General features: G+C 42.6%; 4 protein-coding genes across 6 annotated transcripts; 3 read left to right on the forward strand and 1 right to left on the reverse strand.

The window, feature by feature from the left end:
* Nucleotides 1–9,189: 9,189 nt before the first annotated feature.
* Nucleotides 9,190–10,619, forward strand: LOC311183755 (ribosome production factor 1-like; the record flags this gene model as incomplete). Its single annotated transcript, XM_084253353.1, has 2 exons — nucleotides 9,190–9,347; nucleotides 9,779–10,619. 2 exons carry the CDS (start codon nucleotides 9,190–9,192, stop codon nucleotides 10,617–10,619), a joined length of 999 nt encoding a protein of 332 aa, XP_084109479.1.
* A 13,042-nt stretch (nucleotides 10,620–23,661) lies between these two features.
* On the forward strand, nucleotides 23,662–58,881 carry TRIM67 (tripartite motif containing 67; the record flags this gene model as incomplete). Of its 2 annotated transcripts, none has more annotated exons than XM_084253638.1 (10): nucleotides 23,662–24,708; nucleotides 43,256–43,351; nucleotides 45,244–45,366; nucleotides 46,736–46,846; nucleotides 47,944–48,103; nucleotides 50,403–50,548; nucleotides 51,784–51,922; nucleotides 53,065–53,368; nucleotides 56,440–56,602; nucleotides 58,816–58,881. In XM_084253638.1, the coding sequence occupies 10 exons, from the start codon at nucleotides 23,662–23,664 to the stop codon at nucleotides 58,879–58,881; spliced, it is 2,355 nt and encodes a 784-aa protein (XP_084109764.1). The 2 variants fall into 2 exon arrangements, with proteins under 2 accessions (XP_084109764.1, XP_084109765.1); XM_084253639.1 differs by having other exon boundaries at nucleotides 47,944–48,097.
* Nucleotides 58,882–70,679: 11,798 nt separating this feature from the next.
* On the reverse strand, nucleotides 70,680–86,304 carry FSAF1 (40S small subunit processome assembly factor 1; the record flags this gene model as incomplete). Its single annotated transcript, XM_084253108.1, has 7 exons — nucleotides 86,211–86,304; nucleotides 83,987–84,336; nucleotides 73,481–73,537; nucleotides 72,621–72,716; nucleotides 72,395–72,481; nucleotides 71,815–71,867; nucleotides 70,680–70,818 (listed from the first exon to the last, which is right to left on the reverse strand). Exons 1-7 carry the CDS (start codon nucleotides 86,296–86,298, stop codon nucleotides 70,680–70,682), a joined length of 870 nt encoding a protein of 289 aa, XP_084109234.1. The 5' UTR covers nucleotides 86,299–86,304.
* Nucleotides 86,305–86,462: 158 nt separating this feature from the next.
* GNPAT (glyceronephosphate O-acyltransferase) lies at nucleotides 86,463–119,485 on the forward strand (the record flags this gene model as incomplete). 2 transcript variants are annotated; one of them, XM_084253107.1, is made up of 16 exons in its annotated part: nucleotides 86,463–86,659; nucleotides 95,908–96,090; nucleotides 102,767–102,943; nucleotides 104,756–104,885; nucleotides 107,239–107,366; nucleotides 107,678–107,753; nucleotides 108,028–108,179; nucleotides 108,298–108,428; nucleotides 109,980–110,203; nucleotides 113,627–113,869; nucleotides 115,209–115,288; nucleotides 116,078–116,218; nucleotides 117,286–117,385; nucleotides 117,470–117,563; nucleotides 118,106–118,167; nucleotides 119,442–119,485. In XM_084253107.1, the coding sequence occupies exons 1-16, from the start codon at nucleotides 86,582–86,584 to the stop codon at nucleotides 119,483–119,485; spliced, it is 2,043 nt and encodes a 680-aa protein (XP_084109233.1). In that variant the 5' UTR covers nucleotides 86,463–86,581. The 2 variants fall into 2 exon arrangements, with proteins under 2 accessions (XP_084109233.1, XP_084109232.1); XM_084253106.1 differs by lacking the exon at nucleotides 95,908–96,090 and having other exon boundaries at nucleotides 86,488–86,659.
* Between the last annotated feature and the right edge of the window lie 2,411 nt (nucleotides 119,486–121,896).

Below are 121,896 nucleotides of genomic sequence, written 5' to 3' on the forward strand. Positions count from 1 at the left end.
AGCAAGGGGCCCCCTGCCATGGACGGGTGCAGAAGTACCCATCATCTCCTATATGGGAAGCTGGCCAAAAGGAAAATCTGAAGCAATCGGGGGTGAGAGGCACAGTGACACCGCAGCCCAGGGCTGCAGACAGGCCACCAGACAGGGCTGAGATGAAGGTGCCATGTTGGGAAGAACAGGAGACAGCACAGATTCAAAAACAAATGAGCTCACTAATCACACCCCAGCCTCTTTTCTCTGTGCTATGTAGGCAAATAAACCTCCTGCATACCCAGAAGTCATTTTGGAAGGAAATTGGTGGAGGGTGAGGAAATCTGAAAGATGGATTCTTCAAAGCGAACTGACTTAAAGTACAGGATTGGACTGAGTTTCACAGCTTGGAACACATTTAAACAGTTTTTCCAGGACCCAGCAGGTGACTTTGGGATGATTAGATCAGTTTTAGGGGAAAAGGAAATTTTTTCCAAGTCTGAATGTAGTGTTGGTAAACTGGCAACTCTGTCACAAACATATTGTTTGGTGTGATTATTTACTTAAAATCTACCTCTCAGTTTAGATTCTAAATTCCACAGAAAAGGGAAATGCTTTGTGGCAGTTGTTTTTATTGCACTATCTGCAGCATTCAGCATGTGGTAGGCACTCAAACAGTATTTATTACAAAAATTAATGAATACCTACAGATTTAGTGCTGTACTTTATTAATGATTCACCAATCCTGCTAGGCAGGTCTGTCACTTAAAATTCACTGAATATATTCTACACATTTCAAGTGTCCTCCAAGATAAAATGTTTCATTGGGTTAGTTTTCCACTATAAAGCTGGTCAAGGGTCTCCCCGGTGGCGCAGCGGTTGAGCACTGGGCTGCAAAGCTGCCCGCAGCCTCTGCTGCACAGGTTCAATCCCCTGCCACAGGCGAGGGTCCCACATGGCAGGCAGACCTCTCTTGCCATGCCCACTGCTCCCCTCAGCAGTGTACCTTGTCAGTCTGCCTGTTCTGCCCCCCACTCTGGCTCTGGTGTATTCTCTCACCCTCCCATGCTTCTGACTGTATCCAGGGCTTGTGTAAATAAATAAATAAATCTTTAAAAAAAAAAAAAAAAAAAGCTGGTCAAGGCCAATACTTTATTGTGTCATACATAATACTGAAATGACTGATTCTCCCCAAGAGTGGAAGGCTTTGCCACTAACTGGCTGTGTAATCTAAATAAGTAATTCAACCTCTTTGGCAGAAGACGGGGGATATGGTCTCAAGTTTTTCTCTTTTCCTCCCTAGGAAGAAAGGATTATCACTCCTGGTATCAATGATAGATGAAGAATAACTAATAAATATGAAATTTGCATGCTATGAATACATGCCTTCAAAAAAGGAAAAAAGCTTATTGCTCAACTACTCTATGGTATTTAAATACTCCTTTCCAAGGTTGTGCTGGGAAATCCCGGGCCTGCTTTTGACTGTGTTCAATAACTTACATGTCCTATAGGAGGGGTAGCGTGTAAGTATGAAAAGAGAGGCTTCCTAAAAAGTAGCTGCAAAGGAAGTCAGCATGAAGAGCTGGTTTCCTTCTTAGACTAAGTATGGACCAGAACCAAGAAACATCTTCCAGCAACTCACTTTTGCTTTAAAGAACAAAGCACTAATCACTTTACAGGCCTGGGAACAAAGGAATGGAAGCTATGATCTTGGTTAGGATCCTTTTATTAGGCCGTGCTGTGACATGACAGTATTCCCAACAGGGTTCCAACCCGAGTTTCATCTGGTCTAAACCTCTTGCTTCTGTCCCCATAAGTGTGCATTGTATGTTGTGTTATGCAACTGGAGACATTTATTCGTGAGAGTGAGACCTCTTTAAAAAAAAAATGGCAATAGCTGTTCACCTGCAAGATTACATTCCAAAAAGAAATTATTTCAGTAGTTGTGCTTTGTGCAGGTAATAATATATGCCAGAGTTTATTTCAGACTCTATAATCTATTTCACTGGTCTATAGGTCTGTCTTTATGTCTATATTACACTGTTCTGACTACTGTAGATTTGTAGTAAATTTTGAAATCAGGAAATGTAAGTACTCCAGTCTTGTTCTTGTTTTTCAATATTATTTCAAGGTTATTTATAAATCCTTAAGATTCCCTATCAACTTAAGTATGAATTTCTTTATTTTGGCAAAAATTACCATTAGGATTTTGATTGGTATGGCCTTGAATCTTAGATTGGTTTGGATAGTTATTGACATCTTTAATATTAAATCTTCTAGTCCATAAATATGGGATGTCTTTCTATTTATTGGTGTCTTATTTCTTTCAGTAACATTTTATAGTTTTCAGTGTACAATTCTTTCATCTCCATGATTCAATTAATTCCTAATTATTTTATTATTTTTGATGTAATTGTAACTTGAGTTGTTTTCTTAGTTTCCCTTTTGGATTGTTCATTGCTGATGTGTAGAAATGAAATTGACTTTTGTGGATTGATTATGTATCCTGACACTCTTCTGTATTCTTTTAGAAATTTAACAGTTGTATGTTTATGTACAATATCTAAGGTCTTCTACATATGAAATCATGTCTTCTGTGAACAGAAATAATTTTACTTCTTCCTTTACAAATTGGGTACCTCTTATTTCTTTTTCTTGCCTAATTATTCTGGCTAGGACTTTCAGTAATTTGTTGAATAAAAGTGGTAAAAATGGGCATCCTTGTCCTGTTCTTGGTGTTAGAGAATAAGTTTTTAGTCTTTCACTTTTGAGTATGATGTTAATTGTGAACTTTTCATGTACGACCTCTATTGTATTGAGATAGTTTCTTCTATTTATGGTTAATTGTGCATTTTTATCACAAAAGACTATTGAATTTTTGTCATATACTTTTTCTGATCATCAATTTAGATGACCATGTGTTTCCCACTCCCCCACACCCCCATTTATTCTATTAATGTGATATATTACATTGAATGATTATTGGATGTTGAACCATCCTTGTATTCCAAGAATAAATCCCATTTGGTTGTGGTGTATAGTCCTTTTAATGTGTTGTTTAATCCTGTTTGCTAGTATTTTGTTGTAAAATTACTCCATTTTTACAGATGAGGAAATTAAACCCTAAGAGATAAAGACGATTTTCTCATGGTCACTCACTTGGTTTGAGGTTAGAGGTGGGATTCAAAACTAAGCCTGACTGATTCCAGAATCCATGCTATTTTCATTGTGCCAGGTTGCATCTTATTTCTCCATAATGGGGAACAGAGGGGAAAATGTGGGCTACCAAATATTAGCTCTGTAATTTTAACAACAGGAGAAGCAATAGAAGAATTTAAGCAGCAATATAGTGTGCGTGTGTGTTTATGTAGGTGTGCACATGTGTGTTTTAAATAGCTATACCTGCTATATGAATAATGGATTAAGAAGGCAAGAGTGAAATGAAGAAGGACACTTAGGAGGGAGTATCAGAATAATCCAGGAAAAAGATAATGGTAGCCTATACTAGAAAGCTGAGGATGGAACTGGCAGTGAATGGGCTGAGTAGATAACAACTTTACAAGTAGAACCAATAAGAGTCTCAAAAGACATGGAAATAGTTTTCCATTTCTGGGCCTCTGTTTGCACATCTGCAAAACAGGGATAATGATGTCTCCTTTCCAAGGTTATTTTTTAATGTTTAGATAAAATAAGGAAGACAATGCCTTCTGAACATCCTGAGTTTTAATTAATGGCAACATGAATGGCCCTTAGCCATGGAGTAGCACCTCCCATCTCAATGGTCACTTACTCCCTTACCTTAGAGTCTTCAAGTGCAGCTTTTTGGCCAACTATTCATTCCTTTTATTGCTATAAATATTTCAGATGCAATAAAACCTTCAACAAGTTGTCCTATGATTTTATGCTCTGACTAATAAGGAGGCTTTCATTTCCTCTATGACTCATCAATTCCTTTTTGTAATTCCCTTCTAAATACATCCAGTATTGACATTTCTAATGTCCTTGTATTTTGTGTCTCCTTCAGCAAACTCAAATCGTATATTGAATTCTCTGTCTTCCTTTTCTTCGTCCTTGGCAAGCTTAGTGACCAGAGTATTGTTAGTGAAGACACCCAGCACTATGAGGAGTGTTCTGTAATGGAGTTTCCCCCATTATCAGAATTGCTCTACTCTGGTCATTTCTGGAACCAATGTGCAGACAGGATAACCCCAGTAATCCTGTGTTCCTAATGGTGGTGCGATTTTTCCAAAACACCCTAACAGGAAAGAGGAAGAAGATAATGGCAATTTCATAAATTCGACTCTTGTCTTTCTGAGCTCCACATTCTTCCACTTAACCAGGAATTTGTCTATTTCTTGAAAAATGAGAAGCAAAAAGCACGAGTCTTGAGAATCACAGTGTGGTCCATGCATCCTGACCATGAGAGTACACAGAAGGAGTTGCTACATGTTGCCTATAGAGACAAGTTGTAATCTTCTTTACAAGGACTGCAGTCAGAAAGGCTATAAACTGCACTTTATATGCAAGAATGTCGTAAAGAACTGAGCAGCAAGAGCCAAAGTTTTCCCAGTGTTTTCCACCCAAAAGACCCAAAACCCTCACTAACGCTATAAATACCAGAATGGTTTCATCTTTGAAATCCAGCCAGTTCTAGGCCTTGCTTAAATAGCCTGGAGACACTACATACAATTCATGGTAAAAGAGCCCTTTATGAGTTTGCTGTTGCTGGAAGCCAGAGACAAGGGTGACTGGAATGTACTAGAATATCCGGGAAACAACAGAGCCCAATTCTGGGGCTAATCTGCTTCATGGGTCCCTTGGGACTGAGTTCAAATCTCTACCATGTATGGGACTGCAGGCTGTCTGGTTAACTGTGGTTAACCACAGCCAGGAATTGCTGGCGAAAAGGAGCAGGCACCCTTTTATGGAGACACTTCTTTTATAAGTCATCATTGGACATGTCACCTTAATGGGAAGTTGGAGTTTATTAAAAGATCAGGAGATGGGCCTCCCTGGTGGTGCAGGGGTTAAAGATACAGCACTATCAAGCTATCCCCAGCCACTGCAACATGAGTTTGATCCCCAGCCAGGGAGCTAACCCACATGGCACAGCAGACCTCTCCTGTCTCCCCCACTGCTCCCCTCAGCAGTGTATTTCAGTAGATCTGCATGTTCTGCTCTCCACTCTGTCTCTGGTGAATCCTCTCAACCCCTGCACCTCTGGCTTATATCCCAGTTCTTGTATGCACAAATAAATAAATCATTTAAAAAAAAAACAGGAGAAGCAATAGAAGAATTTAATCAACAATTTATAGTGTGTGTTTATGTAGGTGTGCACATGTGTGTTTTAAGTAGCTGTACCTGCTCTATGGATAATGGATTAAAGAGGCAAGAGTGAAATAAAGAAGGTCAGTTAGGAGGGGGTATCAGAATAATCCAGGAAAAAGATAATGGTAGCCTATACTAGAGAGCTGAGGATGGAACTGGCAGTGAATGGGCTGAGTAGATAACAACTTTACAAGTAGAACCAATAAGAGTCTCAAAGGACATGGAAATTTCTAGCCCTGGAAATGAGGGATTTAAACCAACAATGGAACTGGATCAAGGTGTAGAATCCTTGTGGTTCTGAGTAATGTCTTATTGGGAGAAGCACACCAGTATGAGCAAGCACAAAGGCTGGGAATGGGATTCAAGTGAAGAGGAAAGAGAGCAAGCAAGCGTGAGATAGGAAATTAGAAATAGAAACTCAAGTCCAGATGGGGTCAACCCTGCAGGAACAGGTATGTGGTTTCCCCATCTCCAAAGATAGGTATCACACCCTCAGCCAACAAAATGCCAGATGTCTCCATAATTGTACCCAAACTCCAATTTACTGAGTCTATAGCACTTTCCAGGTATTATGCAGGCAGCATCTTCATGTCCTATTTGCCAACCAAGGGCATAAGATTACCACCATCCCCCCAGATTCTACAGATGTGGACAATGAGGGTCAGAAAAGTTGAATCGTTTTGCATAAGGGCTTTAGGTTGGTAAGTGGTGAGGTCAGGACCTCAAAACAGCCTCAATCCAGAACCCTTACCCCTTCCATCAAAGCACCTCACTTTGTTGGGCTTAGCTCAGGACTGGGCAGGGCTTACTGTGACACTTGTAAGAAGCTTGTTGGCCATCCCACTCCTCAACCTACTCCCAAGTCTGGCCACAGTCCCTATTATATCATATTCCTTCCTTGGTAATATGCAGCAGGGGAGCCTATCAATAGTGCTCCGTCCTCCAATGTCTAAATCCCAGATTTTCTTGCAGTTTTATAGCCTAGAAAAGATGAGGGATTGAAGAGCAGATCCTTCCCTCAGGACCATTCCTTAGGGAGCATGGTTGCGTTCTATCTAGGTCCTTTCTGTACTTCCTCACTTCTGCAGGAGCTTTGTCTCATACCCCAGGCCAGTAATTTTCAAATTTTTTTTTTTTACCTGATCACATTTTTTCAATGATGACATTGATATAGCTCCCAGGGGTAAACAGAGGCAGGCACTCTGACTTCCCCTGGCTCCCGACACCTATAACCCATTCCAGACACTCCAGTTTGGAAGCTCTACCATGTGGGAACCTAAGTAGGGGCTACTTGTAGTTTATCACTATCACCCCTTCACTTGTTTCCTTTCCTCTCTGCCTTGTTGGGGACAGAATCCCAGAATGACTCAGCTTCGCATTCTGATATTTTCTCTTTCTCAACTCTATGCATTGGAAATTTTTGTCTGCCTTCCATCCCCCTCTACCCTCATTCCCATCAATTTCTTTGAATCAGAGACCCTTTGATGTTTTATTTATGTAAAATGTCTAGCATGTGTCTGACACATCATAGGCATTCAAAATATGTTAGCTTGGTCCCCTTCTGTCCTGTCCTAACATATGTAGCAGGAAAGTAACTCAATCACATGGCAACAATACATTCTCAATTTTCTGGGACAGTCTCCAGAAATAAATAATTTTATACTTTTCAAAAGGAAAACATTTAAAATGTATAATTACATAGAATTTAATTTTAAAAGAAAGAATTATTCAAGCATCATGGCTGGCACAGTTCTGTGATGGTCCCCCAGAATTATTGCCCCCAAACTATGCATATATGGGTGAACCCCAGGACTGTGTATATAGTAGAATTTACTCTTGTAATCATGTTATATTATATGTCACAGTCAACTTTAAAAAAGGGAGATGGGCCTTCCTGGGGGCACAGTGGGTTGAACGTCGTGCTGTGAAGCTGTCCACAACCTCTGCTGTGGGAGTTCGATTCCCGGTCAGCCAGGGAGATTCCCACATGGCACAGCAGATCTCTCCTGCTGCGCCTGCTGCTCCCTTCAGCATTGTCTTTGGTCCGTCTACTTGTTCTGCTTCCCGCTCTGTCTCTGGTAAATTCTCTCACCCTCCCATGCCTCTGAACTGTATCCCAGTTCTTGTATAAATAAATAAATCTTTTTAAAAAATAAATAAAAATTAAAAAGGAAGATTATCTAGGTGAGTCTAACATCTTCATGTGAGCCCTTTAAAGGCAGAGTTATCTCTGGCTGGTTGCTGAGGAGGAAATCTGAGGTTCAACATGCTATTGCTGGCTTGAAGATGGAAGAAGCGTGTGGCAAGAAGTATAGGTGTCCTTTAGGAATTGAGAGCTCATCCAGCTGACAAAGGAATGGGGGCCTCAGTTGCAAGGAATTTAAATTCTGTCAATGACAAGAATGAGCTCAGAAGCAAATTTTTCTCCACAATAGCCAGACAAGAACCCAGATTGGCTCACGCCTTGGTTTCAGCCTTGTGATACTCCACACTGTGAACTCAGCCACAGCAAACTGGTTATGTGACTTACAGAACTGTGAACTCTGTGGAAATAAGAAGACAAAATGTAGTTACAAATGTCAAGGGACTCTATGATGGAGCCAGAGGGGCCATAAAAGAAGTGTAACTTACACACACCTCTACCCAGATGTGGTCTCAGAGATCCTAACTACAAATAAATATCCTGGAAGGCTGGCAGGCACTGCAGTTTCAGTAACAGTCTTGAGAGACTAAGCAATGGGTCAACCATACAAAGACAGTCACTTCTTTGAGTCACCATCAATTATAACTGCTCAAAACAATTTTGGAGACTGCCTGTGGAGCCTTTAAATACTGTACACCTCCAGGGCCATTTGAGGTGCATAGTTCAGTTTTACACTGACCCTGTATTCCCCCAAATTGCAATTCCTAGCACACCAAGTAAACCACTGTTTTTCTTCAGTTTTGCTTCAATTTGACAGATCATGGGTCTTTTAAGCTGCTAAGTTTGTGGTGATTTTTTATAGCAATAGAAAACTGATTCAAGTTTAACTTACATAGAATAAATTCACTACTTTTAAGTGATCAGCTCAATGAGTTCTGACAAACTGATTCAGTCATGCAAGCACAATCACAATCAACATCAAGAACATTTCTATCACTCCACATTTCCCTGTGCCCGTCTGCATTCAAATCTTTTCCTCAATCCTCAGTCCCTGAACTGTCTTCTGTTCCTGTTTTGCCTTTTCCAGGTGTCATATAAACAGAGTGAGAGTAGATAGTCTTTTGTGTCTGATTTATTTCACTACACATAATGCTTTTGAGATTCATCTGTGTTGTAGCATGTATCTGTGGTTCGTTGTTTCATTGCTGAGTAATATTTTATTGTATACATATGTCGTAATTTATCTGTTAATCTATGTGTGTTTGGATTGTTTTCAGACATTGGCAATTATGAATAAAGCTGTTCTGAACATTTGCATGAAAGCTTTTCTATAGACATATGTATTTTTATTTCTCTTGGTTAATATCTAAGTGTGGATTATATGGTATATTCGGCAATTTATTAGAAACTGCCCATGGAAACTGTCCCTTTTGCATTCGCATCAGGAATGTATGAGGATTATAGTTACTCCAGATCCTCATCAATGCTTCACATTGTTAAGAGTTTTTAATTTTAACTGTTGACTGAAATGATCACTTGCTGTGATGCAAATGCATTGTAAAAGAGAAGTTCATTAAAGAGGTTATTCAGATCAAACACACCTATACCCAGAAGACTAGTTTCAGATTTCTTTGAGACATTGGTCTCCTTCCTTGGGATTTTGGCCTCCCTATAGAGGTAAATAACATACACAAAAAGAATACATAACTAGAGGCAGCCACTTCCGTTTCCCTACTGAGGAAGCAAACATGGCGAAGGCCGCTGATAAAAGTGTAGGCAGCGGGAAGAAAGGCCTGAAACGAAAAGCCATTAATGAAGAGCCCCAGGAGGCTGCAGTCGCTGAGGATGGGACGACCGAAAGTGGGGTCCAACCCCCGAAAGCGACTGCTTCCCCCCCCGACCGAAAGTGGGGTCCAACCCCCGAAAGCGACTGCTTCCCCCCCCCACCGAAAGTGGGGTCCAACCCCTGAAAGCGACTGCTTCCCCCCCCACCGAAAGTGGGGTCCAACCCCTGAAAGCGACTGCTTCCCCCCCACCGAAAGTGGGGTCCAACCCCCGAAAGCGACTGCTTCCCCCCCCCGACCGAAAGTGGGGTCCAACCTCCGAAAGCGACTGCTTCCCCCCCCTGACCGAAAGTGGGGTCCAACCCCTGAAAGCGACTGCTTCCCCCCCACACCGAAAGTGGGGTCCAACCCCCGAAAGCGACTGCTTCCCCCCCCACCGAAAGTGGGGTCCGACCCCCGAAAGCGTCTGCTTCCCCCCCCACCGAAAGTGGGGTCCAACCCCCGAAAGCGACTGCTTCCCCCCCCCCCCCCCCCAGGCTTCAGCCGGCTTCAGCATTTCGGAAATTAAGAACAAACAGCGGGGGCGCTTGATGTTCACGCGGTGGAAACAGCAGCAGCGGAAGGGAAAATTGGCAGCTAAGAAAAAGCTTAAAAAGGAAAGAGAGGCTCTTGGTGATAAGGCTCCACCAAAACCTACACCCAAGACCATTGACAACCAGCGAGTGCCTGATGAAACCATAGTAGACCCTAATGATGAAAAGGTTGCATATGATGAAGCTACAGATGAATTTTCATCTTACTTCAATAGACAGACTTCTCCCAAGATTCTCATTACAACATCTGATAGACCTGATGGGAGAACTGTGCGACTCTGTGAACAGCTCTCTACAGTTATACCAAATGCACATGTTTATTATAGAAGAGGACTTGCTCTGAAAAAAATTATTCCACAATGTATTTCCAGAGATTTTACAGATTTAATGCTTATTAATGAAGATCGTAAAGTACCAAATGGGTTAATTTTGAGTCACTTGCCAAATGGCCCAACTGCACATTTTAAAATGAGCAGTGTTCGTCTACGTAAGGAAATTAAGAGAAGAGGCAAAGACCCCACAGAACATATACCTGAAATAATTCTAAATAATTTTACAACGCGGCTGGGTCATTCTGTTGGACGTATGTTTGCATCGCTCTTTCCCCATAATCCTCAGTTTGTTGGAAGGCAGGTTGCCACATTCCACAATCAACGAGATTATATCTTCTTCCGGTTTCACAGATACATATTCAAGAGTGAAAAGAAAGTGGGAATTCAGGAACTTGGACCACGTTTTACCTTAAAATTAAGATCTCTTCAGAAAGGAACCTTTGATTCTAAATATGGAGAATATGAATGAGTCCATAAGCCCCGAGAAATGGATACAAGTAGAAGAAAATTCCATTTATAAAATACTGAGGGAGCAGTATTGGATTTTGCTGAACACCTATCTTGAATTGGTGACAGAAGACCATTTTCAAAAGAGCATTTCCTAATTTTTTAAACCTTCTTTCATGTCTGGACAAACTATCAAGAGCCTGCCACAAATTCCGTTTTTGTTTATGATACAGCAAATACAAATAAAAGTCATTTTGGTGCAAGTTTAAAAAAAAAAAAAGAATACATAACTATTTTTTCTTAACAAAGGAAAGAAGAAGTCTAGTTAATTTCTAACATTTTCAGTTAACTAAAGGAGGTTGGTTCCGAGCAATCTTAATTAATAAAGGAGAAATAATGTTCATAACTTCAAAGCAATCCCTTAATCTTTCAGAGCTTATTTAGCCAAAGCTATCTGTGTTTGGGATGCTGTAAGGACCTAATTTCTTATCCTAAAAGAATGAAGGCAGGGTAAGGCCATTATCTTTTACTCCTTCCTGCAACTCACAAATATGACAGCCACTCAGTCTGTGAACTTCTCCAGATGTCCCTTTGTTTCTCACCCCAGGGTTCTGCACAGTAAATAAGAATTATTGTTCAACGGACTCCAACTTCTTGAAGAGGCTTTGGCAGAGTGAAGGTAGACATTTTCCAACAAAGTAAAATGTAGAATTTCTTTTCCACCTAATTTTTCATGTGACTATGCAGCAGGATATAATGAGGTTTTAATTTGTATTTCCCTGATGACTAATGTTGCTGAACATTTTTTCATGTGCTTATTTGCCATCTGCATTTCTTTTCTGGTGAAGGGTCTATGCAAGACTATCACCCATTTAACTGGAAATTTCTGGATATGAGTCCTCTATTAGCTGCGCATTTTATAAATACTTTCTTCCAGTATGTAGCTTGTCTTTTTACTTCTTTAACAGTACCTTTTTTTATTAAATAATAAATTTTATTTTTATTTTAACAGTACCTTTTGAAGAGCAGAAAATTTCAGTTTTGATAAAGCCCAATTTATCAACATTTTTATGATTTGTGCTTTCTTTTTTCGATCATATCTAAAAAAATCTTTGCCTGGCTGAAGGTCACAAAGCTTTTTTTCTAAGAGTTTTATCACAGTAGCTCTTATATTTAGGTTTAGAATTTTTAATTGATTTATTATATAAGATGTGTGGTAATGGCAAAAATTTGTCTTTCGCATATGAATACCCCCACTGTTCTAGAATCACTTAGTAAAAGACTGTCCTTTCTCCACTGAATTGCTGTTGCATCTTTGTAAAAAATTGATGACATGTGTGAGTTTATTCTATTTCAATTGTCTATATATTTATTTTTAAGCCATACTTGTGTTAGTATAGTTTCACAGTAAGTCTTTAAATTATGCGTGTCTCTTCAAACTTTATTCTTTTTTCAAAATCTTTTTGGTTATTTTGATCCTATGCATTCCATAAAAGTTTTAGAATCAGCTAGCTAACCTTTATGAAAAAAACTTCAGGGATTTTTGTTGAGATTGTGTTGAACAATAGACTAATTTGGGGAGAATGATATTGCAACAATATTGAGTCTTCCAGTCTATGAATGCAGTGTATCTCTCCATTTATTTAGGTCTTCTTCAATTTCTGTCAGCACTGTTTTATGGTTTTTAATGTATAGGTCTTGCATATATTTTGTTAATATTTTTCTAAATATTTGCTAATGCTTACAGATGATATTTTAGTTTTTAAAACAATTTCATTGTTAACATGCAATTTGAGCATTGCTAAGTCCACTTACTAGTTAAAATAGCTTTTCAGTAGATTCCCTGGAATTTTCTATGTGAAAGACCATGCCATATGCAAAGAAAGTTTTACTTTTTCCTTTGTAATTTGAAGACCTTTGCTTTCTTTTTCCTGCATTATTGCATCATACAAGTAAAATATTGAATAAAAATGATGAAAGTTTTCCTTGCTTTGTTCTTGAGTTTAAGGGGAAAATTTTCAGTTTTTTCCCCACTAAGTATGCTATTAGTTGTAGGTTTTCCACAGATGTGTTTTTTTTTTTTTTTCAGGCTAAGGAAGTTCCTGCTACTGTTAGTTTGCCCAAGTATTCTTAATCACATATGATGATTATTGGTATTATGTCCAATTTGACCTGAGTGAAGAATTGAAATGATTTGTGTTATAACAGATGGTCATAGACAGAACAACACTGAGAATGTTAGTATCCTGTGAGTTCTTTAAAATCCTGTAAAAGGATGTGGGCTTTCAAAATATATGGACTACAAATTAGAAGCAAGATATCTAGATTTCAGTTGGCAAGAGTGTACCAGATGATATCCATTATCATTTTAAATTGTGTCTCCCTTACTTGGCCTGCAAGTTCCATGAAGATAAGAATCATATCTGTCTTCTTCACTAAGGGATCATGACATATGGCAGGTACGTAACATTTATAAATGAGTGATGACATGAAATCAGAAAAGTGTGAGTCAAATTTCTATTCCACCACTCAATGGCTAAGCATCCTTGAGTAGTTACTTAATGTTTTCCATCCTTTACATCTGAAGGGTAGATAGATGTTCAGAACAGGTCTTTCCAAGTTGTGTAACTTTGGGCATGTGGATTATTTAAGCTCAGGTTAATTGAGGCCCTGCAGCCTTGGAAGACACTTTTACCACTCCCTAAACCTTAACACTCCCTTAACCTTTCATTCTTCCCTGAAGAATGAAAATTGAGAGATATTATCCAGAATTGGATTTTTACCAGAAAAAAAAATCTTTTTTTTTATCAGAGCAGTCTATCTATATGGCAGGTAAAAACATGTAGTTACAGAACATCTGGTCTTTGTCACATGGGTCAGCCTCTTCTCATCATGTGAACCCCAGTTCCCTATCTTAACTTAAGATACATACCATCATTTCCCTCACTGGTATCAGAATTCACATCTATGCAGGTTCTCCGTATCTCCATACGTAGGTAATTAAATTTGTTCTTTTTCCCCTACTAATCTACCTGATGTTAATGTGATTGCTTGATCAGCCAAGAATAACCCAGAGAGGTGCGGGGATATTTTTTCTCTACCTTGACACATTCTTATCTATAAAATGGAATGGTCATAATCCCACTCTACAGGGTTGCTGTGGTGATTAAATTGGGGGGGGGATATATAAATCGGGTGTAAATCTCATGCTAAAAAACATAGAGCAAAAGAAATGTAACTTTCTTTTGTCTCTATTAGTGAATTTAATTTCTATTTCAGCCACCATTTTACTGGGTGATAGAAATTTATTATCTGTCAGTTAAGTGTTCTCTCAGTCATTTCCAGGCTAACACTGTCTTCTCTTTCTTCTGTCCTCCCTGAAGTTAACTTGAGTTCTGGAGGGTGTGCCCTTGTAAGAGTGTGTCTATGTGGAGTCTAAGCATCTAGTTTCATCTGTCATCTTCATACACAGTGGCACCTGCTGAGATATCTGGTTTCCATTCTAACTTCTGGTCATCAGGTTCTGGTAGACTCTAACTAAAAGTCCACTTTGAATTTGCCAATTTTCTGGGCTACATCTGAGCCACAATAAGCCACACAAATAACCATTCTTGTGCTCTAAAGTATTTGTGGGGATTATAGGCCCCCCTTGGCCTGCTGTCTGCACACAAGGTGGAGACCTTTTAGTATTACTACATTTTCACCTGTCTGGATTTCCTTGAGTCTTGTGGGTTTTGGGGTCTATTCTCAGAAATTAAAGCTCTGAATCTTTCTAATTTTAGGTCTCCTGATCTACATGAAGTATCTGTGAATCCCTAGCTCTCCCGTGTAGGACCTATGTGAGGACAAGGATGTACAAATCCCCAAAGTGACATCCCAACAGCCCAGCTCAGCAACTCTCTTCTAACTCTACGGAATGTTTTGTCTTTTTAATGGAGGCAAGGAAAACTGATTCTAATGGATTTTATGCTCTTCTAAAACTATTATTAATGACATAAATTATATGTATTGAGAGTTATTTTGACCTCAGATTTTTTTATACTAAATATATAAAAATTAGTTACTTTCTCTTAATGTATTGTCTTTGCCATGAGTTCAAAAATCTTGTTTAGGAGTCATAAGCCAAGACGTGAGCTCTCTTTTTCCTTTCAGGTTCTAAGATAATCATTCCCTTGCAATACATGTGGAGTTTCAATTGGAGGAACTTGAGATAAAGAAAAATGATTGAAATTTTAAAATTATTGAAAAAAGTAGAACTAATTATGATAAATACATCTAAATAATATCCAGTAACATGTATATAAATGATATACACTATTTGATCATGATTTTTTCATTTAGTAATGTTTCACTGAAAGCCTTAAAATCAGTGTTCTTTTTTTCTAAGATTTATTTATCCATTCCATGCATACAAGAACTGGGGTATAGGCCAGAGGTGTGGGCGGTGAGAAGATTCACCAGAGACAGAGTGGGGAGCAGAACAAGCAGATTGACTGAAATACACTGCTGAAGGGAGCAGCAGACAAGACAGGAGAGGTCTGCTCTGCCATGTGGATAGCTCCCTGGCCAGGGAGCTATCACAGTGCTGTGTCTTAACTTCACAGTGCTGTGTCTTAACTCCTTGCGCCACCAGGGAGGGCCCTAAAATCAATGTTCTTAACCCTTTATCTCTGCACAGTGTAAATACTTAAAGTCTCTCTTTTGTTTCTATTTAAAAAAAAAACCCTTATTCTCTATTTTTTAGAGAATTTTAGAAAATTTTAGAAAATTTTACTGCTATGTTTTATTTCCTCTAGATATTAAGTTCCTCTAGAGCAAAGATTATATTTTTCTTAGATACAGAACCCATTTTCTGATAGATTGGTTTAGATAGTTCTTCATCTTCTCACTTACTTTCTCTACTAACCTCAAATACAGATCAGTACTCCAGCTGAAATAGTCTACTTGTAGTTCATTTATTTACTCAGATCTACTAAGAATCAATCTTATATCATATGTTGGGGGGCTGAATAGTAAAATAGCAAAGCCTAATGTTTGTTGGGTATGTGGCACCCACATTTCTAAGTGTTTTAAGTGCTACCCATAAGATGTTTCCATTCTTTGAGAAATATACTGCTATTATGTTCATTTTATAGCATTTTGCTAAGGCTTTTCCAGCTGGAGCCAGGATTCCAACCCATGTAGACCAGTTCCAAAACGTACATGTCTCCATAATGCTTCAGAAACCAGAAGATTTGTCATATTTCTACCCCAACCTGAGGGATCCTTAGGTAAAAATAAATCAAATATGATTATTGCTAGAAATTATAGTCCACCTCAGTGTGTAGCAATTTCCCTGTCATAAAGTAATGCTTTGGGCTACTGAATTGGATGGTGACATAATTTTGCATGGTCTTCCATACTTTGCCATAAAGAAGATACTCTGCCTGGTGACCTAAGTATTTTTTCCCCTTGTTGGTATATCCTTGCAGGATACATGGATAAATAAAGTTTTCAGAATTTGAAAGCACTTCCATACAATACTCCAAAACTTTTTCTCTGATCTTATAGCCACCAAGTAACCAACATGTATAACACTTTATAGTTTATAGATCTTAGAATTTGCTCTTTGTTTTAATATGGGAGGCTGTTGAACTTACAGGCACTACCAAGTACATTCTAACACCCCATCGATTTCCTGTCTAAAAGAATATTGAGTGGACAGAACAAAGACATCATGGAGCCCTGACTTCTGCTGTCTTTGGTGAGAGGAAGTAGGGAGTCCAACAAAGGTAAGTTAATGGCCCATTAGAGTTAGTGGTTAGGGTGAGAGCAAAGATGGAGGTGAAGTTTAATAGATTGAAAAGGTCAAACTCTGACTAGGAAATAGCACCCAAGAATGAAAAGAACAAAACGAACAAATAATCAATATCAGAATCCTATAGAAAGAGATTGAGAGCCAAAAATTTTCAACATCCAAACAGAAGTAGCTAAAATGTGCAGCTGCAGGCTTCCCTGGTGGTGCAAGGGGTTAAGACGCAAACTGTGAAGCTGTCTGCAGTTCTGTAGCACAAGTTCAATCCCCGGCAGGCCAGGGAGCTACCCACATGGCACAGCAGACTTCTCCTGACTCTCCCACTGCTCCCCTCAGCAGTGTATTTCAGTACATCTGCCTATTCTGTTCCCCACTCTGTCTCCGGTGAATCCTCTCACCCCCTGCACCTCTGGCCTGTAGAATTTGCTCTTTGTTTTAATATGGGAGGCTGTTGAACTTACAGGCACTACTAAGTACATTCTAACACCCCATTGATTTCCTGTCTAAGAGAATATTGAGTGGATAGAACAAAGACATCATGGAGCCCCAGTTCTTGTATGCATAAATAAATAAATCTTTTTTAAAAATCCAACTGAACAAGGGCAGATGAGTCGACACTGTCTTCCCTTTCAAAACCCCTATATTTTATGAAAGAAAAACAAGAGTAACCTATATAAGAAGGGTAGAGGTGTGTTTTATAGAACCCATGGTATGAATATAGCTGAGCCTCAGAACATACAATGTTGTGGGATGCTCAGAAAGTCTTCTGTCTTCTGTCTCTGCATTTCTACTTCATTCATCATTTGTCTTCCTTTGCTTATTTTCTAGGACCAAAATAGTTCTTTAATTTTGGTGTTATAGTCCCATTCAAATTCTTTCTCTGGATTCCAAATCTGCATTCTGGCATTCCAGGAAGAAAAGATTCTGATTGGCCCAGTCTGGTCAGGTGCCCACTCTTGGACAAAACAATTGTGCTCAGGGTTGGGGCAAAGCATGGTCACCATCTCCCAGACCAGTCCATGTTGCTGTAAGGAACATATGAAATAATATTATGTATGGAAGGGGGTGCCATGAAAATGTCAAGTACTATTATCATATCAAGTACTATTCTCATGTTTGAAATCTGTAACCAAGGGAGGTATTTGAAACCCAAAGTGCTTTTATATACCCAAAGATATTCTGGGTATATAAAGAGTTTTGGAAACTGAAATCAATTTGCTTCATCTGAGACTTGATTCTAAACCATTTTACTTACAAACAATGTTGTGAGAGGAGGGTAGGCTTTACAAGACTACTAGGGAGAGATCTCAGAGTCAGCAGGGAAAGGGTAGTGGTCATTATTTGGTACTTTTCAAAAAATTAATACAGAAATTGTTAAATAAAAATCAAGGATGTTTGAAGAAGAAACAGTTAATTTTTTTAGATTCCTCTATAATCTGCCTTCCAGAAAAGAAGACAATTGTATACTCCAGAGAAGATGTTTTGTCTTCTTCCTGATAATTGTTTCCCATTAGCTTTGCCACAAAAAGATATTGGTGAGCTGTGCATGGAGATGGAGGTAGCTGCTTTCTTCTAGTTACATTAAACTACTTTAGACCATATGGTTCCTGGGCTGTAGATTGTTATTAAATTCCTTGAATTCTTCTATACTGTAACAAACAAACAAAGATAACTAAGGAAACAATCATAAGCTTTCATTTAAAAATATGTTCCAGATATCCTTATGCTTGAGATTACAGCATCTATTTTTAGCAATAAAATATTAAATTCCATTCTGCTTCATACTTGAAATTCAAATGGCAGAGAAGATTGATTGTCTTATTTGTAACTTGCTGTGTTACCTAGTGTAAATTATTTAACTTATCTGTGCTTTCTTGGAAGGAGTGACAGTCATTCTGCCTTTTGAATGTTTCTGGGAAACTTAAGCATAAAAACCATCCTTAGTACAAAGTAGTTCACAGCAGATGCTTTTTCTGTGCCTCAATGACAGTACATTGTGGAGTTATCATTAATATACTGTTTGGCAGGTCCAAATGTTTCTCTTTCAAAAGATAAAGGGCCATAGACAACGCAATAACTGGCATGACATTAGAGGGACTTGCATTCATGACCAGAAATTAAAAATAAGCCATCATTCTAACATCCAGAAGTAGTTTAGAACAAAGATAAAGATAACTAATGGAGGGTGAACTACATAGGAGTAATGAGGTTAAACATTAATCAGATCAAGGGTAAGTAAACGGTATTAAGAGAAGATGCACACACAATCACCCCAACGAACAAAACCACAATTACCTATTTAAGTTTAAGATTTAAAAGAAGAAAATTTAAAAGTAAATAAATAAAAGGAGAAAATTCCCATGTGTGTCTGTTGACATCTTCAACAACAACAACAAAAATTCCAACTAAGCTATTCTTTTCAGGGAATGTTACGGGAATGGATATTCTCGAACAGCCAATTGTTTGGTCCACAAAGATGGATAAATGAGATAGAGTCAGGCAATGGTGGAAGAAATACAACATGGGGAACAAGACAGATACCATCCCAATCTTTAAGGATCTTCTTACTAAGAGGAGAGAAATAGAAGCAGAATTTATGGGAATAAAACAGGGCACTTCCAGGATCATGTTATAGGTGCATCTAAACCTCAAAAGTAGGGGTAGCCCTGGAAGGACAGACAATTTCATGTTCAACAGCCATTGATGGGGACCAAGAACCCTGCAAGTCTACATTCTTGAGCTCCCGTCTATTATCCACCAGTAATTGCAAGTTAGAAGGCAAGTCCCCAGTGGCAATTGTGGCTTAATGGAAAAGGCTTGAATTTGAAGTCATGCCAGTTCTAGTTCCACCATCACAAGTTGCATAACCTTGAGTTTCTTCACCTGAGTTTCCTTTTCTTCAAGTGGAAATCATAAAACATTTTCACAATTCTAAGTGATTGTGAGATCATTTTAATAAGAAAATTTCAAGGTAAGAGTGGGGAGAGAAGTATGTGTCAATTGTAGCATATTTCCTGATTTCATCAACATTAAAATGTAAAAACACACACATCATAAAATTGAGGAAATGTGGTCATGTGTAATTTCCAGAGTTGTTTGTGAGAATTAATTGAGATTATATATAAGAATACTTTTCACACTATGCTATGGACTGAATGTTGGTTTCCCTGCAAATTCATATGCTGAAATTGTAATCCCCAATATGATTATATAGGATGGAGGGGAATCTCTGGGAGGTAATTAGACCATGAAGGTGGTATCTTCTAAAATGGGGTTAGTGCCCTTAAAATAAAACACAGGAGGGCCTCCCTGGTAGCACAAAGGGTTAAGACGCAACCTGTGAAACTATCTGCAGCCACTGCAGCACGAATTTGATCCCTGGCCAGGAAGCTACCCCAATGGCACAGCAGACCTTTCCTGACTCTCCCTTCAGCAGTGTACTTCAGTCAATCTGCCTGTTCTGTTCCCCACTCTGTCTCTGGTGAATCCTCTCACCGCCCTCCCCCTGCACCTCTGGCCTGTACCCCAGTTCTTGTATAAATAAATAAATTAATTAAAAAAAATAAAACACAGGAGAGCTAGTTCTCCCCCCTCCCCTTCTCCATGGAAGGATAAAAAGAGAAAGCAGCAGTTTACAGATGAGGAAGCTGTCCTCATCAGACACTGGAACTGCTGCCATCCTTGACCTTATCCCAGCCTCTAGAACTGCAAGAAATAAGTTCTGTTGTTTAATTCACCCAGTCTATGATATTTTTGCTATAGCAGCCTGAATAGACTTGGACACACTATGCTACTTGCCTTCCCTTTGCATGGCCCTTTACTGATATATTAGTGACTTGAAAAAATGGACCTGTCATTCAATCTTGGAGTAAAATTTTCCATGACAGTAATTTTTAATAAGTGGATATATCATTCTTAACAACATAAACAAAGATTTTCAGAATCAAAGGGAAATTTAAAGTTCAATGTATTGTATCCTTAAATTTTACAATAGTAAAAAATGAGGATCAGATAAATATGTGACCTTTCTATTTCTAGATAATTTGGTTCATGGCACAAAAAGAGGATTTTTTAAAGATGATGTTGACAATTGTCAGTAAGTATAGTTCTATACAGTGAAGTATTGGGATTGGTTGTGTAACCTCAATTCATACAAAACAACTATAGAATGCCAATTCCCCAAAATGAGCAATGCATTTCAACATTGCAGCACAAGGCTAAAGTGATTTAGGTCATGGCATTGAGGTGGTTGGGATGGAGTGCATGTGAGAAATGAATATGTGTTGAATCCCAACATATTAGAGCAGCTTCTTCCCCAAGAGGAAAATCAAGTTTATCATCCTTAATGACAAAGTTGCTGGAGTTGTAGTTTCTTCTGGAGAGGGAAAGATTTACAACATCCTCTAAGAAGCTCCCCTCACCCCCAAGCAATTTACCTTGGTCTGAAAATGACAAAACAGAGTGGATCTCAGGCATGACTGCTAGTCAGGGACAGGCCTGTTTATAGTAAAACCATAAGAAGTTATTACTTCCCTTACAGTCACCAGGAGGCTGGGCTGGGCTGGGTAAGTGATGACAGTGCTAGAATCACAAGAAATTCATTCAATCACATACCTCCCTATACCCATTCCCCAGTATCTCTGACACGATATTATAGCAACTTTATGGAAGATTTATCAGAACGTTGTGGGCAGGATCCAGCTCATTAGGGCTGTATCTATAGAAGGCAGATTAGGACAGGGCTGGCACCATCTCCCACCTGGGGATACAGATACCTGGTATATTATTTAGTAAATTAATTAAATAATTACTCTAAGCTCCCTGTAGCTTAGGGGAAGTAGAATCAGGTCTCTTAACTCTGCTGTGCTCTATCTGGCACTAGGTTAACCTGCTCTTCAACCTTAAGAAAAACTGGAAGTAGGGCAAAGCTGACCTGAAGAGTCGCAGTATTTTAAAGCTGAATGTAAGACAAGAGATCAGTGCTTATACCATCACTGTATTTAGTTCTCATTCATGCATATTATTCTACTTAATTGACTGATGTAGGATTGAAAAAGAAAACATAAGCCAGTTGCTCAGAGCGGGGCGACTGATCAGCGAACGAGCCGAGGTTACTACCGAATCCGAAAGTTCTGGGCGGTTCTGACTACTGTGAGAAGAACAACACCCGGGCCTTCGTCCCAGGTCTGCCTGAGGCGGGTCCGGTTCCCTTAGGCATCTAACCGCTGCGAGGGCTGCAGCTTTTTCCTGCCTCGACCCGCCTGCCGGCGCAGCTCCATCACACCGTGACTGACAGACACTGAGGCTCCACGCCTTGCGCTGCGGCGCCTGCCTGGTCTTTGTTTGGAGTACTGGGGAACTGAGAACAGAAGGAGGCGTGACTTCAATATTCAAAGCGTTTTAAAAACAAACGATTTCCTAATTTGTATCTGTCTCCTGCCAGCGTGAAACTTCTATAAGCAGAACTGACTGAGCTGTGAGCCTTTCTTTCTGCCTATCGCCACCCACCATACCCCTGGGCCTCGCCTCCCCCACCCTTCCCTAGCCGCGGAGAGAGAACAGTCTAGCAGCAGACGAAACAGCCAGGACCGCGGGTGGGAGGCTGTTCCCGCAGCTAGTGGCTGGCGTTGCAGAATGTAGAGATTTTCCCATTCATAAACTAGCATCCCTACTCACCTACTTCCCGCTCTCCCCACACCGCCCCAAGCTCAGTGTGTGTGTTGGGGGGTTGGAGGGAAAGGGAAACGATTGTTGGGTCCAGGTTGCTCTGTTCCAGGGGGCCATGGGCCTAAAGTGGGGCGCTCTCCCTCTTCGTTAGGAAGTCCCATTTTTAAAATCCCATCTCGGGTCTTCACTCAGTCTTTACAGACGATTGACAGCGACCGAGGATGAACACTCTGGTTTGAAATGAAAGGACAAAATGGCTTTTGATTCAATCCATCAATAAAACCTTACCCTTCCACTTCAGGCTGTCCGACATTTTGTGACTTGCATTTTTTGGTTCTATCATTCATTTAGGAAGCGACTGTCAAGCCACGCTACCTCTCCATTTGTAAACAACTGGCCTTTTTAGGTCCCTGTCTTTTACCCTTTTATGGCGCTGGGTGGGGGCACGGGAGTGCGCCGGGGAGATGATGGCAGGGGCGGGGCGGGACAGGGGATTGTGCTAATTCAAGATGCAATCTCCATCCACATAATAGATTGTTATTAACAATGATCCTCGTTGCAAAACCCTTAAAACTGCCCCTTGACTCCCCTAGCAGCAAAAGGAGAGCCCTTATTCGCTGAGCTGTCGCTTCCTCTTCCCCTCCTTCATCGCCTCTCCCCCTCAGCCCTCTCCACTACTCTCTGCTCTGGAAATTACAACTCCTCAGAGCGCCGGGCCGGGAGGCGGCGGTGGTAGCAGCAGGAGGGAGGCGGGAGGGGATTCCCGAGCCAGCCGGGCGCCTGCCCTCCGCCCGCCGGCTGCAGAGTCGCGCGGCCAAGGTCAGAGGCGCCGCAGGAGAAGCAGCTGCCAAGCTAAGAAGGTGGTCAATCCTGGCACGGGGAGAAAGCCTCAAGGCGTAGTCGGCAGGTAACGTCCGCCGCCGGGGATGGAGGCGATCTGAGGTCTCTGGGGTGGCCGGGTCGCGCCACGGAGTCGCGGACGCAGAGACCTGGCAGGTGACTGCCCCACTGGCCGCGCTAGGAGCTGGGGCGCCACCTTCGTCTCTGGCGCTGTCCGCCGCCTCGTGGTGCTGAACCGAGCTCCGCGGACAAGCGGCCTGCTCGTCTGCCTGCTCACCTACCCGCCGCCCTGCTTGGGGGCGGGGCAGGGCTAACAGGGGCCTCTGGGCAGCTGCCCACTGTAGCCCAGGGATTGAAAGCCGAGACTTAGCAGACAGCATCCCCCGCCGCTGGTCCTGATGTGAAGAGGAGACGCGTGCTGCAGCCAGCGGCGGCGCTAGTGCTGATTCATCACCTAGAGAGCCTTGCAGGCCACCGGGAGGGCAACAGACCGACTCCGGACTCTGGACGCAGGTTGAAGTCGCTGGTGCAGGAGCCTTGCGGACAGAAGGTGAGGACCCCCTCCCTTCTCTTACCTCAAATTGTCTTAGGGCGGCGGCTCCAGGACAGAGAGGGGCGTGCCCCGGGGTTGTGAAGTAGTCATGCCCGTGTGATGCCCCCGCCTTCCGTCTCACCGGAGCTACCCACTCTTATTCTCCGCCAGTCTCCGGACCTTGAGCCATTCCACTCTCTGCTCTGAATACCTTGGGCTGCCCGTGCCGCGATGGAGGAGGAACTGAAGTGCCCCGTGTGCGGCTCCCTGTTTCGGGAACCCATCATCTTGCCCTGTTCCCACAACGTCTGTCTGCCTTGCGCTCGCACCATCGCGGTGCAGACTCCGGACGGTGAGCAGCACCTGCCCCAGCCGCTCCTGCACTCCCGGGGCTCAGGGCTGCCCGCAGGCACCGCCGCCGCACCCTCCCTGGACCACGACGCTGCAGCTGGCCCAGCCTGCAGCGGCGGGGGCGGGACCGCAGCTGGCGGCCTGGGCAGCAGTGCGGGAGGTGGCGGGGACCACGCGGACAAGCTAAGCTTATACAGCGAGACAGACAGCGGCTATGGCTCTTACACCCCCAGCCTCAAGTCCCCCAATGGGGTTCGCGTGCTGCCCATGGTGCCGGCACCGCCGGGCTCCTCGGCCGCCGCGGCTCGGGGTGCCGCTTGCTCCTCGCTGTCGTCCTCGTCAAGCTCCATCACTTGCCCACAGTGCCACCGCAGCGCCTCCCTGGACCACCGCGGCCTGCGAGGATTCCAGCGCAATCGCCTGCTAGAGGCAATCGTGCAGCGGTACCAGCAGGGCCGCGGTGCCGTGCACGGGGCGACACCGGCCGTGGCGGTGGCCATCTGCCAGTTGTGCGACCGCACGCCTCCCGAACCAGCTGCTACGCTCTGCGAGCAGTGCGATGTGCTCTATTGCGCTTCCTGCCAGCTCAAGTGCCATCCATCCCGGGGACCCTTCGCTAAGCATCGCCTAGTGCAACCGCCGCCGCCTCCCGCTGCAGCCGAGGCCGCTTCTGCGTCCCCAGGCGCGGCCCAGGGCGCCCCCAGCGGAGGCGGTGGCTGCAAGAGCCCCGGGAGCACCGGAGCTGGGGCCGGAGCGGCGGGGGGCGGCGCCGCCCGCAAGTTCCCTACATGCCCCGAACACGAGATGGAGAACTACAGCATGTACTGCGCGAGCTGCCGGACCCCGGTGTGTTATCTGTGCCTGGAGGAAGGCCGGCACGGCAAGCACGAGGTGAAGCCTCTGGGGGCCATGTGGAAACAGCACAAGGTGAGCGCCCTCTGGGCTGGACGCGGGAGCATGGGTACAAAAAAGGGTGCGAGAAAGAATCTTGGCCTCTTTCGTCCACAGTAGGCAAAGGGTCAGTCAGGGAGTCAAGCAGAAACCCCTTTTTCCCTCCTTCCCAAACTCAGTTGTTTGACACACACTTAAATGAGCTCCTGGTACTCTAATTTGAGCGTTTTGAATGGGAAGGGTTTGAAATTCCCCCCTTCCCTGAGATTTTATCATTCTACACTAAGAGCACCGAGAACCAGCAAAAGGGCTCTTTCACTCCTAACCTTGACTAATAAATTTCTTGATGGCCCCTTCTGATTTATGGCATGCAGGGACACCCCTCACCCCCAACACACACACACACAAAGGTGCTTCTTAAGTGTGGGCATTACCATTTACCTGTAAGGAAATGGCAGATGCCTCCTGGTCCTTGGTTGATCTGCTCTGAAGGCAGAAAATGTTCTAACTCAACCCTCAGTGAAAGGATACACTATTTCCTCCACAGCTGAATTCCCAACAGCTTCCAGAGCAGAAATTTTCCTGCTCTCGCAACTAGTCTTCAGCACTATCTACCCCCATTGAATTGCCTGTCATGTGAGAGGGAATATATAATTGTTCATGAGTTTTCTTACGAATTCAAGTGTGTAGCCTTTTAAGAAAGGAGCATCATTTTCTCCAGAGGCCTCTTACTGGGACCATACGGCTCATGGCAGTGGGTGTGTGGTGGAGTCACAGAATGAGCTTTTAGTAGGACAATTAAGCACACTTTCATCTGCAGACTGCTGTAAGCCTCATTGGTTTGCAGCAGCCCGTGGGAATGGAACAGCCTCTAAAGGCAACCTTCATAAACTCGTGGCTGTCAATGTGTCTTCCTATGTGACATGGAGAGAAAGAGAGAAAGTTTCAAAGTCAGTTCAAATCCCAAAGCAAAAGTGGAGTCAGTTCTTCTAACAAACATTCACCTCAACTTTCCATCCAAAGGACACACTGAGCAATCAGACACACTGGGGTTTGAGGTCCATGAACCAAACCGGGCAGATTTAGGGTCCTTTGTTCAATGATCCCAACATATTATTCAATGTCTTCTTTCCCATAAACTCTCATCCTGCAAAGAGTCAGGAGGCCCTCAGATTGCCCAACAGGAAATATTGTATTCTGATTGATAAAAGAAAATAAAACATTTTACCATGGCTATCTTGTATCTTTCAACTAGAAATGGGCAACAAGGAGAACATAGATGAGAGAAGAAGGGTACTACTGGCATTCAGTGGGTAGAAAACTCTCCAAACCAATTATCCAGCCACAAATGTCAGTATGCTGATGTTGAGAAGCCCTGCTGTGAATTTACTCAAATCTGGACCCAAATCTCAGGGCTTTTAATTCATGTGCTGTAAGTGTTTAAACACATTTTAAAACTCACTGAATAATAATATCTATCTCAGATCATTATTGTAAGGAATAAGTATAATACTGTTGAACTTGGAGCACATTACCTGACTCACCAAAACCAATATGTGTTACTGTGCTGGTCCGTGGCAATGTTATTTCTTATTTTTATAGTCCTAATACTTACAACTACTACTAGGTATGCAGAAAGCTACAGGACAGAGGCAGAGAGTGTCTATTTGGCTTCATTGAGTTGGTTACCTGAAGAAAACAGAGCCAGTGATTTTTGGTATTACTTATGCTGAGTCCTAAAGTAACTTTAAACTAAATGAGAATGTCTGGCTTGAGTTTGTTGCCATTCATATCACATTTTGTTGCATATTGCTTCACAGTAATTGTAGCTGCTTTGCTTATTTCATCTTTCCAGTGAAGAGATGTCATTCTACATATAAAATCTCTTAAAAAGAGGCTATGATCATTTGCCAAGGCGGGGAGAACAGGTTTACATTCAGATTTCACAAGCTGCTAAATTTTCACAACCCAGAAGATTAGAACGAATTCTGGGTGTTACCTCCCAAATCTTTAAACTTGGTGAAGAGTGGAAAGCAAAATGAGTTGAGATGAGAGTTTGCCATCTTAAAAGAGATTAAATCTCTTACAAGGAAAAGTTATAAGGATCCTTATAAGAATAATGAGCTATGGTTTCAATAACCAAGGTCATGCAGGGAAAAATCATTAGTCGTCCTTGATATGGTGTCAACAGCAGTTTTATAAAATTTCTGTCCTGCAAAATTATGAGGAATATGGAAAGTACATGTGATATTTGTTTAGTAAAGTGGGACAACTGTCTGGGTAGTGGGGTAACATAATTATGAGGAATCTAGCATCTCAATTTTTACCTGTTGCCTCTGCTTCAAAGAACGAAGATCATTCTTCTAAATTCAGAAGGAATGCATGAGATACTTTTGTGAAAACCCATTTTCAAGATGAATAGTTCTGCTGTTCTCTTTTAGCAGGTGCTGTTTTTCCACAGAAAGGGAAATTATTGAGTGTTTGTTATGAGCATCTCTACTAGGGACGGCAATGAAAATAATAGATAAGGGAGGGAGCCCCGGTGGAGCATTTTGTCTTGTTGTTTGGGCAGGCAGGTAGTGTTGTGAGCTATGAGGGTGGCTACTTTGGAAAGGTATACTATAACATTCAATTTCACTGTCCTACTGTGGCAACTTTAGTTTCTTAGTAAAACTGATTAAAACTAAGTTTCTGTAGTGTGTGTGTGTATGTGTGTGTGTGTGTGTTGCTCTAAAATCCCAGCAGCCGTGACAAAGGCTTGTTGCTCTAGTAGAACTAGAATTGGGGAAGGAACACTGCCTGAACATTCCTGTGAGTGGAGAAACTTTCATCAAAGCTTTGCTTGAATTCCTCTCTGGCGTGACTGGAACCTGTTATCTCATTAATGATTCTAGGCAAAGTGACAAAGAGGTGGCACTGAAATCTATTTTGAAACAAGATTGATTATCACCTTTTAAAAACAGTGTAAAAAGTTTAAGAGGTAGCTAAACACGTTTTTAGATGATTCTTCTGGAAGAGAACCTCATGTCAAAGAACTTCTGATGTGAAGAAACTCTGTGTAGTGGAAGATAGAACAGGAAAGAAAGCTTTCCATGAACACTTTTGTTGTTTTGCCTATTGATTCTGGAATTCTAATTTTCCTTAAGCAAGGAGGATGGGCCTCTGTGGGTTATATCTCTTCCCTAGTGTGACATGTCATGAATGTCAACAATGCTTGTAACTTTTGTTGGGTACAGATAGTCCATCTTGAATTAAAATGGGTAGAAGACAGGAGAGGTCTGTTGCGCCATGTGGGTAGCTCTCTGGCAGGCCAGGGATTGAAATAAATAAGTAAATAAATAAGTAAATTTAAAAAATGGGTAGAAGCTGATTCTGAACTGATGTATGGAATGCTGGATAAGCCCTACATCAGAAGTCGTTTGAGAACCATGGAAAACAGAAGAATATTAAAACAAAAGCTCATGGAAACCCTGAGATAATGGATCCCAATGAGTCAGCACTTCCAAGAGCAAAGAAGATGGTGATGCCTGAATCCCCAAGGAAGAGGGGACTTCAGGTCACTCCTTGTCTTGAGGATCTGCCAAAAGGCACTTGTCTTCTTGGCAAACTGGTCTTATCTGTCTTCTACAAACATAAGGGCAGGCTTTTAGCTTTTAAAGTCTCAGAGGAAAAGAGTTCCTCCATTAGAAGAAATGACACATGAAGGACAAAGGCAGAAGATGCGACTAGAGCTCTACTTTGATCATAAGTATACTTATTTGAATACTTATGGTACTTTAAACATAAGTAGTAAGTGCTCATTACTAAAAACTAAAATTATAGATATAAAAATATAGAAATTAATGTGGGGGTCTCCCTGCTGGTGCAAGGGGTTAAGCACAGCACTGTGAAGCTGTCCGCAGCCTCTGTAGCACAAGTTCAATCCCCGGCCTGCCAGGGAGTTACCCACATGGCACCTCAGACCTCTCCTGTCTCACCTACTGCTCCCCTCAGCAGTGTATCTCAGTAGATCTGCCTGTTCTGTTCCCCACTCTGTCTCTGGTGAATCTCTCATCCCCTGCACCTCTGGCCTATACCCCAGTTCTTGCATGCATAAATAAATAAATCTTAAAAAAAGAATTTAATGTGATCCCCAAATTCTAATTTGTAAAGAAAAGCATTTCTAATATTTTATGGTTTTCCTTCTAGAATTCTATTATACATTTATTTTGTAACTATTTTTTCTTGAAAAACACAATAGAAACATCTTTCTTGTCAATTAGTGTATATCCTTTTTGATGACTGTATGCCATTCCATCATTAGGATTTATTATTTTATTTGATTGACACCCTAATATGGGATTTCAGCTTGTTTTCAGTCTTTTGCCTCTGTAAACACTTTTCTAGTTAAATGTATGCCTGTATTGTTAATTGTTTCCTAAAGTTAAAATTTTAAATATGGAGTTTATATATATTCTACATCAAATGATTTCTGGCTTGAAGACATCTGATTAATGTCTTCAAATTGACTGCTTGAAGTTTTTGCTTACTTTTTTTTCCCATCAGCAAAATTGTATAAATAGTAAAAATTCATGTAGACAGGGACTATCGGGAGAAACGATAAAGTGTATTGTCATTACATTATTATTATTTATTACATTATTCCTGAATTATTTTTTTAAATCACAAGGATGTAGATTTTTATATATTAAACTGCTAATAGGGATCTTTCTTCCCTTAAAGATTGGTTTAATATGTACATTTATTGCCCCATAGCCTCTCTGGGGTTTTAAGGCCCATAAAAAAACCAAGCTTTCAGGACTCACTGAAGATGCTTTTGGGTAGGGGGCCTGGGGGAGAGATAAAGTACTTGCCAAAAATCTTCTGGGAAGTCTGAAGTCTATACCTCAGATAGACTGATAGTTGCATAGTAGCTGCTGGTTCTATGCCAAGCATTGGTGAACAGAAATCTGTTGAGCTATATAGAGCATGTGGCATAGAAATATGTGCAATTTGAATGAAAGCCTGGATTTTTCAGAAGTTGAATCTTTCGCTGACTTTGAAGTTCTGGAAAATGAAGTGCGTAGGCTGACTTCAGTTCCATCTGCCCCAGACTGGCTAAGAACCAATGGCAAATCTGCTCAGATCCCTGGGATCATGAGCCAACTTCAATAGCTAGAGCCTGCCACATCTTCTCACACCACCTACTGTGCTAACATCACCACTGTCTTTAAAGCCATCTGGGATGTAGCCTTGCTTCATGCTTAGATTTAATTTCAAGCAGGTCAGTAATTCAGGAACAGCTATTAGAAGGTGCCTTCATGTTATGATCTTTGAAAGACATGCTTTCCATATCACCTTATACACCTGAAAAATCAAAAGTGGGTTTGAGAAAAGAAGGTAAGAATCCATAAATGTGGAGACTTCTTTCTGGAGACTATTTATAGAGATATGGGGTTTTAAAATTGAGAAAGTCCTTAAAAAACTGAGTGGACACCGCTTCTGGCACTAATGATGAATGAATTCCATATTGTCCACTGTGGTGTTCACACTATGGCTAAGGTACTATTATATTTTTAGCCTACAGGAAGAAGTCCTTTATGTGGGGAGACATGCATGGTGAGGGGACCTTATCTGTCCCAACAAGCCCAACATATGGAGTGTTCTAGAAAGGAAAGTGTCAATCTCTGAGACAGATTTAGGGAAAGGGCTTACAAACTGTGGCCCATCATCTATTTTTATAAATAAAGCTTTACTGAAACACTGTCATGGTCATTACTTACATATTGCCTGGGACAGCTTCTGGAAGAACTGAGTGATCTTAACAGGGAATTGTAGCCAGCAAAGTTGAAAATATTTGATATTTGATATCTTTTCCCTGCTGACCTCTAGACTAGAACCTTGTGACTCAGAGGTGTTTGCTCAGCAGTAGCCATAGCAGCCAGGAATTTACTGGTGATGCCTACACCCCAGCTCTTGTATGCATAAATAAATAAATCTTTAAAAAAATGTTTTGAGAAACCCTGATAGGAATGCTTTTGGTCTCCAGGGTCCCTTGAGGACTTCACTCTGTCAAGTTGGCTGAGTAGTGTGAGCCTCAGGCCTGAAGCTGATTCTCAGTAACTGGATTCTCAGGGGGTCTGAGAAGCTTGAACTATGGACACCTGATAGGTCTTTAGGTTCAGCAAATTCTGGATGCTGGGTGACAATATGGTGCTCCCAGGCCACCTGGACCAGAAGCGGCAGGTCTCTGAGGGGTGGAGCTGTGTGTGTCTGAGCCAGGTTGTTGGGGTTCTGGAAAGGGTTCTGGCAACTTTTTTGCTGCATTTCTGGTATTAAACAGAAATATGTTTACTGTTCATTTCTCTGGATTTCCATTAGTTTGTGTCTAAGTTGTTCTTCAAAGCAGCAAAGAATGCTTTATCCCCTCTTTAGTCAGTTTTGAGGACCTTCCCAGGGAGGGGTGAAAACTGAGAAATCTGTCTGAGCAGGGAGGATATAGACAGACATTGGGAGGGGAGCTCATGAATTCACCTCTCCCTGCTTGCAGTTTCCTCTTGCAAAGCTAAAACTGTGCGGGGGTTTTTTATTTTTACTTCCTAGGATAGACTGTTTCCTAACAGAGATCATAAATTCCTGCCTCCTCATTTTGCAGATGAGGAACTGGAGTTGTACAACAAGTTGTGAAATGGTTCTGTAAAAAGATCCTTTTAATGTCCTCATTGTACATTTTGAGTCACCAAAAAATGGAGCAGAATGCTATGTTTGTGTCTGAGCAAAAACAGGCCTACAGCATCACCTATGGAGTGATTATGAATGAAGTAAGTTAGGGTTGGTTGACACCTACTCTAAAGAGGGAGGCCAGAGGGCCTCCCCAGTGGGGCAGTGGGTTGAGCGCAGTGCTGTGAAGCTGTCCGCAGCCTCTGCAGAGTGGGTTCAATTCTAGGCAGGCCAGGAAGACACCCACAGGGTGCGGCAGACCTCTCCTGTCTCACCCGCTGCTCCCCTCAGCAGTTTTATCAGTCTGTCTGCCTGTTCTGTTCCCCACTCTGTCTCTGGTGAATCCTCTCACCCTCCCGTGCCTCTGGCCTATACCCCCATTCTTGTATAAATAAATAAATCTTAAAAAAAATAAAATAAAGAGGGAGGGCAGAGTAAGAGGGGGACACAACCTCTCATTCAAGTATAATGGGGCAAATGAAAGTGGAGATAAATGTTAAGGAGCAAACAATGTATTCTGTTTAGAATAAATTTGATTTAAAAAGTTGGAATACTGAGGGGTAAAAGGGGAATCTATTACATTAAATAACCCTGCCTCTTTGTTTAATGGGTGGCCACAGAGGGGAAAGTTAGCTTGGGGAGAAGAGTAGAAAAGGATCCACAAAGGACAAGAACAGGTCAGGTGGGCTGATGCGCTGAGGAGTGTGGCAGGGGTCTCAACAACAGATACAACAGACAGGAAGTGGCACCTGCCAGCTCTCACTCCAGAAGGAGGGGTTGGGCCTTGGTCATATGGCATCTACAGTACATGTCCAGGCAGTGCATATATAAAGTTTGTATTAGGTAATGTAGGCAAATTTTTGTACTTATTATATCTCCTGACTCTGGCTTATAGTTTGATTATGGACAATATCTTTAAAGCCAGGAAATCAATAAAATATGAAGAATCAGAAATGAAAGCCCTCTTAAAATGGAGAACTGTGGCCCAATAAGTTATAATAAATCAAAGTCACTCAGTAAATTTCATGTTACCTCACAGCAGGCAGGTATCTGCCTTATCTGGTAAGCTATGTCTTCTAACAAAAGGCCATTTCTAGCACTTACTACAACAGTTTAAAAGTGAATGATGCCACTTGACCACCAGATCCTTTTTCTGAGCTTGTGCCTTTAATGAGTACATATTCTTCAATTCACCTAATATTCAACCAACAAGTAAATCGTGAATGCTTGTGTCATACCAGGCATTCCAAGGACTGAGGTCACACTTGAATATGCTCTCTTCTTTCAAAGAGTGTAAATCTAGTACAATAGAAAGAAAATCAACAAATACACAGATAAATCAATTGGATAATTTCTGGTAATGCTAAGTACTAGGATGGAAGTAAGATAATGTGATATAAAATACATGGGCAGGTTGAAAAAGGATCTCTGAAGGGGCTGTGTTCAAGTTCAGGGAAGAACCAGCCCTGCACAGTTCTGAAGGCAGCTGGTTTCCCAGGGAAAGTAAGACCAAAGCCCCACAGTGGAAGATGCCTCACGAATTTAAAAGACAGAAATAGGCAGTGCGTTTGGAGTGCAATGAAAAATATGAGTAAGTGGCAAGAACAGAGAGACAGGCAGGGTCAAGAGGACACAGGTCCTGGCAGGCACAGGGAGCAGGTTTGACTTTATGGGAAATGCACTGGGAGACTGTTAGAGGGCTCTAAGCTAAGAAGTGATGTTTGTTTTTTAAAAGATCATTTTTACAGTTTTTGGGGGGAAATGCATGCAAAAAAAAGTGGATGCAGAAAGGCCACTTAGAGGACTTGGGAATCATTTGGGCTATAAATATGAGGACCACAATTAAGCTAAAAGCAGCAGAAATTAGGAGAAGTTAACACATTCAAATCCTGCTTGGGGTTCCCTGAGCTTCTTGGACTTGTGGTTTGGTGTCTTCTATTATTTTTGGAAAATTCCTGTCTGTTATATCTTCAGGTAATTCTTTTGCTGTGCTCTCTCTCTCTCTCTCTCTCTCTCTCTCTCTCTCTCTCTCTCATCCTTCTAGGATTCCACTTACAGAGCTGTTAGACTGTTTGATGTCTCACAGTTTTGGGGTGCTCTATTTTTTTCTCTTTAATAATTCTATTTCATCTCAGTTACAGTTTCAATAATTTCTGCTGACTTATCTTTCAAGGTCACTGATACTTTCCCAGGCTGTTTCCCAACTCATTAGCCCCTTTCCATATTTCCTCTGAATTGTCTCAGCTGTCCTTCCTTTTTCCCAGAAATAGGAAACATCTAATGGTGTGGGTCCATGACTGTTACCTGCATCTCCCCCAGGATGATAGGGTTCTTTTCTCCTCCCTTCCTCCAGCCGCATTTTGCTCATAGTGTGGGAGAGAGGGACAGGATTTGCTACTTGTGCCCAGTAACTTAAAGTTTTTGTTCTAGAGGAAATAAGGGTTCTGGCAGGGTTTCATGCTTGCCTGCTGTGCTTGTCAGAGCCCCTGTCAAAACATCTTCTGGGGTTTCCCTTTTTTAATCAAATAGGCATTTAGTAGATTGTGTAACTCATGAGGATTTACTTTTTGGTTGCTAAAATGCTTGGAGTTGAATATTAGGTGTATATATAATAGATGTAATAATGTTCTAAGTATTTTTTTTTAAGATTTATTCATTTATTTATTATTTTATTTATTTATTTATACAAGCACTGGGTACAGTCAGAAGCGCGGGAGGGTGAGAGAATTCACCAGAGCCAGAGAGGGGAGCAGAGCAGGCAGAAGGACCGAAGTACACCGCTGAGGGGAGCAGCGGGCGGCAGGAGGGGTCTGCGCGCCATGTGGGACCCTCCTCCGGTGGCCGGGGAGCAGCCGGGGATCGAACCGGCACCGCAGATGCAACGGGCAGCTTCGCAACCCAGCGCTCAACCGCTGCGCCACCAGGAAGGCCCATGTTCTAAGTATTTTGACCTTTATTTCTGGCTATATTTTATGCTCTCCTCCACATAATTTTTCATTCTTTTAAGTTATATTCTTTAGAATTCTACAAACCATTCCTTAAATTTCTTTTGAAATAACTAGATTAATAAATAAGCAAACAAGAAACCTGCTTAAAGAAAACAAGAAAGCTTTTAGAGAATTTCATTATGACAGTCCCCTACTTTTGGGCAGTACCCAGTCAATGAATTTTTTGGTTTTGGGTTTTTGTTTGTTTGTTTGTTTGTTTGTTTGTTTTGTTTTTTTAAGAATCTGAATGTTGCATGTTCATATTGAAGAAAGGGGACCTCCCCAGGTCATTGGGGCATCTGACAACTCTCTTTCAGTCTCATACAATAAAGAGTCTCCAAAATGACAGTGCCTCACCTGCCCAGCAGGATGATTCATCTTATTTCACATCTTTCTTGTGAATATCATGACATACCACCAGCTCTTTTTTGAAGGCTGTGATTATAATAACCTCTCACATCCGTTTCCTTTACAAGTATTTGCATCTTGTCACTGATGTTTGTTCTCCACACAGACTGACTGTCCAGCAGGGTTCCATGCCTGTAGCTTACCGAGAATGCAAAGATACATAGACGAGAGTCAAGACACACTAAAGGCAAGAAATCCGCTCTGGAGGGTGTCAGGAACCACAAGATGTTTAAGGTTTTAGCCTATGCACAGATTAGAAAATTCACCTGCCAGGGCCTCCCTGGTGGTGCAGATGGTTGAGCGCAGCTCTGTGAAGCTGTCTGCAGCCTATGTAAAGTGGGTTTGATCATGGCTGGCCAGGGAGAAACCCACATGGCGTGGCAGACCTCTCCTGTCTCGCCCGCTGCTCCCCTCAGCAGTGTATTTTGTCAGTCTGCCTGTTCTGTTCCCCACTCTGTCTCTGGTGAATCCTCTTACCCCCCGCATCTCTTGCCTGTACCCCAATTCTTATATAAATAAATAAATCTTTTTTTAAAAAAAAAGCAATCCAACCATTTAGGCAAAACAAACAAAAAAGTTGCTAAAAAAAAAAAAAGAAAAGAAAAAGAAAGTTAACCTGCCATAGTTTTGTCAGTGCAGAACGAAGACCTGAAGCTCCTGGGCCAGAGAAAAAGAGCAGTTTAACTAAGAGCAATAGCAGTAGGCAGGGTACCAGCCTGTTTGTGCCAGCAACCTGAGCCGCATTGCACAAGGCAGTGTGAAGGTCAAACGACACCTGTACACACGTTAAGGGGAGGAATCCTGAATTTAGGGGCCCAAATCTTTTATGTAGGACACAAATATGAGGTTCTTTGCTCCAGTGGCAGCAGCATTTCGACTTCTTAAGGTTGTTATCTATACGATCAACCTCGGATAGTCAGTCAAAAGAGCCATCAAGGCCCCACTGGCAAAACCTGCATAAACGCAAGAGACCTATGAAGGAATATCTTCCAACAGGAGGGTTAAATCAAGATCCAAATGTCCCCACGAGTGATTACTGCCAGGATCTCCTTTTCCTCTAAACTTCTGATTTCAGTTGGGGTATACATGCCTCAGGAACACCTGGGTAAAACATGCAAGATCTGTGCTGTCATCAGTCAGGTTTTTTTTGCTCCTTTGGAATCTGTGGGATGAAGATGGTGATGATGGAATGAGAAGCAGAGCAAATGCTACTTCTCAGCCCTACCTCTAGAGGGCTCCTCCGCATAACTCCCGCCTCTGAAATAGATCCCTCTTCTTTCAAATTGATGCTCAGTAATAATCATGGTGATGTTGGTCAGAGAGACTTTCCTTTATTAAGTTCTTATGATGTGAACTGTCTTGAGTTCTTAAAGTGCATAATCTCATCTAATGCAAGGTCATTCCGTGGGGAGAGGATGGAGTGTGTGTTACTGTGGCAGAACTTGTTGAAGCTGTCTAATATCAGCACTCTTTTTTTTTTAAAAAAGATTTATTTATGCATACAAGAACTGGGGTACAGGCCAGAGGTGTGGGGGTTGAGAGGATTCACCAGAGACAGAGTGGGGAACAGAACAGGCAGACTGACTGAAATACACTGCTGAGGGGAGCAGCCAGGGAGACAGGAGAGGTCTGCTGCACCATGTGGGTATCTCCACAGCTGGCGGGAATGGAACCCGCAGTGCAGACACTGTGGAGAGCTTCACAGCGCTGCACTCAACCGCCTGTGCCACCAGGGAGGCCCTAGACTTAATTCTTTTTTTATGTATTTGTTTTCTTTCCCCATAATCCCATAGATTATTTTCCCTGTCACTCCTACACTTTCTGGAATAGAGAGTGTTGACCAGAGGTGACAAAAGACTTCATCTTAATTATTTGGGTTTGGGGGAATTTTTTTCCTCTCTCCTGAAACTTTTTCTGGATACTTTCATTTTAATTAAAATCCATTTATTCTGTTATGATAGAAACATAAATCTAGCATTTCCTGAGCAAGTGTTAAAGTGGTATCTATTTAGCATACCTCACAGGTATGTTTTCTCCTAATATTGCCACACAATTGAAGGCCATGAAATCCACTTTTTATGGTAAGTTATCCCAAAATATAAGAAGTAAAATCGCATGACCATTCTAACATTATATTATATGTCAAATACAGAGCTGAAACAGAGCTCTTGTCCTTGCTTCTGAGACTTGATTCATTTTATAAATTTCCCTGTCATGTTGTCCAACTGAAAAAAAAAAGCCTAATTCATTTATTCAACAAATACTGTGGACTATACCTCTTTGTACTTCATACAAAGATGTAGCACACAAGGTTTCCATCTTCTAAGTCCTCACAATTTAGCGGAAGCAAAAGAAAATATCATATAACATTACAATATAATGAGGTATGGGGTGGTACAGGGTCCAGAAAGGAGCATCTCCCCAGTTCAGGAGGGAGAGGGAGGTAAGCATGAGGCAGGATGAGGGAGGGACACTTGAGTTGAATTTTGGATGACTTTGGGAGCTGGAAAGCAAAGGAAAGGGCCTATCAAGCAGGGGAACAGCATGTGCAAAGGCACAGAGTTATGACATAGCCTGATGGGTCATGCTAAGGCTTTTGTCTTGAAGGTGGTACCAGCTGCTGCCCTTGCCTGTTAACTTCAACAGGAACTAGCAAGCCCAGGCCCCAGGGAACCATAAATATTTCCAATTATTCTGGGTCTGCTTCCTGCATATGTTTGCTCTTGAGGGCCATTTGACCCTTGTGCCAGAATGAGAAGTAATCATTTATTTTTAATGATCAGAAGTCAGTTCCCAACAGCATTGCACACATCAGTTCTGCCTCTTTTATTTTTGACCTGTGCATTAAGTCTAGCCAGGCAATTTCAGTTGGTGGCGCTGACATATCAATATTGGCAGCCTGAAGATGCCTGTTGTCAAGCGAGGTGCTCCCCCAGTATGCCTCTGGGCAGGAACTCCCTGAGAACTCCTCAGCTGTCAGCATTTTGGGAGTTGGAGACTGAAGCTGAGTTGTGGGTGGTGAGAGTGGCCTCCTGCCATCACCGCCTCCATGGGGTTTGTATTTATCAAGGTTCAGCATGAATCACTAATTATAGCACGGCTGGCTTTGCGTTTTTTAGCCTCCTGACCACAAAGTCAGAGTTCTTTTTATAAGCAAAAGTACTCTGGTTGACTGGAATTGGAGAGAATTTACTGGGACAATAGTACTATTTTCTGAGCACTCACAGAATCAGTGGGAGCTTTGAAACCAGGTTTGCAGTGAAAACAAGGGGCAGATCCACATACAGTCCTGCTTGTGTGCCAGGTTCCATTCGCGTTTACATGTATGAACTCAATCCCACAATTACACTATACGGTATCTACTGCCATCATCTAAGAGGGTGAATTAATTTCTCACTCTGAAGTCTGGGTCCAGTGAGGGACACAGGCAAGTAGATGTATACTTGGCTCATGACAGGGCAATAATTAGGAATAAAATGAGAGGCAGGGGATAAAGGGGGTACAGAGGAGAAAGAGACCCACAAACTCATAAAGTCCCACAGCTGCATTTCTGAACCTCAATTTAGACTGACCACTAGGCTGATGAATTTTTTTAATTTGGTCACCTGGCTTTTGAAGCCTGTGGCTGACAGTTCAGAGAGAACTATAATACAACACAAAGCCACTTTCTGCCCAAAGGGGGTTGCTCTGGGACTCTTCCCACTATTGGCAGGTAGCTCAGGAAAGAGAAAGCAGCATGGGGTGGAGGAACTCTCCACTCCTCAAGTAGGGAACTCTCCAGTCAAGCAGAGGCAGGGCATGGGACAATATCTGAAGTTCTGTCTGATGTGACTAAATTTGGGCCAGATCAGCCTGGGGTGGCAGTTACTGAGAAGTAGTGGTTACTGTCATGATCTGCAGGCTTGGGTCAGACTGCCAGTGCCCAGCACCACATGGGGCTCTGTGCCCTGGAAACGAGGTTCAGAGCGGCTATTCTAATTAAATCCAACATGTGAGAGGTTGTGATTTGAATAGCTCAGGGGAGGTAAGATAACATCTAGAGCAAAATCAATTCACTGACACAGATATTTATGGAGCACAAGGTCAGGCAGACAGATAGTTTGACCCAGCATAAAAATATTTATATTTTAAACTGTTCTTCTAACGTAGAGACTCTACGGGAATATAATTCTAACATTAATGAAATAGGAAGATGTAAAATGCAACTTTAGGTTCAGGTTAAGATCCATTCAACCATAAGAAAAAAATTCATCTTCTGCCTGGATATTTCCTTTCTTTCCAGGAGTCTGATCTAACCGACATTGTAGAAACAAAACAATCCATTTCTCATTTCTCACACTGCAGGCTCCTCTCTCAGACCGGAAAGGGACAATTTTCAGGGTCCTCTGCTGGCCCACCAAATCGTCTCTGTGGAAATAAGACGCTCATGTCTAAACAAACTTGAAACAAAATACAATATGCTATAAACCCCTAATACATTGCCAAAAAATAAGCTGGGACTCCCTGGTGGTGCAAGGAATGAAGCACAGCACTGTGAAGCTATCTGCAGCCTCTGCAGTATGAATTCAATCCCCAGCCGGCCAGGGAGCTACCCACATGGCGCAGCAGACCTCTCCTGTCTCGCACACTGCTCCTTCAGCAGTGTACTCCGGTCAATCTGCCTGTTCTGTTCCCCACTCTGTCTCTGGTGAATCCTCTCACCACTACCACCACCACCACCACCACCACCACCACCACCACCACCACCCCCACACACACATACCCCTCTGGCCTGTAGCGCAGTTCTTGATGCTCAAATAAAATAAATCTTAAAAAAAATTTAAAATAAATAAATAAGTCACTATCTCTGGAGAAATGATTTCCACCTTCCCCTAAAAAAACCTTTGCACCTTTCCACTAGAATAACCAAGTCCATTTTCCCCAATGCTATCCCTTGGGCAAGGAGAGCTGACCTGTGGCCATTTCACACATGAAGTAACTGGGGTAGGGAAAAATCCAAGTGTGTGCTGTGGGAATATCCAGTCCCCACATGGTCCAGCCCTGATCCAGATGAGCCCACTGGTGGGTCCTGGGAGAGCGGGTCCTCGCTTGACCTCTCCAGATGTACTGAGAAGAAACAGAAGGCAAGATCTGGCAGCAAGAGTGGAGGGCTTGGAGCCAGTGCCCACTGAGCTGTGAGATTATTTCCCGTTCAGCTGGGTATTTGCCTAAGGTCACTGGTGTCCTCAAAATCTGTTCTTGGGCTCGTCGCCAAGGTCTTAGGTCTACTTGCCAAGCAGGGAGCAGATAAACTGGCCCTGGGACAGATTGGGCTGCTGGGAGGCTGGCGCTGGGAGAGACTGAGGGTGCAGGACCCTCACTCACACGGCCTCTAAGGGCTTCTCACTGGCAAAGGGCATTAGCAGCACGAGGGATCTACTGGGATCTGTTCTATCATATCAGGCATGTCTAGTCGAGCAATTATTCTGCTTTTTGTTCAGCCATCAAACATTTTTTTTGAGCCCCTACTTTGTGCCTGCAATGCTGGCTAGAAATGAAAAGACAGAGCGGGGAACAGAACAGGCAGACTGACTGAAATACACTGCTGAGGGGAAACAGTAGGCGAGACAGGAGAGGTCCGCTGCGCCATGTGGGTAGCTCCCTGGCTGGCTGGGGATCATACTCGTGCTGCAGAGGCTTCAGATAATTTCATAGTGCTGTGCTTAACCCTTTGCATCTCTGGTGAATCCTCTCACTCCTCACAACTCTGGCCTGTCCCCCAGTTCTTGTATGCATAAAATAAAAAAGCTTTAAAAAATAAAATAAAATAAAAATAGAAGTGAAAAGACAAAAGGCAAAGTCCTCTGCCATCAGGACAGTACAGGATAGAGGGAAGCAGCCTCTCCTTGTGGGTGAACTAGTGCTGCCTCCGTAGGTCCCATCCTTTGGGTGAATGTGGCAAGGAGGGATTTGCTATTCTTTTCTGGACACTCAAACTTCAATTTGAAAATCCCTTTTGTTAAAGATAACTCACAGGGACCATGAATCACGCTAAGATCGCAACCTTCCAAGGCCAGTTCTCTGGGAAAGGCCTGAGTTGTTCTAAGACTTGTACCATTCCATGAATGGGTATAACTATCTCTGCTGTCTAGAACAATAACCGCTGGTGCCCAGTGGTGGTTGAAAGTTAAAGAATATAATTTTTTAAAGATTTATTTATTTATGCATACAAGAGCTGGGGTACAGGCCAGAGATGTGGGGGGTGAGAGGATTCACCAGAGTCAGAGTGGGGAACAGAACAGGCAGATTGACCGAAGTACACTTCTGAGGGGAGCAGCGGGCAAGACAGTAGAGGTCTGCTGCGAGATGTGGGTTGCTCCCTGGCCAGCCGGGGGATCGAACTCATGCCACAGAGGTGTGGATAGCTTCATAGGTTGCATCTTAACCCCTTGCACCTCCAGGGAGGACCCTTAAACAATATCAAATTTAACTCAGCCCCTAAATTACATCAGCCTCTTTCAAGGGCTCAGTAACCACACAGGGGTGGTAACTGTGATATTAGACAGCACAGACAGAATGTTTCTGTCATTCCAGAAAGTTCCACTGGATATTCTTCCTGCATAGATCATTGCAATGGAGAGTGGTACACATGAGTAAGCTATGAAGGAGAGGGGCCTAAATCAGCTGAGGTGGGGTAATGATGATGAAGTCCCTGGTGAATGGAAAAGCTTCCCCCAAAAGCTGCATCCTAGCAGAGCCAGTCTGAGGCTCCTGAGGCTCCTCAAAACTTACCTTGGCCTCACCTTGAATGTTGGAGCTCCGCAGCTCTGAGGCCCCTTCCTCTTCTTTCCATATTGCCCCCTGTGTCCTCTCATCCACTCTGTGGCTTCACTTGCCATCTTCTTCAGAGATTGTTTTCAGTCTTATGGCCTTGTCTATACAGCCTAGTGGATCTCAAACTATATCAGAACACCCAGGAGGGTTTTTAAAAGACAGATTCCTGGGCCTCACCCCCAGTTTGACCAGTAAGCCTGGAGTGGAGCTACAGAATGTGCACTTCTAACAAACTCCCAGCTGATACTGATGTTACTGGTCCAGGGAAATACTTTTAGAAACACTGATTCAGGGCCTCCCTGGTGGTGCAGAGGTTAAAAACACAGTTCTATCAAGCTATCACCAGCCACTGAAGCATGAAGTTCCACCCCAGCCAGGAAGCTACCCACATGGCACAATAGATCTCTCCTGTCTTCACTGCTGCTCCCCTCAGCAGTGTACTTCAGTCAAACTGCTTGTTCTGCTCCCCATTCTGTCTCTGGTGAATCCTCTCACTGCCCCCGCCCCGCCCTCACCCCTCTCCCCCACACCTCTGGCCTACATCCCAGTTCTTGTAGGCATAAATAAATAAATCTTCAAAAACAAAACAAAATGCTGATTCATTCATTCAACAAAGACTTGTTGAATGCTACTGTGTGCCAGGAGCGCCTCCTTGGTATAAACAAACTAGGCAAATTTCCTGCTCTAGGGAACTTGTATTCTAGGGAGCAGAGAAAGGTAGTAAACAAACCTGCATCGGGTGATGAATGTTACAAAAAGAATAAAGCAGGGCAAAGGGAGAAGTTTATATCATAGAGACATCAGGAAAAGCCACACTGACAAGATGACATTTGAGCAAGACCTAAAGAGAGTAGCGGGGAAGAGGAGAGAGGAAGTATACGACCCTGGCCTTTCAGGTTTTGCCCTCAGCTTTTTAATTAGAAAAATGTTGAAAATCAATGTCTTCAGCCTCCTCAGGCTCATCACTTTTGAAAACAAATTTGATTATGTGTATATGCATTTTGTTAAACAGAATTTGATCCTAAAGATCATAGATTTGATCCCAGCTTGTTGTTCCACCTTTGGGTCCCAGAAAATGAGGGGTCCACACCCTTCTCAGTGGTGTGAGGGTCCGTAGGACTAAGGGCACTCCCACCAGGAGACTGTATCCCCTTTCTCGATGATGCCTTAAGATTCTGATTTCTATGGCTCCAGCCAGTTTCACAGGCCTCTTCTTCAGCCCCCTTAGTCCCTTGGCCAAAGGTAACTACATAGGGCTGGGGTGGGCAGAGCTTGGCCTAGGACCTAGGAGTTCCTAAGGTATAAGCTTCTGAGGGCCTCACTAAAGAGGGATAGAACTGCCATAGGAGGAGGGGGGCCAGACAGAGGCAGCCAAGGGCCCTGATTATCTTCTTGTCCCGGATTCTGCAAATATCAGGGGTGATCTATCAGTCTGAACAAATGGCTGAGTACTTCTTATTCTATCCAGCTCCAGACTCCAGACAGAAGAGTACAGGCAATCAACACTTGTCCACCATTGTTGGAAAAATAATCCCATGCTGTAACAACCACAAGCCAATAGCTTACCAGGGAGATCAGTCCTCTCCCCTCTTATAAACACAAGCCTTTAAGATGAAGTGCCAACTGTGTGGCTTTAACACCTAATTTTTCTTTTCAACCTGTGATATCTTTTTTAGGCCCAACTGTCTCAGGCTTTAAATGGAGTTTCCGATAAGGCAAAAGAAGCCAAGGAGTTTCTTGTTCAGCTGAAAAACATTCTGCAACAGATCCAGGTGAGTGTGGCTCCAGCATTAGGAGGCAGTCGGTGTAGGAGGAGTCCAAGAAATGTCAAGAAGGAAAGCATTTGACTAGTGATGGGCATTATTAATTGTTCTAACAGCCTTGGATGTTACATATTCAATCCATTGTCACCCCAGTGAGTGACACCTGATACCATGGACATCATAGTCATACCTGATACAGAAAAGGGCTATCTCATGAACTCAGAGATTTGTAGGAAGAAAGCAGGGCAGCTGTAACAGCACTCTGCATGGCCATGTCAGTCCTATGTAACATCTATAACTAGTGTTTTTGTACCCATGTCATCAATGCAACAATAATGCTTGCAAATGGGGTATCAGTTACTACAGAAATGTATTTATTGAGCATCCAGATTTTGTCACGAACCAAGCCTGATGCAGATCGATAAGACATAGTCTCTGGCCTCAGGAGCTCTGTCTATAGAAGAGAGGTGCTGTATGAATGTGCACGTGTGAAGGAGCAGTTTATATGGGTGACGGGCCTTAGCATGCCAGGGTGTGGTCAGAGAAAAGGCACTGAGGGCCCTGAGATCTCGATCCATTGGTGAAAACCTCTCTCCTAGCACAGAATTTTTTTTTTAAATTTATTAATTTATGCATACAAGAACTGGGGCACAGGCCAGAGGCGTGGGGGTGGGGGGGGGTGAAAGGATTCACCAGAGACAGATTGAGGAGCAGAACTGGCAGATTGACTGAAATACACTGCTTAGGGGAGCAGCGGGCGAGTCAGGAGAGATCTGCTGCACCATGTGGGTTGCTCCCTGGCCGGGGATCGAACTCATGACGCAGTGGCTATGCACAGCTTCATAGGTTGCGTCTTAACCCCTTGTGTCACCAGGGAGGCCCAACACAGCATTCTTGTAGCAGAATACAGCTACAGGTCATTTTAAGTCACGTTTCTGATGTTTGAGAGACAGGAGATGTGGGCAGTTGGTGGAGCTGCCACCACAAAGTACACAGATTGAGTGCCTTAAACAACAGAAATTTGTTTATTATGGTTCTGGAAGTTGGACATCCCAGATAAAGGTGTCCATAGGGTTGTTTTCTCCTGAGGTTTTTCCCTGGGTTTGTCGATGAGCTTCTTCTCCCTGCGTCCTCACACGGTTGTCCCTGTCTATGCTGTGTTCTGATCTCTTCCTCATAGAAGGACATGTGTCAGACAGTGTCAAATCCACCTTAATGACTTCCTTTAAACTTGATTACCTACCTCTTTAAAGGCCCTGTCTCCAAATACAGTCACATTCTGAGATGCTGGAAGTCAGGACTTCAGCATGTGAGTTTGTGGAGGGACATAATGAATTCATGCTGATCTAGAGATCTAGAATTTTTTCTTACAATTAAGATAGACCCCACAGAGAGAACACATCTTTTTTATTTGTTTTATTGTTTTCTGACTATAAAAAGCAAAAATATGTGTTACAGAATTTTGGAAAGTAGAGAATAATCTATAGAACCAAGAGAAAGCTCACCAATATCTCACAACCTGAGGTGTCCAGTTCTCCATTTCAATATCTTGTTTCATGACTTTAGATACATGCATGCACGTATATAAACCCTATATGGGATTTTGCTGTACATAATTTGTAGACGGCTTTTTCCCCCTTCCAAACAACCTACCTATGGGCATTTTCCATGGCATTAAAGACTCTCTGAACAATGTCTGAGTGACTATGGACTATTCCACCACAGACATCCCAAGACTCATCCCAAGACATCCCAAGACATCCCTCCTCTAGCTCCTGTTTACATGGTTTCCAATGTAATAACCTTACTGCTAACTCTTGGAGAGCTTCTCTCAGATTTCTTTGTCTCTAGCATTTGCCATATTCTAGCATGTCTTCTCCCTCATGCTCTGTTTCCCGTAGGAAAATGGCCTGGACTATGAAGCCTGCCTGGTCGCTCAGTGTGATGCGCTGGTCGATGCTTTAACTAGGCAGAAAGCCAAGCTACTCACCAAGGTTACTAAAGAGAGGGAGCACAAGCTGAAGGTAAGAACCAACATATTCAGTCCCTACCACAGTTTCTGTACCCAGTGTGAGGCACTGGATACAGGAGGCACTGGATCAGTTTTAAGTGAGAGAGTGGATGGATGGATGGATGGATGGATGGATGGATGGATGGATGATGAAGGGTGGATGGATGATGAAGGGTGGATGGATGAATAAAGGACACAAGAAAGAAATGAGCATGTTTCCCCTGACCTACTTACACTCATGTGACATTCCCTGAAGCTAGTCAACACCTATGCTCTCCCTCCCAAGATGAAGTCAGACACCCTGAATCCTGCTGTTTTCAGGTCAGAAGCCTACCCTCTCCCATCTTCTCTAAGTTCTTGTTTTCTAAGGGACTCCTCTTTTTTATTTTGCATAGAAGAACTGGGGTGTAGGCCAGAGGTTTGGCAGGTGAGAGGGCTCACCAGAGACAGAGTGGGGAGCAGAACAGGTGCATTTACTGAAATACACAGCTGAGGGGAGCAGTGGGCGAGACAGGAGAGGTCTGTTGCATCATATGTGGCTTAGCTCCCTGGCCAGGGATCGAACTCAGGCTGTAGTGGTGATATCAGTGAGACTTAACCTGTATGCCACCATGGAGGCCCTAAAGGACTCCTCTTGTTCTCATCTTGCACACCAGAAGTGACCAGTGACAGGGATGGTCTGCTCAGATCTCTACCTCTGTCCCCTTCTTCAGTCTCTCTGTGATAGCTCATGCACTCAGTATTATTGCTGCTAATAATAACATGACCAACATCCACCACAGGCCAGGGAGGGTTTACTGAGTCCAGGCAGGTGCCCCCTGAGTACTCTGCATTGACAAAGGACTGCTTCATTGTCCAGGAGGCTTGATCCATTTTATAGACATTTCCCAACTGAATGAGAAAATAATACTTTCGGTGAAGGATTATGTGTGTTTTGGTGGTGGGTATGGTGTGGTAATATCTGAAAAGGTATGAAATTCTTAAAATCATATATATATAGAATCATATATATATTATATATATATAAAACTTTCAAGAAAAGGATTGAGTGTTTATGATGGTCCATGGCTTACAGGAAAAGCAAGTGAGCGCATCAAGTTACCCCTGGCCTCCCAACTGTCAATAGTAAGAAGTTATCATTGGTCAGTCCACATGGAGAGTTTCAGGTGATACCCCTGTTCTGCTTTACTGTCCAGAGTTCAGGAATTTTGCTCTGTTGGATGTTGTGCTGTGGGCGGGGGAGCAGAGCTGTGAGAGGAGAGGGTGCAAGATCTGGACCAGAGCTGCCTCTTCCAGGGCTTTCTCTATGCCATTTCTCTGACTCACTGCAACCAGACTGCTCTTCTCTGATGAGGCAGTTACCAGGGATTCATTTATCACAGATGGTCTGGGACCAGATCAATCACTGCACATTGAAGCTGCGCCAGTCAACAGGACTGATGGAGTACTGCCTGGAGGTGATCAAGGAGAATGACCCCTCTGGGTTTCTGCAGGTGAGCTGGTTCCCCAAGGACACTAGGTGGACTGGTTTCCTTCCTCCGACTCCATCACTACCCACCCCCGCCCGCCAAAACTAGTTGAAGTCTTAGAAAGGTCCCTCCCAATGACTTGGAGATGGGTAGATTCTCCTTTGCTCAGTGACTCCAAAAGATGTAGGTTTTCACCTTGGCTCTGCCTTTCACTAGCTGTGACCATTTCTGTTCCATATTAAACAAGGAGGTCAAATGTCATCATCTCAAAGGCCAAAATGCCAGGCTTTTATGCTTGGACTTCCATCGGCCCTGATGCAATATTTTCCCCACAAATGGGGAAGGAGAGTCTTTCTGAAATAAGTTAGAAAGATTACGCAGGAAGAAGTGAGTTTGCAGAATCCAAATGACACATTGCCCAATACGCAGAGTCCTGTAGACCTGGACAGATGACCATTGCCTGCAGGGTCCATGTAGCTTTGCCAAGGCGTCCCTCCAGCAGCCAGGCTCAAGGTCATGAGCATCTCTGAGGAATATGGCAATGATTCAGATGGGAGCTCGGTCCTCTGTGGAGAAAATGATGAATCCTCTTGATTAGTGCTCAAGAAACATACAGGCACATGTCCAAATGTTTGAATGAGGAGGACTTTCCAGCAGCGTACAGGAGAAGAGAGCTGAAGGTGCCACTCAGTGAAAAATTGGAGCAGAAACACTCAGAGGAAAACACTCAGGAATGGGGTCACAGTGAGCTTCAAAATTCTGGTGATATAAAAAATATTTTCTTCAGACCCAGAGATATACCGTTAGCATGTTTGCCTTCACAGAGTACTAGGTCTAGCAAAAGAGGCATAAGAAGAATGCTTTTGATATTTTTAAAAGTATCAGCTGCTTCAAAAAAGGGTTTGACCTAATTTCTTTAAATAGTAAGTGCTTCTTTATGGTTAAAATGTACATACTTTTAAAACACGATTGAAACCGTACAAGGCATGTTATCTGTGCAGTGTCATACTGGTGAGGACAGTCCATTCCCTGGGGAGATGGGAAACCTTTTCTCTTTCCTCGCCACTGGCTACATAATTTTTCCTTTGTAAGTGGAAACCTTGAACTCTGTTCCCTTTAAGATCTCAGACGCTCTGATCAAGCGTGTCCAAGTGTCTCAGGAGCAGTGGGTCAAAGGCGCCCTGGAGCCAAAAGTGTCTGCGGAATTTGACCTGACCTTGGACAGTGAGCCGCTGCTGCAGGCCATCCACCAGCTGGACTTCATTCAGATGAAATGTAGGGGTGAGCCGCGGTTGGCCCAGCTCAGTGCTTCACTCTGAGGGGGCAGTGGAAATCTCGTGATATGTGGCATGAGGCAGGGAGGAGGGGGAAGCCAAAATCACAGACCCAGTTTCAAGTCCCACCTCAGCCACCCATTGGCTATGTGAGACCTGGAATAGGTAGCACCCCAGGATGAGTTTGTAAAGGTGGATCATCTGTTCATTTAGAGACCCTTATTGAATGTCTGCCATGTGCCAGACACTACTTTAGGTGCACAGGACACAGCCTGAGCAAGACTACAAACTCCATCACAGGACTAGAGAAGAAAATAGACAATACACAGACAATCTATAACAGCATGTCTGATAGTGGCAGGTGCTAAGAAGAAGGTGTTTTGCAGGGGATGGGGACAGCAATAGATATGAGGGGGAGTATTTCGAAGTGAAGAGAAGGGAGATGCAATACAGGGGAAGAACATTCCAGGCTTGTGCAAAGGCCACGGGACAGGAATAAATTTTCTGTTTCCCAAGAAGAGCAGTAAGGTCAGAAGTAAAAGCAGAATCAGGTAGAGAATGATAAGTGATCAGACAGACGTGGGGAACACAGGCTGTGGGTGTAAGTTTGCATAACTTGCCCCAGGTTACAAATTAAGCAAATGATGGCCCAAACCAGAGACTTGTTCCCAAGTCTGGCTCTCCAGAGATATCAAGAGTCCATTTAAGAGGAGAAATAAAGCTGTTTGGGTTGTTTTTTTTTTTTTTTTTAAGATTTTTTTTTTTATACATTTATACATACAAGAACAGGGGTTTAGACCAGAGGTGCAGGGGGCGGTGAGAGGATTCACCAGAGACAGAGCGGGGAGCAGAACAGGCAGAACCACTGAAATACACTGCTGAGGGGAGCAGCCGGCGAAACAGGAGAGGTCTGCTGCGCCATGTGGGTCACCTCCCTGGCCAGTGATAGAACTCACGCTGCAGTGGCTGGCGATAGCTTGATAGAGCTGTCTTTAACCCCTGCACCACTAGGAAGGGCCCCCCCCTTTTTTTTTATAACTGAAGTGTTAAAGGACTGAATGCCACACCTACAGAATTTGTGAATTCAGGAAGATCCTTACCTGCGAAATATGTGGCCATTTTTAAACCCTCAAAAAACAAGTCTCTTGCACATCTCCATGCTCACTCCCCTCTCAGCTTGCACCTTGGGTGAGATTCGGAAATACCACCTGCTTTAGGTGTAAATAAGCAGGTGCTGAGGAGTGGGAGGACCCTGGCCAAGTGGGGTTGCTGCTGCAGAGGGAGGGGTGGCTCTGTAACATGGGAATGCAGAAGGAAGTTGGAACTGCTTTGAATGGGATGGGATAGTGGAAATCACTAGAAGCAAAGAGATAACTCCTGCACACTCAAACTGTGGCTTGGAGAATCAGGCTGAGCTCTCAGCAAGTCCTGAGAGCAAGTCTGTAACCAAGACATCCAACTAAACCATCAGGATTGCATCCAACTAAACCATCGGTTGACCCCAGAAGATGGTGTCCTAATATTAAGAGCCAAATTGAAATCTGTAGCTCTGAACACTGGTGTTCCAATTTTTCCTTTAAAATACGTCCTTATAAACTGTATTTCTAAACTCTTTGACACTGAACACCACTAGGAAATAAAAACATCAATAGGAAAAAACAAACATCAGAAGTTATGATACATGTTATGATTCAAATCATAACATGATACATCAGTTATGATTCAAATCCTTAATTTCATGGATTAACTGTCTAATGCTCTAAAATTACCTCTCTTTCCCGAATCTGGTTCCCTGGGCTTTAAAAATGCTTCTAGCCAAAGACTTAAATATGGTTGTGCATCTTGCATAGGCAACCACCATTCCCAGGTGTGAGCTGCACGCTGGCCCTGGAGAGAAGGTTTGTGTAGGCCTGTGCTGAGGCTGGGAGATTATGGATGTAGCTTTTGGGGTACTCGGGAAATCCTCACAGGTCTGAGAGTCAAACCAGTGCTTCTCAATGGACAGGTCGGGGAGAAGACAGTCCTTCCTCAGGGCTATAGACTCAGAGATGGGGGGCGACTACTGGGTCTACCCTTGCCCCCAGATTCCAGGACACCCCCCCTAGGTTGAGCAGGGCACAATCACCCATAATTGCCCTCACCCCAGCCCATCTTGAAGTGACACAACAGGCTGAGGTGTGCGTGCAAGAAGCTGGGGGTCCCCACCGGGTGACCTGGGGTCCTGGGAATACAGAAAGGGGATGCATGGGGGCATCCTGGCACCCTGAGCAGAGCATGGCACATTAACCAGCCGGTTGCCATCACAGTGCCGCCCGTCCCGCTGCTGCAGCTGGAGAAGTGCTGCACGCGCAACAACAGCGTCACGCTGGCCTGGAGGATGCCGCCCTTCACCCACAGCCCTGTAGACGGCTACATCCTGGAGCTGGACGATGGTGACGGGGGGCAGTTCCGGGTAAGGCTCAATTCGGGGGGTTCTGACGAGGCCCCTGAGGTGTTGCTTTTCACTGATACCTCTCAGAGAGGACATCGATTCCAAGGACGGAGGCCCGGGGGTCTTTTCTCATGGGAGATTGGGCTTCTCTACCAAGGGCTAGTTCTGAACAGCCTCAGCAGGCAGAGGTGGAGCCACCAAGAAAATTGGGGATGACATATCTGTGAAGACTGACCCAGCTCTGAGGCAAGCTTCAGAGAAGCTGTCTCAAGCATGAGCCTTATTCCCAGTTCATCCCATCAATCCAGTCATTTCTGTTCTTCAACATTTGCCCACATAGCCCCACTCATGCAGCTCCCTGTCCCCTCAACATTCTGTCACACCTTGCCTTGCCTGGCTCACAAATTATTTTACCTGGCATGCCCTGGCTTGCTTGCCCTCACCCCAGCCCACCCTGAAACTGAGACTCCCAGGCTGACGTGCGCAAGAGGCTGGGGGGGTGGGGTCCCTGCATGGTAGTTGTTGGGGCAGGATAGGCACAGTGTAGATTATCTATGATCTGAGCAGGCCGGGTAAAGGAGAGTCCTGGAGCCCTCGGTGGGTTTCTCAGGCTTTTATTGAGCTTTTACATGTACAGCAGCAACCAGGTACATGGCAGGCAGGAGTGCTGGGGGTCCATGAAACCAGCAGTACTCCAAGCCCTCTGCAAGTCTTCACTCTGGGCTTCTCTGGCCTTCTTTAACACACTTGTCTCTCCTGTCTCTCTCCTGCCTCCTCTCCTGCTTCTGCTTCTCTTGGTGACTATCCGAAATACTCCTCCCATGGCCCACAGAAGTAAACAAGACAGCTTACAACAATGTAACAACTGCAGGTGCCCCATCAGGCAGGGCAACCCTAATGGTGGGAGGGCAGAAAAGCCTGAAAACTATTTACCCTACAGTAGTCAAGGAGATAATTCAGCTCCCTTTCCTTCTGGGGGCCCTGGGCCCAGGGATAGGATGTTCTCAGGCAGTGTCCCAGCTGGTGCAGACCTGCCACCTACCTCTATCTCCCTAAGACCCATCACGCCTCACAGATTCTCAAGGTTTGCTTCTGACTTGAACATGATCTGTTTTCCTGCTGCCACTCACCCAAATTTTCCCTGTTCAATAACTCCATTGGGATGATAATACTTTGAATGTTTTAACAGGAACCAACAGCAAGAGAAAGTTTCCAAGTAACATAGGCACCTAATGAGCAGCCTTCCTCTCTTGTAGGAAGTGTATGTGGGGAAGGAGACCCTGTGCACCATTGACGGGCTTCATTTCAACAGCACCTACAATGCCAGAGTCAAGGCTTTCAACTCATCTGGCGTTGGGCCTTACAGTAAAACTGTCGTCCTGCAGACTTCTGATGGTAAGCACTGGGGCATCCGGGGGACAGAAACAAAACCAGGGATAAGTTCCTAAAGGAGAAAAATGGAGTTCGAGACCCAAACCAAATTTCGTCTCATAGACCAGGAAAAACCTATCAGCTGCTTAAAGAGGAAGGAATGAGGGAGTGGAGGCTATAGTTGGGGGTGAGGGACCATAAGTGGGTAGGACAGTTCCAGTGAAAGGGAGTTGCATGGCTGCCAGGGTGGCATGTGCTGGCCCCTACATTCAAATCCTCCAGGCAGCGGGCCCTGACCCTGGAATTCCCAACTCGAGAGGTCAGATCTGATGGTTTCCATATCTGGCTGGGTCTTTTCTGGTTTCACACAAGAGCACATCAATATTCCATTGGGTTTTGACTATTGGAGTCCTCAGCAGGGAGCGATGATACAAAGAACATGTCCCAAGGGATTCTGCCCCTCTGAGCCCAGCACACCCCAGCCTGAGCTGCAGAGGCTCCAGAATGAGGCCTGTCTTGTGTTCATTGTCATCATTTCTCCCTGCACATCCTTTGGTTGCTCTAAGAAAAGTGTCACATGCCCAGGCTGTCTCTCAGAGTCATTTTATAAATCATCAAGCAGTCACTTGCTTTTTGCTCCTCCAGCCCTGAGACTTGTGTGGCATGTTGTGTTGGTAATTCTAGAGTAAGGGCCTCATTTCCCACAAGCTGAGGGCTTTGGAGAGCAGAAGGGGGCGCTACACCATGGACTGGAAGCAGGGAAACAACTTTGTGACTGTGGCTACGCCCCGACACTTGTTCTGTGTCTCACGAGGCGGGCGTGGCTACTTGCTTAGTTGAGCTCACAACAGCTTATGCAGCAGGGAAGGGCAGAGAATATTAGGAACCAGAACTCCACAAAATGCATCTAGGTTTGGGACTGCGAGGTCTGAATGTCTGTGTTCCTTGGCACAGTTGGGTCCATGGGACTGGAAACTTGGAGGCACACAGAGCAGAGAGTATGCATGCACATGTTTATTTTTGCATGATAATCACACAGGGCAGGATATTTGATGTCAGTGCCCACTTGCTGATAGATGCAAGTAGGTTTGTGGCTCTAAGTCCAGGTTAGAGATGGCAGGTTAAATCCGTCCTCCGACCCTCTCCTCTTGCCTCCACCTTTCCAGTGGCCTGGTTCACATTTGACCCCAACTCTGGGCACCGGGACATCATTCTATCCAATGACAACCAGACAGCCACCTGCAGTAGCTATGACGACCGGGTGGTGCTGGGCACGGCTGCATTCTCCAAAGGCGTGCACTACTGGGAGCTGCACGTGGACCGATATGACAACCACCCAGACCCTGCCTTCGGAGTGGCCAGGGCCAGCGTGGTCAAGGACATGATGCTGGGCAAGGATGACAAGGCCTGGGCCATGTACGTGGACAACAACCGCAGCTGGTTCATGCACTGCAACTCCCACACCAACAGGTGCGCGGTGAGCCCTCGCTGGAGCTTCTCAGACATAGGGTGTTTGGGGCTGAGGGTCCTGAGGGCCCAGCATCCCTTCTGCTACGCCAAAGTTCAGGCGTCTGGAATGTGGGGAATGTTTTTAGTCACTTTGGTGTCCAATTTCCAGAGTTGGACTCTGACTAGGTAGAAATGGCCATTTGCCTATAGCCCTAATGAGAGTCCGCAGCAGTGACTAAAGTGACGTCAGCATAAGTCCATTTCCAGGTCCTTCCCCTGCTGTGCTTCTCCTCCTGGTTCTATTCCACTTTCCAGACCACACTTGAGAGGCTGAAGAGCCAGTAACTCCAGGGCTGTGTCCAGGTGTCTGCAGAGGGAGCAGGTGCCCTTGCCATGGCCGGTCATTTACCTGCAGTGACCCCTCCCACGGCCCCACCTCCCTTGACCCAAGGCAGTGTCCTCCAACAAGGTGGGCATGAGAAGGGCAGGGATTATTGGGGAGCTCACTGATGACGGTTCGGTCAAGCCACCCCCACCCGCCCACCAAACTGCTGAGGCTGGCCCTGGGATTGGCATTACCAGAGTAGACACAGGAAATTCAGATTCTCGGGGAGAAAGTTCCTTTGGGGCTGCTGTAGGAAAGATGCCCTTGATGCCTGACCTCTTCCAGGGACTTGGGGTGCCTGGATCTCACTCTTCAGACACAGAGAAGGCAGTGGGCCCCACTCTCCCCTTGTAGCTTGGTATTCTCTCTCTCCTCCTCCCACCAGGGATATTGTGCTCACATCCAGCCTGTGAATGTGTTTGTGTGTGAAGTGGGGTGGGGGAGGGGGATGGTATGACAAAGGAACCAGAAATGGTAAGTTGTAGCTACCCCAAATTGCCTCCTTGCTTTGGAGTCTCCTTCTTAGTCCCTTGAGGGTCATGTCCCAAGGTAGGAGAGGCAAAGAGCTGACTTCACCAGGCCCTCACTCCAGGCAAAGTTTGTCTGGAAGCTTTCTGTGTTCTGGGTCCATCTGCATCTCCTATAAACCTCCCTAGAGTCCTGATCTGGAGCAGGGTTTGGAAGGAGACTGAATACCGCCCACCTGCCTTTTCACTGGCAGCGCCCTCTGTCTCCAGAGGCTGGGGAAGGGGCAGGTATCTCTGTGTCTCTGGACCTTCTGCCTGGACACTGCAGGCTATCTGGGCCCTGCATGCTGACCAGGTGCAGAGGCTGACCAGACCCAGCATGTGGACCAGCCCTGCAAATTGACCCAACTCTGGGCCTACTCCAGCCTCTGCTGCAGACCACAAAGGGCCTGAGTCTGGACACACCAATTTCTCTTAAGCCAAAGGAGCACCCAGATTCACTCAGTGCTAGACACTGCAGGAAGAACCTGATTTATATGATCTCACTAAGTCCCCACAAATGTACTGTTTTTTTTGTCATTTCACAGATAATGAGACCAGGGCTTAGAAAGGGTAAAAATAGTAGCCCAAGTCACAGGCAAATTAAGGGTACTGTCAGGGGTTAGCTCAGAATCCCGATTCCAGTTTGATGTATGCATGAAGGATTGGGGGAACATGGCCTTCAGTCTGGCACCCCCAGCACAAACCTTAGCTGTGAGCACCCTGGGCGTGAGGCATATTCCTGTTGCTAGAGCCACCCGGTGGTCACTCTCCAAACAGCACCAAAGGCCCTTTCGCAGTTCCCTTTTCCCACCTGCAGGATCCTCCTGTCCTGGGATCCCCAACACACCTTTTGAAAGCTGCCCACCAAAACAAACCCTTCTGGTGGGGAGTCCACCAAATCCTCTGCACGACATTCCCATTCTCTCTGCCTCCCATCAGCCTCCAGCTGATCTGCTCTGTCCCAATCAGGAAAGGACAGGTAAAGACTAAGACCCCAGCCCTCAGCTAGGAGAGGAGCCTGAAGAACTTGGCCTGTGGAGAGGGGCCCGGTCAGCCTAGGTCCCCTGGAGAGTGCTGCTCACTTAAAGATTCTACTCCATGGAGGCGGTAGGAGTCCCACCACTCATGAAATGTAGAATCACCAACGTGCATCAAGATCTTCACAATTAGGGCCTCCCCGGGTGGCGCAGCGGTTGAGCGCTAGGCTGTGAAGCTGCCCGTAGCCTCTGCAGCACCGGTTTGATCCCCGGCCGCTGGTGAGGGTCCCACATGGCGTGCAGACCTCTCCTGCCGCCCACTGCTCCCCTCAGCAGTGTACTTCGTCAGTCTGCCTGTTCTGTTCCCCGCTCTGGCTCTGGTGAATCCTTTCACCCTCCCGCACTTCTGACTATTCCCAGTGCTTTTATAAATAAATAAATAAATCTTTAATAATAATAATAATAATAATTAAAAAAAAAGATCTTCACAATTTACATCCTCAAGGAGTCACCTGTGGGCTAGGGACTGGCTAAAACTGAAAAGTGTACCAAGTTAGTTCTTGTCCTGGGCAGGTGAAAAACCTTCCTTCTCTTGCTCCAGTCCACATTTGTTTGTTTTTGTTATAAATTTTTTAGGTTTATTTATTTATGCACATGAGAGCTGGGGTACAGGTCAGAGATGCAGGTGGTGAGAAGATTCACCAGAGACAGAGTGGAGAACAGAACAGACAGACTGAAATACACTGCTGAGGGGAGCAGCGGGTGAGATAGGAAAGGTCTATGGCGCCATGTGGTTGGCTCCCTGGCTGGGGATCGAACTGCAGAGGCTGCGAATAGCTTCATAGTGCGGTGCTTAACCCCTTGCGCCACCAGGGAGGCCCCAGGCTCCACATTTGTAAGTAGGAGCCACTCAGGAAAACCCGAGCTCCGTGGACATGCAGGTCTCTGGCACTGTCAGTAAAGAGACCTTTCAGTAAAGAAAGACCCCTGGCTCCCCTAGCACAGGGAGCCTTTGATGAATGGAAAGGTGTCCTGTGGGACCCCTTATCAGGCGAGCAGACCTCAAGAGAAGACTCATGGCCCAGAAGAGCAGCTCTTGCACACCATGGGGCTGTGTGTTTAGGGAAGGGTCTCCCAACACCTTCAAAGTGATTCTCTGGAGCCTTCACCTGCACCCCAGCCAGGTGTGGTGATGAGGCTCCCCGGGGCTTCTCTTCCCAGGACAGAAGGCGGAGTGTGCAAGGGGGCGACAGTCGGCGTGCTGCTGGACCTGAATAAGCACACCCTGACCTTCTTCATCAACGGGCAGCAGCAGGGCCCCACAGCCTTCAGCCACGTGGACGGAGTCTTCATGCCAGCCCTCAGCCTCAACCGCAATGTGCAGGTACCACACGTCCCTCTAGGGTGACCCCCACCCCAGGCCTGGGAGCCTCCTTAGTGCACCTAGGCCAAGTGGGCCATGAAGAAGCCAACTGCAGTGCCTGCTGTGGTGAGAGTTTGCCTACCAAACTTGGGCATCCCCAGGAGACCAGTCTCTGAGTAGTCAATTCTTTTTTTTTTTTTTTTAAGATTTATCCATTTATGCACATAAGACCTGGGGTACAGACCAGAGTTTTCAGGGATGAGAGGATTCACCGGAGACAGAGTGGGGAGCAGAACAGGCAGATTGACCAAAATACACTGCTGAGGGGAGCAGCGGGCGAGACAGGAGAGGTCTGCTGCGCTATGTGGGTCACCTCCCTGGCCAGGGATAGAACTTGTGCTGCAGAGGCTGCAGTGAGCTTCATAGGTGGCGTCTTAACCCCTTGCGCCACCAGGGAGGCTCTGAGTGTTCAGTTCTTACTGGTTCACCTACAAGCAAGCAGAAACTGGACAGCAGCTTGTGAAGGAACAACACAGGGAGGAGGAAGAGAGGATGGGGGAGGGAGCATGTAGTGATTCCATTTTCTGGGAAAGCTGCATTGGGGGGATGAAGTCATGCACAGTCAGTGCCCCTTGCCCAGCTTGGATCCAGTGGCCAGCTGCATGCTGGGACCTTGCAGGTGGGGAATGCTGAACCTTTGTGTGGTTTTCCCCTGAGAGGAGAAATAACATAGGAGAGTTGGGAGAGACCAGGTCTGCTCACTCCTTGCTGGCTTTCCCATGAAGCAGGCAAGAAACTTGTCCTTTTTCATCTCAGGCTGGGTCCAGTCCCAGAAGAGTGCTGATGGCTCAGGGGTCCCAAAACAGACAAAAGAAATGGGTCCCCAGTGTGGGTGTGATGGGCGAGAGAACCGTGGAGCAGATTTGTTTCTGGCATAGTGCCCCTCCTCTGGGGAGGGCTTAGTCCTGCTTTGCAGTGGCCATTGGGCCTGGATGCTGATGGGTCTGCATCCATCGTGTGTCGGTTGATTTGGACCCTGCTCATCTGCAAAAGGGCTTCGAGGCAGCAGGAAATATGGACACCTCGTCCCCACTGTTAATAAAACCGAAGCAGGAAGGGAAAGCGCCCTGGAGAGAAAGCAGAAACAGACAGTTGATCACGTACAACCCAGTGGTGAGAGATGCTGACTCTCCATGCAGTCAAAATCCACGTAGAATTTGATACTCCCCTCCAAACTTAACTAACAGCTTGCTCTTGACTAGAAGCCTTTCTGATAGCATTTTTTTATATTTTATTTTCAATTGCAAATGACACCATGAGGTCTGTTAGTATTTGTATGGGTAGGTTTTTATCCATTTAATATATATTTTTTTAAGATTTATTTATTTATGCATACAAGAGCTGGGGTACAGGCCAGAGATGGGGGGGGGCGTGGTGAGAGGATTCACCAGAGACAGAGTGGGGATCAGAACAGACAGACTGAAATACACTGCTGAGGGGAGCAGTGGGCGAGACAGGAGAGGTCTGCTGCACCATGGGGGTTTCTTCCTGGCTGGCGAGGAATCAAACTCATGCGGCCGGGGATCGAACAAAAAGCTGCAGTGGCTGCAGATTGCTCCACAGTGTGGTGCTCAACCCCTTGTGCCACCAGGGAGGCCCTCCATTTTATCTGTTTATAATAGATCTCTGTCTGTAGTATGGTAGCAAATGACAAACTAAACTATTATCTGCATACATTTTATGCACATATCTTTTCCTACTTTTTTCCATATTTCTAGGCTATCTGGTTTGTCTGTGAGCTTTTTCAAATTGCCACAAATCTTCCCTGCAATTTTCTAATGTATTCATTGAAAAGAAAACCCGTGTGTGGGTGGGCCCGTGCAGTTCAGACCCGTGTTGTTCCAGGACCAACTGTACAACCGTGAGAACCAGACCCCAGGGCATCAGCTCACCGGGGCTCCTGGCAACCAGGACACAGTGGAGAATACAGGCAGCTGTGTGGTTTTCTGAGGAAAGAGCCTCCAGCCAGCTCCTAGGAGACCTTACATTAGAGTCACTGAGCAGCATAATAAACAGCGGATCCACAGTACAAAGGCGCCCCAGGTTGCTGCCAGTGGGACCCCAAATAGAGCGAGTAGAGGGAGCTGCTGACAGCCCCTGTGCCATGAGGGCCAGGGGGTGGGTTCCACAGGCAGCCTCTCTCACCTCCCTTTCCTTCCTATCTTCTTTTCCAGGTCACCCTGCACACAGGATTGGAAGTTCCGACAAACCTGGGGCGGCCAAAGCTGTCGGGCAACTAGCCTCTCAGCTCCAGCTCTGCTCCTGCTCTTCTGGGGACAGCCCCGCATCCCTCACTACGTTGACATGATGAGGGCAGGACGACCAGGTCACGGGTGCAACCCAGCAGCCACTGAGTATGCTAAGGACATGTTTTCTTTGAGGGACACGGAGTGGGTCTGCAGGCCACGTTTGTTGAGGCCACTGTTGGGGGTGACCGTGGGTGCGTTTCACCTTTGTTCGCCCTGGACGTTACAAATACTCACGAAGAAGGACCTTTCTCGAGGGAATGAGGAAGTATTCAGGGTTTATGGTTATGTTTCCTGCCATCTGGTTTCACAGCCTGTCTTTCAGGCCATAGAGGAAGGTGGTGGGAGGGAAAAGCAGACTTTGAGATTGACTTACTGAGAACAAGAGGCTGGGAGACACTTTGTAATCACATACCCCGTGTCAACCCTCTGCGAGCACGATGCTCCTTCACAGCCCCAAGCCTGCAGGTTCCCGTCTTTGCCAGGACAAGTTATTTGATTTTTTTGGGTCCTGGAGTCTTCAGTAGGTTACACCACTCATAGACCTAATCCAGATGGGACATTAATCGTTACTCCTTTTTTGCTTTTTTGCCTCTTTCCTTGAACTGATGAGAACATTTTTAAATGGTTTCTTTAAGTCCTTCATTAATCAAACAACCTCTCTCTCTCTCTCTCTCTCTCTCTCTCTCTCACACACACACACACACACACACACACACACACACACCCCTCCAAAACAGTTCACTAAAATTCATTCATTCACTCAGTACTTAGTTCTTAGACATACACAAACTACTACTGGAATTTGAATGACTATATGATATGTCCCCCTTTAGTAGGTAGCTCTTTCTGGAACGTACTCCCCAAAAGGTTAACTGCAAAGCTGTCTCATTTGCTCTCCGATTCATATGCATATAAAATGGGAGACCCGGGGGAAGCCTCTTAGAGGCTTTAGACCTTTGTTTTAGACCTACCCCACCATAGTCAGGAAAGCAAGAAGTGCCCCCAGGGCAGGGCAGGTCTGCCACGGTGGTGTGGACAGGACCTCTGAAGAAGGCAGGAAGTCGATAGCAATATTGTGTTCCTAGTCCCTCAGCTTCCTGGAATGAGCCCCGGGTGAGCTGTGTCCCATTGACCAAGGGAAGGCTCTGGAAGTGGGGCCTCCTCTCCTTGCTGGGAACACTAACCTTCTCCCTTGAGATCCCTGTTGAGTCATTTCCATCTCTTGGAAGGATCTCGCTCCAAAATCTGAGCCTGGAGCTCTCATGGTCCCCAGAGCACCTTGCAGCTCACCCCCACTCTCTTCTTCTCATCGCCTGCCACCTCCATCTTCATCTGGTTGGTCAAAGATCTTTCTCCTTTTTAAGAGAATATATTTTATCAAGCATTTTGTTTTTGAGGTTGAGGAGTCACTTGTCTATTTGCTGGATTGGATTTTTATAAAACTTAGCCCGTAAACCGGCACCAACTGTGTTAACTCGGTTTCTAGCTGCTTTCCGAGCCATCCAGCCGTTGCTGGGCAGCCCCTACCCTCCTTCAGCAGATCCGACAATCCTACCTCAAAGCCAAGCTCTTGGCCCACCAGGCTCCTCCAGGCACCTTCAGGAGTCACTTGGTGCTGTATTTAAGCCTCCGTCACTGCCTTGGGGCCCTGGAATCCATCACCCGCTTAGAGGGGAGTGGAGGTCTTCCCTCTTGGTTCTTGACACAGCAGGTAGTTTCCAGGGTGCCTGGGGGCATGCTTCATCCTATTCTGGAGATGCGACCAGGGATTGTGCACAGCCTGGCAGCCAGGTCCTCCTCTGTGCAGGTCTCTCTTCTCTGCTTTCACTTCCTTCGGCTTCACTCCTTAGCCGTAGCTCTGGGTGGACTCTGCTGGGAGGGTGGGGAAGGTTTCTGAAGGTGGATCCTGGGCTTTCCAGACCCATCTGCTTCGGGAAATGTCCCCTTGTCTTTTGGAAAAGGGCCAGTGCGCCGGAAGTGAAGGTGCTGCTGGAAAGGCAGCTAGGGAGGGCAGCCGGGTGGGATGGCTTTGTACAGTGGAGTCTGGATGAAAGGCTGGGGAGCTCCTGGAAACAGGTGGTCCTGGCTCCCCATTTTTTGAGAAGACCAGTTTGAAAACTGGGCTTGGTAACACTCTCAGGAGAGCTACGACCTAGGTCAGGGGAGGTGCGGAAAGGGAGAAGGTGGCCTCTTTAGGAAGAAAATTACCTGAAATTCAGAAAGAAACCACCAGGACTCCCTCCCCTACTTGCAGCAGTCACAGGAGCCCTGTGAGCTTGGGGAGCAGATGAGAGCCTTTTTCCAGCTTCCTAGCAGCCCAGAAGCAATATGGCTGATACCAGGGATCATACAGCCAGCTCTCCTGTCTCCAGCACAAAACACTATCAGGGACAAGAGTGGACCTAAAGGTGAAGGCAGCACACTTCTGTCTGTAGGGATCAGCAATGAAGAGGGAACTCATCAACTCCTACGGCCTTATGTCACCCTCCAGAAGCCCCTCGGATTTGGAGAAGCCACAGGTCATGGGATTCTCGCCATCGAATTCTCTGTTACTTTACCAGATGGTGACACTTTTGTACATAAAAATTTTTATCAAGATGATGCTTTGGGGGCTCTGGCTGAGGAATGCATTACTTGGTGTCCATCTATCAAGCAGTTTCAGTGAGAAAGGAATTCAAGGTGATTTAAAAGTCAAGTTCCATAGCATTGTAAATAATGCCCCTGTGACGTGGTTCTACAGTTTGTTCTTTGCTAGTGGGCCAGTTTGGTCAAAGTGTATGCCTTTCCTTTTCATATGAACCGCTTTAAAAAATCTCAAACAGCATCTTACTGTATAGCATCACAGCTCCTAATTCAAAGCAAACTAAGGTATTACCCAGAGCTCTGCTTGCCCCGCCCCTGTCCTGTTTGGGAAAATACTGATTCCAGCTGAAGCAGCCATCAGTCATATACTTACCCACAAAGTAACTGAGCTAAAAACTATGAAACTGTGCACAGTGCTAGGCTGACTCTTCAGTTCTGTGTACTGTGTAGTTGCTGCAGCAGTGCCCTCAGTCACCCAGAGCCCACCGAGGTTGGTTGAGGACCCTACTTTCCATAGCGAGTTTGGGCAAAACTGTGGCATTCACCACGAGTAAGGGGAATAGGCCCTTCCCTCCTGTTCTTGGTGCCTGGGATGCCCCAGCCTTACGGTGCCCCTGCCCTCTGCCTCCCAGAGCACTCTCAGGAAAGGATCAGAATGCAGGATCTATGCGTACTTCCTCTAGGGATACTTGCATTTAAGCCTTAAATCTAATTGTTAGTGAAAGGCTTGGTCCCCTGTAAAGGTGTGTTTCAGCACAAGTGAGCAGGTGGCTCCCAGCCAAAGTTGCTGCTGGCCCCATGGCTACTGCTGACTGCAAGGTAGAACTGGTGGATAAAATCCTTGGCAGGGAGTTTGACTATTACAAGGCCCACGGAGGATGCCAGGATTTCTCAACCTCACTGCTGTTTTCATTTGGGGGTGGGTAATTCTCTGTTGGGGGGTCCTCCTGTACCTTGCAGGATGTTTAGCAGCATCCTTACCCTCCACCCCTAGATACCAGTAGCCATCCCCAAGTTCGTCATTACAACCAGAAGTGTTGGCAGGCATTGCCAAATGTCCCCTGGGGGACACCCCTGGTTGAGAACCATTATAAATAAGTTATATCAGTAGTTTGTCAGGTGCGGATATGCAGAATGATGCATGGGGCGTCGACTTCAGGGAACTAGAGCTGCAGGGTTTCATTTTAAACCCCAAACCAGAATTGTCCCTAAGTCTATAGTGTTGGGGAAGGTAGGAAGAAATGGAGTGAGCCACAAACAGCAGCCAAACTGTTAGACCTCACTTTGTATTGACTGACAATACCCTGAAAACCCCTCTCCATTCTTAGGAAGCAAAATTCCTAACCCTCGTTTTTCTTAGCTACTTTTGACCAGATACACCTTTGACCAGATGCCACTTTTGACCAGATATGTGGCCTTTAACTGTTTTAAAAAAAATCTATTCAGATATCATTAGAAGATATTCAAGCTCAAAAAAAAAGAAAGAAGATATTCAAGCTTTATGCTGATCCTGGGAAATCCCAGAGCTTTATTTATTTTTTGCAAGTAAACCAGTAACTTTTCACTGATCATGTTCTGTGACAGTTCCTCCTTGAAGAAAAAAGGATCCTGGCAACTTATAAGTGGATAATAAAGTAGATAAAGAGTATATTTGGGGCAGGACATATTGATCAGGTCCCAGATACTTGATTCTTTTTAACTGACTTTGATCTTGACTTATGGTATAAGTGGGGGCAAAGCTCTTAAATAAATCTTCCTGTGCCTCAGTATCCCCACCTGAAAATAGAACTAGTCATACTAACCTACCTCCTCTGATGTAATGTGAGGATTACAGAATAACACTTTAAATTTAAAAAAGGATAGTCTTTCATCTACTGAGTCTAGGCTGATTCACATTCAGTTTATCAGGCCTGTGTAGTGACTTTCCAGAGTATTTTCTGACCAGTGTCTTCCATCCAAGCTTCTTATGATGGGAGCAAATATTTATGTATAGCTGCCTGGCCTTGAGGGAGTAAAATTGACATTTAAAACAGGTTTCATATGGCCATCAAAAGCAATGCTCCACATGTGCCCATCCCCAATGAGCCTGATGTAATGGTACTCTTACAAAGTCTGTGAACAGGCTATGTGTTCGCATCTCATATCTCAAAGGCATCTGCATGCAGAGGCCCCCTTAAAACATAGAAAAAGATTAACCAGCCTTCCTAGCTCCTTGGTTACCTTCAGTTCTGGTATCTAAAGGGGGTCCCCCAATCTGTCGTATGTCCTTTGTTTCCAAAGATTCGGCAGAGGGAGCAATTTTGAAAATCAGTGTCAAAGAGTACAGTGAGATACAACTGAAGAGCAGTCTAGAAGGCTGGTTGGGCTGAAAGGCAAAGGGGCTGGTGGTCATCACCTGGCTGGGATGTCTATTAAGAGGGATTCCCAGTTTTTTCAATGAATGACTTCAGTCAAGAGTGGGGGTTGAGGCTTACAGGAAAGTCTCATCTGAAGGTGTCACTCTTCTATCAAAGGGCACTGCCCACTGAGGACACAGGCAGTCTAGCCTAGTCCTAGGGAAGACCCAGGGGGTACATGGGCAAGCAAGACAGGCACCGTTTACCAACCAGGCCCTCAGGAAGGGCTGAGGTTTGGAAAAGTGATTTCGAGCAGCTGTGGGAACAGGAACGTGGCTTCCAGAGTGACAGTCCTGCCAGAGAAAGCCTCTCTAACTCCTCCCACATCTGGTGACCAGACAACCCAAGACCCAGACTCTCAGTACCAAGAGGAAGCTGAGAGAAAGCCAAGTGGAAAATGTTAAATGCATGATGTAGAATTGCTGCTTTCACACTATTGTATTAAGCATGAGAGATGTTTGTTTAACGTTGGCAAAGGAATTTTAAAAGTAACAAAAAGCGTTGTATCCTTGTTTTGGCTGTCAGCACAATTTCATTTTTTCCTGCCTTTCTTTACCCATTTTCTCCCTTCACCACCCCTTCCCCATCACATCCACTTTCTGTCACTAGTTGTTGGTATTTGGTGGCAGCTCTTGGTCCCGCTGGTGTTCACGTTCCACTGGGAACACGAGGGGGGAAGTAAGGGGAAAGGAAAGCAACTTTTTTCTAATTTTTGTATTGGTATCCACAAGCGTTTGTATTTTTTGAATTGCAAACACTGTTTTCTGGTCTTTTGGGGGTTCGTTGAACTTTGTGTATTGCCTTTTGGAAAACCTAAGTTTTACCACAGTCTTAAGCAGATTTGAAATAAATTCTTTTGACACTGCCAACAACTGAAAGATGGCGTATGGTCTGTAATTACTGCTCAGCAGCAAGGTCTGCATTTCTCCAAACTGGCTCTCCCTGACAGTGAGAGGTGGCAGAAGCTGTGGGGGGGGGGGGGTTGGGGGGGGTAAGGGAGACATGTCTGCCACCCATAGGGCCCAGACCTTGTCAGGCAGCAGGGTCAAGGTCACATGCCCAGGAAATCTTGATGTGATTATATATGGCTCTAAATGATAAGGTACCACTTCAAACTGGGGAGTTTATAAAACTCATTTTTGCAAGAGGTAATAAGGCTTGAAACTGGTAACAGTTAACGCATGGTTAAGATTAATTCATGAGGGGCCTCCCTGGTGGCCTAGGGGTTAAGTCTCACCACTATCACCCCTGAGGCCTGAGTTCGATCCCTAGCCAGGGTGCTAACCCACTGGTGCAGCAGACCTCTCATATCTCGCCTGTTGCTCCCCTCAGCAGTGTATTTCAGTGGATCTGCCTGTCTGCTTCCACCCGGTCTCTGGTGAATCCACTCACCCACCACACCTCTGGCCTACACCCCAGTTCTTCTATGCAAAAATAAATTAAAAAAAAAATCTTTAAAAAAAAGATAAATTCGTGAATAGAACATTGATCACGGGTTACAAGAGCAAACAGATTTGGGGAAAGTATCCTCACTAACCTGTGTATATGAAGACTAACCAGCCCTTTTTACCAAGACTGAGCCTGGGTGTCTGACCTGAGCCCCTTGGCTCTCAAGAGTTACCATCACACATGACCCCGACCACCCTGAGACTTGGCCTCATCCTTGGATACTGGCCAGATTGCTCAAGGGCTCAGCTGGGTAGCAGACAATGCAAACTCTGAGATTATAGGGCAGGAATGTTCTGTCCCTCAAAGCCATCACCTTGGGCTGCACTACATAATTTTTTTTTAACTCTATTGCCCTTGCTGGATGTGGCTGGGACTTCTCAAAGTTTGTGGTATTTTTTTTTTAAGTCTTCAGTGATGGTGATTTTGGCTTTTTTCCTCATTATTAAAAAATTCAGATCTAACCAAGTAAATTATAAACTTTGGATCAAAACAGATGCACATAAATGGCTGACTTTCTAATGTAACTCCAAAGGCATTACCCATTGAACAGCTCAAAATATGTTTTGAATTGAAGCCATATCGGAATTAGTATTTATATTCCAGGTTTGTTTTTTTTTTTAAAAAAAGATTTATTTATTTATGCGCATACAAGAACTGGGGTACAGGCCAGACGTGCGGGGGGGGGGGTGAGAGGATTCACCAGAGACAGAGTGGGGAGCAGAGCAGGCAGATGTACTGAAATACACTACTGAGGGGATTGCTTCATAGTGCTGTGTCTTAACCCCTTGCGCCACCAGGGAGGCCCTATTCCAGGTTCATTTTGAAAGGCAGTATTTGTTAGGATATATATTTTGGCAGCTTTTAAGAGTAATCTTTTTAAAAAGGTGTAGAAGTTCCCAAATAGGCGTTAGATACCCACTAGGAAAAATCTCAGGAGCTAGAAATGACTATTAGAGTAGTTATAGAATCAGTTTAACGCCCTTTCTTTTTCTTTTTTTTTAATTTAAATATTTTTTTTATATTTTATTTTATATAATTCTTACATTTTTCATTTTCACACAATGCATGCATTCCCAACTTGGTTATACTCCCCGTACAATACCCACCCCCCTTATTTTGACCCTAATCCTTCCTCTCTGTCCCCCCCACCAAAAGTGTGTCTCTAGTTTATGGTTATTTGTTGATTTTGATTTTTTCTTTATTATAATTAGTCTTTTTCCTGTCCCCTTGGTTAGGTTTTCTAAATTCCTGTTATGAGTGAGATCATCTTATATTTTCCTTTTTCTTTCTGGCTTACTTCGCTGAGCATGATCCCTTCCACCTCCATCCATGTTGCTACAAATTGAATGTGTTTATCTTTTTTGATTACTGAGTAATATTCCATTGTGTATATGTACCACATCTTCTTGAGCTAGTCATCTATTTGTGGGCATTTGGGTTGTTTCCAAAGCTTAGCTATTGTAAATAGTGCTGCTATAAAAATAGGGGTTCAGTTGCCCTTTGGAATTAATGTTTCTGTGTCCTTTGGGTAAATACCTAGGAGTGGAATTGCTGGATCATATGGAATCTCTATCTTTAGTAGGTTGGGGAATCTCCACACAGCTCTCCATAGTGGTTGGACCATTTTGCACTCCCATCAGCAGTGCAAGAGAGTTCCTTTTTCTCCACATCCTCGCCAACATGTGTTGTTGCTAGTTATTTTAGTATGTGCCATTCTCACTGCTGTAAGATGGTATCTCACTGTAGTTTTGATTTGCATTTCCCTGATTACAAGTGATGTTGAACATTTTTTCATATGCCTGTTGGCCATTTGCATTTCTTCTTTGGAGAAGTTTCTTTTTAGTTCTTCTGCCCATTTTTTGACTGGATTATTTACTTTGTTTTTCTTGAATCTCATCAGCTTTGTATCAATGGGGATATAAAAAGTGTGGTCTCAAACTAGAGCTTCACTTACAGTACAGGTTGCTTTCTTTTAGCTCCTAAACCTGAGTGTTTCCAGAGGGCCCAGTGATCACAAAACTACTTTCAATTGCTCGGTAAATTAAAAGGTAAAAACAAAACCAATGTAATTTATACTTCAAATTTACATGCTCTTTCAGAATTAACTACACTGGGTGTCTGGTCCCCAAATGTATCTCTAGATGCCCAAAGGCTCATAATGGTTCATGGAAGGTGAAGATGAGGTGGGGCCATCTTACTCTCCTGGCTCTGTTGAAAAAGAAAGGGACTGATGAGTCCCTTTCTTTTAATTTACTGAGTTCCTTTTAATTTACTGAGCAATTTAAAGTACAGTTTTGTGATCACTGGGCCCTCTGGAAACACTCAGGTTTAGGAGCTAAAAGAAAGCAACCTGTACTGTAAGTGAAGCTCTAGTTTAAGACCACACTTTTTACATCGCCATTGATAAAGTTTCCTCTAGCAAGCTGAGCAGCAAAGAGAAAAGACAATGGAAAAATAGTCACCCTCAGGAAGACAGTTGTGATTAAGGTTCTGGCATAGAACAAGGGGAAGAAACTTGGGCTGCAGTGCACAGGTTTAGTTCCTCAGTGGTCCCTATCCCACCATTTCCCCTGCAGGGGACTCTTCCCAGAAGCATGGTCAGTCCTTGTTCCACGAGGCACGACCGCCTGCCATTACTCCCAGGGACCTACTTAGGGAACTTGCAATTCCCACCTCCACAAGTCTTGGCCCTATGCATCTGGAGACCCTGCTTCCCAAAAGGGGAAGCACAGGACATGTTGCCTCCTGGAACCAAGGTTGTTGCCTGGCCAAGAAAAGCCACCACCTGGTGATTGACACCGAACATCAAGTGAAGATAGGGTTGCTGTCACCAGTGGTGCGGGGAGGGATTCCCAACTTTTTCAATGAATGACTTTGTTGTGCACCCCATGGATCCTTTCTGGAATCTTCTGATACTCTGCAGTTTTGATGGTAAACAGACAGGTGTGGGACCCCTGGGCTGAAAACAGCCTGGTGACCTTGTGACTCAAACACCCCAGGGATGAGGGTCTAGATTACAACTAGTAGAGGTGCTAGGTAAGGACAAGGGGAGTCCAGAATGAATAGCAAAGGAGGCAGACAGTGATTGTCAGCTGCAGCTCCAAACCAAGCCAGAGGCCTGGAATATTATTTCCCACTAATCTTTCCCATCTAAGTTTTCCTCACTGGTATTCTGGAAAGCTTTTCTCCAAACTTGGGCCTCCCCTGGTGGCACACGCGGTTGAGCGCAGCGCTGTGAAGCTATCCACAGCCTCTGCTGTGCTGGTTTGATCCCGGCCGGCTGGCGAGGGTCCCACGTGGTGCAGCAGACCTCTCCTGTCTCGCCTACTGCTTCCCTCAGCAGTGTATTTCAGTCAGTCTGCCTGTTCTGTTCCATGCTCTGTCTCTGGTGAATCCTCTCACCCTCCTGCGAACCTGGCCTGTATCCCGGTTCTTGTATAAATAAATAAAAATCTTAAAAAAAAAAAAAAAAAAGCTTTTCTCCAAACTTACATGACACACTGTTCTGTGACAAAGGGTAGACTGCGGTGATCACACTCAGATCCCCCTTCATATGCCCATGGCTGCTGATGAACATGGTGGGGCTCAGCCTGCAGATGTTAGTCCTCTACAGAGCTGCCTCACACACATCCCAGGATGGCCCATGACTGATGTGAGGGTATTAATGCCCAGTTCTCTCATTGCAATGCTGGCAAACCCAAGTTGAGATGGCCACAGCCTCCTCTGGATCTGTATCACAGCTTGACACTCCTCTTGGGCCATTCCTGTTTGCTTACTTTTGTTTCCATGCTGAAAGCAAAACATTGTGAATAGTTTACGCTTGAATTTGCATCCTTTTCCAGAGTTTAGACTAGACTGGGACTCTGGTCACCTAATATGTCCCCAAATGCCCAAGGGCTGACAATGGCTCCTGGAAGGTGGAAGTCACCTTCATCACCCAGTTCTGTTGAAAAAGAAAGGGAGTTAAACTAATCTTATCCTGCATCCACTCTAATAATCATTTCTAGCTCCTGAGATTTTTCCCCCCTAGTTTGGGGATCTAGGTATCTGAGTATCAACTTTTTTGGCAATAAAAGCCAAAACTGAAGACTTTTTTTTAAGGTGACACAAGATTTGAGAAGTTCCAGCCACTTTCAGGAAGGACAACAGCAATAAAAAATTTATGTAGCACTGCTCAAGGTGATGGCTTTTTTGGTCAAAAGTTGCCAAATGGCACTTTATTTTCTTTTCAACATTCTGCTCTGCAGCTTCCTTGGGCCTTTTACCCAGATACTGAAACGCCCTGTGCTGGTGCAGACCATGCAATGCAGGCCCTCAAGTTCTCCTTCTCCATGGTGAGCCTGGCTTTCTCCTTGTAGACATTTTGTATGGTGCTTTCTCCCTTCTTGGCGCTGCAGGCTTTGTGGGGAAGAGGATGCACCTGGGCCTTCACTGATGTAGGGGACTAGTTGCACCTCCTGGAATCCACCGAGATCCAAATAGTCTGGGTCACGTCCTTGTGAATGCTGGCCCCTTAATTCTTCCAGGCTAAAGCCCCTGCTGGCATGCACCTTGGTACGATGCCAGGCAGGATAGGGCTATTTGCCAGATGCCAGCCGATGCGGGGTGCCTTAGCTTACAGGGCCTTGCCTCAGCGTTTCTTCCTCTCCAGCTGGTTGAACCACTGCCAGCGCTTGTGGAAACAGGGTTTTAGGATCATGCCATTCTGCCTGGGTACCACAGCTGCTGCCTACAGGCCTCCTCTGAGGGAGACTGGCCAGCGGAAAGGTCCATGATGGTTAATTTGATGGGGAGAATATTCACTTCAATGTAGGTACTAAGATGAATTAAATTCACATCATGTTATTTAAGAGTCGAGACCATTAACACCATAAAAGTTGTACTTTATTTACAGAACTTCTTACAAAGTAGATTTTATACACTGGGTAGGCTGACAATAAAACTGTTAGTCCCCTAAGATAGCTGATGAAATATCACATTCCCTGTTCTTTCATGATATAGCAACATTATTTTTTATAAAATTAAAAGAATTTAAAGGTTACTCTGAGCACTTACTAATCAATAAAATTATGGAAAATCTTATTACAAGCAAATAAACAAAACACCAGTGAAAATGTCACTAGAATGAACCTTTATGAAAACAGTAAACATTCTTTTCAATAGGTTTACTTTATATTCACAATGCAGCAGTTATCACCATAAAAAAATTCAGTAACTAGAAATTTCTTTCCCATTGGATTTTTTCTAAAATAAAAAAGCAATCAATGAAATATGAAAAAAAAGATTAATCTGGAAGCCTCTGTAGGGGTCCAGCTTCAGTACAATGGTACTTTCCTGTTCTTTGCTTTTATATAAAGTACTTCATTTAGCCACTCTGGAAGAATTTATTTTCCTGATATCAACTTGGCTCAGAATCAATGTCCCATTTTTGAATTTTCCAACCTGTCCGGTCCGTCCACTCGACAAAATACTGGGAGCTGATTTCTTCTTTTTGGATTTCCTGCATTTGAAAAGCAAGAACAGTATCACTGTCAAGCTTACAAAGAAGAATGACAGCACCAAACCCCCAGTCCCTTGCCATGCATGGTGCCCTGCCCAGCTGGAGTGCCTCTGGTCTTCCTGTGGTCCCTGAGACATGCTGACGGCCTCCCTGCCCCAGAGCTTCTGCACTGGTTTCATCTATGTGAAGTGTTCTGCTGTCAGATCTTTTTTGGATGTACCCTCCTCTTCATCCAGTTCTCAACCCAGATGTCACCCCTTAAAGTGACATCCCAGCTCAGTCCTGAGATTGTCTTTCATGTCAACCTTGTCACATAGCCATCAGTATCTAACAACCCCTTATCTATCTAATTTGGTGTGCTTCCCTTACTACTATGTTGTCTCATCAAGGGCAGGGATACCCTCAGTGTGATCATGGCCAGGTTCCCAACACCTAAGACATCTGTGTGCCTGTCACATATGGGCTGTTAATAGACAGACATACAAGGCCAGAACAAACAACCACCTGATGGCATGTACAAGTTCACTAGGAATCCAAGAAAAGGTTAACACAAAAGGAGTCAATTTTGAAACAGTAATTTGAGCAGAACAAAAGCTAAGCAACAAATATGAAGCAACAAAATCAATGCCCCATTACTTAAATCAAATGTTATGCCTCATTTGGCAGTTGGCAGGCCCAGGCTGTGCTCTCCTATCAGTAGGCTCTCTTATGAGCAAGCAGAAGTCTTTTGTGGGAAATGCCCATCTCAGCTTTTCCATGTGTCACTGGAGGTGTCTGGTCTTTGAAAATGGGAGACTGGAGAAGGTTCCTAATTCAGTTCAATCTTGGACAATTTACTAAATTGTGTCTTCCCTTAAAGGACTTGATTAGGAAATAAGAGAAACAGTGAAGCCCTCTATAGGCGAGATCATGTTATCAATCAAGGTATTATTTTCAGCACTAATTAACAAGTTTATCCAGATCATTCTACCCCAATATCTGATGGTTATCACTCACCTGTCTTCCTGCCCTTTCCTCTTCTTTTTCTTGAAAAAATCTGTGTCCTGGGCCTGGTTTCAGAATTTAAGATATATATGTGTCAGTAACTGAGGATGGAGACTCACACAACAAGAGGCTTGTGACCAGAAGCCACAGAGATGCTATTTATGTTTTACATTTTTCTCAAGAAGGCATATTAACAATAACTCCAAGTTTCATCCAAAAATTCTTTTAAGAATGTGAAAGTCCATTCCAGAGAGAAAAGTCAAATCTTCCATTCTGGGTGAAAGGAAGGTATAACAGCTATTCCCCTAGTGATTTTGCATAGGACTTTGTGTTCTATACAACACAAAATGCAGAAAAATGACTGGGTGCAGAAAAAAGGTCAAAGCAGCTTACATGATCCAAACAGGACTTTCAAAGTAAACCTTACTAGATGCAGCTGACTTGAAGAAGTAGAAAGGATTTGATCATTTAACTCTTGATCCTGTTGTCACTTAAACTGCTTCCCCAGTAGCAGGGCAACATTCATTCCATTGTGGCAAACTGCAACCATCTTTCTGTTTTAGTTTAATAAAGAAAAGACTATTACACTTACCATTTTCTTTTCCTCGTTCTTTGCTGCCTTTTTTTCTTTAATTTGCTCCTGTAAAACCTTGTAATTCACATAACTATTTTTGGGAGGCTGAAATGAAAGAAAAAGGAGACATACCATAATTTTTTTTCTTTTGTAAAATTTCCCAGTGACCCCTACCCTGACTTGCCACGGGCTCTCCCCATTTCTGGGCCCTATTTGGTGATGGAAGAGAGGAGCAGCCCCTCACCTTCGCACCCAGCATAATGGCGCGCTCCCGTTCCAGGATTCTTTCCTTTCCTTTTCCATAACCCATGATCCCAAAACGGTGCACTTCCAAGCGAGCCTGTAGACACAGAGCAGAATCAGACCCAAGAGCATTCCCAAACCTCCACAAGAGAAATACCTCCCTAGTAGCCAGGCACTCAGACACCAAATGATGTAAGTTAGATATTATACTTCTATGTCTTCTCACAACCTGCAGTGTAGACACAACTAGCAAGTATTCTGTTATCTAGTGCTTTAAGGAGCTTTGCGGAGGTCTCTTACCACAATGTTACCATAATTTACCCACATTGTTCTCCCGGGTTTAATTTGAACAGTTGAAGCAAAGAGTTCTATTTGCACAAATTAGTGACAGAATGAGGATTAAATGCCGAATTCTGCAGTACTTTAGGATGTTCTCAAAAACAAGCTGTTACCTAAAAGGCAGTAAGTTCTACTTGACCATACCTCATTTCAGCCTTCAGAGCTATTCACACTTAGAAACAATCACAGCAGTTTCAAACACAGATAGTGTTTTTTCTTTAAAAAGAAATTGTAGAAGAGAAAAAGTCAAGGATACATCCTCTTAGAAGCTCGATTACTGGTTTTTTTTCCTCATGCATTTTAAAACCCATTTGCAATCACAAAATACATGTATCTCTCCTTCTCTTACCACTGTCATCAGCATTGCAGTCACAAAACCACTGTTTTAAATGACTGCATGATATTCAAACAAGTAAATGTGGGGTGATTTGTTTAATCATTTCCCTAACCATGGATATGTAAATATATGTTGTTGTTTTTGTTATTACGAAGCTGAAAAATCAACAATTTCAAAATACATACCTTTTCTAAGTTAAACTCTTGTATATTCTCATCTTTCTGGAGGACATTAGTTTTGGTCTGAAAAGAAAAAAAAAATCCTTACTAAGATCATCTGTTACTGTATCATTATAGCAACTTTCAATCACAAAGTAGACATGTTTTAAAATGCCTCAAAACTGGCCCAGAAGCCTGAATACTAAACAACAACACAAGCATGTTGCTCAAATGCCTAATTCATAGTTAATGAAAGAAAAACAGAAAAATTCTAAGGTCTCAAAGAAAAGATTTGTGAAAAGTTAGGAAAAAAAAAAAGATAGCCAGACAGAGAGATCAGTGGACCTATGTCTGTATCTCAAGTGCCACATACAGAGAAAATTCTGTTTTGAAGGGGGTTTAGGAAAGATAGCTGTTTGAGCAGGAATTTTACAGTGTAGAAAATGTATTTAAAATAATTATTTCCTGCTTTTCTAACCCATCCAACAATTTGAAAAATGGTTAATAAAATTGACTGTAGTTGAGTACTTCTTCAGGAAGATCACGTTTCTAGAAATGGTGGTAATGTGGCAGTTTATAATTCCCAATAGGAAATGAAACAAATGCTTTCAAAATATATGACTCTACGTCATTATATCCCCTGCCTGTGGTTACCAACCCCAAGCACTGATCAAAAGCTAGAGATCTTAAGGAAAGTGGATTGTCAAATCTGGCCAAGAGTGGTCACTCCTCAACCCTCACCCCTAAAACTGGACCAACAAAAAACTATAAAGGCAGTGCCATTTCTAGAAAAGGCACTGTATGCCTTGCAAGACCATGGTGAAGGAAGTTGGTGAACCCTAAGCAGCCAAGAAACTGCTACCAGGGTGGAGAGTCCTGCTCATCAGGGTGGGCTCATGATGGGTTAAGCCCAGGGAAGTTCCGTGCTCCCTGCAGTCTCTTATCTCCTACTTTTCCCTTCTCCAAATGGGAGTTAAACTTTATCTTATCCTGTTTCTTCCCCCACCACTATACTTGGGTCATGTGGGTCAATCACTGAATGTTTTCACCAATGAGGGCTTCTGTTTCCACAAGGGGCCTGTATTAACCCCACAGGGGTTATTAGGAGGAAATAGGATAAGACACTATGTGCAGGCAGCACAGGTCCAGTAAACAGAAAGACATGACCGATTCAGTGACTAAGAATCAACAAGCTCTCACTGCTCATCTGCTCACAGATGGGACACTGTGGGACACTAACGGATGGACCACGTGCTTATGGTAACAGAGGGTGGGGTGTCAAGCTCTACACATATGCCCTGACTCTGCTGCTAGTCACAATAAATGCATTTTCCATATTACTTTATCAAGATTCCTAACTCTTACAATGCTTACTATTTTCTTCAGACAAATCATATTTCACATTCAAATGCCTTAATTAATGTGATGGTATAGCACAGGGGACACAATGAGGGGACTAGCCATTTATCTACCCTGGAAAAGTATTACTTCCTTTGCCATGACTAGAAAATTTTTTCTAGGAAAACCAGATTTCTATCTGGTGAGGTCACAGATGCCCTCCACTGACCTGTTACTAGACGATCAGCACAAGGAGTTATTTAAAGAGGATCTAACCTCTGGAACAAGACAAGGATGTCCACTCTCACCACTGCTTTTCAATATAATACTGGAAGTCCTAGCCAGAGCAATAAGACATGAGAAAGACATCCAAGGAATCCAAATAGGAAAAGAAGAAGTCAAACTATCACTATTTGCAGATGATATGATAATATACATAGAGAACCCCAAAATCTCCACAGAAAAACTAATTCAACTCATCAATCAATTCAGTAAAGTGGCAGGATACAAAATCAACACGCAAAAGTCAGTAGCCTTCCTATACATAAACAATAAATCTGAAGAAGAAGAAATCAAAAAAACCATCCCTTTTATTATCGAAACAAAAAAAATCAAATATTTGGGAATAAATCTAACAAAAGAGGTAAAGGACCTATACAAAGAAAACTATAAAACACTGTTAAAAGAAATAGAAGAAGACACAAAGAAATGGAAAGACATCCCCTGCTCATGGATTGGAAGAATAAACATTATTAAAATGGCCATCCTACCAAAAGCAATATACAGATTCAATGCTATTCCAATCAAAATCTCAATGGCATTCTTCAAAGAAATAGAACAATTATTGATGAAATTCATATGGAATCACCAAAAACCCCGAATAGCCAAAGCTCTACTGAAAAAAAAGGAGGAAATGGAGGCATCACACTCCCAGACTTCAAACTATACTACAAAGCCATAATCATCAAAACCGCATGGTATTGGAGCAAGAACAGACATACAGACCAATGGAATCGAATAGAAAATCCAGAAATAAACCCACAGATTTATGGTCAACTAATCTTTGACAAAGGAGCAAAGACTATGCATTGGAGCAAAGAAAGTTTGTTCAATAAACGGTGCTGGGAAAACTGGGTCGCTACATGCAAAAGAATGAAGCTTGACCACTACCTCACACCATACACAAAAATCAACTCGAAATGGATTAAAGAACTAGACATAAGACCTGAAACCATAAAATACATAGAAGGAAATATAGGCAAAACACTACGGGATTTGCACATCAAAGACATCTTTACAGACACATCACCCAAAGCAGTGATAGTGAAGGCAAAGATAAACAGCTGGGACTACATCAAATTAAAGAGCTTCTGCACAGCAAAAGAGACAATAACAAAAACAAAGAGAAACTTCACCAACTGGGAGAACATTTTTGCACCCAACACTAATGATAAAGGACTGATCACAAAAATCTGCAAAGAGCTGATGAGACTCAGCAACAACAAAGAAAATAATCCAGTCAAAAAATGGGCAGAAGAGCTAAAAAGAAACTTCTCTGAAGAGGAAATGCAAATGGCCAACAGACATATGAAAAAATGTTCAACATCACTTGTAATCAGGGAAATGCAAATCAAAACTACCATGAGATACCATCTCACACCAGTGAGAATGGCACATATTAAAAAAACTAGCAACAACAAATGTTGGCGAGGGTGTGGAGAAAAAGGAACTCTTCTGCACTGTTGGTGGGAGTACAAACTGGTCCAACCACTATGGAGAGCTGTGTGGAGATTTCTGGACCTACTAAACATAGAGCTTCCATATGATCCAGCAATTCCACTCCTAGGTATTTACCCAAAGGACACAGAAACATCAATTCCAAAGAGCACCTGCACCCCTATGTTTATAGCAGCACTGTTTACAATAGCTAAGCTTTGGAAACAACCCAAATGCCCAAAAATAGATGACTGGATCAAGAAGATGTGGTACATATATACCATGGAATATTACTCAGCATTCAAAAAAGATAAACACTTGCAATTTGCAGCAACATGGATGGCGCTGGAAGGGATCATGCTCAGCGAAATAAGCCAAAAAGAAAAAGAAAAATACCGGATGGTCTCACTCATAGCAGGAATCTAGAAAACTTAAATAAGGGACCAGGAAAATGAATAACTATAAGAAAGTGAAAATCAAAATCAACAAAAAACTATGAACCAGAGACACTTTTTGGGGGGTGGGGGGCGGGAGGGGAAGGATTGGGGTCAGAATGGGGCATTTGCAATTGTATGGGGGAATATAAAAATAAAATTTATTATTAAAAAAAATAAAGAGGATCTAACCATGTTGCTGCAAATTGCATGTGTTTATCTTTTTTGATTGCTGAGTAATATTCCATTGTGTATATGTACCACATCTTCTTGATCTAGTCATCTATTTTTGGGCATTTGGGTTGTTTCCAAAGCTTAGCTATTTTAAATAGTGCTGCTATAAACATAGGGGTGCAGGTGCCCTTTGGAATTAATGTTTCTGTGTCCTTTGGGTAACTAGGAGTGGAACTGCTGGATCATATGGAAGCTCTATCTTTAGTAGGTTGAGGAATCTCCACACAGCTTTCCATAGTGGTTGGAGCTGGAAGAGATCATGCTCAGTGAAATAAGCCAGAAAGAAAAAGAAAAATACCGGATGGTCTCACTCATAGCAGGAATCTAGAAAACCTAAATAAGGAACCAGGAAAAAGAATAACAGTAAGAAAGAAAAAATCAAAATCAACAAACAACTATGAACCAGAGACACACTATGGGGGTGGGGGGCGGCGGGGAAAGGGGAGATTGGGGTCAAAATAAGGAGGTTGCAATTGTATGGGGAATATAAAAATAAAATTTAAAAAAAAATAAAGAGGATCTAAGCACTGTAATTAAATTCTTGGCCAACTGTGAGGCTAAAATCCCTGGGTCCTAGAGAGAAACCAGCCCGCAGAAGAGGGGGGCACAGCCCCCAATATCCCTGCTTTCCCCAACACAGGCCCCAAGGAATACCTAGTCCTTGCACCAGAGGCCTCGATTTATCCTTACTGTGGGACATCTGAGCTGAGGGGCTGTGCGCATCAAGGGTAGGGCAGGGTTCTTGGGTGGCAGCTATTATAGCTGCTGATGAGTTTGTGAGTAACTATTGATGTGTTTTGGAGAAAATGACTGGGCTCCAGATCCTTCTGGTCTGTAACAAAAGCAAACATTTGGAGAGAAAAACCTTTGGCTCATTATCTTCTGATCCTGAAACTATTAGCAAGACCCTACCATTCTCTAATAATATAAATTTTTAATTCATAGCTTTAACCCTCTTCAGTGCACTATTCACAACGTGTTCCTGGACTTAGAAATCATTGGCAATTTCCTGACTTCTTTCCCCTCACGCACTGTAGCAGGAGGCACTACTCTTAAAGGCCATATTAGATCATCTTTACTTCTACTCACACAGGAGAACGGGGCTTCAATGCCTACCTGAAATTAGGCAGGGCTACATGACCTTCTTTGGCAGAGGGGACGTATGTCTCTTCAAAATGGAGCTTTTAAGAGTCTTAATCAACTCCCCTTCTTCACTTAAGCAACTAGTGTTGGTGGAGCCCCTATTATCCTGGGTTGCTAAGTAAGGATGGGATAAACAGGGTACTCTGTCCCTGTCAATTTGGAAGGACATGGAATACAAAAAAAAAAAAAAAAAAAAATTAACTTTTGCCTTTAAACCAGTGAGATGTAACCATTGTTTGACCTATCCTGACTAATACAATCTTACCGTTCCACGTGGGCAAGAAAGAAATGTTTGGAAATTTTCAGGACTTGTATGCTTGACATTGAAAAAAGAAAAACATCCTGGCTGTACCCAGTGCTTCTTATAAATAAATAAATAAATAAATCTTAAAAAAAAAAAGAAAAGAAAAACACTATAAAAAGAAGGAACAGTTTGGGGGAAATGTGGTAGGAGGCACAGGAGATGAGCAGTCAGTTCACTGGACACAAGTGATCTAGTCTATGGACAGACATGCTGACCCAAAGTAGCCTCTTCTGCAGTGATTAGATTTTTATTCTATTAGTTACACTGTCCAATTAGAGTCAGTGAATAAATACCCTTTCTTTAAAATACAGGCAACTCTTATTGAGGGTACATGATTTCAGCTAGATTAGTGTCTTCCTAATACCTCACACCGAATCTACTTAAGAACAGGGGGTATGGTACGAAGCTGAGAGATGTGGGAACATGGAGGATTTCCAGGTAGAGCCCCTGCGGTGTGATCTAGATATTACAGAGATTTTAATAGCAGTAGGAACCAAGGGCAGTAGCTTGGGAAAATGTCTTTATGTCTAGTAAAGGTTCTAGGTCAGTGCACTAGAGTTACTGAAAGGACAAAGAGCCTAACCTGTATTCTTTCACTAATGCTGTAGTTGGGCACATGGTTTTTAAGCCAGAAAGACTGGGTATGAACCTAAACTCTGCCGCTTACTTCACATCTATAGTCCTTTACCTGGAATCCTTAGAAATATTTAAAAAAATCTGAATTTTCTAAGTAACTCGAGTACACTGACCTAGAAGCTGTGAATATACTTAATATTACATACCGCTTCCAGTGCGGTCCATCTAGTAACCCATCATTAAGCACATTCATATTTCCATAGCCATGAAAATATGCACAATCAGGACAAATGGAACAAACAAAATTAATATTTTCAAGTATATTTTTATATTTCTTTTTTTTTAAAGATTTATTTATTTATACATACAAGAACTGGGGTACAGGCCAGAGGTACGGAAGGCAAGAGGATTCACCAGAGACAGAGTGGGAAGCAGAACAGGCAGATCTACTGAAATACACTGCTGAGGGGAGCAGCGGGCGAGTCAGGAGAGGTCTGCTGCGCCATGTGGGTTGTTCCCTGGCCAGCCGGGGATGGAACCCATGCTGCAGAGTCTGTGGATAGCTTCACAGTGCTGTGCTTAACCCCTTGCACCACCAGGGAGGCCCAAACAAAATTAATTTTTAACCTCATATTGAAGTGAAAAATGTTTGAAGTTATGTTGAAACAAAGCCTCAATGTAGACAGAAAGTTTCGGGGAGTAACTGATAAACGTTCTCAAGGCCACACACCTGACTTACACCAGATAACTGCTTAGGAATTTCCTGCTTACTTCAAAGTGTAAATGTACCCTGCATAGGCAATAAACACTCTGTTAGCTAATTGCTCAGGGCTCAGACTTCGGAGAAAGATCTCCTCTGGGCCTGCCAGCATTAATAAAGATCTTCCCTTCTCCTCTCTAAGTGCTGCCTGGTTCCCTGAAGGAATTCTGCCATAACAGTATCAGTTCAGATCTGATTTTGCTGCAAAACAAAACTGTCGAACTTAAAAAAAAAAACCAAAAAACCCAAACATCCAATTGGTGATTTCCAAGTTCTGGGGCTTTGAAATTGCAGATATGGGACTGTGGAATTAAGGTTTAAATGCAGCAAGTAATTTAACTTCTCTAAGGATCACACTCCTTTGTAAAATGCAGACAGATCCCATGAATTGTGAGATTGCAGTGAGATGATGAGTAATAGTTAATGAGTATAAATAATCATTTTAAGTATATAATAAGTGCCCCATAAATAGTCATACTGTTAGCAATTCAATACATGCTCAGAAGCAGCCTGAGCAGCTCAGTCCAGACCACAGGATTGAAAAGTTCCTTCTGAACTACAACACATCGTCCGATTATTTCTACTATGTCTATCACTTTTTAATGTAGGCTAATGTTCATGAAACAGGGGCAGCAAATGTGTGTAAAAATGGATCAATGCCAAAAGGTGGACAAATTGTACTGATAATACTGTCATCATTTTAAATCACACATGACCAACTCTTTTAAGAACACAGGCATTTTCTTCCTCATAGGCAGTCTGGTACTCATTAAAGAGTGGGTTTATCTATTAATTCCTCAAATTACAAGTCCAGGCAATTCCATTTGGAACGCCACTCTAATAAATTCCTAATTCAGTCTCCTCATGTCTTTTACTAATTTATTTTTATTTTTATTTTTGCGTAGATGCACTGGAGTGTAGGTCAGAGGTGCATGGTATGAGAGGAATCACTAGAGACAGAGTGGGGAGCAGAACAGGCAAATTTTACTGAAATACACTGTTAAGAGGAACAGCGGGCAAGACAGGAGATGTCTGCTGTGCCATATGTGGATTAGCTCCCTGGTCAGGGATGGAACTCAGGCCAAAGCGGTGACAGTGCAGAGACTTAAACCCTAGGCCAACAGGGAAGCCCTCATGTCTCTTATTATTACCCATAATCAACCTATTTACTATACAAGGCCTAAGTGATCTTTTTGAAATACAAAATCACATCATGTTATGCCCTTACTTAAACTTTTTGGTGGTTTCTCACATATTATAAACTGAAATCCAAAGGCCTCACTACCGCCTACAAGACCAGGCAAGGGCTGGCCACAGCCTGTCTCTTCTACAGTTCACACCATTTGCCCCTCTGTTCTATTCCCACAAAGCTTCAAGCTTCTTGAACAATATCAGGCCTTTTCACACTTCAGGTCACTTGCAAGGATTACCTGGATTACTCTTCCCTGCTCCCTTTAACAGACCTGGTGTCACCTGTTGTCACCTCATCACCTTCCTCAAAGGATACTCTGGCTATTACTATCACAACCTTATCTCTTTCCTTCAGAGAGTTTATTACTCCCTTTAATAACACTATTAACTCACTTGGGGTTTGCTCAACTTCACCAGTAGACAGTCCACCCCACGAGAATAAATGGGAAACTTCTAGGTCAGATAATTGGATTGTTACATAAATGGTCGCTAACTTTCCATAGCCCATTAAAGATCACCAATACCAATAGGGCTAGGGAGTAGGAGGGAGTCAGTCGCCAAGCAATGCTCCAACACCAGCTGAACACTTGTGTCAATTCTGACACTATCCAGAGGTAGCATCATATCCCATAGATCAAGGGTTCAGTCCTACAAGACAGCCCTCCTTGTCAGATGCCAATCACAAGCCCAGGTTGCTATCTGTACTTCTGACCAACTGGTTACATATCAGAGGTTTCCACTACCCCACCTTTAGTTCAAGTAATTTGCCAGAGTTGCTCACGTAACTCAGGAAACCCATTTATTTAAAAAGATCCAGATTATTATAAAAGTATATAACTAAGGAATAGTCAGGTTGGAAGAGGTACACAGAGCAAGACATGGGGAAAGGGCATGACCCCTCTATGCCCTCACAGAGCACCAACAAGAGTTCACCCACCTGGAAGCCCGCTGAACCTGTCTTTTCAAAGGCTTCATTATATAGGATGGATTAAATCGCTGGAATACAGCAAGTGGTTCAACCTCCAACCCCTGGAAGCAGGGAGGTGCTAAAAGTTCCAACCCACTAATCCCAAAGGTGGTCCTTCCACATGCCCACATCCTAAATATCTCCAAGAGTCATTTCATCAGCATGATGAAAGACATGTTTACCGTTCTCATTTCTTATGAAATTGCAAGGGTTTTAAGCCCTTTCTGCCAGAAATAGGACAAGGAAAAAATATGTATTTCCTATTATGAATCACCGTATCACATCCATGAAAACCAATTTCAATACACAACACAATTTAATAACAGTATCCATAGCACAAGTGTAAACTCTGGGTAAAGCAGGTCATCTCCTGGATTGAGGCAGGTCAGCTGGATTTTGTCCAGCTCACCAGCACCTCTTCATTTCTCCATGTTCTTCAATTTGACAAGCTGATTCCATGATTATGAGCAGAGGCCATCATTATTTTATGATATTGCTGATTCCATGACTGTGTGAGATGTCCACTTCAGCAGGGGCCACAGCTGTATTTTACTATGTTACACAAACTCTTAGCATAGCATTATTTATCCTAAGTATCCCATCTGACTCGTCTTTATGTGCTCTGTATGGCCAAGACGTGCCAAAATAACTAGTGTGATATGCATTGGGATTTATTTACATATTCTAAAATCTTCTCATGGCCATATGTGTTTTTATTATGTCCATAGTCTGTCTCTTTCGCTAGACACATTCACATTTTCAAAGGATAAATTTTAAAAGGAAGAGAGGGTAGAACACCAAGACAATTAAAACAATGCATTCAGGTCAGGAAGTCCAAAATGTAGAACGAGCTTTGGTTCCTGAGAAGAACCAACTACATGGAAAATGGACTTATTTGGAACAGGAAAAAAAAAAGCTACAATTCAACTGCCTGCTGTGTGCATTCTATTACTGAGAGACAGGGAAATGTAGACTTATTCAATGCCAACTTTTATGTCATTTCTATTAAAAAGAAAATGTTCCATTCCAGAAAGAGGAAACTGAAGCTAGAGACATTTGAGGAAACCAGGGAGGTACCTAGATACTTTATGTTATCAAATTTGCAAAACAGAATTATAGTGCAAAGTAGTGTGTTCCAACCTTTTTAACATCATGTCACACACAAAAAATACTAATATTTGCATGATATGCTACAATACACTGTGGTAATATTAATAATTGTTAGCTTCAATGTGGTACCAGACCCCACCACCCCATTTGTACCTGAGCTAAGTCAGCACTGGACCACCAACCCACATGGACCACAGCAAAGGTGATACCCCCCACACACCCATTACCCATGCCTGGACAAAGTTCAATGACAGCCCCCCGCCCCCCCCCCAGCCTGAATGCCCACCAGGCCTGCTGTGCCCAAAAGGTCCACTTATGCCTGCAAGGCCTGCAGCAAGGCCCCAGTTAAATAATCCCAGCCACACAAAAGCTGGCTAGCTAAAGGACCACCCCGCAGCAGCTAGAAATCCTCTTGGAGTCTTGGGTTGCTGCTGGCACTGCACACTTCTTTCCACCCAGTGTACACCAACATGACAGGGAGTCATGTTGCACCAGCATGTGCACCAGCACATGTGCTGCATGTCCACCAGCACCCACTCAGCACAATTTAGTCCAGGGCCAGAAAGAGGGCCAGCAAATCCTGAAATATGACCATAAAGGAACCTTGAATAGTCAAAACAATCCTCAGAAAAAAGAACAAACATGTAAGGTTTCATACTCCCTGACTCAATAATACAAAGTCTTTGTCCACTTTACACTGTATCCTTTTGCTGTCATAATTGTAAGTGTAGCTATCACCACATACATAAAAAGCAATTACCTTGGGGTTCTCTTCTTGACCCAGCTTCTGTTTTCTTTTTTTATTTCTGCTGTGAAATTCTACCACTTCTACTCGTTTCCTGTCATTCTTCAGGGGAGAGGAAGATGCTTCGACACCAGGGCCTGCAGATCCTGAAAGGAAGTCAGCGGGGGTTTCAGCAGCAGGAGCACACTGCAGCTCCTCTTTGAGTTCCTTGAAGAAGCTGGAAGCATGCTTCCTCTGGCCTCTTACAAGAGTTCCAGATGGGGGAGTTGTTTCTGCCACCAAGGTCGCTGGGGTCCCTACATCTCTCTTCTTGTTTTCTCTTTTCTTTCTAATCCTTTTCTGTTCGGTCTCATCTTCTGTTTCTCCTGTTTGTTTAAATCCAGAAAGGAAAAATAAATATCTTAAATCTTAGCTATCACCAATATCCAATCACTTGTACTTGCACTTGTACATATGCTACAAACACCCAGATACAAAGAAAAAGATTGGTTTTTCTTCAAATAGGATTATATTTGTACAATTTTCTGAATCTAAAATTCAAAGACATTTTCCTATGTCCAAACAAGAAATGTTATGGCAAGAGCTTTAGGGACAGGTAATCCCAGTTGGCTTATGCTTTATACTAAAAATGTCCCGACACTGCAGTCAGTGCCTCTTTCTAACACATTCTATGATGGTCTTACTATTTTACTATGGTCTTACTATTTTATTTCAGACATGAATTAAGATGAACCTAAGACAACTGACTTAATATGAATGTCTTTGTTTTCTATTAAATCCCCATATCTCCTGTTTCACCTGTTAAAACTGACCAGTCTTCTGAAGGTTCTAACAAGAATTCTAAGTAACCCTCATTAATCATCCACTATACGAATATCAGAGTTCTCTAAGTATCATCTGTTTATAATAGCTTTTATTTGCACTGCCTTTTATTCAATGAATACATGTTAAGAAAAATACACATTAAGTTGCTTAAACTTTGGCATTAGGGAATATTAAAAATGAGTAAATCCAGTTCATGCCTTCTGAGCTCCTAGCATAATTTCCAGCCTGTGTTGACACAAACTATATTTAGGATTTTGAATAGTCTTTTCCCCTAGATTTTAAACTTTTGAAGACCAGAGACTAAGTTTTCTGTTCTCCAATACTTCCAAGGGTACAGAGATGCTCTGTCTATAGTACAAGTCAATATAAGTGAAGGGAATGGAGCTAAACACTATGAAAATTGGAACTCGGGCTCTGAAAATTACTAAATAGGTGAATTTCAGCAAGTTTTTGACCTCCAGTTCTTGTTTCTACATTTGGAATAATGGGGTTAATGGCACTATTTATTATATAGGGTTGTTGTCAATATTAAATGAGTAAATACACGACAAGTATGGTATATGGTATACCATACTTGGTATATGGTAAAGTCTAAATATTATTTTTATTGTTTAAGTGAGCCTAGAAGTTTAAGCAATGGCTCCAAAATAAAATACCTTTGCAACATCATGCTTCATAGGTAACATGTTTAATCCTTCAGGCCATGAGGTTATCTTTGATGCAAGAACAAAGGATATGACTTTACCTGGGGCAAGTTCTGCAGTGTGTGTAAAACTGTCTGCCTACTGAAATACCAGTCCGATGCCAATCTTTAAGGATAAGCTTTTTTAATTCCTTTTTCCCAGTGAAGATAAAGGAGGAAGAGCCTAAGTCGGCAACTTTTGGAAGAAAGATTTTTGGGAAAAGCTTCATGTGAAAACGTCCTCTGAAGTCTCTGGCGAGGGGCAGCGAAGGATGAGGCCCCAACGTAACAAGGTGGCACCCTCGCACCAGGGTCAGGAGTGTATCCGGGGTGGACTGGAGGCGGGGGCGGGGGCGGGGGCTTCCTTAAGGTCCAGGGGTTGGGGGTGGCAGGGAAGGTGGTTCTTTCCAGAGTCCCGAGTGCATCACCTCCGTTAACTCTGAAAGCCCTGATGCTTCTGACAAGCACCTAGATTGGTCCCTGCACCAGGGACCAGTCCCCAGATTTGATCCTACAAGGGTAACTCAAGAGAGCCCGACCGTGGGGGCGGGAGAAGGGTGATATGAGGCGTGTGCTCGGCCCAATATCAGAACCAGGTCCGAGAAGCTGAGGGGCGCTAGACGAGCAAGAACCTTGAGCCTGAAAGGGGAAGGCCGAAGAGTTCCGCAGGCGCAGTAGACCCTCGGCGCCTCCAGTCCTCTCTCCACGTGGGCTCCGACGCACCGCACTCACCAAAGTCGTAGAGGTTCTGGAGCAGAGTGTCCAGAAGCGCCTGAGAACCCGGAGGCGCAGAGGCCCCCTCTCCCGGCTCCTGCGCCATGACGGGGTCTGCCACCGCAGAACCAGGCCACACGCAGCCAGAACCCCAGCCCCGCGGGGCCCAGGCTTCCGGGTTCCGACGGGCTGCGCGCGCGCCGCAGGTCTCCGCGCGGCTTCCGTCCCGATTAAGATGGCGGCGCCCGGGGTCCTCTGGTGCGGCCGCAGAGGGTGCCACCGCCCTAGGCGAGGTCGGGCCGCCCCGCGCCAAAGAACCGCCCCCAGCAGCACCACCACCACGGCTTAGCGCAGAATCCCCAGACCCCGCCCGGGACGGCTGCTGCACCATGGATTCTTGCAGTTCATCTAACTCTCGTTTCTCCATCGGCTCCACCAGTCCCGGCGCTGTCGTGCTCCCGTACTCGGTAGGCGCCCGGGGGAACGAGGCCCGGGGCGGGGCCGCGAGAGAGGACCCCTTTCTCCGGGTACCGGCTTCCTGCGGGCCACGACCCAGAGTTTAAAGACTGGGATCTGAGGCCGCGGAGGAGGGGTTAGGTGGTTGACTTGTTTCCAAGGCAACGGTGTATCGCTGAATGGGTGTCTGTGTGTGAGCTTTTACAAGTTTCTACCGGTGATGGTTCTCCTGGTACCTTTCCACTTGTCCCTTTCTCTTTCTTTCCATGAGGCGCTGGGCCTTCGGAAAGGCCCTGACATAGGATTGAGGGGTGAGAATTGGTGTGTCCCCATCTAAAAGGAGGGCGTATCCTTTTGGGCAAACCTGAGAAACCTGCAGGTCTAACCCTGCCAGAGATAACCTGTGACTCCCCGCTCCGCCCTTTTGCTGCTGCGATATTCTTGGGAGAAAAGTATTTGGCTTGTATGTAGAAGTAGAGTTTTTAAGACTTATTTTTTAATCGAGGAAGATTTGGAATTTCTGGGATTTTGCCTTCCATCCGTCATTATATTTTTCCCATAAGCTATTTTGGAGACAATTAATGCCACCCAACCTCTCTCCAGCTTACCTTATCACCCTCTCTCGCCTGGATTTTAACCATTATTATTCTGCTAACAAAATGTGGCTTACTCACCATTTTTATGAAGAAATTATAAGGGAGAAAGTTTGTAACAGGTTTGCACAATTCCTGAGTAACTGATTTTTTTTTAGCTGTTAAATTAATTTTTATCTACTTTAGAAGGAAATAAAAGAATATTCTAAAGCCATGTTAACCAAGTTCTGTTATACTTCGTTAGTGTCAGTATCTAGCTTAATATGTTAATTTTGTAGGAAGGTCATAACAGGTAAAACACATTTTAAAAGCAAGATAAACGAAAAACCCAGTCTCAGAAGACATACATGTGTGTATCTGTGGCTACCTTCAGTATAGGTTAGAAATGGAAATTTCTGCTCTCTTGCTATGGAGCACTCCGGGCTTATAATTGCTGTTAACTGCCCACTTTTCTAAGCCATGTCACCTCATTTTAACCTCTCTCCTGGACATCTTTTTATCCTACAGTTCTCAGGTAGGAGTAAAAACTCATTTTCTGACTCTGCTACTCTAGGGCAGGCAAATAGGGAAGAGGGTTGCAGTGGACATCTGACTCACTTTAGGCTGCTTTTCCAAGCCCTAAAGTGGTGTGTGGATTGACTGCAGTTTTCCACTTGCATATTAAAGAGTTGAATGTGTTTTTTTCCCCTTTTTTTTTTAAAGATTTATTTATTTTTTAAATTTATACAATAGCTGGGGTACAGGCCAGAGGCACGGTAGGGTGAGAGGATTCACCAGAGACAGAGTGGGGAGCAGAACAGGCAGATTGACTGCAATACACTGCTGAGGGGAGCAGTGGGCGAGACAGGAGAGGTCTGCTGCGCCCTGTGAGAATCTCCTTGGCCTGCTGGGAATCTAACTTGCGCTGCAGAGGCTGCAGACAGCTTTACAGTGCTGTACTCAACCCACTGCGCCACCGGGAGGCCCTCCTCTTTTTTTTTTTTTTTTTACTTCCCCATTCACCAATGATTCTTTAATCATGAGACTTGTCAACTTTTTAAAATGAAAGGCTAAGGCAGTTGTTGGTGATGTTTTTCTGCTTCTGAAGTTGGACAGCAGCCCTCATTATCTTGTCTCTTTACTTTTATAATAGCCTAAGCTTTTTCTTATTTTTTTAGGCTGTCCTTATTTATTTCTTCAGCTATACTGTTACTGTGCAGTACTCAATCTAATCTGAGAGTATTTAAGATATTGCTGATTGCAACAAACATTGCAGCAATGGAAAATACAGGGTCCTAATCATTATTCTCACTGTTAAAAATCCAGCCCTTGCCTTCAGGGATTTCAAAGGAAGTCATGAAAATAAATAATCACAATTAAGTGAGATAAAGACAGTGTGGGAGTAATGAGAAGGAGCACCTGACCTGTTTGGGGACTCAGCAAAGGCTTCTAAGGGAAGGTGACACCTTAGCTGAGTTTTTGTACTAGGCATGATATAAGAAAACTACTCCCTGGCATATTTGGGGGAACCAAATAGTTAGGTAGAATAAGGAGGACATGAGGGTCAAAACTAAGGAAGCAGGCAGAGGATATTTCCTAAAGGATTGCAAATGTTATGCTTGCACACCTTTAAGAACAAATGTTTTATAAAAGACCATTTTAGTATCATCAAATTTGTATTTTTGAAAATCTGAGGCCACTAGCATGGTTATTTGTGTGGATAACCTCTTTTATTTGAGTGGATACTATAGAAAGAAAATCTGATTAGGGGAGAAATCTGTTGCTATAACATGTAGATAAGAGCCCTGTTATGGTAATTTAGAGAGGGAATGAAGAAAAAATTTATAGTGGGTCTGGAAAGAGCAGAGCTGGTGCATTTGTGTAATATTTAGGGCAGTGGAGTATGGTGATTAAGGAAAAAGAGACAGTCTGAATTTGACTCCTGGTTTTTGTTTTATGGTGGATAATGTGAGGCCTTTCACTGATAAGAAATATGGAAAGAAGCAGGCTCAGTCAGGGTAATACAATTTCAGTTTATAGGCGGTCATTTTGAGATGTCGGTGGCAAAATTAATGACTTTAACTCTTAAAATATGTTATGGGTCAGGTATATCACAAGGTGTTTGGGAGAAATCCAAACAGAGAAACAGGGAAACAGAGCAGAAGAGGAAGGTCTGACCTAAATATATAGATTTGGCAGGCATCCACAGGTAGATTGAATCTGATGCCATAGATCTGGTTGAAATCTTTAAATGAAATCATGGAATGGAGCTGGGTAAACCCTGGTACCCATAACCCAAATTATGACTGACTGCTGCAATCTGAATGAAAAACCTGGACTCTTTACAATAGCCTTTAAGCCTCTACATAGTCAGGCGATTATTACCTCTGATTTTAGTCTTGCTTACTAGGCCTCACCCTCACTGGTCTTCTATTTTTCACACAGTAGGCATGCTGTCTCCCAGACTGCTCACAATCCCCCATGTATGATATACTGTGATTCCTCAGAACTTTAGTTCCGTTGAAGCTGGGACCTCAATAATAGAAAAAGCTGGCAATGCAGAGTTCTGAGAAGACATAGCATGCCACACATGGGGACATTCACCTCCTCAAAGGGACCTTCCCCAACCAGTCTGAGCAGCTCTCCAATCACTTTTCATCACTTGGTCCAATTTTCCAGTGTTGTGCCACAGTAGCCTTGCACTCTTTTATTTTTTTTTTTAAAGATTTATTTATTTATGCATACAAGAGCTGGTGTGTAGGCCAGAGATGCGGGGGAGGGGGTGGCATAATAGGACTTTCCAGAGACAGAGTGGGGAGCAAAACAGGCAGATCTACTGAAATACACTGCAGAGAGGAGCAGTGGGCGAGACAGGAGAGGTCTGCTGCACCATATGTGTTAACGCTGTTTAATCGCCCTGCCCAGGGCAATTGAACTCAGGCTCAGTAGGGCGATTGAACTCAGGCTCAGTGACTGGGGATAGTTTCGTAGTGCTGTGACTTAACCCCTTGCACCACCAGGGAGGCCCCTGCACTAACTCTTACAGCTGCTTGTTAAATTTTCATGAAGTTTGCAAGTGTGTTGTTACAACAGCCATTTTTGAAAATTAAGTTATATAAACTTACAATTTAAAAAATTATGTTAAAAGCAAAAAGTATTAAAACTCAACACTTTCTAGTTATTTTACTAAATTTTACTATTCTCTGTATTCCTTTTTTTTTTTTAGAAAGATTTATTTTTATATATTTATGCATACAAGAACTGGGGTGTAGGCCAGAGGTGCAGGCAGGTGAGAGGATTTACCAGAGATACAGTGGGGAGCAGAACAGGTGGATCTACTGAAATCCACTGCTAAGAGGAGCAACAGGTGAACTCAGGCCGCAGTGGCTGGCAATACCTTGATAACGCTGAGAATTTAACCCCTGTGCTACCAGGGAGACCCTATTCTCTATATTCTTGAGCTTACTTATGTCTATCACACTGTAAGCAGAAATCCTATCTAACGTTGGGTACTGTCTGTCTCACCCTAATTTCATGTTCAGTGAGGTTGTATTGGAGGCTGAAAACTTGCCTTCGTGGGACTGTAGATACCACAGAAATTAGCAAACACTGTAATCAGGACTCTCCTACCGTTAAATGTATCGAGATGCTGCTAGCGGTATCCCTGAATAAACTTGCCTTGGTTGTTTGTTGTCTGTCTTTCCTTAAGGGAATGGAAGCTCCCTCAGTGCACATTTCTTGTTTGTCTTTGTCATGCAGTATTTTCACAGTGCCTGGTACGTGGGCTCTCAGTAACTATCTTTTGAATGAATGGATCCCCCCAGAGCAGTTGAAAGAGAGGTACAAAGGGAGGCCCATTTAGCTGTCAATAAGGAGAAGCCTGCTCTACAAATTCAGACAGGGAAAGCAAACAATGGGAGGCAAACGTCATCTAAAACTTCTTACATGTAGTCCTCTTGATACTGTGTTCCTGGGTGAGTAGGCATAAATATATTTTATGACAGTACGTACTTCTCCAGCATGGTATTGAGAAGACCATTTAGTGAACAGTCACACTCAACCCTGGCTGCATGTAGGGATTATTTGGAGTATTTTTAAAAATCTGATACTGAGATACCACTCATAGACCAAAATAATCAAGAAACTCTAAGGAAAGCCTGGCCATCAGTGTATTTTTTTTAACTGTCCTAGATTATTTTCATGTGTTAAACGTGATTATTTTCATGTGTTTCATGGGTTAAAAACTATTGGATTACATGTTGGGGAAGGGTCAGATTGGGAGAATTTTGAGCTTTAGCCTGTAAATATTTGGAAACAAACCATCATCTTGAACCAGAGTTCAAGAAAAGACTTCCTTTACTAATTTATTTTTTTCATTCTATAACCAGTGATTGAGTTCCTACTAGAGACTGGAGATACAAAAATGTAGGACAATTACCTACCCAGACAAGAAGTTCACAGTCTGCCAGGGGAGACACCAAATAGGGGTTTGAATGGAATGTTTTAGCTGCTGTTGTGAAAATGTATTGTGGGTCTTCACAGGCTCAAAGGAGAAGATGACCAGTTTGGTAAAGTTAAGGGGAGAACCAGGAAGTGGTATACAGAAGCTGTGGTTGATGGCTAAGGATTTTGCAGGCAACAGTGGGAAATAGCCATTTGTAAATAACGGGCACCTCCTTATGGTACTCCTAAAAGAGACTGTGTTTGTCCTGTTATATCCCCAATACATATCACAGTGCCAGGCAAATATAATAATAATGCTCAGATATTTGGTAATAAATGCTATTCTTTTTTTTTTAAGATTTATTTTTTATTTCTACAATAGCTGGGGTACAGGCCAGAAGCACGGGAGGTGAGAGGATTCACCAGAGACAGAGTGGGGAGCAGCACAGGCAGACAGACCGAAAGCGCTGCTGAGCGGAACAGCGGGCATGACAGGAGGTCTGCCACGCCATGTGGGAATCTCCTTGGCTGGCCGGGAATCAAACTGGCGCTGCAGAGGCTGCAGACATTTACACAGTGCTGCATTCAACCCGCTGCGCCACCAGGGAGGCCCATGAATTCTTTATCAAAGATGTAGGAGTCCATCAGAAGGCATAGCTTATTTAAGGAACTTCAGGTCTTTGTGTAACTGAACTGTTGAAAGAAGGGGAAATAGCTGAGAGGTGAGTGGTGGGGAGATCATGAAGGGCCTAGGGCCAGGTGGTAAGAAGTGTGAATGTGACACTGCAGATAACAGAGAACCATGGAAGGATTATAAATAATCATATTTGGCAAGATTTTCAAAAGATACATGCCTGCTACTGTCCCTTATGGATTCTCGTCCTAAGGACTTGTCTCTTCCCTCCCTCCTTGCCTCCTCCTCTGTATAATCTGTTCCATTGTTCAATTATTGACCAAATATGCTATATTTCATGGCTAGACATTAGAAATACAAAGATGATACAAACTACCCTGTTCTCTAGATAATTGCATTTTAGGAGGGAGACAAACATGCAAGCAATCAGTGTTATGGGACATACATCATGATAGATATATTATTACATAAAGGAGTCCTTGATAAGGAAAGCAAAGTAATTTCATGTGGGGACCTCAGGGAGAGTTTTCACAGAAGAGTGGTACCTGCACAAGGATGCAAAAAACACAAGGGCCTTCCAGGCAGAGAGATGTACATGTACAGAGGCCCAGAGGCATGTCAACAATGAACTGTGTTCAGAAGTGCAAATCTTGCACTGTTGAATAGATTATGAACGTGATGGATAATGAGTGTGGGGAGGGAAGGAAAGGTCAGATCATATGATGCCAGAAGTGACTTATGTTTTATTGTGAAGGAGGTGGAGAGTCATTTATTTTAAGCAGGATACAGTTTGGTTAGAAATGTATATTGAGGGGCCTCCCTGGTGGTGCAAGGGGTTAAAGCACAGCACTGTGAAGCTATGCACAGCCTCTGCAGCACGAGTTCCATCCCCGGCCAGCCAGGGAGCTCCCCACATAGCAGAGCAGACTTCTCCTGTCTTCCCCGCTGCTCCCTTCAGCAGTGTATTTCAGTCAGTCTGCCTGTTCTGTTCCCCGCTCTGTCTCTGGTGAATCCTCTCACCACCCCCCACACCTCTGGCCTGTACCCTAGTTCTTGTATGCATAAATAAATAAATCTTTAAAAAAAAAAAAGAAATGTATTTTGAAAAGCTTGGAGGAAGGGCTCAAAGGGGGCATTACAGGCAAGAGACCAGCAAGGAGGGTATTGTACTTAATGGGTCCGACAGGATGTGTGAATGAGGATAGACATGACACATTCTTGAACACCAGCCATGATTGGATGGATTGACTGTAAAGGGTGAGGGAGGAGGGGTCTGGAATAATGCAGAGGGATGTAGAAGGCATGGCAGCTATTAATTGAGATTTCAGGAAACTAATCAGGTTGTAGGATTGTGCAATGAATGACTTCGGTTTTGGAAATGCTGAAGGTGAAACTTTTGCAACTAAATGTGTCTATCAGGAACTCATGGGAGAAGAAATCAGGGCAAGAGATTCAGAATCATATAATTAGTATTTGAAACCAGTTGGGTAGGTGAGAGTACTCAGCTTACTGTGTGTAGTGAAGAAAAGAGGGTTGAAGATGTTGACATATTGAGGTAAGTGGAAGGAAAGAAGACATTTGTAGTTCTTTTCTGGGGAGGGGAGACTTGAAAATCACTAGGTTAGAAAAATGAGGTGGATTTTCCACTGTGACAAGAAAGTCATGAATTAAAAACCAAAGTGGAAAAATTTCAGGATGGTTGAAAGTTGGGAAAGGAGGGAACTCTGGGGAAAGGAGTCACATAATAGAGAATGATGAAAACTAGAAGGCGGTCAGGGTTTAAATTAAATTAAATGTATGTATTTGTTGTGTTTTTTTTATAATAGCAATGAATGAAAAATAATCTAAATACCAGATATTAAAAATAACATTATGGAAGCAACTTAAAAGACACGAAGGACTGTATATGACATTAAATGAAAAAAATCAGATGATAAAATGTTTGGTAACAAAAAGGAAATGTGTCTACATACACAGAAAAAAGGATTTACTAAAATAGTTTCTTGGTCCTAGGAAAACAGCTGATTATAATTTTCTTCTTTGTGCTCTTACTGTATCTTCCAAAATTTTATAATGAATATAAATCATTGTGGTAATTAGAAAATTATTATTTTAAGAAGGTAAAGAGCATAAAGGTGATTGTTTTAAAAACATATTTATTATAGGGCCTCCCCAGTGGCGCAGCGGTTGAGCGCTGGGTTGTGAACCTGCCCGCAGCCTCTGCGGCGCCAGTTCGATCCCCAGCTGCTCCCCAGCCACCGGAGGAGGGTCCCACATGGCGCGCAAACCTCTCCTGCGGCCCGCTGCTCCCCTCAGCAGTGTACTTCGGTCCTTCTGCCTGCTCTGGCTCTGGTGAATTCTCTCACCCTCCCGTGCTTCTGACTGTACCCAGTGCATGTATAAACAAAACAAACAAACAAATAAATAAATATAAATAAATAAACATGCCTCTATAAAAAAATTAAAAAAAAAACCCATATTTATTATAGGGAAATGCTCATAATTGAAAAGACAAGGAAACTATATTTGCTATGGTCCCTGTTTTAAATAAAAAATAGATGTATTTCTGTGTGACAAAAAAAAGTAAGGAAACTAGTAAATGTTAAGAGAATTATTTCTGGGGTATGAAATTGTAAGCAATTTATATTTACTCATATTTTTCGATGTTTCCACATTTTCCCTAATTAACATGATGAGAATAGTATAGGATAGTGGTTAGAGCCAAGTTCTGTGAAGCCATAAGGTTGAAGTCTGAACTATGACTCCACCCTTTGCCAGCTCACCTTGGGTGAGTTATTTCACCTTTCTGTACTGTGGTGACCCATTGGAAAATGAGGTAATGAGAATAACTGCTTCAACAGGTTTATTGTGAGGATTATTCCTTTTTATAGGTAGAGTTATTAGAATAGTGCTGACAATTAGTAAGTAGCTTTACACGTTAGCTGTAATTCTTGTCACCACCATTGCTTTTATAAATCAGAAAAACAAACTTTGAAGCATTAACAATTCAGAAACTGATAGCAGTTTTAGGACCTGGTTGGACAGAAGCTGAATTGCAGTGGGTTGGAAAAAGAATCCAGTTAGAACAAATATAGACAGCTCTATAGTAGCTTAAAGGGAGCACATTTTTCTTGAGTGAATCTTCCTTTTCTTTGTACCCATATAGTTTTATTTAATTTGACATAACTTTGGGTTTTTAATATATACTTTGATTTAATTTTTAAAGCTTTGTAGAAGGGACCCACAAAACAAGTTTATCAATGTGATTGTTAATGCCTTATAAAATTGATCATGTTCTTTCTAGCTTAATGTCTCATCTTTGTTATCTTTGTTAATTGTCCTGAAAGGGTATTGGCTTTACAAAGATAGCAATCACAAATATAGCAATAAAATATTATAATTCAATATGAATTTATTGATCCTAATTATCATTACATTTCATTTTCTTAAGATGTGAAAATCTAGCATTAGAACCCTCTGCTCTTGTTCATATGTCATAGAATAAAAGTTTTGGCAAAGATGAAACCTTACTAATGTAGTATCTAATCTGTCCTAATATATGTTACTTTACAGTAAGTTCATTACTTGCTTTCATTTGCCTTATCCACAGAAGGAGCTCAAAAAGTGGGATGAGTTTGAAGATATTTTAGAAGAGAGGAGACATGTCAGTGACTTGAAATTTGCAATGAAATGCTACACACCTCTTCTCTATAAGGGCATTATTCCTTGTAAGCCAAATGATATTAAATGTACTGTTCTCAATTCTGAAGAGGTTCATTATGTTATCAAACAGGTAAGTGATTCCCCCTTGACTAGCGCCACATTTGTTCATTGTCAACAAGTTCTTCTCTTGATTCTATGAACTTATTTTGCTATCTTTAATGTTTCTTTTTAGCTATAGCTCTATTCATCACTTTCATCAAATATTTATCATACCCATAATGTATGTTAGCCTCTTTGCCAGACGCAGGCTTTCCAGGTAAAGTGAATGAAGAAAAGTTTTCCTTGCAGAGCAAATCACTTTTCACTATGGTTTTCAAACCTTACTATACACTAGGATTACTCAGTGAGCTTTTAAAAATCCCTGTGCATTGCTCTCACCCCCAGTACTAAGTAAATCAAAATCTCAGGAGGAAAGAGCCAGGCATTAGTAGTTTTTATTTATTTTTTTTTTATTATTTTTTTATTAGTAGTTTTTAAAGATGCCCAGTTGACTCTAAAGTAGAGCAGTTTGGAAACCACTGACTTATTTTAAGAGTAAAACAACATGCATATTCACAGTACTGAAAGTACTTCAATATGACCAAAATGAAGAGAACAGAGGAGGAGTAATGATAAGAATTGAGACTGGAGAAGTAAGCGGGGGCCACATCATGAAGGATTTTTAAGCCAAATGGAAGATTAGATTCTATCCTATCTAAAGTACAAAACCTTCAAAGATTAGATTGTTGTAGATTAGAATGTTGCTTTATCATTTTATGTTCAGAAGCACCATACAGCTAAACATGGGGGCAGAAAATCTGTGACACTCTTGCAGTTATCCCTTTGTGGGATCATAGCTGCCTGGACTGGTAAGGAATTTAAGAGGTGGAGTGACCTTGTTTAATGACCATTTCGATGAATGAAGTGGAGGAAAAGAGAGAATCGAGGATGATAGAGTCATTCACTAAGATAGGAAGCTATTACAGGGAATGGGTTTGGGAGAGAAGCTAAGTTCTGTTTTGGACATGTCACTTGAAGATTTCAAGGTAAGGGGATTCAGTTGGCCTTATTAGAACATCCTTGCTGGCTGGGACTCTATGTCATATCCAGGTGCTCTCATGCCTTGAGGTTTACTTAGAGATCTTGCTGCTTTGACCTTTAATTGGAGTTTAGTCAGTTTGTTGCCCCAGGAAAATTGTTTATTTTTGCTATTTGTTTTCTTCTGATCTGGACAGATGACCCATGCTCCTAATCTTTTTGTTTTGATCTGCCTATCATGACCAATCTTGGAGGAACTTAATTTTCTCAAGTCAAGTGTATTTGTTTCCTTATCAGTTAGACTCTCGATAGTAGATCTCAATACTGGCTCTTTGTTAGAAGCACCTGGAAAACTATTACAAAAAGTTCTGTGTTATGATCCAGTAGTACACGAATTACATTAAGGCAAGAATTATTATCATCTATTCATAGTATACATTCAATAAATATTTCTTGAATTAATGAATTTTTAAAAATGTTTTGGTCCTGGGCCTCCCCGGTGGGGCAGCGGTTGAGCACTGGGTTGCAAAGCTGCCCACAGCCTTTGCAGTGCAGGTTTGATCCCCGGCCGCCGGGCAAGGGTCCCACATGGCATGCAGACCTCTCCTGCCGCCCACTGCTCCCCTCAGCAGTCTAGTTCGTCAGTCTGCCTGTTCTGCTCTCCACTCTGGCTCTGGTGAATTCTCTCACCCTCCCATGTTTCTGACTGTACCCAGTGCTTGTATAAATAAATAAATAAAATCTTTAAAAAAAAAAAATGTTTTGGTCCTGTTCACAGAGGTTGTGATTTAATTGGTCTGGGTTCGTACCCAGGCATCTTCTCTAGTTTTTTGGTTTTTTCTTCTTTTCCTAAAATTCCCCATGTAATTCTAATGGTCAGATTAAGTTTGCTTACTTAAGGCAATGTTTCTCAAACTTGGCTGAGAAAAATCACATAATCTAGATAGATTAGAATGGTGATAAATTCACAATTGCGTAGCACATATGGGTTCTCTGTGTTAACCCAGTTAGGTTTGTTTCTCTAGTGAACTCTCTCCCACTCTCCAAAATGGTGGTTTCAGTAGCCCCATTCTTCTTGAACCTCTAATCTCAACCTCCTCCTCCTACTCTCAACAGATAACTTTTCTTCCCTCCTCCCAGGGAAGACTTAAACCATTATATGAGCACTCTATCATCTTCTGTGATTAGCTACTAATTTACTGGCATCTAATACCCATCATTTTCTTCTTTCCTCCTATTAAAATGGAAGAGAGATCCCCTTCTCCTGTTTGAGTTTAAACCCAACTTTATGCCTTTGCCCTGGATTCCATCTCTTCCTGCTTACTCAAGGACTTTGCTCTATTGTCTATTCCCTTAAATGTCTCAACATGCTCCTCTTTATTACTCTTTACCACCCACATTTAACATGCTTTATTCTTTTGGCAACTGCCATTCTGCTCACCTGTGCTTATGCAGATGTTTCTCTTCAAAGCAACAGAGGCAGCTCTCCTTCCAGGGCTGCCCGCCTGTGACTATACAGGCCTCTCTTTCAAGAAACCTGTCCCTTTTGGGGGTACAGGCCAGAGGTGTGGAAGGTGAGAGGATTCACCAGAGACAGAGTGGGGAGCAGAACAGGCAGATCGACTGAAATACCCTGCTTGAGGGGGAGAAGCGGGCGAGTCAGGAGAGGTTTGCTGCGCCATGTGGGTAGCTCCCTGGCCAGGGATCGAACTCGTGATACAGTGGCTGTGGATAGCTTCATAGGTTGCAGGTTGCGTCTTAACCCCTTGCGCCACCAGGGAAGCCCTATTGTTAGTATTTTAAATATCTTCCTATGTAGATGTATTTTTTTATAATATTTGGATGTAATTATTTTATATGTATATATTATCTATGTGCATGCGCACAAATATAATAAGCAAATAATAATATAAATAACCTATTTGTATCCAGTGTTTCAGACCAGATTGCTTGAGTTTAATACATATATTTTTACATGTCCACTGGACTATCCACTTGGAAATTCCAAAAGCATCTCAAATTCAAGATGTCTAAATCAAGCTCTTTGACTTCTGTCTCTAGCTCTGTACCAAATACTCATCCCCCATTCAGGATTGGCCCCTCCATGTGCTAGTTGCTTAAACCAAAAATGTGGATACCATTTTCACCTTCTTGCTTTCCTTTCATATGCGTAGTCACTAAGACTGCAGATTTGCTTTTCTAAATCCCTCTTGTCTAGTTCTTTCCTTCTCTACCCCTTCTCCAACTCAGGCTGCTGCTGCCTCACCGAATGCAGTAACAGCCATCAAAAGGGGGTTCTGCCAAGGAAAGATGTGATTAGTTTCACATTTCAGAGACCACTCACATTTGTAATGTAGAGCTTAGACTGAAGAGGGTTAAGACTGGGGACAAGGAGTTATTAGATTCTTGCTTAGCTTTTAAATCTTATCTTAGGTTTCCAGGAGGAGGGACCTGGAATGACAGACATATCTGTTGAGCAAATAAGATGCCCAGTTGCACAAGATAAGATGTCAGTTCAGTCTTTTGTTTCATTCCAGTCTCGGAGTAGTTGGCTTTCTTAGGAACGAATCAGCCTATTTGTTCACTTGTGTTCTTCATACCTCCACAAAGCCCCAAAGAAAGTATTGTCTTTCCTACTCTTTAGCCTTCTCCATTGGCTCAAGCTAGCATAAGTCTTTTCCATGTAGAGGAAAATCTTCTCTTTGCCATATATTCTTCTTAATGCTCCATTTCTCTCTTTCCCTTCCTACCCCAACTCCTCAGAACTGTCACTGTCATGTCCCAATTTCAGCAAGTTGCTAAAATTCATTCAGGAAAGGTTACTAAGGATGTCTAGGGATCCTTTTTAGTCTTCAGTTCATCCTTTACTGTGTCAGTTATTGTTGCACACTCTTCTCCTTCAGGATCTCTTTTGCCTGCACATCTGTGATATTACACATTATAGTTCACCTTATTTACCTTCCTCGTGAATCTCTTTTAAGGTTTTCCGTCTGCCAACCATGTGTTTCTCAGTGTTGAATCTTTAGCATTCTTATCTTCCTCTCTACAGCTTTTCTACCCATTGTAACCATTCTTACCATTTCAGTTTCCATCTGTAGTCTAATTGATGCCTGGTCATTATCTTCAGCCATGGCTAGATTATTAGGATTCAGGCTTTTATCTCCAACTGTCCTGTTCCCTGCTGGATATCTAATTTATATGTACCACAAATACCTTGAAATTAGTATATCTGCTTTCTTACTCTTAACCCTTGCTTTCTACACTGCCTCTATCTCGGGTCTGCATTCCCTATGTCAAAGGCTATCTCCATCATCCATTCTGCTGCCCAAAACTAAAGCAGACATCATTCTGCCCTTTCTCTTCTCTTCGGCACCTGTTAGTACTGTTATTTGGGCCTTTTCCATTCCTGACCAGAACTGTTTGGATCATTTTCCAAATGTACTCCCTTTTCTATACTTGCTTCCTGAAACCGATCCTTCCTGCAACCCCCGATTGCTCCATTTTCCTTTTGTCTAGTTCTGCCCTTCTGTTCTCTCTTCCTATCCAATCTTGTTAGAATTATCAGACTAGTTATTTCACCCTCATCCTTAATTCTCTGTGCCCCCGTCTACCCAGTAAAAAAAAAGCAGCCCATGCTCTGTGCCAGTGCACTTTCTCTGTTCATACAACCTGTCACTAACTGCCTTGGGGAATGGGCAGAGCTGTGCAAATCAGTGTGCCTCAAGCTCAGGTCCCCGCCTTCTCCAGTCCCTCTTCTAGTGCTGCCTGTGCTTCCCTTCCCTGCAGTGCTGCCAAACCTTCATGCTGCCGTAAGCTCTTATATACTCTAGCTCTCTTGCTGCTAGTGAGCAATCTGTATTTTCCTTTGGAATAATGAAAAGTTTTAGAAATTATCTTCCTCAAATTCCTGCTCCTACTCTTCAAATGTATATATATCAATAACCATCTCCATGTGTGCTCTGTCGTCTAGGGTAAGAGAGAGACAAAGCATCTATTCTCCTGGTCAAGGTGGGGGTCACATCCTGTTGCGATTCCACCCCTTTCACCCTCTTCTGAGGGTGCAGATTTGCTTTCCTTCTGGCGGGCATTCTCTCCCTTTTCTGTGTCTTCAGACTTCTCACTTGACTTCTTCCTTTTATGTATAAATAGATTTATGGCCGCTGAATGTGCATTTAAAAATTGTTAAAATTTTGTATTTGATCATAATTTTATTTTAAAGATTTATTTATTTATTTATACAAGCACTGGGTACAGTCAGAAGCGGGGGAGGGCGAGAGAATTCACCAGAGCCAGAGCGGAGAGCAGAACAGGCAGACTGACAAAATACACTGCTGAGGGGAGCAGCGGGCGCCGCAGGAGAGGTTCTGCCATCCGTGTGAGACCCTCACCGGTGACCGGGGATTGAACCAGTGCTGCAGAGGCTCCGGGCAGCTTCGCAGCCTGGCGCTCAACTGCTGTGCCACCAGGGGAGGCCTGTATTTGATCATATTTTTTTTAATGAGATGGTTAAAAAAAAAATAGGGCCAAGGCCTTTCCAACTTAGGAAAACATTTTTGCTTTAACTGTTACTCTCTCTCTTCTCCTCAATCACACATTTTAGTTACTCATTTATGGGCACTGTTTTTACTTCCTCACCTCCTGTTCATTAAGTCTAAGTCCATTTATGTCCATTTTCTTCTGGCCAGATTACTAGACCTTTCTTGCTATATATCACTGAGTAAAATAAAGGAATACTGATTAAGAGAAATCAGTTTATCCTAGTTCCACACTCTTGAGCCAATTGAATGAAGCTCTTAGTAAGATAAGATATGGAGCTGAGAAAAGCATGATTACACATTTGTGAATGTTCTCAATGCTGAATTGTTTATAAAGTTACTGAATTGTTACTTTAAGATGGCTAGTTTTATGTTAATTTCACTTCAACTTTTACTTGGGGAATCTGAGACTTAGTCTCCCATCCTTCAATCCTCTGTGCCTCATCCTAACGCAGAGCATTCTCCTTTGGAAAGGATAAATATTATTTATCTCTTACACTTCACTTTTTTCATAGTGCTTGTTTAGGGAGATGTTAAAGGATCTAATTAAGCTTCCTTGAGAATAGAAGCTATGACTTGTTCATCTCCAGGCTCTTAACAGTCCTACCACACAGCCAATATTTTGTTCTCTTTACAAAAAGATGTGGCATGACATAGTTATAGAGTTCCATTGTGAGATCAATAATTTCATTAATTATCCTTTGGTAGTTTGGGGATTTTTGTACCAGTGGCCCATGTAGTTTCACATAGTCTCAATAGTTATTTCAACATAATCTTGTACATTACCTTGTAATAGCATTCAGCAAGTAGATGAAGTGCTGCAACAATCTACTAAGAGAAACTACTAAAATATATGTTTTAGGACACTAGATCAGGAGCAACAGTTAATTTTAGAGAATTAGGGGGACGCTTATTAACAAATCAAAAGGAAAGGTGAGTTGTTTTCTTAGCCTAAAATGCTAACTTAGAAAGCCAATTCCCTTTTAATTTCTAGTCTTTAAACTTGTCTAAATAAGATCATTTATCTATTTTTGTTATATTGGAAAATAAATTATTTCCATTTAAGCTAAGAAAATTTATCATTTTTGGTTTATATAGTTTTGGCCTATTTGGAATTAGTCACATTGGCTTGAGTAAAAAGAGTTCTGGCTTCTTTATTTCAGACATTTTCCCCTGCTTTCCCTTTCCTTTTAGCTTTCCAAGGAATCCCTCCAAACCGTTGATTGCCTCCGAGAGGAGGTTTGTGAGATCTTGGATGAAATGAGCCACAAGCTACGTGTAGGAGTCATCCGGGTTTTTGCCTTTGCCCTGAGCAAAATATTTAAGCAGATTTTCTCAAAAGTGTGTGTCAACGAAGAAGGTATTCAGAAAGTAAGTATTGCTTGTTACAAAACAATCCTCTTCTTAAACCCTTCACAATTTAGTCAGTTCAAAGACATCTCATTGCACAGGAAACAAGCATGCCCTTGTCAATCAGGCAATCTGTCTGGGCAGAAGAGGCACTGCCTCTCTGGAGGGTGCTGTTTTTTCACCTTTTCCCTTTAACCTACAGTCTTTAGACTAACTTAACTTTAGACATCTAAGATTTACAGACTAATCTAATGTCAGATGTTCACAAAGTTATTGAAGTAATAAAGAATTTCTGATCCACCTAGATCTCCCTATAGCTCTCCTTGTTCCCTTCCTCAAAGGTGTGTTTCTTCTTCTCTTATAGTGTAATTATTGAAATAGACAAATGACATTGATGGAATACTAATAATACAGACCTTATTCATATTTCACCAATTGTCCCAGTTATAGCTAGCATAATACAAGAAAATTCTACATCGTATGTATATTCAGCTTCTGTTATTTCTTTAGACTCTCAATCTAAAACAGTTCCCCAGTCTTTGTGTTTTATGGTTTCAGTTTTGAAGAGAACAGACCAGTCATTTTATATTGTCCCTTGATTTGGGTTTCATGTTTTCTCATGACTAGATTCTAGTAGTGCCTCAGGAGCCACATCGTGTCCTCCTCAGGGCATCAGATCAGGGGTCACCTGCTATGTGTTCCTCCCGTTTCCGGTCATGTTCCCTTTCATCATTTGGTTAAGGTGGTGTTGGCCAGTTTTCTCCACAGTAATGTGCCTGGTTTTCCCTTTGTCATTAATAGCTACCTGTGGAGAACTACTTTAAGAGTGAGTTAAGTGTCCAGTTTTGCATCTTACTCATTTTTTTATCCCCCGGTGATTTTTACTTGAATCAGATATTATTCTAATAATTCCCAAATGGTGATATTTCTAATTTCTATTTGATAGCTTGATTTTTTTTTTCTGTAAGAAAGAACTTTCGCTGTGAATATTGTTTTGATATTCATTTATGTCTTTTAATACTTTTTTTCTCTTCCTAGGAAGTTCTTACCTTTTTCGGCTTTCTACCTCATTCCTTTTAATGTTTGTTTTTATCCAGTCAGTTACTTTATTTTCAAGTATTTCTCCTTTTTCTTCCTATGACAGTTTTTTAGATTGTTGACTTAGTCTCTAGATTTCTATCGAAGAATGTTTGGTACAGTGTTTAGGGCCTAGGAGAGTCAACTGACCGTGGCTTTACTGATATAAATTGCCTTACCTCCATTAGGTATATTTAGCTTTCAGAAAAAGAGCGATAATAGATTGATATTCCAGTATTTTTGAGGCTGGTAGCCTGAGGAATATATCTGGAAGTTCAAATGCATCTCTCCAGACTCCATGGCACCCATTTTCCCTGGCAGTGAGTCCAGTGTATAAATAGAAAAATACCACACCTCTCACTTGTCCTAACAACTCACAGATTTTTTTTTTAATCTCCTTAACAGAAGCTTTACTCTTAATTCAGATGACTTTAGTTCCACTCCAATCTCCATTTATTAGGTGCTTGACCATAGTGCTATCAAACAATGAGTGCAAAATGCTTAATATGGTGCCCAACTAATTTGTTATTGATCATTACTATTATGATGATGAAAATTACATTTTTTAAATGTTCTTGCCTTATGTGAGATTATTTAAGTGTAGTACTCTGAAATTTGTTTTATGAACATAATAGGAGAGGCAGGAAAACATTTTTAGTACGCCTCTATACACACATTCTTCCATTTTCTGATTTGAGATATAATTTTAATAAAATGAAAACTGAGGTTATTCAAAGTGTAATGTTTATTTTAAAGCTACAACGAGCCATCCAGGAGCATCCAGTTGTTCTGCTGCCTAGTCATCGAAGTTACATTGACTTTCTGATGTTGTCTTTTCTTTTATACAATTATGATTTACCTGTACCAGTCATAGCAGCAGGAATGGGTATGTATTGTTTTTCTTTGTTTTAATTATAAAAATTAAAATGTTCCTTGGTTTTAACAATGATTTAACAATACTGAGGTATTTAAAGAATATGATGAAAACAGCCTCCCTCTTCTTCCTTCTTATCCAGGTGTTTGGTTATGTTCTGTGCTATGCTTTATTATGCCTAAAGTAACATAAACAAGCATCTGTGCACTTAGGGGTTGTGTTTTAAGTTTGAAAAATGAGATTTTGCTACCTATATGTATCATCTGTCTTTGTGTTTTCTATTTACTGATATGTCAATGGCTTTCTCTGTAGCTCCATAAATAGATCTTTTCTTTTACATATTTTTTAATTGTGATAAAATATATAAAACATAAAATTTATTATCTTAACCATTTTTAAATGTATAGTACAATGAAATTCAATCTATTCACATTGTTGTACCACCATCACTGTATCTGTCCACAGAAGTCTTCATCTTACAAAACTGAAATTCTGTCCCAATTAAATACTAACTCCTCAATCTATTTTACCCAGAGCCCTGGCAACCACCATTCTACCTCTTTGGCTTTGATTACTCTAGATAATCTCAGATAAGTAGAAAAATACAGTATTTCTCCTTTTTTTTTTAAATTTTATTTTTTATTATTTTTATGCATACAAGAGCTGGGGTACAGACCAGAGGTGTGGTGGGGTGAGAGGATTCACCAGAGACAGAGTGGGGAGCAGAACAGGCAGATGTACTGAAATACACTGCTGAGGGGAGCAGTGAGCCAGACAGGAGAGGTCTACTGTGCTATGTGGGTTAGCTCCCTGGCCTGGAATCAAACTCTTGCTGCAGTGGCTGCGGATAGCTCATAGTGCTGAGAAATAACCCTTTGCACCACCAGGGAGGCCCAATGAGAGATACATTCTGAGAAATGTATCGTTAGGCAGTTTTCCCATTGTGCAAACCTCACAGATAATTACACAAACCTCAGTGACATAGTCTCCTGCACACCAAGCTGTGTAGTCAGGCTTTCAGGACCACTGTTGAATATGCAGTTCTCCTTATTGACTGAAATGATGTGAAGTGATGCATGACTATCCCATGTTTTGTGTATCCATTCATCTGTCAGTGAACGGTTGGACTGCTTCCACTTTTTGGCTATTGTGAATAGTGCTGCTATGAGTATAGGTATACAAATACCTGTTCGAGTCTCTGCTTTCAATTTTTCTGGATATACACCCAAGAAGTAGAATTACCATGTGGTAAATTTGATTTTTGAGGAACCACCATGTTGTTTGCCATAGTGACTGAACCATTTTACATGCTACCAACAGTGCACAAGGGTTCAAGTTTCTCCACATTGTCACCAATGCTTGTTATTCACTGTTTGTTTTTTTATAATAATTATTCTAATGGGTATAAAGTGCTATCATTCGTGATTTTGATTTACATTTCCCTCATGATCAGTGATATTGAGCATCTTTTTATATACTTGTTGGCCCTTTCTATAGCTTCTTCAGAGAAATAGCTGTTCAAATCTTCTTGAGTTTTATAATTTTAGGGCTTTCACTTAGGGTATATAATAAGGATTCAACTTCATGCCTAGTATTTTTAATAACTATAATATTCATCAGAGTAGACATAATTTAGTGATTTTACTGTTACTGATAATTTCACAATATATTTTTGTATCATTGCTTTTATTTCTGTTGGATTGCTAAAGCAAATAAATTATTTATCATCTCCCTTTTATGGTAGGTGGGAAAGCTGGGATTCAGGCATATACCTTTGTTAATAAATGCAGTAAACAATAAAAACTGTTAGGGATTTAAACATTTTAACAGCATTTCATCTGTATCAATATGTGAGGAAGTTATATGAAAATTAGGGAAATTTTTAAAACATGATAGAATTCTTTTATTCTAGATTTGCTTTATTTAATCTGTACCACTGAAATAAGGTTGATATTTTTAACAGATGGCTAAAAAGAGAAAGGGCAGAGTTGATTTGACCTAGCTCTCCAGAGCATGAAGAATACATGTTGTCTGTTGTTCCAGTCAGCAGTAATGCTGACTAAAGAAATGGACAGGATGACGTTGTTAAGCTTCAGTCACCCTGTTTCCAGCTGGTCTGGCTGTAATCTCAAAAGTACTGAGGGTCAGATTGGGGGCTTGCAAGATAACCTCTCAGTGAGCACCTACTCACAGAGCCCCATCTTTTCTGAACTTTATTAATGTCACTTCTTGCGATAAATCTCAGAAAATATGTTGTAGGAGTATCTAATGTGAAATCTCTCATTGTAGAGTTTCAGTTTAGATCTTTATAGAAATTTTGTTTAAGATATACAAATAAATATTAGCCCCTTTCTTTATTTTTTAGACTTCCTAGGAATGAAAATGATTGGCGAGCTGTTGCGGATGTCGGGCGCCTTTTTCATGCGGCGTACCTTTGGCGGCAATAGACTCTACTGGGCTGTGTTTTCTGAATACGTAAAAACTATGTTACGGGTAAATACACATGGGTACCAAGTTCTTTCAAGCTGTATTTCCTTATCGCTGAAGTTTGCTGTCAGAACTTATTTAAACTCTTAAAACTCTTACCTCCTGATGGACCACTTAGCTATCTTCCCCTCAAGGAAATATGTTTAACCTCAGCAATCTGTTTACTCTCTCTTGTTTAAGTTTCACTGTGAGGAGTGTTTGTTCAGAGGGCTGGGGAGGGAGCTCGGGAAAAGGAATCAAAAGAAGCTTTTATACTTAGAGAGTAGGCAATGGGTTTTGTGTTTTGTTTTTTGTTTGTTTGTGTTTTCTCTTTGAAGAATGGTTATGCTCCTGTTGAATTTTTCCTCGAAGGGACAAGAAGCCGCTCAGCCAAGACATTGACTCCTAAATTAGGTAGGTCCCTTACAAATGGAAGGAAATGTGCAAGCCCGAAGGCTTCAGATATGGTGTCATCTGCTAAACAGAACTTGACACTTGTATTTTGGAAGGTATTCTTTCCTTTATTAGTGTCACTGTTTCTTTAATATTAGTGTCACTGTTTCTTTAACTGCTTAAATTTATGAACTTAGTATATATAGTATACCCTTTTAGTATTTTCCTGTTTATGTACCCTTGCTCGCTCTACTCATCCATATGTATGAAAAACCATTTCTCTCTATGTTTATAGGTCTTCTGAATATTGTGATGGACCCATTTTTTAAAAGAGAAGTCTTTGATACCTACCTTGTTCCAATTAGCATCAGTTATGACAAGATATTGGAAGAAACTCTTTATGCTTATGAGCTCCTAGGGGTTCCTAAGCCAAAAGAATCTACAACTGTATGTAAACAACAGCCAAGCACAATTTTATTGGAATTTAGAGAAAATGCTAGTTTGTATATCAACTGATTCTGGATTTACTTTTTGTTTTTTCCTTCCCCTGTTGTGATACTCTTAGGGACTGTTGAAAGCCAGGAGGATTCTCTCTGAAAATTTTGGAAACGTCCATGTTTACTTCGGAGACCCTGTGTCACTTCGATCTCTGGCAGCTGGGAGGATGATTCGAAGTCCATATAACCTGGTTCCCAGGTGCAAGGCCTGTGTTTTCATAACTGACACTGCAACATGGGTGAAAGTCTGAAAGTATAAGTTGTGATTCTTGAGTTGACCTCTTCTAGAACTGAAACTTTTCTGAGTTCACATATTAGGGAAGCAGAAAGCGTCAATTAAAGAATTATATGTTGGCCAAAAAATAAATAAAACAATTAGCTGCAAGATATAGATATCAAATATGTAAAGTCAGGCAGTGCTTATTCTCATCAGGGGAGCCAGGACCCTCACTAATTTGCAAGTATATAATTATTAACAAGTGCCTGTATGGGAAGTGTTAAGAACTAGTAGGCCAGCCAAAGTGTAAACTAAGTATTGTTTTCAATTGTCGGAAGGATTGTATAATACTAATGGGAATGAGTCCTTATATCCAAGAAGGTTATAGTTTTATGGGCAAGGAAATGCATTAGATTCTTTTAGGATGAAGGTACAGAAACACTTTTGGGTTTTCTTAATTTAGAGACATACAACTTAATTTAGAGAAACAGAAACCACCTGCCCAGCAGATCTCACATAACTGCAGCATCATTCACTAATTTATCTGTGGCATCAATAGCCACAGAGCAGCGAGCATGTCTTGCTAACAACTTCACTAACTGTCAAAAGCAGGTGTTAGCTTTTTGCTGCCACAGACCTTTTTTTCTATGAGTCTCAAACTGGGTCGGCAAATTGTTATTTAATATAAGGCACTCTTACTGACTGCAACTTTCACGTCAAACCACCTTATTAGGTGACTGTTTTAGGCTATATACATATCCCTGCTTCAGCCAGCTCTATGTATTGATAGGTTGCTGATGTCAATGGTGCAGGGAAGACTGTGCAGTCCTTGGCAGATGCCCTGCAGCTAGTTTAGCAAAGTGGACGGCCAATCCAGGGCAGACATGAGCAGTTATAGAAACGTTCAAAGTACCCCTGAGTACTTAGAAGACAGAGTAGTTCAATGTACTAGGGGAGGCATCATTTTCACAGAAGAAGTAATAGTTTTCCCATTTACAAAACAGGAAAAGTTTTGTTTTTTAAAGATTTATTTATTTATTTATTTATTTATTTGTTTGTTTATTTATTTATGCGTAGAAGAACAGGGTGTAGGCCAAGGGTATGAGGGGGTAAGAGGATTCACCAGAGAAAGAGTGGGGGAAGAACAGTCAGATTCACTGAAATGCACTGCTAAGGTGAGCAGTGGGCAAGACAGGAGCCGTCTACTGTGCCATATATGGGTTAGCTCCCTGGCCAGGGATCAATCTCAGGCCGTACTAGTGATAGTACTGAGACTTACCCCCTAGGCCATCAGGGAGCCCAGGAAAAGTTTTTTTTCATGCAGCAAGAAATAATAAGATACTATTCCCTTGAAAATATTTTGTCACCAGTCAAGATTATACCCTAGAGAATGGACAGATTACAATATAGTAAAGCAAATGTGACCTGCAGTGACCAAAAGTACAAGAAACTTTCTAAAGGGTCTGTCTTCCTTTCCCCTCTCTATTTGTCAAGGTAGAACTGTAATTTGTTGTTCCATACTCTTTCTTTTAGATACATTCCTCAGAAACAGTCAGAAGACATGCATGCCTTTGTCACTGAAGTCGCCTACAAAATGCAGCTATTACAGATTCAAAACCTGGTTCTGAGTCCATGGGCCCTAACAGTTGCTGTTCTGCTTCAGAATCGACCTTTCATGGACTTTGATACTCTGGTGGAAAAGACTTTATGGCTGAAAGGCTTAACCCAGGCCTTTGGGGGGTTTCTCACTTGGCCCGGTATGTATGTAGGATGTCTGGGATGAAAATGCTTGCTTTTTTTTTAACTCTTTATTTTAAAAAGTTCTAACCTGGACATGAAAGACTTATTTAGGACTTTGAACAACATATTGTTCAGAGAAAAAAAAAGAAACCTACCAACCCTATAAAGCTGACCTTAGATCTGAGGCATCCAGGAGGGGAAAGGGTAGGGAGGTCTGAGGACAGGAGGAGGGGCAAGCACAGTAGACCATGGTGAGGACTGTGGTGGGAGAGCTACGGTGACCACACCTGAGAGGAGAAATCCTGTGCTGTCAAAAAATTAACAAGGATGTAAAACAGTGGTACTTCATTTAAAAAATAATAAATTGGGCCTCCCTGGTGGTGCAAGAGGTTAAGCACCTCACTATGAAGCAGTCCACAGCCTCTGCAGCATGAGTTCGATCCTTAGCTGGCCAGGGAGAAACCCACATGGTGAGGTAGACCTCTTCTATCTTGCCCGCTGCTCCCCTGAGCAGTGTATTTCAGTCAGTCTGACCGTTCTGTTCCCCACTCTGTCTTTGGTGGATCCTCCCACCCCCCACATCTCTGGCCTGTACCCCAGCTCTTGTATGCATAAATAAATAAATCTTTAAAAACAATAAAAATTTAAAAAAAATAAATTTAAATTAAATTAAAAAATAAAGCTGCAATTAGTTTTATTTTTTTTAAAAAAGGAAACCTGATATGTCCTTACCACTGCAGGACATTGGACACAGCATGTTGATTATTTGGGAAATATTATTTCTCCCTATGACTTTTAGTATGTTGAGAACTAGAATATGAGGTCCTTGCCTGGTAGAAAATAATGAATCTTTTTGTACTCTATCATATGCTCTTCCCTCATACACTAATCTCTTTTTATATATTTTTTTTATTTTATGCATACAAGAGCTGAGGTACAGGCCAAAGGTGGAGGGTGAGAGGATTCACCAGGGACAGAGTGGGGAACAGAACAGGTGGACCCACTGAAATACAGTGCTGAGGGGAGCAGCGGACGAGACAGGAGAGGTCTGCTGTGCCATGTGGGTTAGCTCCCTGGCTGGGGATTGAACTCATGCTGCATTGGTTGCCAATAGCTTCATTGTGCTGAGGCTTAACCCCTAGGGCCACCAGGGAGGCCCCTACTTATCTCTTTTTAAGCCACATTGTTTTTTCAATCCATTTATCTCACTAGATTAAAAGTATTAAAGGACTGGTCTAAGAGAACTTGATATAATTCTCTGAAAAAATAACTTTATAAAAACCTCATTGGAAGTATGGATACTGTTCTGGGAGGTTGGGGTGTATATGATAATAGCCTAAGTTATTTTTAGTCTCTTTCATTTAAAGTTGTAGAGACTATAGTGGGAAATGCAATCCTTTCTAGAACAGATCATTATAGTCACTACTGCGAGCTTATTAAACCTGTATTGAGTAACTGGTTGGTACTGAGTAATACAAGGGATACAAAGATTAATAAGATAAAACTGTATTCTGGAGACTCTCCTGGCTCTTAGGGAACAGAGGCAAGTAAGTAAGGTGTAAACAAGCAAAGAGGGTTCAGGGAAATACAGACCAGGAACTATGGACAAAATGCAGGGGGGTTCTGAGAATATTGTGTAGGAAAGGCCCACACTGAGGGAAGATTGCATAGAAGTGACTTGATTTTGGTGGAAAAATAGCTCTTCAGGAGGACAAGTAGGAGAGAAGCATTGTGACCTTGGGATTAGGAAATGGCATGACAGCACTGGTATCCCTTGACCAACAAATGCAATGGTAAGAGCGTGTGACAGAGGAGGCTGTGCACAGGGGCTCTACCCTGCCGGCCTTTGTGCCACAGGACCTGGAGTGGAATCTTTAGGTGATGGGAAGAAGCATGATGTTAAACAGGGATATAAGACTGATGGTGCTTTAGAAAAAAACATTGTATCAGTTTTAAGATGGACTGCAGTGGGGAAAGACTAGAGGCAGGGCAACAGCTGAAAAGCTGCCCTGCCTGGATGAGAGATGAAGAAACCTGAACCAAGGCAGAGGCCAAGTTGGGGTGAGGCTAAGTTTATGGTTAGGGGAATTCCTACAGAGCTAGCTGCCAGTTGAGTGTTGTCACCAGTAGGAAATAAAGATGAATCAAACACCTGGCCTCAATATTTTATTGGTCTAGGTAGGAGGCAAAGAATATATTGATTGTCATGAAAGAAGAATAAACTCAAAGCTGTTTGGCCGAGCAACATATGAAAACAGGCACCTGTCTTTCTTGGTGTTTTACTTGTTCAAGATGGGTAAAAATGTGGCCAGTCCATAGCTAAGAGTATCTGTGCAGCCACTAAAATGACTGCAGTTATGAAGTGAGAGCTGATTGGTGACTTCAGTAACAATAATAATGTAGAGTGATTAAATGTAATTCCTAATTTAGAACATGTTATATGTTCAGTTCTTTTTTTCCTCAGATTATCCCACATTCCTAAAAGTTCCACATTTAGTGCTTTTTATGATGTATAATATATCTTATAATTATAAAATGTATATTTACAATATCATTATCATTGGCAAGTTGAAACAAGGAGAGTTCAGCACAAATATGATGGAGTCTCCAGAGGGAAAACCTCACCTCTCACTGATACCTTCCATGAAGCAGCATTGGAACTTGTTTCCCAGCTTAAGTAGTCTACCTTCTTACAACCTGTCACCCAGCTCATTGGCTCTGGGAAACAGTAAAATGATTTCCCTTGCCAAATGTATTGGTTAAGTATCACCATCCCTTGGCAATCACCAAGTCAATATAATGTCAGATGATGAATTACCAGAAATGGTGTGGGTCCACTTTGATGTGGGAAAATCAGAAAATCTCCTTTGCATCCTTCTGTGCTCATGCTAGAGAGTATCTCTTTGGGTCGCTCCTTGGCGACTGCCCTGTAAAGATGCAAAGTGATATCCCTGCCTTCTTGAAAATGGTCTAAGCAAGGTAGGAGTATGTGTGTGTGTGTGTGTGTGTGTGTGTGTGTGTGTGTGTGTGTGTGTAGCATGTCTTTAATTATGGGCCTTTTCTTAGTACTGTTAAATTCTCCTCTATGTGCTTTTCATTCATGTTAAGTTGCTATTTCAAAACTTTGGGCATTCTTGGTTATTGGGGAAGTGTTGGTTTTCAGAATGGGATGGGATGTGTATTTCAGAATGACCAACAAATTTGGGATAGATAAGAAAATGAATTACATGTCCTTAGAGAATTTTGATTTATGAAATAGTGCTTTGAAAATATACTTCACCTATGGTATCATTACCTCAGTTGGTTGAACCTAAAATTAGTACCTGGCACTTTAAAATATACATGTCAAATCACCAGCATTGATACAAACTAGACCTAAGACTTCAACAGTGACCCATCTAGTGTCCCTTTTTGCCTGAATGAATTATCTTTGTGTGCAGACAATGAACCTGCTGAAGAAGTTATCCATTCTAGCATTCTTCTGCATTCCAACATCGTCAGCCTTGTCAAAGACCAGGTGATTCTGAACATGAACTCTGGAGACTCAGAAGTGGTTGATGGACTTATTTTCCAGCACATCACTCTCCTCACGTGCTCAGCTTACAGGAACCAGTTACTCAATGTTTTTGTCCGTCCTTCCTTAGTAGCTTTGGCATTGCAGATGACACCTGGCTTCCGGAAAGGTAACTTTGGGAGTGTGGTCTTGAATTTTGGAAGAGTTCCATGCAGGGAGCAACATCTGGAGCTTTATGATGTTAAGTCGTGTATGTGCAGTCTATACCCCCACAAGGAATAGGCCCTGTACACCCAGAAACTGTTAGTTTTCCCCTTAAATGCATGAACACCTCTGAGAATTTAGCAATGAAATGCACCTAAGAAAACCTCTAATCTAACCTACTCCTTTTATAAATAAGGAAAATCAGATTTAGAAAGTTGCATAATTATGTAGGGAAGGATCTGGAACTAGAACACAGGTCTGATGTTCTTGTTCTGCTGTAAGAGTCCCCTCCTCTGACAGAAGTCTGTGTGAGTGAGCAATACAGCAGCATAGGAGTGCTTTTTTAGACTCATAGTACATTCTAGTTGCAATAAGGAAAAGCTGTTTTGTTAACAGAAATTGTAGACAAGGCCTGGGCATTGCTCCCCAGGCTGCTGGGTTAGAATCACTAAAGGGTGAGCCCTATCCCCAGAGGTTCTGAATAACTTGGAGTGGAGTTTGGGCCAGGCATTGGTGTTTTTGTATTTTTCAAAGGTCTGTAAATAATTCTAAGGAAAAGTCAGTGTTGAGGGGCACTGGGCTCAGCCACACACCGTTAGCCCTAGAAGGAAGTCAGAGGTCCTATGTTCATACTGTCATTTTATGGTGAGGAAAACCAGAGAGGTCAGATGATTTTAATTTAGGATACAAACTCCAGTCTTGATCTTAGTTCCATCTGCGTTTTCTTACTTTTGGAATTCAACCAAGGGGCACAGCTGGTTTTGTAGGGGTTGTGAACACCTTGAGACTAGAGGCAACAATTTATATCCATATGCTTATCTGTTTTTATAATGAGAAATTTCATAGCATATGTCAGAAAGATGAAGAAACCTTTGTAGTTGGTGGGCGAGGTAGACTTACATGTCTGGAAAACAAGTCAGTAGTTTCTTTTATTATGTGTTGGTGTATCCTAGTGCTAAAGATAGAGTAAAAACATCAGGAAATGTAAATCTAAAAGGGAATGGACAATCCATTCTTTTCCTCTCTACTGGGGAACCATGGGTAGGGAAAGTGAAATGGCCTGCCTTTAAGCCTTGTGGTATCATTCCAGACTAACAGATTAATAGAGGTGTGGTTGTAGCTTAGATTCGACCATTAAAACTATGCTAGATTAAAGCTTCCTGTAGGGGCCTTACTTAATTCTTGCCCCTGGCATTCAAATAATACACCTTGAAATTATGCATTTTGGAATATCATGACTTCTTGGTAGTCCCTGAAAGCTTAAAATGCACTGTTGTAATTTTATGTAATAAATTTATTTCCAGAGGATGTCTACAGTTGCTTTTGCTTTCTACGCAGTGTTTTCTCAGATGAGTTCATCTTTCTTCCAGGAAACGCGCTAAAGGTAAATCCTTAGTGCCAAAGAACAAGTGTATTTGCAGTGAGAATTCTAGAAATGGGTTCATCAATGTGTCTTCACTTTCTTCAAGGTTACATGGGGCAAAATTCAGAAGAAACTGGGCACACAATTCAGTAAATTCTAGTTCTATTGTTGGTCAAGTGTTATCAGTAATTTAGGGATTATTTGGTGAGGGGAGTATCATTCTTTGAAACATTAGTACAACCACTCTATTTTGGTAAAGACTTACCATCACATCTTTTCCTGCTAACTTGTTGGAATGAGTTGGACCTTTTGATTTGAGATTAGAGAGCAGTAGTCTTATATGATGGTGTAGACAGCTAATGAAGGAATCTAGCTGTCAGAGCTGTACTGATGGTCTGTAGGGCCGGGGGCGGTGCCAGGTTAGAAAGTGGGTTAGGTGTCGGTCTGCTATGCTTAGGAGCACAAATTGTATTCAATAGAGAATGAGGGTGACTTTTGAGCTTTAGCATAATTCTAAGTATTTTGAAGACTTGCTCTGTGCACTTCCTATTTACATTTAAGGAATGTGATTGTACAAAGTGAAAGAAGTCATCATAAATAGCTCATAAATTTGTTGTGTGTTTGTTGTGTTTTGAGTGTTAGAACAAATACTTTTCTGGCTCCTGTGTAACAAGCAGAGCCATCTGGAAAAGGCTGTGGAATTAGCTGCGTTCTCTTGTTCCAAGGGCACATGACAGCCTATTGAGACCAGCAGCATACATGTACACTTAAATTACTAAGTGCCTTCTGTCTTCTTCCCTTCCCTTACAGGACTTTGAAGAAGGCTGTTACCTACTTTGTAAAACTGAGACTGTACAATTGACAGCAAGGGACATCCTAGTTACAGAGAAAGGAAATACTGTGTTAGAATTTTCGGTAGGACTCTTTAGGCCTTTTGTGGAATGTTATCAGGTATGTAAATGTTTTATAAGTTCTTCATCCTCCCATATCAAATATAACTTAAGAGTTGCCCACCTTCTGCCTATTTCTGGTCTGAAATAGGTAGATGGTAGAACTAACAAATTGATTAACAGGATGAATGATTTCGCCTCTCAGGTGAGCCTTGCTCCCTGTATAAGGCAAAAATGGGATGGTCCATTACAGGCCCAAGAAAGTAACAGCTTAATGAGACCAAGAGTACCATGTTCTACAACCACAGTTACACCCAAACATTGTCTTACTATATATTGGACTGTATCTTACCTCTCTTATTCATAGCAAACAGTGAGGTGTTTGATACATAGTAGACATGGAATGATAAATTATATTACTAAATGCTCATACTGGAAGGGAAAGAAAAAGTTCATGTGCATGTTATCTGAAAGAATTGTGAGAGCTCTAATGACTGGTAAAAGAAAAGGGATCTTCAATATGCCCAGCAGGAATTGTGCCAGGATTGAGAGGGACGCAGGGAGTGTGAGAGACCCATGCATATTTGAGAGGAGAGGGCTCTCAGCTCTGTGCCTGGTTAGAGGCTGGCAGAGTGGTGCTATGGTCAGTGAAGTGCCCCGGCAGCCCTCTGGCACAAAACCCAGCACTTAGTAGGCATGTGCTAAACACAGCTTCTACCTTTAAGCACCTTTCTGTGATAGAAGTCATCAAGTATTTTAGGGCCCACCATGTTATTAGATGTTTTTAGCAAAAAAAAACTAAGTTACAGAACTCCGGCCCCTCCCTTCTTAAAATATGTTGTTAATCTGATAATTTGTTTAATTTGTAACCCATTAAAGTGGGAAATTATTTTGATAAATGTCAGTACTATTTGAAACTTTTTCTTTTCTAATTGTAAACAGTGATATAAGCTCTAGAGAGACCAAAAAATTCTGTAGCTTTTCTATGCGCAAACCTTGTAAGGTCTTTATTCTGCTCCAATGTGACTTGTCTTTCTTGTAAGAGAGGCACTGTGAAATACTTCCTGTTCTGTTTTATTTGGCGGCTCTTTTATCTTCTTTTCCTCTCATCCTTTCTCTTAAAATCAGATAATTTGCAAATACCTCTTGAAAGAAGAAGAAGAACACTTCACTGAGAAACAGTACTTAGCTGGAGTTAGGAAATTCACAGGTCAGCTTCTCGATCAAGGTTAGTCACACCTCTGAAGGAGACGATATCCTGTAGTTTAGATCAAAAAGTAGTTCACTCACTCTTCCTCCCACTCTGTTCTAGGTGCCTCACAGTGTTACGATGTGTTATCTTCCGATGTACAGAAAAATGCCTTAGCAGCTTTTGTGAGGCTAGGTGTGCTGGAAAAGAGGAAGGTGTAAGTACTGGGCAGGACTCCCTTGGATGCTGATGCTAAAGGGATAGTGACAGTTGATAGCAGCTGAACACAAAATCTAACGAGACGTAAAAGTGTATGATCTGGTAAACACTATATTGTGTTTCATGTATACACTCCTGGTTATTTTCATCAACATGAGCTACCACGCAAATGTTATGTAGCTATGAATAAAAATGATTGAAGCAAAAATGATATATAAGAAAACTTTTTGGAGAGTGTAGTGTAGTGCTTACATGTACACATATAGATATATGTAAATAAACACCTAAATGTATATATAGATAAATATTTACTCTTTTGAGTGAATGAATTTAAGAGCAATAAAGCTTAATGCTAAATGCTCCCAGAATTATTCTTAGGTTGCCTAAAGAATGAAGTCATGAAGTAGGACAGAAAAAAGGGACCAATCAACTATTTAAAACTTGAGAACACTTTTAAAAATAGTCTTTATCAATAATGAAAGTTGTTCTTTATTCCCTGTAGTTTGTGCATTAAGAAAACTTGTTTCTTTTTTTCCTTAGAAATAATGACTGTGTATTTTATGTGAATGAAACTGCCACAACAAGATTAGAAGAAATGCTTGGTAAGTACACTCTAATAAAATATTATTGTATTTATCAACCTATATAGTGAAACAAAAAAATATACTGGAGCAGCAAATACTTCATCAAAATGAATATCAACAATTAAAGCTTTAACATAAGCAGAGGAATACTTATAGCTAGAATGTTCTCCAGAAAACTAAGCAGAAAGCACAAAGAATATTAATAGAGAAAACATCAGCTTAAAAGAGGCAGCCTTGTGCAGCAAAAAATTATACTCTTCACATAATAAGGGTCCAAACTCTAGACCTTTCACATTGAATCTTGATGGACATGCAAAAAATACCTCCATGTCGCTGCATTCAGTCTCTCCCTCTCCTCTTGCATCCCTTCTTTCCCACTGAGGAGCTGGGTCCGATGTCTGCATCTCTCACATAGGCTTTCTGAACTCAAAACTGGAAGAACAGCCTATCCTTGCTCTTCCCCAGAGCCTATCAGCTTATAAAAAAAATAGCCCTGCCCACAAAGGCAAGGTGGTTTGTGTATGGTATACAGTAAGGGTCAGAGTGTTGATACCAGCAAAGAGATACAAAAGGTCGGGGAGAGAGAGAATGCTTCTCAGAGGAATGACGGGGTGATTTTAGAAGGGGAGGTTAGCATTTACAAAAATACCCCAATCATCTGCTGATTATATTGAAGAAACACTTGATCGCTGATATTCTTGTAAGTAGTATCTTTTACCTAATCCTTACTGAGTACCTTTGTCTAACATACATGGAAGAAATTTAGATGTATGTCTGTTGAGATTAGGGGAAAGCCAGGAAGAAAAGGGCAGAGGAATCTAGTTGACATAGTTCAGGAACATGAAAATACTTGTTTCTTGTTGAGGAAAATACATAGGTTGAAATCCCAGTCTCCTGTCTTTATTATATCTGAACTCTGTTAACATGTAACCTTGAAATTCAATTTTGAATTTGTTAAGAAAGGCACATAACTAAAACATCCTGTGAGGAAGGTGGAATTTACTTCTTAACCATGGAAGGCAAATATGTGGGTATGAACAAACTAGACTTGAAATTTAGAAAAGTGACTTAGTCATATCCTGCCTCAGAGCCAGGCTAGTGGTGCTGGCCCAGCCTCCCACCACTTTGAGATGCTGCTTTTCCTGTCAAGGGGGCTGGCCCTCCATTGGTCCTCTGTCTGCCTGGAAAATTTGGCTCAAATGTGAGGTCTTTCTCCTTTGTCAGTGACTTAAGCACTTGAAGGAGGGAGGGCAAACTTCCTATCATTTCACATCTTTCTTTTTTTGTCCTAGGTTGTAAGATACCAGTAGGAAAACCAGTGACAGCAAAACTTTAATAATCACTGAGCGGTTATGGAAAATTTGTTCATATAATTACTGTCATCCAAGGAGTCTTATTACAACAACCAGAAAAGTAAGGGAAGAGACTCATGTTCTCATCCTCCGTAAGACTCTGAGAACACTGTGCTCAGGTGAGCAGAAGAAATGATGGGTTTAAGAAATGAATGTAATCTCCAGTACAATGGTTAAGGCATTTGTATCCAGCTCTGTGTGTGTTTTAAAATAAAAGCCTTTTGAAAAAACACAGTCCAGCTCCTGTTTCACTAAGACTTTTCAGTGTTGAGTGCTGACTTCCAAATGAGAGCACGACATCAATACCAGAGGCTATTGGTATTAGAAAAGGAAAAATAATACATTTAAAACATATGTATGGAGAATTTACATGGTTGTGCATCCTAAAGAATAACGGAGCAGACCAGGAATATTTATGCTGTATTTTAGGATCTGAGGCATCAAACACAGAGAAGGGGGGATGAAAAAAAAAAGACTACTAGAAAAAGACTACTATTTTAAAAAAAGACTACTAGAAAGGATATGTCTTCCATTTCTTGTGGTTTTAAGTAAAGTTGCTGCAAACAAATACAGGTTTGACAGAGACAAATAATAAATTAGCTATCTTATATTAAATTTTGCCACCCACGGGCCTTAATTAACAAAAGCATGTGCACCAAAGAGAAGTTTTGTGTTGTGTCATGAATAGACTTAAGAATTCAAGGGAAGGGCCTCCCTGCTGGCGCAGGCCGTTGAGCACTACGCTGTGAAGCTGTCCGCAGACTCTGCAGTGCTGGTTTGATCCCCACCAGCCACGGAGATACCCACAAGGCAAATAGACCTCTCCCGTCTCCTGTCTCACCCGCTGCTCCCCTCAGCAGTGTATTCAGTCAGTCTGCCTGTTCTATTCCCTGCTCTGTCTCTGGTGAATCCTCTCACCCTCCCACACATCTGGCCTGTACCCCGGTTCTTATATAAATAAATAAATCTTAAAAAAAAAAAGAATTCAAGGGAAGAAAAGTTTGACTTAAGATAATTAAACCTGGGCAGCTAGCCACCTCTGGAAGTGACATTTAAGCTCAGAATTAGGATGAGCAGGAGCCAGCCTTCAGAAGTATGGGGTTGGGGTGGTGGAGGAGCGGACAGAGGGTGGGTTGTTTGATTGTGTGATCAGAATGTCCTGGGGGTTGGTTCTGAAAGACGTGACAGAACAGTGTCACTGTGTTAGCAGGCAGGCTAAGGGGGACCCTAGGACCCCCTAACTTGCCAGATGGGGGGCCTGAAGGCTAGAAGAAGCATCTGTTCTTGCCTAGGTCCTTAGCCCCTCTAGGGCTAAAAGAAGAGATCAATATATCCTAAGCTTCTGCCCTTTTCCTAATTGAAGAAACTTGATGTTCTCCCTCTTATGACCTAGAAGAATGCAGTTTGGGGGTCTCATCCAGCTTCAGTTTTATCAGTAAACATGTTCTAAGAATCTCATCTTTATTCTCAGAGTAAGGATGAAGTCCCCCCTTCTCTGTGTTTGATGCCTCAGATCCTAAAATACAGCATAAATATTCCTGGTCTGCTCCGTTATTCTTTAGGATGCACAACCATGTAAATTCTCCATACATATGTTTTAAATGTATTATTTTTCCTTTTCTAACCTATCTGATGTTTTAATTACTCATCCAGCCCAAGAAGAACCCAGAGGGGTATGGGGTGCTTTATTTTGCACCCTGACAGCACCCTGCACTAGAATGTTTGAAACCATCCCAGTAGGCCACTGGAGCCCCTGTGTGCCTGTTTAAATAAATCTGTGAAGACCTGGTGAACAGACATAGCCTTGCTTGTATGGGACGTTCAGGAAACAAATTAGCATCTTCTACACTGTCTGGAACAAAACCAGCGGGAGAACAGCTCCTGGGGACCAAGAGCCCTATTGGAGAAACCTAATAGCAGTTATTGACCACGGGACTCCCTGGTAGCCTAGGGGTTAAACCTTGGTGCTATCCCCACTATGGGCTGAATTCAATCTCCAGCCAGGGAGGTGGCCCACATGGCGCAGCAGACCTCTCTTGACTCGCCTGCTGCTCCCCTCAGCAGTGTATTTCAGTGCATCTGCCGGTTCTGCTCCCCACTCTGTCTCTGGTGGGTCCTCTCACCCCACCCCCTCCTCTGGCCTATACCCCAGCTCTTGTATGCATAAATAAATCTTTTTTAAGTGCTTTAAAGAGTTTAAATTTTGAAAAATTCAGTCCTATTTCAGGTCAGTAGTGCTATGCCCTAGATTTTCCAGTTGCAGACTTTTTTATTAATTGTAGCAGTGCCACATAAGAAAATATTTGTGTGTGCTTGCAAACAGGTTGGTTTTTGTTTCTGCCTATTTTGTGGCAATAGGATCAGTTTCCAATAGACCAATCAAGGCCCAAGTCAC

The sequence above is a fragment of the Talpa europaea genome (genome assembly GCF_964194135.1).
Source record: "Talpa europaea genome assembly, chromosome: 14".
NCBI lineage: Eukaryota > Metazoa > Chordata > Mammalia > Eulipotyphla > Talpidae > Talpa > Talpa europaea.